The sequence below is a fragment of the Acanthochromis polyacanthus genome, chromosome 6 (genome assembly GCF_021347895.1).
Source record: "Acanthochromis polyacanthus isolate Apoly-LR-REF ecotype Palm Island chromosome 6, KAUST_Apoly_ChrSc, whole genome shotgun sequence".
NCBI classification, from domain to species: Eukaryota; Metazoa; Chordata; class Actinopteri; family Pomacentridae; genus Acanthochromis; species Acanthochromis polyacanthus.
The window spans coordinates 42,489,756-42,612,486 of NC_067118.1; the positions used below are offsets into that span (position 1 = coordinate 42,489,756).

The 122,731-nt window shown below is 39.7% G+C and overlaps 5 protein-coding genes, 1 long non-coding RNA gene and 4 other non-coding genes across 11 annotated transcripts; 5 read left to right on the top strand and 5 right to left on the bottom strand.

Moving 5' to 3' along the window:
* Nucleotides 1–13,503: 13,503 nt before the first annotated feature.
* kif5aa (kinesin family member 5A, a) lies at nucleotides 13,504–49,755 on the bottom strand. The gene is given in 34 exon segments (XM_051949011.1): nucleotides 13,504–17,236; nucleotides 18,533–18,618; nucleotides 19,913–19,952; nucleotides 20,156–20,235; nucleotides 21,318–21,492; nucleotides 21,631–21,847; nucleotides 22,503–22,607; nucleotides 23,059–23,130; nucleotides 23,224–23,284; nucleotides 24,206–24,307; nucleotides 24,516–24,625; nucleotides 25,608–25,669; nucleotides 25,759–25,880; nucleotides 26,209–26,264; nucleotides 26,267–26,376; nucleotides 26,379–26,394; nucleotides 26,491–26,637; nucleotides 28,016–28,222; nucleotides 29,441–29,509; nucleotides 29,827–30,005; nucleotides 31,475–31,623; nucleotides 32,996–33,110; nucleotides 33,113–33,143; nucleotides 33,812–33,873; nucleotides 33,876–33,915; nucleotides 34,200–34,324; nucleotides 38,442–38,529; nucleotides 40,077–40,132; nucleotides 40,250–40,298; nucleotides 40,434–40,504; nucleotides 40,507–40,537; nucleotides 41,555–41,628; nucleotides 41,722–41,809; nucleotides 49,179–49,755. Coding segments are annotated over 33 exon segments (3,117 nt in total). The 5' UTR covers nucleotides 49,308–49,755; the 3' UTR covers nucleotides 13,504–17,236; nucleotides 18,533–18,539.
* Nucleotides 49,756–51,070: 1,315 nt separating this feature from the next.
* On the bottom strand, nucleotides 51,071–74,163 carry LOC110956789 (histone-lysine N-methyltransferase 2D-like). Of its 2 annotated transcripts, none has more exons than XM_022202499.2 (13): nucleotides 73,970–74,163; nucleotides 72,865–73,080; nucleotides 70,958–71,097; nucleotides 67,725–67,827; nucleotides 67,282–67,453; nucleotides 61,668–64,035; nucleotides 59,435–60,465; nucleotides 58,848–58,956; nucleotides 58,589–58,734; nucleotides 56,072–56,842; nucleotides 54,961–55,013; nucleotides 54,784–54,850; nucleotides 51,071–53,196 (listed from the first exon to the last, which is right to left on the bottom strand). In XM_022202499.2, the coding sequence occupies exons 6-13, from the start codon at nucleotides 61,693–61,695 to the stop codon at nucleotides 53,125–53,127; spliced, it is 2,277 nt and encodes a 758-aa protein (XP_022058191.2). In that variant the 5' UTR covers nucleotides 61,696–64,035; nucleotides 67,282–67,453; nucleotides 67,725–67,827; nucleotides 70,958–71,097; nucleotides 72,865–73,080; nucleotides 73,970–74,163; the 3' UTR covers nucleotides 51,071–53,124. The 2 variants fall into 2 exon arrangements, with proteins under 2 accessions (XP_022058191.2, XP_051804955.1); XM_051948995.1 differs by lacking the exon at nucleotides 73,970–74,163 and adding an exon at nucleotides 73,591–73,890.
* Nucleotides 74,164–80,363: 6,200 nt separating this feature from the next.
* Nucleotides 80,364–86,757, top strand: stac3 (SH3 and cysteine rich domain 3). The gene is given in 13 exon segments (XM_051949765.1): nucleotides 80,364–80,377; nucleotides 80,413–80,491; nucleotides 81,291–81,447; nucleotides 82,835–82,932; nucleotides 83,056–83,116; nucleotides 83,626–83,646; nucleotides 83,649–83,722; nucleotides 83,840–83,909; nucleotides 84,476–84,525; nucleotides 84,867–84,949; nucleotides 85,066–85,117; nucleotides 85,205–85,342; nucleotides 86,599–86,757. Coding segments are annotated over 13 exon segments (1,005 nt in total). The 3' UTR covers nucleotides 86,707–86,757.
* A 3,525-nt stretch (nucleotides 86,758–90,282) lies between these two features.
* On the top strand, nucleotides 90,283–90,396 carry LOC127534610 (U5 spliceosomal RNA). Its single transcript, XR_007942853.1, has one exon. It is a non-coding gene; the product is annotated as a U5 spliceosomal RNA (small nuclear RNA).
* A 1,169-nt stretch (nucleotides 90,397–91,565) lies between these two features.
* On the top strand, nucleotides 91,566–91,678 carry LOC127534611 (U5 spliceosomal RNA). Its single transcript, XR_007942854.1, has one exon. It is a non-coding gene; the product is annotated as a U5 spliceosomal RNA (small nuclear RNA).
* Nucleotides 91,679–92,114: 436 nt separating this feature from the next.
* On the bottom strand, nucleotides 92,115–97,502 carry LOC110956794 (uncharacterized). Its single transcript, XR_007942317.1, has 4 exons — nucleotides 97,148–97,502; nucleotides 94,928–96,005; nucleotides 94,320–94,780; nucleotides 92,115–94,232 (listed from the first exon to the last, which is right to left on the bottom strand). It is a non-coding gene; the product is annotated as an uncharacterized LOC110956794 (long non-coding RNA).
* Nucleotides 96,284–96,395, bottom strand: LOC127534612 (U5 spliceosomal RNA). The gene has a single exon (XR_007942855.1). It is a non-coding gene; the product is annotated as a U5 spliceosomal RNA (small nuclear RNA).
* Nucleotides 97,182–97,295, bottom strand: LOC127534609 (U5 spliceosomal RNA). Its single transcript, XR_007942852.1, has one exon. It is a non-coding gene; the product is annotated as a U5 spliceosomal RNA (small nuclear RNA).
* A 3,529-nt stretch (nucleotides 97,503–101,031) lies between the features above and the next one.
* Nucleotides 101,032–106,560, top strand: LOC110956788 (neurexophilin-4-like). The gene is made up of 2 exons (XM_022202498.2): nucleotides 101,032–101,429; nucleotides 105,299–106,560. Exons 1-2 carry the CDS (start codon nucleotides 101,373–101,375, stop codon nucleotides 106,121–106,123), a joined length of 882 nt encoding a protein of 293 aa, XP_022058190.1. The 5' UTR covers nucleotides 101,032–101,372; the 3' UTR covers nucleotides 106,124–106,560.
* Nucleotides 106,561–106,639: 79 nt separating this feature from the next.
* LOC110956787 (serine hydroxymethyltransferase, mitochondrial-like) lies at nucleotides 106,640–118,853 on the top strand. The gene is made up of 12 exons (XM_022202497.2): nucleotides 106,640–106,793; nucleotides 108,526–108,714; nucleotides 110,736–110,815; nucleotides 112,444–112,644; nucleotides 113,909–113,990; nucleotides 114,104–114,226; nucleotides 114,398–114,537; nucleotides 115,854–116,016; nucleotides 116,172–116,271; nucleotides 116,630–116,785; nucleotides 117,030–117,137; nucleotides 117,650–118,853. The coding sequence occupies exons 1-12, from the start codon at nucleotides 106,761–106,763 to the stop codon at nucleotides 117,775–117,777; spliced, it is 1,503 nt and encodes a 500-aa protein (XP_022058189.1). The 5' UTR covers nucleotides 106,640–106,760; the 3' UTR covers nucleotides 117,778–118,853.
* Nucleotides 118,854–122,731: the final 3,878 nt, after the last annotated feature.

A 122,731-nucleotide genomic window follows, 5' to 3' on the forward strand; every position in this document is an offset into this window, starting at 1 on the left:
CACGTGACCATCTCATGTTTGATTCTTTTTCTGTGCATGGTTGTCCATCTCATAGCACAAAATGACCACAAAATGACCTAAAATGCCCACAAAACCATCTGAAAATTACTAAAAAAGAAACAAAAAGAGCCCAAAGACACACAAAACAACCACAAAAAGACACAATATGACCACAAAAACGCACAAAATGACCACAGTAAAACACAAAATGGATCATCCATCCATTCTCTATACACCACTTTATCCTCACTAGGGTCATGGGGGGTGCTGGAGTCTATCCCAGCTGACTCGGGTGAAGGCAGGGGACACCCTGGACAGGTCACCAGTCTGTCACAGGGCTACATATACAGACACACAATCACACTCACATTCACACCTACGGACAATTTAGAGTAACCAATTAACCTCAGCATGTTTTTGGACTGTGGGAGGAAGCCGGAGTACCCGGAGAAAACCCACGCATGCACAGGGAGAACATGCAAACTCCATGCAGAAAGATCCCAGGCCCAGGCCGGGATTTGAACCGGGGATCTTCCTGCTGCAAGGCGAAAGTGCTAACCACTACTCCACTGTGCAGCCCAGATATGAATCAGTGAGACAGATAATTATCATATAAAGACACAAAATATCAAGAGACACACAAAATAACTACAAAAACTTGCAAATTGACCACAAAACACCTAAAATGATCACAAACAGACTGAAAGTAGTCTCAAAAAGTTGCAAAATGACCACAAAAAGACCTAAAAATCCCACAAAATGGGCTGAAAATGACCACAGATAAACAAAATGGCATACTTTATGGACATTATCTATTATGCATTTATGTCCAACATTAAGGCAACTGTTGAGCAAGTATGACGGTGAAAAAACTGTAACTGTGAACAATTCCTACTTTATACAGAACATTTTAATAGTTTGAAGACATTTTAAACTCATGTTGGACCCATATTTATTTATTTTTTTTTTAACCCTTCTCAGCCATCCTAGACCATTAACTCATTTTGGACAGATTTTGAACAGTAAAGGAGAATTTTTTGAGCAACTTCTGGACAAATTTGAATTTCTGTATCATTGTCAGATAGCGGTACGGCGTCACTGTAACCATGACAACCAGAGAACACTACATCAGCTGATTGTGATCCTGCTACAAATCCACCACTGAGGACCACGAATGTTTAGAAAACTGTAACTGGGAATAATTCCTACTCTTTAAAGAAAATGTTAGTAGTTTGAATACATTTTAAAGTCATTTTGGACCCATTTTTAGTATTTTTTTAAGCCAACCTAGACCATTAACTCATTTCCAACAGGGTTTGAACAGTTAAGGTTGGTTTTTTTAAGCAAGTTCTGAAAAAATTTGAGTAATTGCTCGCATTTTGTGTTGTTTTTGACAGATTTTAACAACATGTTGAGAACACACTTATTTTATGGGTCATTTTGGACATGTTTTTATTGGTTTTAGTAATTTTTTTCAACCCTTCTAAGCCATCCTAGATGTTTACCTCATTTAGGACAGATTGTGAACAGGAAAAGAGGATTTTCTGAGCAAGTTCTGGACAAATTTGAGTCATTTCTAGTTATGCTGCACATATTTCATGTCATTTTTGACTAATTTTAAGAACACGCTTATTGTATGAGCCATTTTGGATGTGTTTTATTGTTGATGTTGACCACCTCCTCCACAGCTCCAAACCGCTCTGGATTCTTTGGTTCAAACCAGAAAGGTGACTGTAATTCCACCTCCATTTGGTACAGCAGCACAGGCAGCAGTGTGGGGAGGAAAAGCCTTTACATGCGCTGCCCCACTTAGGGAAGGTGCAGACGGGCTTACAGGAACATCATCATTTCCAGTGTGACCTACAGTACTTCATGCTAATATTATGACTCGCTGAGCTTCAGAAAAACCCCAACAGTCCTTTAACCGGCTCACTCAAGGGTCTAAGCTGCCCGATTCAACACTCAGCTCTGAGACAAATCGACCGGACGGTGGGGGAGGAGGGCGGTGGGGGAGAAGGGTCTATTTTGGCTGTCTGACTGCCGGTGCGACCCCTGATGGCCACTCTGGAGCCGACCTGCTGCTCATAAATCACTGTTACGGGTCACTCATGATGAGGCCGACTGGATTTCTTTTTAAACATATTGTTCTCACAGAGACATGCGAGACAGAAATATGAGGCCTGCAGCAGCTGGACGGACAGAAACAGAAACAACCACCGAGGCAAAGAAAGGTGGACTTCAAAGCACTGCTATATTAGATACTTTTAGTTTTGTTACAACTTTGTTACACACCAACATTTGTAGCTTACTTTTATCTGGGTCAGTGTTTAATTGAGGGACTTTTAAAGTCCATGGCATAAATCTTGCATATATTTTTATTGAAAATAAAAAACTAATGTTTTTTTATTTTCATTATAATCATGTCTTTACAAATTCCAGAATCATTAATGATGGAAACAATCACTTATTAATAAAAAAATGACTGATATCACTAAAATGCCAACTGTTATAAATTGATAGCCTATCCGCGCTAGACAACCCACGGCAATGAATTTAATTCTCTGCCAGGGTGGGTCTAGTTACCCTCCATAAGGCTCGAGGCTGGATTCTCCTAAAACTGGCCGGACCAATCACCATGAAGTGTAGAGTCAGAAGGCGGGCGTAACGAAGTGACGACAGAGGCGCGACGATTCTGACAGAAACAACCGGAAACAATAAACAGTTATCTTTGGACCCGGCTTTGGCCACAGCCCTTAAAGATTTGAAGCTAAAATTCAACTTGAAAGATAAACAAAGGACGGCACTGAAGTGTTTCATTGAGAAGAAAGACGTATTTGGACTTATGCCGACGGGATATGGCAAATCCTTAATATACCAGTTGGCTCCGCTGGTTGGGAAGCTAATGGGACTTAGCCACAATCCGCTGGCGCTCTAGGAACTACGTCAGCCTATTTGTTGCGTTGATTGGTTGTATACCTACCCAATTGCTGCAGAGTGATTTGATAGACAACCTTTTAGCCCGCCTCCCTCCCTGTCGAGCTTCCCTAGACCCTTGTGCCATCAGAAACATGGGTGTAGCATGGCGAGGCTAATAAATTGACCCGTCCACAATGACTTCAAAATGATCCATAATTACAGAAAATGAGTCCAGAATGACATGAAATTTGTCCTAAATAACCTGTAAATTATCCCAAAGACACAAAAATGATCCAAAATGACGAGAAATTATCCAAGCCGACATAAAACTTGTTAAACAACAAGAAAATTGTCCAAAATTTCTCAAAATTGTCCAAGTGAATCTATAATTGAGGGACTTTTGAAGTCCATGCGATCTATCTTGCATACATTTTTATTAAAAGCTAAAAACTGATGTTTTTTATGTTCACTATGATCATTTCTTTACAAATTCCATAATTATTTATTATGGAAACAATCACTTATTAATAAAAAATGATAGGATATCACTAAAATGCCATCTATGATACAAAAAGTCCCGCAATCATACACTGACCCGTCCACCAAAGAATGTGAAGATGTTAAAGTGACACAGAGACCATTTTCTTTAGTTTGTGCTGTAAAAACTTCAGGCCGTTCAGTCACCGTTGAGCAGAAAGTGTTCAAAAAATGTGATGATTTGAGATGGAATCTAAAGAGAATGATGAAAAAATCACAAGAAAAGAGGAACAAATCATAAAAACAGTGAAATCTAAGCGTCAGACGTGAAGGATTCATGTTCCTCATGACGTTCCTGTAACCTCCATTACTGCCCAAACACTCCAGTCTCTCAGTCCAGTTCTGGACCATGTCTGGTCCGCTGGCGAGGTCTTACTTTTGACTCACTCAGTACAGGATCCTGAGGCTGGATCTGATGATTCGCGGTACCCTGACTGTCAGATCACAGCAGGCTTGAAGGAAAGCTGTCCATCAAATCTCCAACAAACTGAGGTACAGATCTACAACTTCCTGCTGTGCACAGTTCTGGTGTCTTGTGTCAACAAATAAGGCACTTGATGCCTTAATTCTTATTGTTCGACATTCTAGGACAACATAAAAAGGATTAATAAGTTTTATTTTCACTTTTAGACGTGTTATTTTCAGCGTGAAAGCTGAACAGCTGCCACACAGAACAACAAACGGAATTATTAATTCATTAAAACGGAGCCCTCATTTAGAATATCTACGTGTGATTTAAGCTTTTATGACAAAACATGGAGGTATAAAACCCAAATCATTAGTTCTACATTGGAAACCATCTGCTAATCTTCCAATAGGGGGCGAAATTGAGTTGTTTTTTTCTTTACCTCTGTGGTATTGGAAGCATGAGAATCTGAGGTAAAGGCTGAACTTTAAAACCTTTTTTGCCTCTCTGTTGAGATATGTATCATTCTGTCATTTAACTCGTCCAAAATTACTTGAAATTGTTAAACAACTCTAAAACTGTCCAGAATTACTTAAAATCTTCTTCAAAATGACCCAATAATTACCCCAAATGTGTCCAAGTTCACCCAGAATGCACTTTTTAAAGTTTTCTTTGGTGAATTATCAGAAAACAGAAGAAGATTCTTCTGTCTGATGAAACACGTTAATTCCTCCACAAACTAAAGTCTGAACGCAGAGCTGCAGCTACAATGAAAATATTAAAAATTAAGACAAAAGAGTCCAAAATAACAAATTCAGGGGTTCTCTGCTGACAGGTGAGTTAAAATATGAGAAGAATCATCATATACCATGCATATACCGGGCTTTACAAAAGTTCTGTTACACGGTTTCATGATCTTTAGAGACGTTTACATGTCGGAGTGAAAAATTTCAACGTCTCTAAAGATCATAAACTGAGTGTAACAGAACTTTTGCAAAGCCCGGTATAATTGACTTTTAACGGCCTCTCATATGCTGTTCTTGCTGCATTTCTTCTTTCAATTAAAGAGCTTATTATGAGGACTATTTTTAATTGTGCGATCATGTTTAACCCTCTGAACTCCCATCACATTTTCACTCACTGGGACTCTTTTTTACTGCAACATAAAGTCCTGCACAACGATGGAAACAGAACAACCAGAAGCAGACAGAACTCAAGAGTAGAACACAGTGATAATGGCATGTCGGGCTGGACCCAGCTGGTGGTCTGCCCTGTGGAGACTTTCCCATGATCCTCTCAGTGAAACCATGACACACACACATTTCACACACACGAGGGTATAATTTATCTCCAAAATAGCAAGAAAACCTCAAAATATGAGCTCCTAAACTTTCTCTCTGCTCTAAATATTCTCAGACTTTCCTCCCAAACCCAGATTTCTAGATTTCTGAGCTTGGAAAAAAAGTGACAAATGACACGAGATTCCCTGTTTTTACAAACTAAAGAACACACATCTTGTCTCCTTCACGTGTATCTGAAGCTAACTCCGGCTAAACCTGGAAATAGTTTGAGGAATAAAAGCCACAGAAAGCCTCAAACACACAGCCCTAAATAACAGCAGACAGGTGACCAAAACGCAAACAGAAAAGCTTAAAAACAGACCCGAGAACAGCATCTAGAGGCCGGCCGCTACACCTGCACCCGGAGGAGACAAACAAACGTCCCCGGCAGCTGGTTAAACAACACACACATGCAAAAAACCTCCAGCCTCTTATTTATAACCTCGCCCACACAGCAAAGAAGCAGAGAGGCGGGAAGAGCAGCGAAGACGGACAGGAACAGCTGATTACACGAAGCCACGGCTCACAGGACCAACGTTAGGCAGCAGGAACGTCTCTACTCCTAAAACCTCTGCAGGGCTTCTCTGAGTCAAGATTTAGTCCATAATATTAAGATTTGTCCACCGCAAGCCTCCAAAGTTCACATTAATGCACAGCCAAAAACCTCAACGGATATCATTTCCAAGATTATTTCATTTAAAGAAGAAGCTGAAACAATTACAGGTGAATTAAAAATGATTGGACCACAAAAAACAAGTAAGGAAAGTCCAAGTCACACATTTATCTACTCCTAAAACCACTTTATTACTCCTCTGAATCAATATTTATCCACAATTATATCAAAAATCATCAGATTTGTCCTCTACAGTCCTTCAAAATCCAAAGTTATGCCGACCAAAAACCTCAGTGTACAAAATGCTCAATTTCAAAGTTATTTCTTGAGAAGAAGAACACGACTTGTGCATAAATAGAGCTGAAAAAGATGGGATTAAAATAAACGCAGGCTTATTGAAAATACTCATACTACAAATAAAAATAAGAAAAGTCCAAGTCACACGTTTTTCTACTCCTAAAGCCTCTTTATTACTTCTCCAAATAAATATTTAGCCCATAAAAATAATCACAAATCACAACATTTGTCCACCACAAACCTCCAAAGTCCATGTTAATGTACAGCCAAAAACCTCAACATACAATTTAGAATTCTCAGGATTATTTCTTTAAAAGAAGAAGCTGAAACAAACTAATCTTCAGTTTATTTAACCTGATATGAGACTGAAACAAACGCAGGCTGATCAAAAACATTTACATCACAAATAAAAAAAGTCTAAGTCACACGTTTTTCTACTACTAAAGCCTCTTTCTGAATCAATATTTAGTCCATAATATGAAGATTTGTCCACCACAAGCCTCCAAAGTCCACATTTAAGTTCTAAGATCAACAGCCAAAGAGCTCAATTTACAATTTCAAGATTATTTCTTTGAAAGAAGCTGCAACAAACAACTTTTCACTTCATTTAACCTGATATGAGACTGAAACAAATGCACTCATACGACAAATAAAAACATAAAAAAGGAAGGAAAGTCCAAGTCACACATTTATTTAAATCTTAAAATCTATTTAGGACTTTTCTGAAACAATATTCATCCCCGTTAATATCAAAAATCATCAGCTATGTCCTCTACAGTTCCTCAAAATCCAAAGTAATGTTGGCCAAAAACCTCAATGTACAAAATGTCGAGTTTCAAGTCTATTTCTTGAGAAGAACACAAATTCTGCACATTTAGAGCCCAAAAAGGCACTCTTCAGTTCAATTACACTGAGATGGGATTAAAATCAACGCAAAATCGCTGATAAACGTCTTTAATAGAGTCAAAACTGTGTTATTTTATCATCTGTGAGTTATTTTTGACTAAATGTTCCACACAAAGTTGTATTCTTCATAACTAACATGAAAAACGCAGTGAAAAAACACCTCAAACCACAACTACTGTCTATTTATCACATCTCTCAGTGTTTTTATGCAGCTCAAGTTCAAGCGCCACGAGAAAGACAAAAGCAGCAGAACAACACATTAAATGACACAACTGTGTCTAAACTGTTTTAAATTCCTGCAGAGATGTTCGGAGCAGCAGGACAGACCGGCAGCTTTTTCTCAAATCTTTCATTTTTGCAACAAATCCAAAGCATGCTCCCCTTTAGAAGACGAGTTAAAGCTTCAATCAGGCTCGTTTTGATTCACGGCTGACGTGTGAGAGCGTCTGCATGTCGTCACATCATCAGTGTGGAGTTTGTGAAGCTGAGCAGCAGCAGAATGAAGATCTGGGAGGATTAAGCAGCGGCCGCTTGGCTTCTGATTAAAGGTAAAGCTGCAGGGCTTAATCAGTCGATGCTGACTTTACAGGAGGGAAATACAATCCTCAGAGAGCCGATGTGAGTTTAAAAATCAGACATAAACCACAGTTTAGAAAGATCTGTTTGGACACGCAGACTTGGTGAAGATAGTGGAGATAATGTGCGATTTAGCACAACATTTTTGTGTGTTTTATTCTAAAATGTGAAAGTTTCTGTCTGCAGGAGCTTCAATTCTAATGAGGCTGCAACAAACTGCAGCAAATGCAAAAAGCAAATTACAAATGCAGACATCCATGCAGATCAGGAGAGTCAGAATCATCTTAGTCCAGGTTCCACATTCAGTCCAGTCTGATCTCCAGTAAAACCACAGCATGATAACCTATAAATAACCACAACTCCTAATGGTTCCTTCATTTCAGTGCAAAAATGCTCACATTTAATGAACACTTTCCACAAAAGGCCAGGAACAACCTGAAGCTTATGAAGAAGAATAAGTTCACTTTCAACAACATTCAGCCTCAACTTTTTAAAACCACAAAATGCAGACAAAAAAAGACAAGAAAACAACAAAAACAAGACAAAATATTACAAAATGAGGAAAAAAAATGACAAAAAATGAGACAAACAGCACAAAACAAAAACATTAGACAAAAAAGTTACAAAGCGACAAAAAAATGGACAAACGACAAAAACGAGACAAAAAATGACGAAAGCGAGAAACAAAATGACAAAAAAAGACAACGCGAGACAAAAAACCCCACAAAACAACAAAAACGATACACAAAACAACAAATAAAGCCAAACACAGAATGACAAAAATAAGACAAAAAATACAAGCAAGATAAAGAGGAAACACAAAACGACAAAAACATGAGACAAACGACAAAAGTCTGACAAAAAAGACAAGAAACAACAAAAACAAGACAAAATATTACAAAACTGAGACACATAACAAAAAATGAGACAAATGATACAAAACGAAGAAAAATTTGACAAAAAGTTACAAAGCGACAACAAATAAACAAATGACAAAAAATGACGGAAGCAAGAAACAAATGACAAAAAATTAGACAACACAACACGACAAAAACTGTCCAGAAAACAATGAATAAAGCAAAACACAAAATGACAAAAATATGACAGAATAAACCAGCGAGACAAGAAAGGAAATACAAAATGACAAAAATGAGACACAAAACGACAAAAGTAAAATTTAAAAAAATAGACCAAAAAAACTACAAAACAAATAATGACAAGAATGATACACAAAACATCAAAAGAACAAACAACAGCTAGTATTTTACTTTATGATCCAAACAACTTGTCATGGTCTAGAAATGATTTTAAATTTATTGTTTTACTAATTTACAATCTGCAGTTAATGTCTTCTCTGTAATTTTTACACTTTGAGGGCCGGATTGGACCCTCTGGAGGACCACTTTTGGCCCACGGGCCTCATGTTGGACACCTCTGATAGATGAACTGAACCTGCTTCCTGTTTGCAGTGTCAAAATAAACTCCGTTTTACACAATTCTTGTGAAATGTGCAGATTTACTCACAGAACTGGCCTTTTCCCAGCTAAACACGCACAGCATTGAACACTAAGAATCCAAAAAAAGCTCCAAATTAAACTCATTCATTCCGTTCTGCAGTGAATTAAACGCAGGAGTTTCCCAAAGAGCAAACAGCGTTGGGTCAGCTTCAGTCCGTCAGTTACCACCATGCCAACTCCAAACACCTCACTGCAACCTCTCAGCATCAGGTTGAGGGTTTTACCATTAAATCAAACACAGAAAAGGATAACTCCTCACTAACTCACTGATCTCGCCTCTTTCTTCCGTCCGGCTCCGTCTGTTTGTCCACCTGCAGCTTCCTCCTGTCAGCTCCTGCTGTAGGGTCGCTCGGTAGATCTCCGTCCTCCCGGTGCCGCAGAGTCTCCGGCGTCTGAGCCACGGGGAGCTACGGGGGCGCGCACCGAGGACGCGCAGGAAGTGAGAGAGAGGGTGAGACCAATCAGACAGGAATCATCTGATGTATGCAGGGAGCTTTAAAAACCTTCTGAGGAACATAAGACATTAAATTTATCATTGATCATTAGCTGGGTCAGGATATTACTGTGGGACTTTTTGTATCATTGTTGACATTTTTGCTGTTTTCAGGCCTAAAACCAACATGGCCGCCTATAACCAAACACCACATGGTATTTTAGAGAAATATTGTTCTCAATATTATATACGCAATTGAGTAAAATTGAAATTAAAAGTTATTTCTAAAGATATTGTAGTAAACCTGTTGACTACATTAAATAAGTCAGAAAGCCTTGGAGTCTGGCCAGTCTTTTCTTCAGGAGGAAATGACATCATGTGGAGCAGGTCATGTGATCTGGAAATAACACACTGGGAACTTATTTGAAAGTGATTGCTCAGACACACCTTCGCGGAGTCAGCTGAGATAGACTCCAGCACCCCCCGCGACCCTAGTGAGGATAAAGCAGTGTGTAGAGAATGGATGGATGGATGATCAGACACGGATACAATTTGTTGTTTTGCACTATAAAATAACACAAATCACCACAGAAACACAAAATGACCCAATGAGATGCATAATTATAATATAAAGATACAAAATGATGAGAGACACTCAAAATAACTACAAAAAGTTGCAAAATGACCACAAAACACATGAAAATTACCACAAACAGAATGAAAGCAGCCACAGAAATGTACAAAATAACCACAAAACAGTGTGAAAATACAATACAATTACTTTATTTATCTATCCCCAAAGGGAAATTCAATACAAATGACCAAAAAAGAAACAAGATGAGCACAAAGACACACAAAACAACCACAAAAAGACACAAAGTGACCATAAAAAATGACAAGATGACCACAGAAACACACAAAATGAGCACAAAACACCTAAAATCACCACAAGCAGATTAAAAACAGACACAAAGGAATGCAAAATGACCTAAAAATGCACACACAAAAAAAAGCCCACAAAACAGTCTGAAAATTACCAAAAAAGAAAGAAAATGAGCATAAAGTCACACAAAACGACCACAAAAAGACACAACATGACCACAAAAACGCACAAAATGATGGATATTGTGATCCAGTCTGATCAGCAGCTCTGTGAGTTGAAGGTGTCCTATTCTAAGATGCTTCCAGACTTCTGTTTACTTCACCGCTTCCTTTCTCGTGGGAACGATGAGCAGCAGCTTATTATAAGAAAGGAAGTTCCTCCGCAGCGTGGGCTTCCATCGCTTCTACAGAATCTGAAAAATGTGGGACATCAGCGTTCACACAGAGGAAGAGTCATAAATGTACGTCTAAACACCAGCACAGAGATGATTGTGGTTCATGGGATGGTTTCAGACATGAACAGTTCCAGTAAACATTACAGCATTAAATCATCACTTTGAATCTTATTGTCCTCCACGGCTTTTCTATTTTCCAGCTTCATTTTCATAGTTTTTTGGCTCTTTTTGCAGCAGCAGAGTTTGAGGATTCATTTCCTCCTCAGGTCAGAGGTTGTGATAACAGCAGAGATCTCAGCATACAGTCATGGAAAAAATGCTCAGACCTCCCTTGTTTTCTTCAATGTCTGGTTCATTTTAATGCCTGGTACCACTAAAGGTCCATTTGTTTGGATAGATATAATGATAACAATGCCAATTGCAATGTTGCAATTTCTCTCTCCTGCATGTAAACACATTCCAGTTAATTCTAATTCTGTGTTTTGGGTAAGTAGCGTGTTGACTGTGGAAAAGCAGCTACGCCTGATTTGGGTCCACCCCTGTGACAAGCCCTGAAACCCACTTGATCAGATGTGCAGATCTGAGCTTCCTTCTCAAACTATTTCCTTTTGTCATTATTAAAACAACCACTTCCAACCCATTTTGTGTGTGCAAATCCCTGAAAACCTACAGATTTCTCCAGGGAAAGACTGTCACAAAGTGCATGCCATTAAATCCCCATTTGAATGATAACTGTGAAGGTTCTGCACACCGCCTTTATAGCTGCTCTGAATGGAAACGCTTCTGGCTTCGAATGAGGCTGGTTGACATGTTTTCTAAACCAGTTTAAGCAAAACCTTGAGAATAAATGAGCTGAAAGCAACACAGGCTGCACCACCATTAACCAGCAATAATATTATTATGGACTGTCTCAAAAACATTCATTATGTCTTCTTGTTAGTACACAAGTTTTGAGTTCTTTTGTTCAGACAAACAAAGATTAGATAGATGTTTTTTAAAGTTACTTTTTTGGCTTTATTTAGATAGGCAAAGTGAGAGGCAGACAGGAAACGAGTGAGGAGAGACACGCTGCAGAGGGCCGCGAGCAGGAATGGAACCCGGGCCACTGTAACAGGGACCAGCCGCTGTACGTAGTTCACCTTTGCTTAAGCCATTGATCTGTGTGGGCGCCCCGAATGGAGAGATGTTGATTACCTTCCTTGACAGTTTCGGCGAGCACCACCGCCTCCCTCAGAAGCGCCTCTTCTGAAACCCACTGTTCCTGCCTCTTCTGGAAGAAAGTATTCACTACAGCCATTTCCATCCTTTTTGTAAAGTCAACCACCATCTGTCCTTCTGCGTTCCTCTCCTGGATACCAAACCTGCCCATGACCTCCTCATCATCTCTGTTTCCTGCACCAACATGTCCACTGAAGTCTGCACCAATGACAACTCTCTCGCTTCTAGGGATGCTCTGCATCACTTCATCAAGGTCCAACCAGAATTTCTGCTTCTCCTCCAGCTCACATCCTACCTGTGGAGCATACCCACTAACAACATTGAACATCACACCTTCGATTTCTAGCTTCAGGCTCATCACTCGATCTGACACTCTTTTTACCTCCAGGACATTCCTAACAAACTCCTCCTTCAAGATAACTCCTACTCCATTTCTCTTCCTATCTACACCATGATAGAACAACTTGAACCCTGCTCCTAAACTTCTAGCTTTACTACCTTTCCACCTGGTCTCCTGGACACACAGTATGTCCACCTTCCTCCTCTGCATCATGTCAACCAGCTCTCTACCTTTTCCTGTCAAAGTTCCAACATTCAAAGTCCCTACTCTCAGTCCTAGACTCTTGGTGTTCCTCTTCTCTCTCTTCCTACGAACACACCTTCCTCCCCTCCTTCTTCGACCAACAGTCGTCCATTTTCCACCGGCACCCTGTAGGTCGACATGGCGGTCGTTGTTAACCCGGGCCTCGACTGATCCGGTATGGAAGTCATACATTTGATTCGCATGTTTGATTTGGCCAAAGTTTTACGTGGGACCTTCCTGCCACAACCCTCTGTATTTATCCGGGCTTGGGACCGGCACAATAAGACACTGGCTTGTGTCCCCTTGCGGCTACATTCCTCGTCCTCATTTGTCTTTTCAAACCGCGAGCTTTAATGAAAAAGTTTCCAATTTCTGCACATTCGGCTGCGTCTGTTTCCAGAACTTTCCTCTTTTATTTCTTGCCTTCTCCACACCACCCTTGCTCGTTCTGTTTTCATCTTTCAAACACCTCTGACCGTGTGCCCGGACGTGTTACATCACGGTGCGTCTGCAAAAAAGAAAAAAAAAGAAAAAGAGCTGCCAGTGGAGGTGGCCCAGGAACAGCAGCAGCAGAATGATCAACCCAGAGCCAGGACTGAACACCGGCCCAAACATCAGACCGGCCCACCGGGAATTGTCCCGGTCCTCTCGGTTAGCCACCCCGGGCCTGACTCCTACAAAAGAATCTTATTTTTGTCAGAATTATTTACCCGGTTTGGATAAATGAGATTTAAAAGTCGGCTTCTCATTGATCCAAATCCATATATTTATTTTTCCCTGCATTATAAGATAATTTATCCTTTCTGAATTCCGTCTCAAAAGGCACATTTTCCTCCTTTATCTCACTTCCACTTTCCCGCCCCGAGTGATTCCCTCCGACCAAGTCCTTTCTACAAGTTTATTGAAGGTTTTACTACAGCACAGTGGTTCACATCCAGTACAGCATAGTGATGAGTCTACAGGATATATACAGAAGTAATCATGTCTGACGCTACAGTATAGGCATACAGAAAGAAATCAAACAAACATTTCTCTGAACAAAGCCAGCGTGCACCTTTCCCTCTGCGTCTCACGCTGTTATTATCGTACTTACAAGATTAACAATATATAGCACAGGTATTTTTTAAGATATGTTGAAATCAGACAGATATAGTACACACTCCCCCCATAATTCAGGTTTATTACACTTAAAACATGACAGAGGGTCTGCAGGGACGCGTACAGCAGGGTCAGGATGGAAAGGCTTTATATGTACAGTATTTTCTGTGTTTTCTCTTCCTCTGCTGAGCCTTGAACAGGACAAACCGACCTGATGGAAAAAATCACCACGTTTGAGGAGGAAAACGATGGAGGCGTGAATGTGAAGCCCTGAGATGTCGTTAATGCCAGCGAGAGCAACAGGAAAGAAAGAGACGGTTCTGTACAGCAGGGGTGTCCAACATGAGGCACGTGGGCCAAAAGCGGTCCTCCAGAGGGTCCAATCCGGCCCTCAAAGGGTAAAAATTACAGAGAAGACATTAACTGCAGATTGTAAATTAATAAAACTATAAATTTAAAATCATTTCTAGACCATGACAAGTTGTTTGGATCGTAAAGTAAAATACTAGATTGTTCTTTTGTTGTTTTGTGTCTCATTTTTGTAATATTTTGTCTCATGTTTTTGTCATTTTGTGTTTTTTTTTTGCCTAGCTTGTGTTGTTTGTCTATTTTTTGTCATTTTGTCTCTCGCTTTTGTCATTTTTGGTCCTGTATGTGTCCATTTTTTGGTCGTTTTGTCTCTTTTTGTCGTTTTGTTTTGTGTTGCTTCTCTCATTTTGGTCGTTTTGGGTTTAACTTTCGCAACATTTTGTCTCGTTTTTGTTGTTCTTTAGTCTTTTCTTGTCTGACTTCTGTTGTTTGTCTAGCTTTTAGTCATTTTGTTTCACGTTTTTGTCGTTTTGTGTTTCCTTTTTGTCTCGCTTGTGTCTTTTGTCTCATTTTTGTCATTTTGTGTCTTGATTCTTCATTGTTTCACGTAGCGTTTTTGTCATTTTTTCCTCTCGCTTTTGTCGTTTGTTCATTTTTTGTGGCTCTGTAACGTGTTGTCTAATTTTCTGTTTTGTTTTGTGTCATTTTGTGTCTCATTTTTTGTAATAGTTCGTCTTGTTTTTATAGGTTATTATGCTGTGATTTTACTGGTCACTGGAGATGAGACTGACTGAATGTGGAACCCGGACTAAGATGAGTTTGACTCTCCTACTGTTGAAGAATAAAACCTACAACACTTTACAAACATGTTTGAAAACAAAATGTAACATTTACGATGCTCGATTACACTCTGAGGAGTCAAATCACATCCACTTAAATCAAATCTGATGAAAATGTGATGAAATTAAATCTAAAAAGAACTCTTTCTTGCATGTACATGTTGGTTGTTTTGCTACACGCTTGTACGCTAATTCCTCCTTCAATTCAGTTCATTGATCCTTCATCTCCAATCTAAGACGTGCTGCTTTCTTCTATCCTGATTGGCTGGTCAGGATTCGTAGCAGAAGAACAGCAGTACGACCCGATGAATAGTTTCCCAGACTGGTGGCTGCTCAGCTGGAAACTCACCTCTAAAAACTCCCTAAAACCACCGGATATTATCCTCACAGTCCTAAAAAGTGACTTTAATTATGTTTACAACTAAAAACTGAGAGACAGACAAATTCAGCCTTAAAGTTTAAAACCTTCCGTTACTCTTCTTCTTAAAGAAATTCTCCCGAGCACCGTTAACTCTGATCTTAAAACACGACGGAGAGAGAAGGTATGTGTGGGAGGATCACTACAGCTGTGATAGGAGCGTCTAAATCTACTGACAGGCATCGCTTCTCTAAGCTTTCAGTATAAACTCCAGGATTAGAACACTGCAGTAGTGGCGTTTAATGAGCAGCTCTAGAGGTAGTAATTACAGATGCTAGACGCTAGTTTGACTGGGAGACTTCAGCTCTGGTTAAGGCTCAGTAAGAAGACGTTAATAAATGTGGGCATCTTTGATTTACAGTGGCGACTTCACAATGATTCCTCCATACAGACCGGGCTCTCTCACACGACTCTTTGTCTATTAAAACAGGGGTGTCCAACATGAGGCCCGTGGTCCAAAAGTGGTCCTCCAGAGGGTCCAATCCGGCCCTCAGAGTGTAAAAATTACAGAGAAGACATTAACTGCAGATTGGAAATTAGTAAAACTATAATTTTAAAATCATTTCCAGACCGTGACAAGTTGTTTGGATCAGAAAGTGAAATACTAGATTGTTTTTGTTGTCTTTTCTTGTCTGACTTTTATCGTTTGTCTCATGTTTTTGTCATTTTGTTCCACATTTTTGTGTTTCCTTCTTGTCTCGCTTGTGTCTTTTGTCTCATTTTTGTCATTTTGCTTTTTGCTTTATTCGTTGTTTTGTGTCGCGTTTTTGTTGCTTTGTTTCACGCTTTTGTCATTTGTTTTTCTGATTTTTGACATTTGTAAGTAAATTACTAGATTGTTCTTTGTTCCTTTTGTCCTTTTGTGTGTCATTTTTGTAATATTTGTCTTGTTTTAGTTGTTTTTTTGTCTTTTTTTTTGGTCTGACTTTTCTGGTTTTGATCAACTGAGGCTGAATGTTGCTGAAAATGAATTTATTCTTCTTCATAAATTTGAGGTTGTTCGTGATGTTTTGTGGAAAGATAGTGAATTAAATATGAAGTTTTATGCACTGAAACATCGGAACCATTGGGAGTTGTGGTTATTTATAGGTTATAATCCACTTCAGGTCAAACTGGACTAAATGTGGAACCTGGACTAAGATGAGTTTGACACCCCTGATTTAAACTAAAAGTTGAGCTAGTTTTTCCTGTCTTTAAATCACCACAACCCAGTCCTGGATTCAAATCTACTTTAAAATAGAAGATCCGAAGAGCTGAGAGCGGGATCGGGATGGAGGGGAAACAGGTTTCTCTCTCTGGCATCTGTCGAAGTCCATCAGACTTCAGTGGCAGCATACCTTCTCCCCGCTGGAATCACGACACATGCAAAGGTTTGAAAGCTAACCCGCTAAGCGACATGCACGCAGATCTTCTGTTACAAGCTGGTGTTAGGCGCTGCACTCTTATTTACGGCGGAGAAAAAGGTCACGTCTGCCTCCAGCACGTCATCCACACGATGCCCTTAAGGAGGTGTGCAGGCGATGGGGGCGGCTGTGCGTTCACACAAACAGTTGCTGGTCAAAAAACCTCTACCGGAGCGTACGGCGCTATTATTTACAACATGTGTACTGAGTGATCAGGGATGGGGCCCGTCCACTTTCAGTTCAAACACCACAGGGGGTAATCAACAGCAGGGGTATCTGGTGACGGCGAGGGACCAGAGGGTTGATTTAGTGGATGCTCAGTCATTTAAAAAAAACGGTTTAATCGACTTCCTGCACTGATGGAACTGGAAGGGACTGGACTCCAAACCTGAGGGCAAGAGTGGTCACCATAGGAGCAGGAGGGGCGTCATCTAATCAGAGACTACAGGGCTACAGATCTTCATCTTCATGGTGGTGGAGGGACGGGGGGACGGGCTGCATGCAGACGGGAGGGGAGGGTCCTCAGACAGGTACAGTGTTTGGTCGTCTTCTGCAGAGAGACGGAAAAAAAAACAGAGGAGAGGAACGCTGTTAGAACTTATAAATTAACACTTTTTAAAACACATTACAGGACAGCAGATTTGCCTTTGCTGCCAAAAAAAACTTGAACTTGCAGAGTTACCTTCTAGTAAATCTGAGTAATTCGAACTGAAAATGATCCATAATTACAGAAAATGTGTCCAGAATGACATGAAATTTGTCCTAAATGACTTGAAAATGATCCCAAAGACACAAAAATGATAGAAAATGACGAGAAAAGATCCAAGCTGACATAAAACTTGTTGAAAATGACAAGAAACCGTCCCAATTTAACACCAACCACCTTATAATGAGCTAAACAACAACAAAATGAGCTGATTCAGAAATAGTTCGGATTGTGTTCTTTGTTGCAATATATCAAATTTTATATGGAAAATAAAAAATTAAATCTCTTTCCACTAAGTTCCTCCTTATAAAAACACCTATTCAGAAAGTGTGTTAATTCCAGATCGCATGACCTGCTCATTTTGGTTCTTTTTTGGTCATTTTCAGTCTGTTTTTTAGGCATTTTAGGTATTTTTGTGGTCATTTTGTGATCATTTTGTGCCTTTTTGTGGTTGTTTGCAGTCTGTTTGTGATAATTTCAGGTGTCTTTATGGTCATTTTGCAATCTTTTCTAGTTATTTTGTGCATCTCTCGTCATTTTGTATTTTTATATTATAATTATCTGTCTCACTGAGTCAGTTTGTGTTTTTCTGTGGCCATTTTGTGTAATTTTGTGCATTTTTGTGGTCATTTTGCACCCCTTTGTGGCCATTTTCAGTCTGTTTGTAGTAATTTTATTTCCATTCATGCTGTAATGTCTTCAGTCTTGGTGTCAGGTAATTAACTTTCATCCTAAAGCCATTCCAGCAGTTTCTATGTCGTAAATTATAGACTTTGGTACTATTCAGCTCTGCTTATTTCTTGCAGCTGTGAGAATTTTTTACTGTACTTCTGAGGTTAATTATAGAGGCAGTAAAGTGATGATATCTTTGCTTGCCCCCCATTCAGAACCACATAGAATATTAGAATAAGAGGAGCTCCTGTGTGTCTGTTTTCATGTTTTATTCAGAATAAAATCCTCATCGTATGATCCTGCCTCCCCTGTTCTGACTAAACGTCTCTTATCGCTGCAGTATAACCTGGTTTCAGGGTTCAGATCAGGGTTGGTTGTGACGAGGAACGCGTCATCAGTTATTGTCCTGACAAAGATCCAAGTACCAGCATGCAGTATGAAGTATTACTGTGAGCACTGAATACTTACCATGGCACTAACTTGCAGCAGTCTCCTGCTGAATGATGTAGTGCCTGTTTGAATCATCCACCTCACTGCCGCAGTGAACGTCACTCCTGTTGATGCAGACACACAAACACAACACTCTTTATACAACCAGCTTATGAGTTTAATTTACCACTTATCACTCCTACTGGATACTTCATGTAATAACAGTCCTAAGTACAGCGGTTGAAATCACAGTTAGGGATGTCTGATACTGGCTTTTTTGCCGATAACCCCATGACACTAGCCTAGCCGCGCTAGACAACCCACGGCAACGAATTTAATTCTCTGTCAGGGTCGACAACAAAAACGACAACAGTCGTTGAGCTCCATTAGCACCGACTCTGAATAATCTTTCTGTTAACATGTCTGTAATATACTTGAGCTTCACCCATTGACTGTATAAATAAGGCTTCACCGAACTCCCGCATCCTCTGATTTCCGGCGCTCTAGGAGCCTATTCGTTGTGCTGATTGGTTGTATACCTACCCAATTGCTGCAGAGTGATTTGAAAGACAGCCTTTTAGCCCGCCTCCCTCCCTGTCGAGTGTGCCTAGACCCTTGTGTCTTAAGAGCATGGGTCTAGCGCGGCCAGGCTACCATGACACCTGAATATCCATCCATCCTCTATCCACCGCTTTATCCTCACTAGGGTCATGGGGGGTGCTGGAGTCTATCCCAGCTGACTCGGGTGAAGGCAGGGGACACCCTGGACAGGTCACCAGTCTGTCACAGGGCTACATATACAGACACACAATCACACTCACATTCACACCTACGGACAATTTAGAGTAACCAATTAACCTCAGCATATGTTTGGACTGTGGGAGGAAGCCGGAGTACCCGGAGAAAACCCACGCATGCACAGGGAGAACATGCAGACTCCATGCAGAAAGATCCCAGGCCCACCCCGGGATTCGAACCGGGATCTTCTTGCTGCAAGGCCAAAGTGCTAACCACTACTCCACTGAGCAGCCCTAGACACCTGAATATATTTACAATTAAATAAAAAACATTTTTTCTGTGTTTTTGCTTTACAGTTGATTCTAAAATAAGAGGAGATTGTTAATTTATCTATTACACATAGAACAGATGTATAATAATAACAGATATATAATAATAAGGTCCCACTCTGAGCGGTCCTACCAGAAACCTGAGCTTTCAAAGGTTCCTAGGTACGAATTAAACATGCACAAACCGGCTTCGGGGAACGGACACGCTATCCCTGCTGCAGTCTGAATGAAAGTGGTGTGATGCGAATTCACGACAATAGGCGTCAAGGGGTTAAAACAGATTCAATCTAATCTAGTTGAAAGTTAAACAGAAACTAGCTCCAGCTGTTTTAACTGTAACCGACGTGCTCACCTGTTATCATTGATGTCTCTGCTTTCACTGATGCTGTTACCTGTTAGACACAAAACAAGTTTCCTTTTACTGACAAACGCGAATACATTTGATAAATTAATAATATTTTAAACATTTTGCATCAATATAGAAGCACACGCTACATATCTCACATGCTAAACACAACTAGGATGAATCTGGTCCTAAAAACAGACGTGACACTGACGTATCTCCGCCTACAGGTGGACGGAGAGCTTAACTGACCGTTGTCGATGTTGAGAGGATACGACTCCAGGATGTCGCCGTTATACCTTCCTGCTCTGTAGCCCAGCGCTGTGGAAACTCTGGAAAACACCACAGAAGAAACCAAAACAGTCAAACATCACTGCTGTATGATCTTGTAATTTGAAAAATCAGAAGTTAGTCTGAGTAGAAAGGATGTCCAGTGTCAAATCAGTACTTCCTGCCAGCTGTGGGTTAAATCACATCACCATGTATCGATGGATGACTCCTCCACACTCGTCCACAAATTTAGTCTTACTCATATTTGTTTTAATACATTTTACCAGATCTGAATGGATTCTGTTTTGGAGACGAGTCCAGACTCTTTATGACAGCAGAAGTCTGAACCTCGTGCATTTTTGGGGTGTTTTTACCCACTGTGGGTTCATGTTTTACTGCAGTATAAAGTCCTGCACCTCTATGGAAACAGCACAGCCGTGGTTAGGAGGAGACACAGCTCAAATTACAAAGTCATATCTCCATAAATCACATAAAGGTGAAACAAAAGTTGAATTTCTTTGGTCAATAATGTTAACAAAATAAAAGAAGTTAGGTGTGAGTGGACAACAGGATTCACACGAATGTTTTTCTTCCTTTTCTTTCCTTACTAAATCATTTCCATGAAGAATTTTGACCAAACATTAACAGTGCTTAATGTGTGAGTTTGGACAAAAGACAAAGATCTTAAAAGAAGCCCCCACATTAACCCAAACAACCAGTTTAAAAAGCCAGTTCACTTAAATTACAAAAATGCAAAATGATTAACAACATTTTTCCAAATGCCCAATGTGACCAAAACTGAAAAACTGGTGCGTCTACAAAGAGCTACTAGATATTTTGCTACTTATATTTGTTTTTATCCTTGTGTCCTATCTGCTGGCTGCATTTCATAGAGAGTTTCTGAATTTTTGCCACATCACCGTTGACAGCAGCTGAGTCATTGATGGTTTCACAGTTGCAATGAGATGGGCAGAATTTTTCCTTTTTTACACAATCTGGTTCCTGTAAACGGCTAATTTTTGGTGAATTTTTAAATGACACACATAGAATTAATATCATAGAATTAATACCCAATACATGGGATAATTTTGGTGATTTGCTCTGTTTCTAAACTCTGACGTTTGAAGGTGAGGACTGAACTGACGTGTTGCTCTGGACAGAGTTGGGGTTGCTGTTGGCGCCAGACGAGCTCTGCTGCGTCACGTTGCTCTGGAACAGGGCGTTGCTGTAGGTGTTGGCGTGTTCGGTGGCTCGGATGTAGGTGTAGAACGGGTTGGTGGGAGAGCAAACCGGCAGCTGCTTTGGTCTCACTGGTTTGGCTAGAAGAAAGGAGGAAGTGATGTCAGGGGTGATACAGCTGCAATAAAAGTCTACAGAATATCCAAAATTAAAGAAAACTGTCCTTGTTGTTGCTTTTCAGACATTTCACACATTCAGACATTTATTGAGTGCAGTACCGATCTGTGCTGCATGGGGGCGCCTCAGGGCGTTCTTGGCCCTCATGGCGTCTTTGATGCGGTCGACCTCCTGCTGGTAGCGGCGGCGGTCCATCATGGCTCCTTCCTTGGCGTCCCTCAGTGCAGTCTCCAGGGCCTTAACTCTCTCAGCAGTAGACCGAAGACGTTTCTCCAGCTTTGGAAGCTCACAGCGCAGATCTGCATTGTCACGAACCAGCTGGAGAAAAGAGCAGAAACGAAGGCGAAGGGTTAGAAATATAAAGACAAGAGCATGAACCGGCCAGAGAAAAGACAAAAACAAAGATGGAGGGTTAGAAATATAAAGACAAGAGCATGAACCGGCCGGAGAAAAGACAAAAACAAAGATGGAGGGTTAGAAATGTCAAGACAAGAACATGAACCGGCCGGAGAAAAGACAAAAACAAAGACGGAGGGTTAGAAATGTCAAGACAAGAACATGAACCGGCTGGAGAAAAGACAAAAACAAAGACGGAGGGTTAGAAATATCAAGACAAGAACATGAACCGGCCGGAGAAAAGACAAAAACAAAGACGGAGGGTTAGAAATATAAAGACAAGAACATGAACCGGCCGGAGAAAAGACAAAAACAAAGACGGAGGGTTAGAAATATAAAGACAAGAACATGAACCGGCCGGAGAAAAGACAAAAACAAAGACGGAGGGTTAGAAATATCAAGACAAGAACATGAACCGGCCGGAGAAAAGACAAAAACAAAGACAGAGGGTTAGAAATATCAAGACAAGAATGCGAACCAGCCGGAGAAAAAAACAGCAGAATCCCACCGTCTTTATGGAGTTCACTCTGCAGACCGTGTAAAAGTTCTAAGTGCTCTTCATTCCTGTGGTCCTCACCTGTTTGTGAACCTTTGTAAGTTGGTCCAGGTTATTCTCAAGAAAGGAAATCTTCTGCTTCTGGGTGCAAGACCCCCCGCTATCATCAGGTTCCATTTCGGAACTCTGCAGAGAAAACAACGAAACGTGACGATGAAAAGTACAACAGATAGTAGGATTATGAGAACCATTGTGAGAAGACCTTAGATATGGAACACGTTTGATTTCTTAGAGATTAATGACACTAAAAATGATCTGATTTCAACTTTCTAACAGCTTAGTGAAGGAGAACTGTGAGATATTTCAATCAGTGGACTTTTTTTTAGCAACAAGAGTAAAAAGCTCATTATAGACAATAAAATAAGGGTGCTTTCATCAGTATCTTGCATGGTGAGGTGTTACCTGCTTCCCTTAACCATCTTGTGAAGTGAATTTCTTAATGCATGAAATCAAAAAGTCCAGGAGTTTAGAAGGACTGAGGATGCTGCTGCTGCTCCTTCTGAGGTTTATTCAGGTTACAGATTCTATAAAACACACTGAAACTGATTAAAGAAGAACATGTGAGTTGGCGTCTTACTTTTTTAACCCGCGACGTGAGGTCTTGAACGAACAGCTTGCGCAGGTTGTGGAGGGTCTGGAGTTCGCGGGCCTGGAGGACAGACAGACGGACAGACGGACAGGAAGTTAAAGGAGACTCTGGATGGTGGAAGTTACGATGGAAAGAGGCGTCTGCTTTACTTACGACGGTCTCCTCCAGACCCTTCAAGTCCTGTTTGGTCTGCTCGTGGCGCTCATGCAGGAATCTGAAAGAAACAGACAAAGTGTTTATAAAAAAACTTTGTCGGTTTGGTGTCTAACATGAGTCCCGTGGGCCAAAAGTGGTCCTCCAGAGGGTCCAATCCGGCCAGAGAAGACATTAACTGCAGATTGTAAATTAGTAAAACTATAAATTTAAAATCATTTCTAGACCATGACAAGTTGTTTGGATCATGAAGTAAAATACTAGATTGTTTATTGTTCTTTTGTCGTTTTGTGTCTCATTTTTGTAACATTCTGTCTCTTTTTTTTGTTATTTTTGTCTTTTCTTGTCTGACTTTTGTCATTTTGTTTCATGTTTTTGTCGTTTCGTGTTTCCTTTTTGTCTCGCTTATGTGTCTTGTCTTATTTTATTTCACGCTTTTGTCATTTTTTTGTCTTGTTTGTGTTGTTTGTCTCATTTTTTTGACATTTTGTTTCTCATTTTTGTAATATTTTGTCTGGTTTTTGTTGTTGTTTTGTCTTTCTTGTCTGACTTTTGTCATTTGTCTCATGCTTTGCCATTTTGTTTCTCGTTCTTGTCGTTTTGTGTTTCCTTTTTGTCTCGCTTGTGTTTTTTGCTTAATTTTTGTTTGCTTTATTTGTTGTTTGCGTGTTGTTTTTGTCATTTGTTAATTTTTTTATTTGTAAGTTATGCTGTGGTTTTACTGATCCAGATCACTGGAGATCAAACTGAACTGAATGTGGAACTTGAACTGAGATGAGTCTGACTCTCCTGTAGGAGGTTTGCTTTGTTTTGAGCGCCCTCTGCTGGATTTTAGGAGAAGTGCGACTTGAGAGTGTATTTTAACTTTTGTTCATAGCCGTAATGCACTCCATCTTTAAAACGTTGCTTCCACACCTCTGAGTAATACAGAATATTAAGCAAACATCAACATAAATCTTAAATAAGCATCTCCAGCACTTACGAGAGCTCCTCCAGGCGCTCGCTCTTGGTGCTGTCCTGACTCTTCAGACGCTCAAAGTCGGCGCGAACCTGAGCGAGTTCCAGCTCCAGCTTGGAGTTACGACTGGAGGTAAAGAAGACATTAAATTTAAACGTTCATATGAGCCAACTGAAGCATTTTAAACAGGTGATGTCACTTTACATTATACTGCAGAATCATCACACTGCATGAGCATGTGACAAATACAACCATTTGAATCGTAATGACTAATAGAGTAAATTCTGGCCTCTGTTTGAGTAAAAGGACTGAAGGAATGAGGACGATGACGTACTCTGTGAGCTCATCGATGATCCTCTGCTTCTCGTTGATCTCGTCCCGGAGGCGGGCCAGCTGCTTGTGATGGAGGCCGCGGTGAGTGTCGCTCTGCTGACGCATCGTTTTCTGGAAATAAAAAACACCAAATGTCTCGTTACAGACGCTGACTGACGGGAGACTGACGGGATCTGTGTTTTAAAAACTTTCTGTTCAGCAGGGCCGGGAGAATGAAGGAGGCTTATAAAGTAAGGCAGGGGTGTCCAACATGAGGCCCGTGGTCCAAAAGTGGTCCTCCAGAGGGTCCAATCCGGCCCTCAGAGTGTAAAAATTACAGAGAAGACATTAACTGCAGATTGTAAATTAGTAAAACTATAAATTTAAAATCATTTCTGGACCATGACAAGTTGTTTGGATCATAAAGTAAAATACTAGATCGTTCTTGTGTCTTTCTTGTCTGACTTTTATTGTTTGTCTCGTGTTTTTGTCATTTTGTTCCACATTTTTGTCGTTTTGTGTTTCCTTTTGTCTCGTTGTCTTTTGTCTCATTTTCGTCATTTTGCTTTATTCGTTGTTTGTGTAGCGTTTTTGTCGCTTTGTTTCTCGCGTTTGTCATTTGGTTTTCTCATTTTTGACGTTTGTCTATTTTTTGTCGCTTCGTAACTTTTTTGTCAAATTTTTGTCGTTCTGTTTCTCGCGTTTGTCATTTTTGTGCCAAATCTTTGTAATATTTTGTCTTGTTTGTGTTGTTTTTTGTCTTTTTTAAAGTAAAATCCTATATGGTTCAGTTCCAGATAGCTGTGACTAAAATCAAATGTACTTTCTTAACAAATTTCAGGTTGTTCGTGATGTTTTGTAAAAGATGATTCTTTAAATGCAAACATTTTTAGAGTGCGCTTTTTTGCACTAAAACAAAGGAACCATTAGGAGCTGTGGTTATTTATAGGTTATCATGCTGTGGTTTTACTGGTTCGGTCCACTGGAGATCAAACTGGACTGAATGTAGAACCTGGACTAAGATGAGTTTGACTCTGCTGCTGTAAGATTATAAAGGGACGACTGAACAGACACAGGATGAGGACTTTCATCTGTCCCAGTTTGAGCTTCTTACCTTCACATTTCCGTCCTCGGTCTCTCCTTTCTCTCCATCCTTCTCCTCCATGATGGAGTTATCTGACAGATGAAAAACATTCAGTCAGAACCTGCAGAACATTTTGCAGTGATGCTTTGGACAGTTTTTCTCTGTCACTGAGCATGCTTACCCTGGTCCTGCAGCTTGGCCAGCTCCTCGCTCAGGGAGTCGTGGCTTTCCTCCAGCAGCCTCTTCTTCTGCTCCACGCTCTGCATGTACTCCGTCAGAGAACGGATCTTCGCCTCGTGCTGAAGAAAACAAAACAAAAACACAACCATTCGGTTCATTTGCCTCTTTCTTTTCTAAACTCCTGCCGACATGCATCTGGCTTCCCTCCACCTGCTCCCTGTTGGTTTTAGAACTGATTTAAGGATTTTTTTTTACAGCTCGCCCCGAGCTACATTTACGATCTCAGCCTCAGATCTTCAGGTGGATCGTTCCAAGGTTGAGGCTTAAATCTAAAGGAGCAGAGGATAAGGCCTGCAGAGTCACTAACTTCTTCTAAATCACTTCTGAATTCTTATTCTTAGGTCTTGTTGTTATTGTGTGTAAAAAGCACTCCCATCTCCATCCCTACCTGGAGATGAGCAGCTGGCAGGAGGACAGCTCCCTGCCCGTCTCCTCCATCTTGCCGGTGGGCATTCCAGCTGCATGTTCTCCAGCTGCCGGCAGCGCTTCACCATGCTCTTCACCTCCGACTTGATCTTACTGATGTAGAGACGAGCCACGGTGAACTCCTCCTCGATGCACCGCTGATCTCCACCGGCTGGAGACCGGAGGAAAGATCAAACATCATCATGTCCTGTAGAGTTAGAGGAGCAGGACGTTCAGCGTGCACCCGTTTGTTTCTGATCTCACTCACCAGCTTGATCTCCCCGTTGCCCACGATGGTGCTGAACTCGCTGAGGTCCCTCATCAGCCCGTTGAGGACGTCAGCGATACGCTTCTCTGCTGACCGCTCACTTTCCTGCATACGAGACAGCTCTGCTTCCAGCTCCATCAGACTGGCCTGCAGAAAAGGAAGGAATAAACAGTTAGCTGTCAAAAAGCACTTCAGCAGAACATTTACACGTTTAATTTATTATCTACATTGCATATAAAGCATGGAAATGACAAATTTGTAAAATTTTAATAAAACATTCTAGACTAGGGTTGCATGTGTGGATGAAATATGCAAAACAGTATGATAACTGCAGTCACCTCCACATACGTTACTTTAAACCTGACTGAATGTGGGTCAGTATAAACTTCAGATGCAATTAGTTATTTTCCATATAGATTATTGCCAAAAAATAAATACCTGTCATGATGATCTCAGCTAATAAAAGAACACAAACCAACTATTTGTGAATCAGCTCATTTTATTATTGTTTAGCTCATTAGAAGGTGGTTGGTGTTAAATTCAGACGTTATTTTAGTGACATCCAGTCATTTTATTAATAAGTGATTGTTTCCATAATAAATTTGTAAAGACATGATAATAATGAACATAAAAACTTTTTTTTTACTTAATAAAAACGTAGATTGATCCGGACAATTTTTGAGTCATTTTGGACAACTTTCAAGACATTTTCAACAAGTTTATGTCAGCTTGGGTCATTTCTTGTCATTTTGGATCATTTTTGTGTCTTTGGGATCATTTTGGAGTCATTTAAGACAAATTTCATGTCATTCTGGACTTATTTTCTGTAATTGTGGATCATTTTCAAGTCATTTTGGACAATTTTTGAGTCATTTTTGGTGATTTTTGTGTCTTTTTTTTTTACTTTTAATAAAAATATATGCAAGATATATCCCATAGACTTCAAAAGTCCCTCAGTTATAGACTGACCTGGACAATTTTTTGAGTCATTTTGAACAATTTTCTTGTCATTTTCAACAAGTTTTATGTCAGCTTGGATCTTTTCTCGTCATTTTCTATCATTTTTGTGTCTTTGGGATCATTTCAAGTCATTTAGGACAAATTTTGTCATTCTGGGACTCATTTTCTGTAATTATGGATCATTTCAAATCATTTTCTACTATTTTTGAGTCATTTTGGATCATTTTTGTGTCTTTTTAACTTTTAATAAAATGTATTTATGGACTTCAAAAGTCCCTCAATTATAGATTGAACCATGTCAAGAATTTGTAAAAATTTGGTAATTACATGAAAACTATGAACATGTAAATCTGTTTTTTGACTGCACTTTTCATGCTCATATTTGTTTTTTCATATATTCATCTATTTCCTGCAGTATTTTCCACTCATGGAAACGGTGCTGCAACAACAGCTGTTTGTTTCTGTGGAAGCAGGAGGATCCTTCTGTTCCTCCTTTCTGTTCCTCCTCCTGTCTCTGATTCCAGCTCCCGTTCTGTCATCTCCTCGGCAGCCCTCTAAAGACGTACATTTTCTGGGCCAGCTGGTCGGCCAGCAGCTGGTTCTGCAGCCCCTTCTCCTCCACCTCCTGGCTCTTCTGGTCGTAGTTGATGGCCAGCTCCTCCAGCGCCTGCAGCACCTCCTTCACCTCGGCCTTGGCGCAGTCGCTCTCCACCTGCAGCCGGCCCAGCTCAGCCTGGACCTTATCGCCGTCACCGCGGGACGAGGCCAGGAGCTGCAGGGAGGAAGGAAAGGAAGGAGAGGGAGATGCAGACTGGGTTTTAGAAGAAAAAAAGGGACAGAATTTTGCTCTGCTAAAAGCTCAGACGTGGTTTTAACCCCAAAACCTGCAGGTGGCTTTAACCCTTCAGAACCCAGCGACTGGCGGTAGATTGGCAACCAGAAAAGATAGATCCTCATTGTTTTTGCAGATAAAAGGTGGGGAGTTCCACTAACATTTCACACATTCACCAAGTCTCAGAGCACATTTTCGTTGCAGTGATGGGTTTGTAAAAATACATCATTCTGATGACCAGACGGCCGTTTCAGCTCCGTAAAAACAATTTTCTTTTATTTTCAAATGCACTTTTTATGGTCTGACTTGGTTTCATACATAAAATACGTGTCATTAGTATCTGGCACACTTAGAATGTCATTGCATGTTTGCAGACACTTGTTTTCATGTTAATGTTGTCTCTTTGTTATTTTTTTTTTTTTGAACAGGTTGCAAAATTGACTCAAAAAACAAGCAATGTACAGACTCCAAATAAATTTCCTGTGGTTCCAAAGGATATTGTGCAACATTTTTACATTTATAAATTTACAGGGATACAGCTATGCAATTTCTGTATTTTGAAAAATATGTGAAAAACACAAAAATGATTTGCATTTCAAGGTTTATTGCACTTTTAGGCAATTTATTGGAGTAGTAAAGACATAAGTCCATACTTATTATTAAAATTTGGGATATAAGGGTTATTTTGATGCAAAGCAAATAAAAATATTCCAAAAAAAGGCACCACAGCATGTAAAAACGCAACATCAGAAAGATTTGTGAGGTTTGAGCTGAAAATCATTGCATTTTATCAAATGAATTTATTCACCATGGGTCATTTAAAAAAACGCAGCATAAATTAACAATTTGCTCGAACCAGATTCTGTAAAAAATAAAAAAAAAATCTGCGATTCTCTGCACAACTGAGAAGCCGTAAGTGACAATTTGGAATTCTCTCTACTTCTAGCCGTGGTTGTTCTGCTTCCATAGCGGTGCAGGATTTTATACTGCAGTGAAAAATGAGATCACAGTGAGCAAAAAATGTCCAGAAACGTCGTGAGGTTCAGAGGTTTAAAGCAAGTTTTAGGACATAAAATAGTATAAAATAATACTAGTATTCTCTCAGTGAATACAGTGTGAGTTTATCTGTTTGTGTGATTCGGTTCTTTGTGTTCTCACCTCATCCTGGTCCAACATCTGCTGCTTCAGTTTCTCCACCAGCTGGCACTGAAGGTTGATCTCATCGTCCTGCAGAAACATGATGTCGTTATGAACACCAACCTGCTGTCGTTCCCTTTAGCCGGTTAGTGCTGCCTCAGGACCGATGGTGAAGCGCAATCATTTATAAATTCCAGTAAAACACAGACTTTTTTATCCCATAGGGCAATTCACAAACTACCAGAGATCCCAGGTGAATCGTACATTCGTCCTGTGTGATAATTAATGAATTCATAATCATATGCCAAACACAAAAGCCTCCCTACACGTGTGACTAAAACACGTCTGTCTCCTGCATGGACACTGAACACTAACTCTAAGGTGATAAAGAGTAACTCTGTCTGAACCTTGTCGTCCAGCTGCTTGTACAGCTTGCGGATCTCCTCCTCGTACTTCTGCCGCTCCTCCTCCGAGATGCGAACCACGATGGAGGACGTGTCGTTGTCCAGGATGGGACGGTCCTCCACCGACTCGATGCGGGTCACCATGTCTGCAGTGGTCTGCTCCGTCTCAGGGACGTCCTCTCCTGAAGGACGAAGGCGTCGACAGAGAGGTTAGAAAAGGAAGCTTACAATAAACCAGCCGTGTCAAATTCATCTTAGATCAGGCTCCACATTCTGCCCAGTCTGACCAGTAAAACCACAGCTTATTAGCCTATAAATAACCACAGCTCCTAAAGGTTCCTTTGGTTTAGTGCAAAAAAGTATATTCTGAAAATGTTCACACTTAGGGAACTATCTTTTTGTAAAACATCATGAACAACCTGAAATTTCTGAAGAAAAAAAAGTTAAATTTCATCAGCATTCATCCTCAGTTTATCATTTCCACATTACAACTTCTAGATCAGAGTGTCTACAAAGGAACACAAATTTAGTCACCTGGAGCTGAACCACAGAGGATTTTACTGCATGATCAAAACGACAAAAAAAGACAAAAAAAACAGAACAACAAAATGACAAAAAATGAGACACGAAACAAAACAAAAAGAGACCAAAAGTCAGAAAGCGAGAAACAAAATGACAAAAAACAGGACCAACAACAAAGAAAAGAAAAAAACAACAAAAATGACACATAAACAATGAATAAAGAAAAACACAAATGAGAAAAAACAGAAGTGAGACAAAAGGGAAATGCAAAACAACAAAAACAATGAGACAAACGACAAATGTCAGACAAAGAACAACAAAAATAAGGCAAAATATTGTGAAAAAGAGAAAAAAATGATAAAAACGAGACATAAATGATAAAAATGAGACAAATGACACGAAAAAACAAAAAACAACAAAAATTGGGCAAAATATTGTGAAAAAGAGACAATAAACCAGACACAAAATGATAAAAATGAGACAAACGACATGAAACAAAACAACAAAACACAACAAAGTCAGAAAGCAGCAAAAAATGGACAAACGACAAAAACGAGACAAAAAATGACGCAAGCGAGACAAAAAGGAAACAGAAAACGAAAAAAGCGAGAATTAAGCGATAAAAAAACGAGATAAAACGAAAAAAGTCAGACAAAAACTACAAAAAAAAACCAGACAAAAATATTACAAAAATGAGACTTAAAGCAACAAAAAACACAAAGAACAATCTAGTATTTTACTTTATGATCCAAACAACTTGTCATGGTCTAGAAATTATTTTAAATTTATAGTTTTACTAATTTACAATCTGCAGTTAATGTCTTCTCTGTAGTTTTTACACTTTGAGGACCGGATTGGACCCTCTAGAGGACCGCTTTTGGCCCACGGGCCTCATGTTGGAGACCGCTGCATTAAATACTGTGTAAGCTGTCACATTCTCAGGTGATTAATTTGCACATTTATGCACACGTGAAGCATTTCTATCACTATTTATGACTTTTATTCTCTTGTATTGAACACATCTGCTTCTTATTTCTCTTGTAAAGTCAGATTCCTCTCGTGTGGAACCTTGTGAGCGACGAACCTGAGGACAGACGGGTGAGAACATGGCAGTTTTGTTGAACCTCACCGTTCCTCCAGCGGTTCAGCTCAGTCTCCAGCTTCTGAATGGTGTCCTTCAGGCTCTTGTTCTTCTCCTTCTCCTTCTCGTACTTCCTCTTCCACTGCTCAGCCGTCAGCTCCAGGTTGATGGAGGCGGTGTTCCTGATGGTCTTGGCACTGGGGAAGAGAAACGGGAAAAACGGGAATCAGACTCGGGCTGGGCTCGGCTTTATGTTTATTTTATTTCATTTTTGGCAGATTTTTATCTATATTTGGGCTTATATACGTATATATATTTATACAGTTATTATTTTTTGTTTTATTTATTAGTTTATTTATTATACTCATTATTTGTATTTGTTTATATATATATAGACATTTTTTTAATTAGATATTTTAAATCTTTGATTTCTTTTTTCTTTTCTTATTCATTTTGTATGGAATTATTTTTAATTTTAGGATTTTTTGCTCATGTTTTTCTATGTCTGGGTTTATATGCATGTACATATAACTACTTATTTTACTTTTTCTTTTAATTTTTTTCTTACTTTTTTCTATATTTGGGTTATTATTTTTGTTTTATTATTATTATTATTATTTTATTTATTATATTGTATTTGTTTGATTTATGTATTTTTATTTATTTATTGTCTATTATTTATTTTTTTTATATTATAGAGAGAGATTTTTTTTTTATTTGATTTCTTTTCTTACTCATTTGGTATGGAATTATTTTTTATTTTTTAGGGTTTTTTTGCTCATTTTTTTCTATATTTGGGTTCATATGCATGTACATATAACTACTTATTTTTCTTTTATTTAATTTTTTCTTGCTTTTTTCATATTTGAGCTTATATACGTATACATATGTATATATATTTATATATTTATACAGTTATTATATGTTGTTTTATTTATTAATTATATATTTATATATATATATATATATATATATATTATATATTATATTATATATATATATATATAAATACTGATTTTTTTGTTTTATTTGATTTCTTTTCTTACTCTTTTATATGGAACGATTTTATTTTTAGGGATTTTTTTGCTCATTTTTTCTATATTTGGGTTCATATGCATGTACATACAACTACTTATTTTTTCTTTCTGTTAATTTTTCTTACTTTTTCTATATTTGGGTCTTAAAATAGGGTTAAAATAAAATAAACAGATTTAAGTCAAAAATTAAAAATGGAATAAGCTGAGATAAGAATGAATTACAATCATGTTTTCACAACAAACAACAAAAGGTGCTAAAATGGTTCAGAAAGCGACTGTACATGAATTTAGCAGCATGGTTAATTAAAGAGCATTAGGAAATTATGTTTTACAGGATGCATTGACTTCACTCCTTCTTTATCTATTTCTGTAATCCTTTAAGTTGCCTCTGAGTTGTTTTATTTACTATAATTTCTTGCATATTTTGGTCTAATACTGTTTAATCCCACTTCTAAATCTATCCCAGCATGCTTTCCTGCTCCGTGTAGAAACCCTTCATGTGTGACTTCTTTCCAAAGACGGATGCTTCTACCGTTGTCCGAACATCAGCGTGGACTTGGTCTCGGCGTCGTTGTAGCTGGAGGGGGAGCAGCAGATGAACATGGTGGTGCGACAGTTTCCTCCCAGGGAGTCCTGCAGGATGCGGTCATTTTGCTGTCACGGTACGGAACGTGGCTTTTCTGCAGGACACGGAAGATGATGATGAAAGAGGAAGAAGCAGCAGTAGGAGGAAGAGGCAGGAGATAAGAGAGGATTAGAGAGGAGAAAGTCGGGAGTAGTTTAGCAACCAAAAGCCAGAGTAATCCCAGAGGAGTCGCTCATTCGCTGCCTGATTTTGTGCTTCTGCAGAGATTCATGAGGAGATTTTATTCAGCAAAAAGCAGCACTTTCATTGTTCCTCTCAGTGTTTGTCTGAATCTCCCGTCTGCTGGTGGACTGATGGTGCTGCATCCAACTAATCTGATAATTGCCAGGGACAGTTTTGGGCATTTTAGGACCAAATCTGTTGAGCTGGCAGGAAGGAGTGAAGGGTGTTGGTGAGCTGGCAAGTCACCAATTAGGACAGTCAGTAATAAACTGAGAGATGGGACAGTTTTGGCTGCAGAAAAGACGTTTTGATGACAAAAAATAAGCTTAAGTTGTAGAAAAAAAAGATTCTAGTTAGTTCTATTAGGATGCAAAGCCAACAAACTGAAACTTTTACACAGTATTTATTTATTTATGTATTTATTTTAAGACCAGAGTAAAAATACAGCCACTTTTTTATCACTGTACTGATACTGTAAAACACCCCAAAAACATTACTTTGTCGGCACACAGTGTCAAAGAAACAGAGTAAAGTGCTCACCGTTCCCTCGGCCAAAGCAGAGATGACGTTTCCCAGAGCAGAAAGAGACTTGTTGATGTTTTAGCCTCATCCAGGACGGCTCCTGCAGCTCCGGTCTTACTGACCTGGAAGAAAGAAAGAGGCATGAAGCAAAGGAAGAGCCAGAAAGACTGTTGACAGAGCGTCTGCAAAGGAGCAGAACATTTAGTCACAGATATCTGCAGCTGAGCCATGGAAGATTTTACTTTACGATCAAAGTCAGACAAAAACAAAGGCAAAAAACAACAAAAACAAGATATTACAAAAATGAGACACAAAGCGACAACAGCGACAAAAAAAGGACAAAACAAGAGAAAGAAACTTTCAAGGAAGTTCTGATGTAAATCGTTTCTAGAGGAGCGTGTCCCACCTTCTCGCTGCCAGCCAGGTCCACCAGGTAGAGCTTTCCACACAGCTTCTGCTCCGTCTCCACGTGCTCCTGCTTGATGTTGATCAGGAAGATGCTGTGGCTGCGAGAGCTGTGCTCGTTCATGTCTGCACAAACACAACGAAGAGACGAAGACTAAAGGTTTATCCACCTCACTGCAGCCAAAGACTAGAAACAGAATGAGCAGAGGTTAGCTACAGGACTTTAGATATCATGTTTAAAGAACAACAACAAGAAGAAAAATGTGATTTTTCAATCAGCATTTCTTCCAACAGCTACTTGAGAAAAAGTACAGTCATATAAAAATGATCACACCACCTTTGTCTTCTTCAATTCTTGTCATGTTAATGCCTGGTACCACTAAAGGTTTATTACCTGAAGAATGCAATGAACAGGACTTTAAATGCAGCTGATTCCATCATAGTTTATGTCATAGACTGTATATAAAGATGGACGTAGCATCTGGCTCCAAAAATGAAGCCCACCTGGAAGTGTCAAAAACTCACGCCGTCCATTAGGGTTGGCTCCAAAAAGCTTTTTCTCCATAGACCCCAATTCATCACCAGAAAAATAAAGTTTGATAGACTGATGTTCTACAGCTCAGGATTTTTTCCCATTAGTTTTCATGGTCAAAATGAGAGATCAGGTGGACGATCTTAAAATAATCAAGACTGAATTTTAAATAAATCGTTAAAGTTGGCGGAGCCAGGGGGCGTGGCTATACTTGATAGACAGTCTTGTCTGGAATGATTGACAGATCCTTTAGGGCGAGGCTTTCAGCAGTCTGGCTTCAGTCTGGCCCTCTCATAGACTGGTCCTGCCCCTAGTTGCTCTCCGGTCCAGTCTGTTTGATGACGCTTTTTATGTCACTGGCTCCAAAAAATCCAAAACGGCGACCAGGAAGTAGCAAAATCCGGACTTCATTTTCTCGGCGTTGAAACCAACGGGTGACGTCACGGTAGTTCACGCCTGGTTTATGCCCTATCTGACCTGCTTCAGCTTCATTGTATTCCAGGGTCTATAAGAGATCATTTCATGTCATCAGCAGCACATGTAAAGGTCTACAGTGTTTTCCTGCTGCAAATGTAGAAAAATAAATACAATAAACAAAAAATTATAAAAGAAAACAAAAAACTATAAATAATAATAACAATAATATATAAACCCAAATAGCTGCTCAGCGGCGTAGTGGTTAGCACTTTCGCCTTGCAGCAAGAAGATCCCTGGTTCAAATCCCGGGGTGGGCCTGGGATCTTTCTGCATGGAAACTCCATGCAGAAAGTTGCATGTTCTCCCTGAGCATCTTCTCCGGGCACTCCGGCTTCCTCTCACAGTCCAAAAACATGCTGAGGTTAACTGGTTACTCTAACTTGCCCGTAGGTGTGAATGTGAGTGTGATTGTGTGTCTGTATATGTAGCCCTGTGACAGACTGGTGACCTGTCCAGGGTGTCCCCTGCCTTCACCCGAGTCAGCTGGGAGAGACTCAGCACTCCCCGCGACCCTAATGAGGATAAAGCGGTGTATAGAGAATGGATATAAACCCAAATATAGAAGAAAATGAGAAAAACTAAAAGAATATATATATATATAATGTTTCCAATAATATAACATAACTAAAAAGTATTAATAATAATCATAATATATGAACCCATCTATCTATCTATCTATAAACAGAGAATAATATTTTACAAAATGTTGTATTTCTGCAGCAGTGGGTTTTCCAGGGTTAAAATAAAAATCTTTTTGTTCGTGAGTCGTTGCTGCAGCAGGATGATGTCAGCGTTTGACAGAGGACAACGTTAGAACAACGCCGTGGGGAACGCTTCCCTCCATCAGACGGAGAGTTCAGGTTTCTCTGCAGACGATATCTGAGGGCATCAGCTCGCTGTCGGCTCCATTAGCTGCTATCAGCACCGTGAGTCAGCACACCGACAGGAAACAGGACAGAGCTCTCAGCAAGTCTCATCACTGCTGCTTCCAGGCAGATCTGCAGTAGAATTATTAATCACACCTTTACATCTTATTTCAGAGCTACTGAGCAGACTTCCTTTTATTAGGACTGTAAAATCCAGACAATAATAAGCCCACAAAGCCTTCTATCTCATACCATATATAGCTGATATATAGGGGGAAAAATGAATATTTTAAAAGACTATAATCTTGGAAGCATTTTGGTCGTGGTTGTTCAACAAATATGCGCCTACATGGAGGACAGAAATGCTTAGAAACTCCCATTCTACTGACTCTTGCTGCTGCTGCCATTGTTTTTGGGTATTGTTATCTTAAAAAGCTTCACACAGTTTGAATCATGAGGCTTTGTGCTTTCAAACAATGATGCAGAATGAGGCCATACAGTTCTACATTATTATTCAGATAGCGAGCGTTTATCACTTCAAAAGCATCCAAACATCAGACATCCTACAGCCTGCTACGCTCTTCTCTCTTCATGTTTTATGTCTACTGAGCAAAAACATCTTTTATTATTATCATTATTACTATTACTTCACCTCATATATGCTGCTGGAAAGATTTCACCCGATATATTTTAGATTTCAGGATTGTTAGTGTTATAAATAAAGAATTTTCCTTTCTATTTTTACTTCATGTTGAATGTGAGCATCTATATCTGAGCTGATGTTCATCTTTCTGGCTCAGATCCTGCAGACTGAGGTCATCAATTACTATTAGACAGGAAGGATGACTGCAGGGATTCAACTAATTAATGACTGAGAGGCAGGAAAGTTAACCCTGTAAAACCCACTGCTGCAAAAATACAACATCAGTTTTACATATATATTTTTTTTCTGTATTTGGGTCTACAGGGTAAACATACGAGCCATCGGATGTCTCAGGGCTGCAGTTTGAGATGTCATTAACTACATTTCCATTCAGATATTTCACAAAACAGAGCAGATAAACATTATATTTTACTGCTGCCCGAATAACTGATTTCTGTCGGGTTTGTTGTTAAAAATATGAATTAGTTTTATTTGTATCAACAGTTTAATTGCAATGTTACTAATTAATCGAAGCTTCCAGCGCTGGTAGATATTGTGGGTCATTCGGTTTATCTCCAGCAGGTTCAGTCACATTAATTCTGCAGCAGAGATGATTTTAAGTAAAAGCCTCCAAAGTGTTTGGTAAGAGCAGCGAGCACGAAAAGCACTGAGGCACAAAATGCATTAACCGGTGGGAGAAACGAGGTCTGTGCAGGTTAAGACTTATTACAGCGAAGCAGCGCTGATGTTTCTGTTCCCAGAGCTCATCTGATCTTTCTGCTTCAGTCTGCAGTGCCGTGAGTCAGCACAAGAACAAAAACACAAAGAAGTAAATGAATGTACTGAGCTGGCTGGTGCTCAGAGGAGTTTCTTTATTAGGCTTTAGAAATACCTCCGCTCTAATAAAAAATAAATAAAAAACCTGTCTGAACAGCAGCACACTAAAGTCATTCAGTAGAATGAGTCATTTGGATTAAATGTGCAGACGTGGGCTTTGTGCAATTCAGTCATGTGTGTAGCAGTCAGGGATGTCCAATAAAAATGCAACCTCAGTCAATATCATTATCATTTTTTTCTTATCATGAAAACCATTAAAATAATGCCTGGATTTCACTGGAATTTACCGGTATGCACATGATGACATCATCAACCTGCGCCGTGAAGCGTGTAAACAAAGGTGGCTGTGCCTGACTAACAACGTCTGCAAAAGAAGTTCTTTATCTCAATGGTTAAATAAAGGACAAACAAAAAAAATAAAATAAAAAAATAGTGCAGAAACTACAGATCAGTCAGGTTTTATTTCTGTTGTTTTGCATCCAGGAGCTGCTTTACTGAAAACTGCTCCATCTGACTTACATTTGTTTCCAGAAATGGCTTTGATTGAAATAACGGCTCCAGGCAGAGATGTCATTCTGCTTTCTTATTTTCTTCCCGTCCACTCCGTCCCTACCCAATAAATCTAAATCTTATTTCTTCTTTTATGAGAGTGAAAGAAGCTTTAAAGCACACATTACGTAACGAGACGTGAACTCAGCTGTCAGTTCACGCTTCAGCGACGATTCATGAGAGCTAATGTTAGCAACAGCGAGAAACCAGAACTGGAATGTGGAGGAGGATTCACTCCAGAAGAAAGAAAGAACGTGCCGTGGGTTGTGTTGTGTTTTGTTCTGTGATTATATAGAAATGAGCATCATGGACGGGGAGAGTCGTGGATAAAAGACTCACTGGTCACAGCGACGTGGCGGTTGGATTTTCCCTCGTCGATCACGTCCATGACTTCATCTGGGCTGGAGACGAAGCGCTCGGTGCATCCCTGAGGAGAGGAGAGGATAAAACATGAGGCAGACATAGTTTTATAGAGCTAATAAAGCTCAGATCTCCACTTTGAAGCTGGAGTGTTGACCCTCACATTTAAGGAATTATCTTTGTACAAAACATCATGAAAAACCTGAAATTTATGAAGAGAAATATTCAATTTCATCAGCATTCAGCCTCAGTTTATCATTTCCACATTACAGCTTCCAGATCACAGAGTGTCTACAAAGGAACACAACACTTAGTCACCTGGAACTGAACCATATTTTACTTTATGATCAAAACGACAGAAAATCAGACAAAAAGAAGCCAAAAAGCAAAAAAACAAGAGAAAATGTTAGAAAAATGTGATGCAAAAACAAAAAAAAAATGAGACAAATGATATGAAACAAAATAAAAAAGAGACAAAAAACTGACAAAAAGTCACAAAGCGACCAAAAAATGAACACACAACAAAAATGAGACAAAATGACACAAACGAGACAAAATATCAAAAGTGAGAAACAAAATGACAAAACATAAGACAAACAACAGAAGCCAGACAAAAACAATGCGCAAAACAATGAATAAAACAAAGCATAAAATGATAAAAATAAGACAAACAACACAAATGAGACAAAAAGGAAATAGAAAACGACAAAAATTAGAAACAAAATGATACAAGTTAGACAAAAAAACAAGACAAAATATTATTAAAATGAGACACAAAATGACAAAAGCAAAAAAAAGACAAATAATGAGACAAATGACACGAAACAAAACAAAGAAAGAGACATTAAATTAGACAAAAGCGCTAGAAGATGACAAAAAAGGAACAACATGAAAAAAAAGACAAAAAAACACAAGCGAGACAAAAAGGAAACACAAACTGACAAAAGTCAGACAAAAAAAGACAAAAACAACAAAAACAAGACAAAATATTATTAAAATGAGACACAAAACAACAGAAGTAAGAAAAAAGACAAATAATGAGACAAACGACACGAAACAAACAAAGAAAGAGACAAAACTTAGACAAAAAGTTACAAAGCAACAAAAAATGGACAAATGACACAAATGAGGCAAATAATTACAAAAGCAAGAAGCAAAACGACAAAAATGAGATAAACGACACAAAACAAAACAAAAAGAGACATTAAAGTAGACAAAAAAGCTAGAAGATGCCAAAAAAGAAACAACACAACAAAAAATAGAGAAAAAAACACAAGCGAGACAAAAAAGAAACACAAAATGACAAAAGGCGGACAAAAAAGACAACAAAACAACAAAAACGAGACAAAATATTACAAAAATGAGACACAAAACAACAAAAGAACAAAGAACAATCTAGTATTTTACTTTCTGATCCAAACAACTTGTCATGGTCCAGAAATGATTTTAAATTTATAGTTTTACTAATTTACAATCTGCAGTTAATGTCTTCTCTGTAATTTTTACACTTTGAGGGCCGGATTGGACCCTCTGGAGGACCACTTTTGGACCACGGGCCTCATGTTGGACACCTCTGCTTTAAAGAAAATAAAATAAAGCACGGCTTCAACAAACCTTCACGTACGGCACCCGGTTCTTATCCTCGTGAACGGACAGGTTGGTCTTCGTCACTGAAAAGAAACAGAAGAAACAAAATGCTGTTGAGTATTTTACCAAAACAACTGATGTTGTATGAACACATTCATTTACATTTTAGTTTGTAATGTGTGTTTTTTTTTATCACTAACCATCCAGAAGATCACGGATTTTGTCCATGTAGATTTCAAAGTAGGAAACCTGTTGGAGAGGAGAAATAAAGTGAACAAAATGGAGCAAATTGATTAAAAAGAAAAGATAAAGATGTCATGTCCAAACTAATTCCAACACATGATAAAAATAAAACAACACAAGAGAAGTCCTCATATGTTGCACCTTGATGTGGAACTCCAGGTTTTCATCCATAGCAAAGATGTGGTTGAAGATGTCCTCAGCGATGCGAGGATGATGCCCATCTGGTGAGGGTCGTGTAGCTTGCCCTGCAGATAAAAGATTAATCACAATCCTTCATGCAGTAATGCCTTTAAATTCCATTAAAACGCAAATCAAATCAAAGGACAAGAAGAGCCATAATAGAAAACCAGAAAACGCTTTTTAAAAATATAGAGCAGTTATTAAAAGACAGAAAAGGGGATTAGTTCCCTTTTCTGAGACCTACTGACCACATTTAAGCAGTTAGAGTGACAATAAAACAGATTTTAGTGGCATGAACTACAAAACAAAAATGTAATGTCAATTATTTGCTCTATAAAACCAAATAACGTCTGAATTTAACACCAACCACCTTCTAATGAGCTAAACAATAATAAAATGAGCTGATTCACAAATAGTTTGGATTGTGCTCTTTTTATTAAGGTGAGATAATCATGACAGGTATTTATTTTTGGCAATATATCACATTTTATGTGGAAAATAACAAAATAAATCCCTTTCCACTAAGTTCCTCATTACAGAAACACCTCTACAGGAAGTGTGTTAATTCCAGATCACATGACCTGCTCGTTTTGGTTCTTTGTGGTCATTTTGTGTCTTTATATGATAATTATCTGTGCCACTGAGTCATTTTGTGTTTTTCTGTGGTCATATTGTGTCATTTGTCCGTTTTTGTGGTCATCTTGGTCATTTTGTGTCTTTTTGTGGTTGTGTTGTGTGTCTTTGTGCTCATCTTGGTCATTTTGTGTCTTTTTGTGGTTGTGTTGTGTGTCTTTGTGCTCATTTTGGTCATTTTGTGTCTCCAAAAGACTCCAAGGCTTTCTGGCTTATTTAACATAAAGTCGTCAACAGGTTTATTAGAATATCTTTAGAAATAACTTTTCATTTTCCTCAGTTGTATTTAGAATATTTAGAAGAATCTTTCCCTTAAATGCCATGTGGTGTTTGGTTATAGGCGGCCATGTTGGTTTTAGGCCTGAAAACAGCAGAAATGTCACCTATGATACAAAAAGTCCTGTAATTATATATTGACCCAGAAACACTTTTTGCTGTAAAAACTGTACCTCCATGGTGTGAGTTTTCCCGGAGGAAGTTTGTCCATATGCGAAGATAGTGCCATTGTATCCACACAGCACATCTACGGATAAAAGCAGAGAAAAACAGATGAGACAGCAGCACGTAGCTTACAGTAACTTGAAATATTTTAATTTATCTGTTAATTGGCCCATACCTTTGACAATCTGCTTGGCACAGGTGTTGTAGACCTGCTCCTGGGTGGTGTTGGTCGGAAACACACGGTCAAACATGTAGGACTTCCCCTGTAAGGACAAGATAAAAAAAAGTTTACTATCCAGACACTGGGATCAAATCTTTAAGGCGAAAATCAGAATAAGTGCCGTATTTATGTGAGATGTTTTATTTCTTCTACAGAAAACTGGCGTTGCTTGACCTAAAAACAATGAAACTGGCAATCAGTCACATTAGAAGTATGAGCGGACACACAGTCTGTACATTTAACTGATTAATAAAACAGCTCAGTCATTTCAGATGCATCACCCAAGGGCGTCAGTTTGTTTTTAAAAGTGGGGGGGACAGAGACCACAGCACTTTGAGAAAATGTCAAAGAACGGCGGCAAAATGCCATAAGCTGGACTCAAACTCACAACCACCACACCACAGGCAGAAGCTTAAGCTGTTGAGCAACCTGTACATACAGGTAGAGGGGTATGTGGGCTGCTATAGTACTAATTCTCACGGGCCGAAATTTTGCCCCTGCATGCCTCTGGTCGGAGCTTCCACTTGGCACAGGCGTAAATTTAGCATTGCGCGTTTTTTTGTTTTTTTTTTAACCTCACGAAGGTGTGCTGCTTGTCTGTGCAACTCTCGGCCGAGTGCGGATGGTGCGTTCAGGAGCGTCGGAATTTTCTATACTACTGAAAATAACTGGGTTTACAACAGCTTACATGTGAAGAATTTGAATGTGTTGGAGACAAAATGATATGGAGTTAGAACAGTCTCATAATTCACAAATGCACACAGAAGAATTTCCAAATGTAAACTGCAATCCACAAATGCACACAGAAGAATTCACACATGTGAACTGGGATTCACAAATGTAAACTGCAATCCACAAATAAATTAAGAAAGTTCACAAATGTATTTCTGCATTCACAAACTGCTTTTGTGTGTGAATCTTTTTTGAGACTGCTCTGCCATCAGCTCGATCCACAAATGCGTTTTTTTTCAACACGGAAGTTTCTGTAGCCAATCAGATGTCTCCCTCCTTTCAGCCAATCACAAAAACTCACCCCACATGGGGGTGGGTGTACTGTTCAGCCAATCATATGAACGCGTAAGCACAGCGTTATACTTGACCGTGTCATTGGGCTGAAGAGTGAAGCTGCCCGTCGGAGAGACCATGGCGTCTGATGGGGACAATAGACCCTTTATTTGTTTACAAACATTGTAACGTTTTTTTGTGGGCGGGGCTTATGCTGGAGGCAAAAGCTGAGCGAGAAGTCAAGCGGGACTGGGAGCATATAGTTTGCGCTGGGAGTTTGCAGCGCAAACTCGAGCGTTTTTAACCCGTTAAACTTCAGTGTACCACCGGCGGTACACTTACTAATTTGCATAGGAATTTAAATAATGTCCGAAGGCTGCAAACGCGATTATATAAACATTATACGCCGATGGAAAGCTTAGATTCTCATGAATCCGCCGGTATAAACCACTTTCAGATGTGATTACCACAGCGGATAATATAAACACATTTGTCCGACAAACAGCGAATATCCATCCATCCTTTCTCTGTACACGGCTTTAAGGAACACAGCACGACTGACATTTCCGGGTTCATTATTACACACAGATGAAAATATTCCACAAAAAACGGCCATAATCCAACCTTGGACATCCAGACGAAACAAGCCAGTAAACTATTTTATCCAAAACATGTCTTGAAGTCGGTATATAATCCACGAATCGGTCGTTTCAAAGGAAATGCACCTCGCGATGCGCGTACAATATTCCCTGTATTTCTCGTCATATTTAACGGGTTATTGTTTTTAATTGTATTTTTTTCTGTGTCTTGTTGTGTCCTTGTTCTTATGGTGTGTGTATTTGGACCCAGTGTCTGGAATAAAGCTGAACTGAATTGAATTGAATATTTTTTTATTTACAAATAGAATATTAGCGATTTTTTTGTACTGAAAATGGCTGGAATTGATATGATATTTTTTGATATGATATTGATATTATTGATATAATTGATACTCCATAAAATGACCCCTGACAAAAAGTGGGGGGACACGTCCCCACCGTCCCCCCCTAAACTGACGCCTATGGCGTCACCAGTGTGATTTCTAAGAGCTGATCTCAGTCCACGTCCAGTGACGTGTGACGGACTACAGGCTTTAATGTTTTCACACTGACTGACTCATCCTCACATCTCTGACCAAGGAGAAGAAAAACACACATTTATGTCCCTGTAATGCAGAACAAAACACCAGCTGTAATGATGTAATCACACATCAGGACAGACTGCATAAATAAAACTGACCGACACAATTCAAAAAAATTCTTTATTTTGTTTTAAATCTTTTATTTAAGGTTCAGCAAAACTTCCTTTATAGCACCAAGTTACTTTGGAGATTTTTTTTCTATTTCCATAAATGATAAAACAAACTGACACTAACTATTTATTTTTTAATTTAACCTTTATTTAACCCGTTCTCATTCACATTGACGACCTGGCCAAGAGGCAGCATAGAAGTTATATATAGGACAAAAAGAGAAAGAAAACCCAGATAATACAGTCATAAATGGTGGCACATAATAGAGGTAAATGGCTAAAAGCAAGTGAATAGATTTCTTTAAATTATTCTTTTATTATTATTGTATTTATTCATATATTGCTTTTGGTTAAAAGTTTATCATACGAGCTTTAAGAATCTAAAGGAAAAGTCACATTCTGAGAGGCACATTAAACTCATCAGGTAAAACATGAAACTATCTGGACATGACAGGAGGACCCAATAATCCTGGGACTCCAGCTCCTCTCATAAATGCTTAGAAATATTTCTCATTTTATGCTGAATTTAGACTTTTTAATTCTCTTTTTAATTGCAAATATCTCCAAGCAAATTAGCTTCAATCAGCACAATTTTCACATTACTTTGCATCTATCCATCCATCATCCATCCATCCATCTATCATCCATCCATCCATCTATCATCCATCCATCCATCTATCATCCATCCATCATCCATCCATCCATCCATCTATCATCCATCCATCCATCTATCATCCATCCATCATCCATCCATCATCCATCTATCATTCATCCATCCATCTATCATCCATCCATCATCCATCCATCATCCATCTATCATCCATCCATCCATCCATCATCCATCCATCCATCCATCCATCATCCATCCATCCATCCATCCATCCATCCATCCATCATCCATCCATCCATCCATCTATCATCCATCCATCATCCATCCATCATCCATCCATCCATCATCCATCCATCCATCCATCCATCATCCATCCATCCATCCATCCATCCATCCATCCATCCATCCATCCATCCATCCATCCATCATCCATCCATCTATCTATCTATCTATCTATCTATCTATCTATCTATCTATCTATCTATCTATCTATCTATCTATCTATCTATCCATCCATCCATCCATCCATCCATCCATCCATCCATCCATCCATCCATCCATCCATCCATCTATCTATCTATCTATCATCCATCCATCCATCCATCCATCCATCCATCCATCTATCTATCTATCATCCATCCATCCATCCATCCATCCATCCATCTATCATCCATTATGGGAACAGAGTGGTATAAAGTTGTATCTTCCTCTAACAGACTTCTATCCAGTAAATTGTCATTCAGCAGCTCATCTGGAGCCTCCAGGCGTCTCTCTTTTCTCCTAATGAGCTTCTGTTCCAGCAGCATCAGGACCTGAGTGGGTTTTCATTTTAAGGACTTCTTTCATCGAGCCCTCTGGAACAATGGAAACAGCTTTCCTGTGCAAATTTGTAGATCGTTCGCTTGAAAGTTGACCTATATTAACCCTCTAAACCCAAAAACCCACCACTGCCAGTCTGGAAGGCTCACCATTTTTAAAGAAATCACCAAAACTAAACAAATTATGAGGATCAAAAAGTGTAAAAATGAAAACAATCAATAGATTTTCAATCTTCCAATAGAAGGTGAACTACTCATCTGTGATGTGAGCTTCTGTCGGGAAACGGGATCAAATCTTCAAAGCATAAAATGATTAATCTTTTCTGCTCGTCTCATTTAAAACAAAACATTTGTATATTGACCAGATTCTGTAAAAAACTAAAAATGATGCTCTCCTCAGTGAAGCTACCAGTGATTCAGCTTTGACAAAGAGTCACAGGACTCTTTGTTGCAGACAGTGTTTCCACAGAGAAGACACAACAGCCACCATTTAAAAAACAAGCTGCACATGTTGATTCCATGCTTTCCCTCTACTTCTTGCTGTTGTGTGCTTTACATTGAGACGTAGAACTTTAGATTGCAGCGGAAAATGAAGGAACAGGAGAGAAAAACTGTTTAAAGTAAGATATGAAGCTCCAACCAGAGTGTTACCTCGTCTTAGCCAAACACCAGAAACATGAAGAAACTGTGAGTCAATCTTTGCACAACAAGCACAACCAAAAACCTGCCAACCAGCACCGCCATATCTCACCAGACTCCATGTTTTATTCTGGTGTGCTCAACACATGCAGAAGCTGGAGTGCAGACTTAAAGGTTGGGTTTTAGGGCTTAATGCTGAACTATTTCTTGGCCAGAAGCAGTGACCTGTAAAGACTCAGTGGAGCTGACTTCACCCTGCTGCCTGTCTCAGGATTAGAGATTTATTTGTTTGCTTCTTAACTAACTCCCACAAAAATGCAAATGTATGCATTTTCCACCATCTGGAACTGTTCTTAAAAGGATGAATGCTCAACTTTTACTGTCCACTGACGCATTTGCTTAGAAGTTTTATCTCTGTCATACATAGATAAACATATGATATATGTTCTATCTATCATGTCAGTGTGGATCATTTTTGTGTCTTTGGGAAAAATTTTCTAGTCATTTTGGGCAATTTTCAAATCATTCTGGACAATGTTTGAGTCATTTTTCAACGAGTTTTATGTCAGTTTGGATCTTTTCTCATACTTTTGGATCATTTTTGTGTCTTTGGGATCATTTTCAAGTCATTTCGGACAAATTTCATGTCATTCTGGACTCATTTTCTGTAATTATGGATCATTTTCAAGTCGTTCTGGACAGGTCAATATATAATTGTGGGACTTTTTGTATCACAGTCGACATTTTAGTGATATCCAGTCATGTTTTATTAATAAGTGATTGTTTCCATAATAAATAATTATGGAATTTGCAAAGACATGATCATAAAGAACATAAAAACATTAGTTTTTTACTTTAAATAAAAATGTATGCAGATATGTCCCATGGACTTCAAAAGTCCCTCAGTTATAGACTGACCTGAATATACAGTACATGTATTTTCCACCATCTGGAACTGTTCTTAAAAGGATAAATGCTCAACTTTTACTGTCCACTGACTCATTTGCTTAGAAATGTCTTTTCAGATAAACTGATTAGATAAGTGTCTGACTTCCTGAACTATGTGTCTCTAATTTCTAACACAGAATTTGAGCCCTTAGGTTGGACTACTGTATGAAAATCCCCTTCTATGAGGAATAAAGCCAGAAAACACCCAGATGAAGCTCTTAGACAACGTTTACTGGATGTGAAATCACAGCAGAGCTAAGCAGAATGTGCATAAGGACTATACATACTTGACTTTTAAATTAGTTTCTCAGAATAAAACATCCTCTGAAGCTACAAACCTCCACCCAGTGAGCAGTGACTCAGCCCAGACGAGCATCGCCACAGAAACCAGGCCACGAAGCCTGAATGTCACCGTCCCATCCGATAAAGAGGCCACCGTGCAGCACAATAACGTGAGCCGTATTAAATGTCATTAACAAATTGACTCATCTGCCGGCCGCCTCCACGACGGAGTGATTTAGAGAGAGACAGAGGAGAGGGAGGGACGGATGGAGGAGGCTCACAAAGAGGCATAAAAATGGAGATTGATGAGTGAAGAGGAGGTGGAGATGGAGGGAGGGAAACCACAACAAGACGAGAAACCAGGCAGGATAATGAAAGACAGACGGACGGACAGGTGGAGCCAGAGAGGACAGAAAGCAGGTCAGCCAGTGATGCTGGAGCTCTCTGAATGATTATTGATCCTCTCTTCAGGCAATTAGAGAGATCAGTTTCTGACTCCACCGTCCAGCATCGAGCCGAGAGGAGAGAGGAAGGTCAGGAGATGTATCCATTACAGCTGGAGACACTTTCAGCATCACTGTACCTACTGTACGTCATATTTAGAGCCAGAAGATGACTATTAAATATCTATCTATCTATCTCTATTCCTCTTGTTTTTCATCTTTCCTTTAATCCTCCTTAAACTTGAGACAATCTGCCTAAAAAACACTCAAAACAAGACGAGAGGCGACAGATAGGAGCAGAAATATTGATGAAATTCACAAACTGATGCTACATTTCCTTCTTTCGTTTCTACATTCTGACGTTTGGACTACAAACGTGGGATTTAGGAGAGTTTTGGCTCAAAGACAAGAGGTCAGTTCCAGCTCCCTGTTATTTGGGACATCTGAGCAGCAAAAGCCTCAATTTTACCAAAAAAAAAAAAAACCTGACAGTGAGGATGGATCATTCAGTCTGTTTCCAAGACAACCTTTTTCAGGATCTTTCAATATCAGAAATCAGCTTGTAAGTGTTTTTCAGACTGAAATCTGCCCTAAAAAAATGCTCATAATCCCAAAAGATCACTTAAAGAAGTAGATTTGGATGAGAAACTAGCAAAAAGAGCATCTTATTACACATTTTGTGGCGTCGGATATGGCAGTTTTGTAAAGAAAGCATGTTTTCTTGATAGAAATTAAAGTGAAAACGTGTTATAAAGCTGCCAAACTTACTGAATTATGTCCATCGTAAGAAACATAAAGCAGCATTGAGAGTAAACAAGATGCTGCATAATGAGGTTCCACACTCTGTAGCTCCAAACTTCACCGTCTACTACAGAAATCACCATGTCTGCTTGAGTATGAGCTGAATAATAAACTCATAGTTAAGCAGAATTTAATTAAATCCTCCATTTTCTCTAAAAAAAAAGACATTTTCTCCTCTGTGGCAGCTTTAAATGTAGTATAATTAACGGAAACATGCAGAATGAGCTGAGCTTTATATTCATTTATGTTAATTTATACACAGTTCTATATTATATTGTGCAGATTTCTCATAATAAAGGCCCACAGAAACATCTAGTCACTGATTGTTATCTTAAAATCTGACAGAAAAGTGTGTTTAATGCTGATAAAGGGTGGCTCAGCTGGTGCAGGAGGCCGTTTAACTGCCTCCACGGGGCATTTATGCTTTGTCATGTCGGGGTAAAAGCTGATTTCTGCCTCCTCTGCATCGGCTATCATGTGTTCTGATCTGGGAACAGCCTCCACAGACGGGTCGGGCTGATGATTTATTGATGGAGAGGCCTTCAGAGACAAACAAAAGCGGCTCGGTCCACTCACCCCCACCAGCACCGTGTCGTCTCCCTGGAACTTGGGCACGAACTGGTCCCCGCGGAGGATCTCCGCCTGGTTCAGGGGACGAAAGCGACACAGCACCTTGATGTTGCACTCCGCTGGGACGTCGGCCATGGCGCAGATTGGAGGAGGAGGAGGAGGAGGAAGATGCTGCTGGAGGCTGAGAGGCTGAGAGGCCTGATCTGGAGACGAGATGCGCGCAGATTCTGTCCGTCCTTTGACGCGTAAAAAGCCTCAGAGGGGACGTGGATGTTTTTATCCTTGCAATCTGAGGGAGGCTGGGATGAATTTATACGCAGCTGGATGTTGTTTCCGTGTCGCAGTGAGGCGGGCAGGCTCAGATTAGATGTTAAAAAGACGCAGGACGACCCCCTACATTATGGGATGAGTCTTCTTCTGGTGCTGGTCGCGTCCTGATGCTTTGTTCTGGAGCTCCGGTTCGGGTTCGTCTCGTCTGCGCGTCCGGCCGGTTGAAGGTGAGATGCTGCTGGAAGGGCAGTGAGGTTCAGCTGCTGAAGCTCGGCCTGCTTTCTCCCGCCACAGCGCCCCCTACCGGTGCAGCTCTGTAGGGCGTGGCCTGCATCCTTCTGTTTAAAGTGGTACCCACCGCCTCAGCATCCCATCATCCCCGACCAGAGGAAGAAGGAAGGACTTCATTAGTTTCTCTGAATCACCACGTTTGGCCCCTCTCCGATGCCTGACTGGACTTCTTGGAAAAACCATTATGAGAATCAATAATCTGGTGTTATTGATTAAAGTATGAGGCTTCACCTTGAGGGAGTCACAGGAGGGACAGGATGATGCAGCATAAAGGAAAACTGACAAAACAGTGTGAAAACAATAAAAGATAGCTATAAATAACACAGTAAATACATAAAACAGGCACTTCTAGAACTGCCAGAGCACTAAAACCACAAGTTCAATTGAAAACCTAAACTGTAATTCACTTGGAAATCTTCTCTCCGTCGTGTTCACAGCTGCCTGTTACGTACAGAATTAAATTTAAGGTTATTTTATTCATAGTTTAAAAATCTTTGGCTCTTGGGAACATTTCCTGACAAGAAAAATTCCAGAAAGTTCATGTTTTTCATGTTTTCAACGGCTTTTGGTAAAGTTCTTAACCCTTGTGTTATCCCACGAGTCAAATTGAACGTTTTAAAGATTGAAAATCCATCCATCCATTCTCTATACACCGCTTTATCCTCACTATGGGTCGCAGGGGGTGCTGGAGCCTAAATACAGGGAAAAAGTTACAAAGCAACTATATATATATATAGACACACACACACACACACACAAATAACTATTTATACAAAATCTTTTTTTTTTGCTTTTTTCCTATATTTAAGTGTATGTATGTCTCTCTCTCTCTCTCTCTCTATTATATATATATAAAATTCTTTTATTTTGTTTCTTTTGCCAACTTCCTATATTTGGGTTTATATATATATATATATATATATATATATATATATATATATATATATATATGTATACAGAATTTTGTTTTTTAGTCTTATTAATTTTTGTTTCTATTAATATATTTTTAATTTTATTTCATTTTTGCTATTACATATATATATATATATATATATATATATATATATATATATATCAAAAATTAAATACAATTAAAATTTATATATATAAATTTTAGTTTTATTTCATTTCATTTTTCACTCGTTTTTTCTTACTATTTATTTCTTATGTTATTTCTTTTGCTTATTTTGTCTATATTAGGGTTATACAGACTATATAAACATGGTGTAGCTTGCAAGCGATCAGTTAAATAAAATGCTCACACTATTCCTTCCTGTGTGACTTGAAGCTAAACTCTCCGTCTGGACGTGAACATCAGAGCAGAAATCAACACAAGGTACATTTTCTGTAAATAGTTTAATATTAAATAAAAAATGACTCCCATATAAAAAAGAAAGCTACAGTCCACAATTTAATCGTCTTTTTAAACATAAGTATTGAAAGCAAAGGGGTAGAATGAGAAAAATACTTAATTACAATTCCCAGAAAAATTCACAATTCATCGTTTTCTCTCGTCTTTCTCTAACAATATAAAATCAAAATAAAACACATTAACTGTACATATGTACAAATGTCCAAGTGTAGAAATTGCATAATCTGCTTTCTTTTTCACTTTTTTTTTTAACTTTAAATACAGCTAAGAGATGCCAGTACTCTTGGTGTGGGGACGGGGCAGTGTGGAGGAGCTCTAACAGTGATGGGAGGAAACCACTCCAGATCCACAGAAACACACAGACTGATCCACGCAAGACTTCGCTCTCTGCGTTTAAGTCTCTCCATCCATCCATCCGACCACATAAACGACAAACAGCACTTTCCTAACAAACCCAGGGCTCCGCTACACCTTTTAATCCCGTTTCTACGCCGCTATCTTACAGCTGGAGGGTTAAAAGTTGGGCATACTTTAAATAAATCGCACCGGAGTTACGTGTAATTCTTCAGAGACAAATAATGAAATGTGAAAACGAGTTACACCGATGCTCAAAAGGTGTTCCAGGTTCACTGTGGAACAAACGAGAACCATCTCAATGGGATCAGATTCACCTCTATGGAAGCCTGTTTCTGCCACATGAAGGAAAAAAAGTCACATGCTTGAATGATAGATATCATGATTGTAAGTCACAATTATTATTTGACATAATTGACTTTCTAATTCATAATTATGACAATCTATCTTATAACTATGAGGTAGAAAGTCATAATTATGAAATAGAAAGTCAAAGTTCTGAGTTTTGATCTCATAATTAGGACTTGCTAGCTCATAATTATGAGACAGAACGTCCTAATTATGAGATTGGAAGTCAAAATTTTGAGTTTATATCTCATAATTATGAGATACAAACTTTCTATCTCATTATTCTGGAATAGAAAGTCAAAATTTTGAGTTTATATCTCATAATTATTATTATTTCTAACTCATAATTCTGACTTTCTATCAGATAATTATGAGACAGGATGTGACTTTTTTTGTTTTTCCAAGTGGCACAAACAAGCTTCCATTCCCTTCTAAGATCTGTTGGGAACCTCTGGTGTGTTCAAACGTGATTCAGAGTCGCACAAACGTTCTAACGTACTAAAACACAACATCTCACAGGACATGAGGGATCATAACTTATTCTCCTTCCTGTGATCGATGAAGAAACCTGATAGGGTGAACCATTCAACGTTCCTCGGCTTATCCCATGTAAAAGTTATTTCATACACTAAAAAAAAGAAAAAAAGAAAATCAAGTCTTTTCCTTCTCGTTCAGCACCTTCCCAAAATCTCAGGAATGTTTCTTTGAAGTACAACAGAGCCCTCAGGGTCTGGGAAACAGAAATAAAGTGGACAAACGGTCAGACGGTAGGGGCTCAGCGACAGCACTGTTGTCCAACGCACACGCAAAAAACACACAAAAACGGACACACTCACCCGACGTGTACACACACACTTCCAACAGAGAGCGTGGTTCAAGTAGATGGGCTTTATCCTGACTCACAGTAACACACTGATGAGAAGAAAACAGTATTCTTTTTTTATTTTTCTCACTGATATAGTTCTAACACCAACCTAAGCGACAGATCTCTGATCACGATGTCGAGCAACCATTATTTTGTGACCTAGACCTACAAGAAAACCTAAGTGAAAAAGTATCCACAAAATCTCTCTTTTTTTTTTTTTACACTTTTTAAAAATAAATTCATCCGACTAGATCTTTCTCCTATGTGTTTTTTCATAGTGGTTGCCACAACGGTTGACATGACAACAGCATCGTATTAGTGCAGTTGATTTTTTTTTGTAATTAAAGAAAAAAAAAAAGGTCTAAACAGTAGTGATGAGGGTGGAGAGATGGAAGGGTTTAGAAAAGCGTCTGGCCGCCTCTCATTGGTGGACAGCTCTGACCCTCCACCAATCACTGCCTCTGAGACCTGGCGCCTCGTCTCCGTCTGCCGCGCACCGACCTCTCCGGCTTCAGCAAGGCTGTCTGGAACAAAACACAGAAAACTCAGTCACATCCCACTCTTCATACAGCACTACAGGGACTTCACTTCATTCCCAGATTGTCAGTGTGGAACAGAAACGTTTCCCCTCAAGTAAACCCTTTAGATCATAACAAACCTTTCACAGTAAAATAGTGTACAGAAGAGTCAGAGTTCCGTTCCTACAAATTGATGTAAGCTGATTGTCGCCGTAAGTCGGAACTCCGGAGAAAACGTAATCAAAGCCGTTACGAGCACCATAATTAGCGATGGGGCCGATCCGATCCAGTATTGGTATCGGGTTCCGATATCAACGTAATTCATGGATCGTAGATTTCCGATCCATGAGCTTTAATGCTGTCTGCTGAAATGACTCCACAGTGATCCCCCTCCAGGCTGCTCTGCTAGCTGGATGCAAAATGTGGAATGATTTCCTGAAAGGAGGCGTGTCTTAATGAGGTGCAGAGTAATGAGACCCGCCTCCGTTCCAGAAGTCCAGTCCACAGTTTGCAGCCAGCTAGCTCCTGTCCTGCAGGTCAAACTGTCCCATTTTAAAGTTTGAAAATGTGGGGGAAAAAAACACATTTTCACAGTGAAAATTTCCACATTCTCGGAAAATTTTTAACACCTTTTTGTGGAAAAAAGAAATGCAAAAAAATGTTTTTCTTTACAAACACTCAGAAAAAAATCAACCAAAATCCAGCGAAATTCGCTGGATTTTGGTTGATTTTTTTTCTGAATGTTCGCAAAGAAAATATTAGAAGTGTTATGATATATATGTAATCACTTTAGATATTTTTAAAATTTATTTGGAAGATTTTTACTCATTTTTTGAAAATATTTACAAGAATTTTCTTGCCAAATTAGGGGGATTTTTTTTAAAATAAAACTTTCATGGGAAACTTTCAAGGAATTATTGGAATTTTCTTCCTGAAGGTTTTGCAAATTTTTTGAAATTTGGGGAATTTTTTCTCTGAATTTTTGGATTTTTTTCAGACAAGGAAACAATATTTTATGGTACCCGTAAATGAAGACAGCAGGAGGGTTAAAGGCGATATTAATGCTGACAGAAGAAAAAGTCAGTAAATATTGAGCAATAACAAATCATTCTATTTGTTTAGGACTCTGTTTTTTGTTTTGTTTTTAAGAAGGATCATTATTACTCTGCCAAAGAATGCGGCAGCGTAGTAATGATCTTCTACTGGTCTGTGGTGCAGAACAGGTTGGAGATCTGTGCCCTGCATCGTGCTAGCAGCTCTGTGAAGCTGTGCTGAGCTAAATGCTATCCTCAACACACTGATGCTCGGTTTGTCATGTTCTCATTCTATCTTTCACTAAAAGACATAAAACAACAGCAGATCCAATAACCGCTGAGACATTTCATTCAAAGCCACAAATGTGAACCTCATGTTGGGATCAGCGAAAAACATGTCAAGCTGTTGGAAAGTAAAGACGGCAAATTCCAACAACTGGGGGAAAACAGACTCTTGGTCTGGAGAGAGTGTGTCTGAAAACACTTCAATGACACTACCAGTGCTGCTGATGATTAAAACAACAGAGCTGGAAGTCACGGAATGAGGAGCTGGTCTTACTGTAGCCTTGGTTTCCTCTAGTGCTGTAGCATCCATGTCTCTGAAGTCTTCCAACACATTCTGTAGCCTGATAAGTAAAGAAACACGCCATTATCCAACACCGTAGAGCCAAATGAACCTCATCAGCAGAACAACAAGCCACAGATTTTTACTAAAAACTGGTTCCAGGCAGCTTACGTTTGTTTCCTTTTCCGTCCTCTTCTGGCTCCACCTGCAGCTTCTGCTTGATCCTTGGGAAGCAGAAGCAGGAATTAAAATGACAAAAACAAAATTTATCTGTGATGGCAAAGCTCCATCCTTCTCTTTTTACAGTCTGTGGTCGAATCAAAGCTCAGATTCTGGTCTCAGCAGGATGAGGAAGGGAAACATAACACGCTGCAAGAACTCAAAATCTTACCAAGTCTATTTGCCCTCTTTTTAGTCAAAATGTCTCATCACACTCGATTTAAGATAAACTCACTTCACGAGTGACATTTCAGCAAGATGGAGGGACTTGTTTTAAGACAACGCATCTTAAACATCTTGTTAAGTCAAACAATCCTGAAATTATCTTGTTTTAACCCTCGTGTCGTCCTGCGGGTCAAAATTCACTTGTTTTAAAGTTTGAAAATGTGGAAAAAATGTATGCATTTTCACAGTGAAACTTCTGATGTCCACATTTTCAACATTTTTTGGGAGATTTTAGAATATTTTTTATGGAAAAAAAGAAATGTTAAAAAATGTTTATTTAAGAACATTCAGAAAAAATCAACCAAAATCCAGCGGATTCCGCTGGATTTTGGTTGATTTTTTTCTGAATGTTCTTCGATAAAATATCAGGGATTTTTTTGTAAGATTTTTATTATTTTTTTCAAATTTAAAAAATAAATTCTTGCCAAATTTGGGGATATTTTTTTAAATGATTTTTTTAAGGGAAACTTTTAAGGAATTTTCTTCCTGAAGTTTTTGCAAATTTTTATAAATTTGGGGATTTTTTTTGCTGAATTTTTGGATATTGTTTTCAGACAAGGCATCAATATTTTTTGGTGCCGTAAATGAAGACAACAGGAGGGTTAAGACACCTAAGCTGGACAATCCTGGTAAAACAAAGCTTAAAATAAGTTTTCCAGCTAATTTTAAGAGCTCAATATTCTAAATATCACATCTTATCTCAAGATATCCTACAAAGCCATTTTTCACATGTTCTATTGGCAGATTTTTTCCCTTATCTCAAGGTAAAAGTTTCTTGAAATCAGTTTTTTTTACTTGTTTTGACAGGAGCATTTTTCCTGTACACCCAGGCACTCACCATTCCCTGTTCGTTGTGCAGCAGCGTCCCAGCCGTCTCCTCACTGGGCCTTCCACTGCATCCATCCCCAGGACTAAGGTACCCTGCATGGGGAAGATGCCCCTGCCTGTCCACCTCTGCCTCTGCGTAGGGGCACACAGCTGCAGCAGGCCCAGTACAGTCTGTCTTTGCCTCCTCCAGGTATATGGGTGGCAGAGGAGGCTCGGGGTGAGTGTGTCCCTCTACCATCACCGTTTTCCTTTGCAACGGCGACGTGGAGCCGTCCTCTGTGGGTTTGGGGGTCCCCTGTGCCGGGGAATGAGCCGCTGCTTCCAGGTTGAGTCGGGATAAATCCGGGTTACGTAGGGAACAAGCCCGCCGTGGGCTTAAGGAGACCGGGGCGCTGGCCTGTGGCAGAGTGGGGACAGTGGTGGACGGGGTGTGGTGCTCCACGGGGAAAGAAACCGGCGGTAAGGCACAGAAGGGTGAAGTGGGATCAGACGGCCCCAGGTGGGCCCCGTCTTCCTGCTCTTTAGCATTGACTTGAAGGAAGGAGGTATAAATCGTGTCCATGAAAGAGGTGTAAGGATCGATAACAGACCTGCCCTCAGATCCACGCTGAGCGGGAGGGCTGGATGCTTGGGCAGGAGCCGGAGCGAGCTGAGCTGGAACTGGACTGGAGACCACTTCAGGAGCGATCTGACTGGCTGGTATGTCTTCCTGTGGGGCAGGGCTTTGGGTTTCCTGCAGTGAGACTGGCTTCTCTCCTTCTGAGGCCGGTGCAAGGTTTAGCTGGTGGGAAAAACAGAGACCGCAGAAGGAATATTACAAAAAAATGTGCTTTGTCCTTCAAAAGAACCCAGAGACAACTATCCAACTACAGGAGGTCCTCGACTCATGTCAGAGTTCTGTTCCTACAGACTGATGTAAGTCCTTTTCTCTGTAAGTCGGAACTCCCACGAAAATGTAACCAAATCTGGTCCACGCATCATAACATCCATCAGTTCTTCATAAAGTCATGAAAACCAACCACTTTCATGCATGTTTGAATCATTTTACTAGAAGATAACAGAATATTGTAACAGACTGATGTTGAGGTTTCAGTGTTTATGGTTCAGTTCCAGATTTACCTGATGTCAGTGAACGTGTCATGTTTGGTTAGCTCACCTCTGATTGGCTGAGAGTCAGCAGTAGAGAGAGCTGGGAACGGCGGCTAATTCTGGAGCTAAGTTATGGTTTTTCTAGTTATTCTGGAGCTAAGTTATGGGTTTTTCTACTTATTCTGGAGCTAAGTTATGGGTTTTTCTACTTATTCTGGAGCTAAGTTATGGGTTTTTCTAGTTATTCTGGAGCTAAGTTATGGGGTTTTTCTAGTTCTTCTGGCGTTGGCTACGACCCACAGTAGAACCCTCTGTGCTCATTTTTTTTCTTTTTTTGGTAATTTTCAATCAGTTCTATGAGCATTTTAGGTGTTTTTGTGGTCATTTTGAGACTTTTTGTGGCAGTTTAGTTGGTTTGTGATCGTTTTATGTGTTTTTGTGGTTGTTTTGCAATTTTTTGAAGGTATGTTGTGTGTCTCATCATTTTGTGTCTTTATATGATAACTATCTGTTTCTTTGAGTCATTTTGTGTCTTTCTGTGGTCATTTTGTGTACTTTTGTGGTCATTTTGTGCGTCTTTGTGCTTATTTTGCTTCTTTTTTGGTAATTTTCAGACTGTATTGTTGTCATTTTGTGCATTTTTGTATTCAGTAAACCAGCAGAGAACCAGATAAAGTCTCACTCATTCATCACAGAGGGTCACTACAACATGTTGACCTGTTTTACATCTTGACCCATGTTGGTCGGTGTTTCTGTTCCCAGTGTTTTATTCTGTCTAATTTCACTTCCATGGAGACGGCTTTCCTTTTCTTCCAAGCATCAGAAGAGTCTGACTTACACTGGGAGCCATAATGAAGGTAAAAAGTTAGAGAATGCAGCACAATCCAAGGTGGAGTACAACCAGAGAATGGAAACAAAGCCGTCTGATTGTGCTGTGTGAAGACTTATTCATCCATCACCAGTTCTGATTTAACGACAAAACGCTGCAGGTCGATGATGTCGTAAAGCGAGGACCTCCTATATGTTAACATTTTGTAATAAACCAGACAGTTTATAGTACCCAGAAAAAAGCGCAAATGAAAAATGTGAATGTTTTGCCCCTGATCCTGACCTGAATCCTTTAGCGTCCACCAGGATTTAATCCAACCCAATCCAGCTAATATAATCTGCTCTACATCTATTTAAGCTGGAGAAAATGATGATCGGTCCAAGTGAATCTGTGTGAAGTTATTTTCTAGCCCTGGTGTCAGAGCTCTTGACTCACTCACTCACACCAGCGTGCACGGAATCCATTCATATTCACTCACTCAGCAAAGTGTTTGAAGTTACAGACAGGTTGTCCTGAAGGAAAACAGCGGCTGAGCAGAACACAGCACAGACACCAGTACAGCAAACATACTTTTTCACATGCTCTGTCCACTAAACTCCGGTTATCTACCTGTATGTTGTTGAGCAAATTGATGGCTCCATCGGGGCCCTGCAGCAGAGGCATTCCCAAAGCAGAGGCCTGGACTGGGGGCAGGAGAATAGAACCAGCTCCAATCCCCACCATGTTATGGAGGCCTGCGATGCCAGAAAGATCTCCTACAGAGACGCAATGCACAGATGCACTCAGACATGGGGAGTACACGGGATTCCACATTTCATTTCATCCTAAGATAACGGTGAAAATAGGAACAAGACGGCAAGGAACTCACCTAATAAAGCAGGGTTTAGCAAGGTGGGCAGTAACTGTTGGAGTATGGGGTTATCCTTGCCTTGGAGAGATACGGGGATGAGGGTGTCAACACCAGCATCAGTAGGTACCTGAAGAGGAAAGGAGGAGAGTTTTAGAGACAAACAAATGACAGAGCAGTCAAAGAAAGCATCGGGTGGAGACGCAGTAATACAATGATAGAAAAAGATGAATACGGAACATTTTTAAACTGCAAAAGAAACTGAAATATGGCCACGACAGAATGCTGCCACGAAGCAAGAAAACAGGTATGATTTGAACTAAATAAAAAAATCAACAACCTGAAGGATGCAGAAATGATGAGATTACAAACACTGAGCAGACCCCACATCCCCCATCACTGTGAAACAAAAGCTGTTGAAGGGTTTCATTTAAAAATAGTTTTAGAAAAACATATTTTAGTAGACAGGAAATTCACTGATTAGTTTTGGAGGAAACGGGGCAACTAACACAGCAGAAAACAATGGAGTGGCTGAGGAAATGAGCTTCTAGGTTTTTCTGGGGAAACTAGGAAGAGCTCAGAGGAAGCAGCTAGAGGAGGGAGCCTACCTGAGGTTGGGCGTGTTGGGTTTGCTGTGCAGGAGCTAACTGGGTGTTGGGAGGAGGGTGGAGCTCAGCAGAGCTCAGGGCAGCAGCGAGCAAGGCAGGGCTGAGGGGCAGGAAGGCGGCAGGGTGAGGAGGAAGAGTAGCAGGGAGGAGCAGAGACTGCAGGGCTTGGATGGAGGCCTCAGCTCCAGCAGGAATGGGAAGGAGGCCCTGGGTGACCTCCAGGAGCCCCGGCCCCGTTAGGGTGGATGGATCCAGGAGGCCAGAGGTCTTATCCAGAGTGAGGCCCTCCAGTGTGGCAGGGATCTGCTGAGACTGCTGGATAGGAACCTCCAAGCTGACCTGGCTCAGCTGTCCCAGCGCAGAGAGAGGTAACAACGAGGCCTGCTGCTGCCCGAGTAACAAGGAGGCCATCAGTAGAGCCTGAAGACTGGGTTTTTCTGTTAAATCAGCTTCTTGTCCTGCAGAAGGGGCTGAGGCCGGGGCTGGGAGCGGGTTCAACAAACCCAAAAGGCTCAGAGGCAGCTCCCCTTGTGCACCACTCAACAAGGGCAACAAGGGAAACAGAGGATTGCTGTTAATCTGCTGCTGCTTCTGTTGTTGATCCGGGTTTTGCTGTTGCGTGTCTTGTTGTTGTTGTTGTTGTTGTTGGATCAGAAGCTGCTGCTGCTGCTCTGATTGCTGCTGCTCTGCAAGATTCTGTGGTGGATGTGCTGAAACATTAGCAGGTGGTAGCTGGGCCTGTTGCCCTCCCAACCACAGCCCTCCCAGGGGCAACGAAGCCAGGACTGTGGGGTCCAGGAGAGACGGTAGACCTCCTGTGGATGACAGCAGCTGAAGCAGCTGCTCCTGGTTCATGAAGGGGAAGGCTTCTGCCAGAGGTAAGGGAGCCGCTGAGTCGGCCACAGCTGAGGGGGTGGGAGGACTGTGATCCTCTCCTGGGCGAGAGGAGATGGTGAGTCCAGGACTGGTGGCTGCTGGGGGTTTGTTCAATGTGGATGACTTGGGGTCCACATATCCAGGTTCCTCTGGTCCTGTGGGAAAGACATGAATGGTTCATCGTCAGCATCACTGGCTGATGTTAGCAGAAACTGGACTCATATCACCACAAACCATAGAATCTGCACAGACATTCTTGCACTGCTACATCTTTGCACTTTTTTAAACAGATTTTTTCAAGCCGTTTCATATTGCATTGTCTTACAGTGTGTCAGTACTGTTTCATCCTCATTTCTCATCCCTGTACATACTGTAAATATTATTATAACCTCCGCCAGGAAGTTATGTAATCACTGGAGTTTGTCTGTTTGTCTGTTAACAGCATAACTCAAAAAGTCATGGACGGATTTTCACCAAATTTTTACAGAATGTCCGGTCCTGGCGGCCATCTCTCTCAATGGTACAGAGTCCTTCAAAAAATCCTGGATCCAGACGGTGATCCGGATCACCTCCAAAATATCAATTGTTACTTTTGCTCTTTCGGACATTCTGTAAAAATTTGGTGAAAATCCGTCCATGACTTTTTGAGTTTGACTGACTGACTGACTGACTGACTGACTGACTGACTGACTGACTGACTGACTGACTGACTGACTGACTGACTGACTGACTGACTGACTGACTGACTGACTGACTGACTGACTGACTGACTGACTGACTGACTGACTGACTGACTGACTGACTGACTGACTGACTGACTGACTGACGGACGGACGGACGGACGGACGGACGGACGGACGGACGGGCAGAGGCCTGCGCTCTCCGAGTGCTTTTCTAGTTACTACTATTTTTATTATTATTATTTTATTTCTATTACTACATTTACTGCCACATAAGCTGCTGTAACAATGTGAATTTCCCCTGGCATGGGTAGAAATAAAGGACTTATCTTGTGCAGGTTGGGATCCATGAATAAACTAATTTTACAGAAGGATTTTGGGCTGCACAGCAAGCATTGCTTTACTAACTACATGAGCGCTGAATCGAGCACTGATATTTAACTGCAAAACACCAAATATGCAAGAAAAAGAACAAAATCTGCAACTTTTTTCCTGAACTCCTAAGATGTAGAATGACTTGTAAACCTTCAATTAAAGCTGGAGCTCATAGCTACAAATGTACTTTACATTAATCAGATTTTATCTCTGTTTCCAAACTCTGCAAACCACACTACTTCAATAAGCATTCAGAATCTTTAAGAGTAAAAAACACACGTCATACTGAAGAATATGTTCACCTGCTGTATGATTTCCTGGGGAAGACATGTCAGCATCAGTGGTGTGGTTGGAGGAGCTGGCCTCCCCCTGGGGCACAGTGGAGGATGCTGCTAGAAGCGCCAGGACATGGTTGCTAAGATCGAGAGGCTTTGGGGAAGTGGATATCCCTACAGAAACACTGCCTTGAGAATGACTCAGGTCCACTGATGTAGACACGCTGGTACCAACCTCTGCAGCCACAGTGCTCTGTGGAGAGGCTCGGGAAGCAGAGTCTGTGGTGGGAATGTGATTATCAGTCGGCTGATGTTTGTCAAAGGGGGATGGGGACGTCTGCTGAGATGGGCTGCTGCTACTGTGGAAAGCTAAATTAGAGCTGGGCAGCAATGTACAAGGAGAATCGCTCTTCAGAGGACTTGATTTACTGGTCTGAGGAAGAGACTGAGACTGTGCTGACGTGAACTGAGAGGAGGCGGTGAGAGGAGAAAGCGGCGCCAAGGGCAGGGGATTAGTGTTATCTGTTCGGCATGGGGACCGAGTCTGTGGGTGCCTGGCGTTAGAGTGAAGGGCTGGAGAGGAGGGGGACAGTCTGGGGCTCTGTCTGTTGGTGTGTCCACCTCCTTCAGCAGACACAGATCCTGACTGAGCCGAGGCAGAGCTGGACGCTGAGGCCGCTGCCTGGGCGTTCTGCACGCTGAGAAGGTGTAACAGAGCAGACAGGGGCTGGGTGGGAGGATCTAAGCCGAGAGGCGCAGAGGTCAGGCCCGTAGTGAAATCCAGAGCCTCGTTTGGCCGAGGAGGCCTGGAAAGGTGCGCCGTCGCTCTGGAGCAGGAAGTCTGGGCATCTGGAGTTGAGGATGGTTATCCAACAGGACAGCATTCTGGTTCTGCACAGCTGAGGTAGAGGAGGAGGAAAGGTTGATGACTGTAGCAGTAACGGCGTCCTCCGGTGGCGTCTTTCGCGGTCCGTTAGCCAGCTGCTGGGTGTCTCTCAGCATGCTGAGGACGGTCGAAGATCGCCGCTGCCTCTTCCTGTGCGACACGTTCCGCTCTGCTGAGGGAGGCAGGTGGGGCGAGGAGGAAGCCAGGGACTGGACCAGAGAGTGGGATGGAGGGAAGAGGACGGCAGAAGCTGCTGCGAGGGAGGGATGGGGAAGCCTAGTAGAAGCAATGGAGGAGGGGGAGTGGCTGTGGTGTAAAGTGCTGTTTGTTACCTTTGATGACTGCTGCTGCTGTGCCTCTTTCAAGACCTCCAGAGAAGAAGACAAGCCCCCTGCACTGCTGGCCGCCACTGAGCTCTGACTGTGGGTTATCTGGTTAGCCAGCTGAGCTTTGGCAGCGGCAGACAGCAGGCTGCTCGCGGGGAAAGAAGCTGGGTGTGGCAGCTTTCCCTGATGGCTGTGGTGGTGGTTGAGAAACGGCCCCAGGGGTAAACTAGAGTGTCCCCCAGAGTTCAACCCAAAACCTTGTGGTCCTGCACTGGAGGTCGGAGTCATGATACTCTTTGAGGCCTTCGAGGAGAGCGCATGAGGGTTACTACTGCTTTGGTTGGTCATCAGGGAGGGGTTAGTGGGGGTCAGGAGGTGGTGGTTATTAGTGCTGCTGTTGCCTGAGTTCTTAAACTGCTCCAAGATGTCTTCCAGCTTGTACTTGGGGAAGTGGGGGCTGGGGTTTGGGGAGCCCCCGGGGAGTGGGGAGTGTGGAGAGGAAGAGGCGGATTTCCTCCTCTGGGGCAAGTTACTTCCCATCAGTATGCCTCCTTCTGCTGCCGCTGAGCCTCCTCCCGGCTCGGACAGGGAGGAAGGAGAGGCCGACGGGTGGCGGGAGCGCTGGTGAGGAGACGCACACATGTTATGGACAGACGGCGAGAGGGAGGGAGACGGGGAGAGGGGGAGCCTCCCATGATGATGACATGAGGATGATGAGTCTGTGCTCCTCTTCCTCCTCCACCGAGGGTCATAGGGGAAGAGGGAGGAGGTGAAGAGAGGGGTCCTAGCCGAGGAGAGCCGGGAGTCTCAGGGGTTTTGGGTGTTCTTTGACCTTGACTGATGTTCTGAGGTGTTGGGGTGCGGGGGGACCTCTGGGCAGAGCTGTGAGCTGGGAATGAGGAGCTGGAGGAGGAGGATGCTGTGAGGGGTGGATGGTGAAGTCTTCTTAAAGCTTCTAGGGGATGGTGAGAGTTTGAGCCCGTGTGGAGGACAGAGGAGGAACCGTTGTACGGGTAAATGAACTGGTGGGAGGATTTGGGGCTGGCGCAGGGGTTCGGGTGGAGGTTGTTGTGGGATCGAGCTGGGACTGGATGGAGTTTTGGATAGTAGACGCCACGGTCCTCTTCTTCACGCTCTGCAGGTTCCCCCTTTGGATCACGGCCGTCCACTCGACTGCTCACCTCTGCAGGTAGAGACAAACAAAGGCCACAGCATGTTACTTCACCTGCTCTCAGAAAGGGCGACTAATGACCGAGACTGAACAATCTGCCTTTATTCAACAGCCAGGAGAAGCATCCTGATCTTTGATTCTAAAGGATAATGGGGTGGAGTCTTGCAGCCATGTAGGGCGCTATGAATTCTATTTAGACCAGGAGAATCAAACTCATCTTAGTTCAGGTTCCACATTCAGTCCAGTCTGATCTCCAGTAAAACCAGTAAAACCACAGCAGAATAACCTATAAATAACCACAACTCCTAATTTGTCCTTTGTTTTAGTGCAAAAAGGTACGTTTTGAAAATTCAGGATTTTTTTTTTTTACAAAACATAAAGAGCAACCTGAAACGTCTGAAGAAAAATAAGTTCAGTTTCATCAGCATTCAGTATCAGTTTATCATTTCCACATTACAACTTCCAGATCAGAGTGTCTACAAAGGAACACAACATTTAGTCACCTGGAGGATTTTACCTTATGATGAAAATGACAAAAAAACTAGACAAAATATTACAAAAATGAGACACAAAACACTAAAACGAGAAACAAAATGAAACCAATGACACGAAACAAAAAAAGAGACAAAATATTACAAAAAGGTTTCAGAACAACAAAAAAATGGACAAACAACATGAGACAAAAAAAACAATGCACAAACAATGACCAGACAAAAACACAAGTGAGACAAAAAGAAACACAAAACAACAAAAACAAACACGACAAAAAACATGAGACAAATGACAGAAGTTAGAAAAAAGTACAGAAAACAAAAACAAGACAAAATGTTACAGAAATGAGACACAAGAACAGTGAACAATCTGCCATTTTACTTTCTGATCCAGACAACTTGTCTTGGTCTACAAATAATTCTAAATTTATAGTTTTACTTATTTACAATCTGCAGTTAATGTCTTCTCTGTAACTTTAACACTTTGAGGGCCGGATTGGACCCTCTGGAGGACCACTTTTGGACCACGGGCCTCATGTTGGACACCTCTGATCTAGACAACCACCAGCAGAAGAAACTTGTTGTCCTTTTATTTCACAGTGCAATAACAAAATCTGTATCCTTGGAATCAGAGCAGGTGTCGAAAAGTGCAATGCAGAAGTACACAAAAATAAAAATAATTTCCAGAGGAAATGATGTAAATTTATAAAAGAGCAGAGAGAGGAGTCATCAAATGCAAAAAAAATTAGCTCTATATGAGCACAAATGCAGGAACATTATGGGTCAGCAGCTTCTCCCCAAAAGCACATGCACGTCTAGATCATATATTGCACATCTAAATTATTCATTCAGATCCTGTGCACGGTCACGAGGGTCGTTTCCATCTGTCTGTTACTCAGTGCACATACCAGTGTGAACATTAGAGCTGATATTTGTTGAATCATTGCAGCTTCACTCACTAGACCAGTTCAGACGCCTCCTAAACCCACATGTAAAAAGCGTTTTCCAGGACTGTATGGTAGAACTGAGGTAAATGCACCACGGCAAGAGAGTAGAAGTAGAAATCAATTAAGGAGAAATGTATTTTGACAGCTACTTAGTCTGAATAAAGACAGGCTGATGAGGAAAAATGACAGTTTAAGACACTGACAGACATAAACCGCAGCAAGACAAAGCATTCTCCAACTGCACACTTAAATTTTATCTGAGCGTAATTCATCAGCGCTATTAAAGTATGACCGGAGACAGAACGTTTTGGTGTGCAGTACGGTGGTTTCAATCCTGTGAGGCTGACAGCTGCTGCACATAAGACAGAAAGGTCTACGTGGAATTAATTCTTTCAGTTCCACACCTGCTCCCACAGGATTTCTGACAATCACTGTCTGCTCATGCAGATGCTACGACCCACTCCCACGGTGTCTCACCATCTCTCACATCCCAGCAATACTTCTTACAGAAAACCTGTCTGGTCATTTCCTCAGAGAAGAGAACACATTTTTAACCTTTGTTGTTTTCTAGTATTGGGTTTTGTTTGAATGAGAATAAAGTACATTTTTCATGCTGTGGGGTTCTGCTGACGTTTCACTAATGTTCATTCCTGTTTATGCATTTTATACAAAGAACCTGATAGAAGAACACAAGAACAACAAAGGAGAGGGCTGGTGCACTTAATAAAGAGGTGGCATTATGAGGAAGGACGTATAAAGACAGCATCTCAACGCATCGTAAATCCTGACTGTAAATGGGTTTTCTAAATGGACAATGACCCCAAGCACACTCCAAGAGTTGTGGCAAAACAGCTTAGGGACACCACAGTCAAGATACTGGAGTTAAAATGACAAAGCCTTGTCCTCAATCCAACAGAAAATTTGTGGGCAGCAGTGAAGAAGCATGTGTGAGCAGGAAGGCCTACGAATGTGACTCAGTTCCAGCAGCTGTGTCCAGAAGAACGTCCAAAAGTAAAGCAGCTCGTTGTGAGAAGCCTGTGGAAGGATATCTGGTGAAACAATGTAAAGGCAACGCTACAGCCAAGGGAATGAATTTTCTGATGCACTTACAATGTGAATAAAGAAATAAATGAACTTTCTCTTCACTATTATTCTGACATTTCACATTCCTAAAATAAAGCAGCGCTCCTAAATGATCCGAGACGGAATGTTTGCTAGGATTAGATGTCAGGAAATATGAAAACCAGGGTTTAAATGCATTTGGCTAAAGGTGTATACAAGCTTCCGACTTCAACTGTACAGACATGGTTAAGGCCGATAATAACAGCCTTTCATACTTTCACAAATAAACTTTAATCTCTGATTAACATGATGATACCAACTCTGTACTTTTACTCACTTTGGAATTTTGTGTTGGATCCTGCAGGACCTGCAAGATCTTTGTCTCATAGCAGTCTTATGCACAAAGCTACTACTGTGCACAGGACACATTCAGCACCAACATTTAATGATTTTACATAAGGCCTCTATACACTGTGTGACTTTAACAATCTTCTAAGCTCACAGCTTGCTCCGCTATACGACATACCGTTGGCATCTTCGGTATCTATCGTCTGGGATGGTCAAAAATCACAGTGTGTAGAGGTCTTTACAGACACTTTAATCACACCAGAATTGACACGAACCTCTAACTCATGATGCCATTCAACCTTTGAGAGGAAATCTGTAGAAATTAGCGTAGATAAATGTCAAAACTACTTGTCTATGACGTGTGACGGCAGGGAATGCAGGAGGAGCTCGTCTCAGTTGTTAAACATTACCTGGATGATGAAAGTTGGCAAAGGGGAGCTGTGAGGCCTGCATACTCCGACACAGAGCCGCCATCGCTACCACTTTCCTGCGGTGGTTACACAGTTTGGTCATGTCCTGCTCTGCTTTGCCTAATGGCTGGCTGTGCTGTTCCACCTTCACGCCCACAGTGAAGTTGAAAACCTGCAAGATAAAAGACAGAATTCAAAGAGAGCTCTGTGCATCACATTTAATCAGATTTAGGACAGCTGAGGGCACCGATGCAGGTATTTTACATTCCTGTTCGGACACTCACCAAGTAAAAACAGGCAAAGATAATCTACTGCACTGGTCAGGTGTGTTCGGGGAGAATATACAGCCCTCACTGTGTTTTCTTTTATTTGTAGATGGCGAATATGAAAGAAGAGCATGTTAAATTTGAAAACTCACAAACCAACTTGTAGATTGGCTTTACCTTATGGATGATGAGTGGGCACTCCAGACCACATTTGCAGGTGCCATCAGTCAACAGATAGGTCTTGACCTCATCCAGAGTGGACAGGGCAGTGCCATTGGGACTACAGGGAGGAATAAGGACCAAAGAGGGCAGAATTTAGCACTTCTAGACATCTGAAAGGCTGCACATACAAACTGAAAGACGCTTCTTTTGTGTATTAAAGAAACTCCTCAATCAAACTTGTGGCAATTTAGAACACAATTAAGACAACAGATATAAAGGAAAATAAATATATTACATCTCTGAAATCTTAGAACAGAATAGAACTTTATTTGTCATTGCAACAAGTACAACGAAATTGCAAAAGCCCTTCAGTCAGTGCAAGACAGTGTGAAGAAATACGCTAAAAGATTAATAAGAATTGTAATTAATATGATAAAATACTGTAATACAGGCTCAAAACTTTCAGCATACATAAAGTACATACAGAAGAAAAATCTCTGAAACTAAACAACTAAAGTAAAATAACTGACTCTTCAATGCCCACAAGACGTGCATTTCAATGTGATCTCTCCTCCATTTCCCATGTCTTGTCATCTCTTTTTAAACAAACTAATATTGTGTTTCGCTAGCTAACTGTATTAATTTATCACTATTCTATGTTGCAGACATCTTTAAAAAAGCTGTTCTCGCATTATATTGCAGCTTACACAATAGTCAAGCCTCTCTCCATCCAACTAGCTTGAAAATGACTCTAAAAAGCCGAAGGTCCGAATCCAGCATCACGTATAAAACATCAGATTCTGCTCAGCTTCAGTTTGCGCAACACTCAAAGACAAGCAGATTGTTCAACTAAATACTTCCAAATGAAAATCCCCTCTTCTGCCCTGAGTCGGTCAAAGCAATAAAGGCAAAGGGAACTCCTCATACAACAAAAGAGGAGCTCCAATGCTCCTTTTATTACACCAGCAGTGTTAAAGTGCTCCTGAAGATGACAACAGATTCCAGCAAAGAAAAGGATGGCGTTTATCTTCGACAGAGCAAGGCAGGAAGAGGCCTTGTTTAGATAGCTATATGAATTTTTCTTTCTATTGTTGACACCCTGACAAAGAGTCAGTGTCGTCAAAGAGGTCAACGATGTATCAAATAGACCCAGCTTCTTAGAAACCTCCTCTTTGCTCTACCTGTAAGAGCCGCTTGGAAAAATTATGCTGATTTCAAACACTAATCCAAGTTGGAAGAGTTCTCAGACAGCGTAGTCCTCCACCAAGGCCTCGCCATTCCAAACAAAACGATCTGGATCCACAGCAAAATGTTTTACAGGAGGTCCTCGACTTACATCAGAGTTCTGTTCTTATGGACCTCCGTAAGTCGGAACTCCGGCGAAAATGTAACCAAATCCATTCCGTGCATCATAACATCCATCAGTTCTTCATAAAGTCATGAATACCAACGACTTTCATGCATGTATGAATCATTTTACTAGAAGATAACAGAATATTGTAACAGCCTGATATTGTTGTTGATGTTTCAGTGTTTATTGTTCAGTTCCAGATTTACCTGATGTCAGTGAACGTGTCATGTTTAGTTAGCTCACCTCTGATTGGCTGAGAGTCAGCAGTAGAGAGAGCTGGGAACGGCGGCTAATTCTGGAGCTAAGTTATGGGGTTTTCCTAGTTCTTCTGGAGCTAAGTTATGGGGTTTTTCTACTTATTCTGGAGCTAAGTTATGGGGTTTTCCTAGTTCTTCTGGAGCTAAGTTATGGGGTTTTTCTACTTATTCTGGAGCTAAGTTATGGGGTTTTCTACTTATTCTGGAGCTAAGTTATGGGGTTTTTCTACTTATTCTGGAGCTAAGTTATGGGGTTTTCCTAGTTCTTCTGGAGCTAAGTTATGGGGTTTTTCTAGTTCTTCTGGAGCTAAGTTATGGGGTTTTTCTACTTATTCTGGAGCTAAGTTATGGGGTTTTTCTACTTATTCTGGAGCTAAGTTATGGGGTTTTCCTAGTTCTTCTGGAGCTAAGTTATGGGGTTTTTCCAGTTCTTCTGGAGCTAAGTTATGGGGTTTTTCTACTTATTCTGGAGCTAAGTTATGGGGTTTTCCTAGTTCTTCTGGAGCTAAGTTATGGGGTTTTTCTAGTTCTTCTGGAGCTAAGTTATGGGGTTTTTCTACTTATTCTGGAGCTAAGTTATGGGGTTTTCTACTTATTCTGGAGCTAAGTTATGGGGTTTTTCTAGTTATTCTGGAGCTAAGTTATGGGGTTTTTCTAGTTATTCTGGAGCTAAGTTATGGGGTTTTTCTAGTTCTTCTGGAGCTAAGTAATGGCTTTTTCTAGTTCTTCTGGCATTGGCTACGGCCCACAGTATCCTGTGTGAAGGTTCAATAAACCAGCAGAGAACCAGATAAAGTCTCACTCATTCATCACAGAGTGTCGCTACAACATGTTGACCTGTTTTACATCTTGACCCATGTTTGTCGGCGTTTCTGTTCCCAGTGTTTTATTCTGTCTAATTTCACTTCCATGGAGACGACCTTCCTTTTCTTCCAAGCATCAGAAGAGTCTGACTTACACTGGGAGCCATAATGAAGGACAGAAAGTGAGTGAATGCAGCACAATCCAAGGTGGAGACAAAAAAACGACAAAACGGACACACAAAATGACGAAACCGAGGCTAAATGACGAAAATGCGACACAAAATGACAAAATTTAGACACAAAATGAAAAAATCGAGACAGAAAACAACAAAACCAAGACACAACATGACACAACAGACAGAAAACAACAAAACCAAGACACAACATGACACAACAGACAGAAAACAACAAAAAATTCGAGACACAAATTGACAAAAACGTGACAGAAAACAACAAAACAGAGACACGAAATGACAAAACCGCTCTGCTCGCCAACTACTTCCACATAGCTCGTTCTGATGTAAGGATGACGTCATAAACCGAAGACCTTCTGTGTAGGGTCTTCCTTCCTTTGAATAAAATCTACCTTTCCACCAAGTCTCATACAATTCTGCTGTTTTTTTTCTGCATTCTTGCTGACAGACAACAAACGCCACAGCACACAAATCCTATTTCCGCTATGGCTTCCACGTTGGCGGCTGATGAAGCCACAAACACCTTTCAATTCTTTATTCATCTTGGCAAACAAATGATACAGCTCACATACATTCACATTTATCCTCGTGCTGCTCAGATATTAATAATCATCAGCGTTGAGTCTGAATGTGTTTAACGTACCTGACATAGATGACCTGCCCTCCGTCCACCCTCCTCTGCCAGCCGATGGGGACGTGTATTGCAGCTGTATGGACCCCATCCTTGTCCCCACTGACAGTCTCACTGCCTCCCATCATTTTGTAACTGTGGCCTGCCAGCACCTAAAAAGCAGCAGAGTTTTTATTTCAAAGATTCTTTTGTGGCATTTTTGTCTATATTTGACGGCGTGCAGTAAAGACAGACAAGCAGAGCAGTGATAGAGAGCAGACATGTAGTAAAAGTCAAACTGAGAACCTCGCTGATATGCGCATTCATGTGGCACGCACCCCTTCACATATTTCCTTTAACCCCATAAAATGAAGCTCAGCAAAAAGTAAAAATAGAATATTGCAAATTCCTTTTGAGTGAAAAATCCTTCTTCTGTCTTTGGAAAGTCAGTGTCACTGCCTGAATGCTTTATGAGTACATTTCTTAGGTTGTACATTAAAAATATCTTACACTTGTGGTCGTATTTCGGCTTAATTTTGTCACTTTGATGACAATCTACCAGGACATGTAACATTCAAGCATTAAAATACCCAAGTTAAGTTTAATATTAAGGCCCAAACATCAGTAAAAAGTCCCCACTTGCTTGAAGTTCTTTTAAAATGTAAGTATATATGTAAGTGCAGTTTGTCGAGCATCTATGTGAGCTACTAAACAAGCAAACACACAAAACGAACGAACAAATGTCTCTGCAGTGACGCCTTTGGGACATCCATGTTTCAGTTAAAGCAACCTGCTCACCAAATGTGTGGATCTCACTCCAACTTGTTACACAACACCAACTATCAATGACAGATTTCATGCATGGCGCTAATTCAATGTCAATTACTGAAATTGAACTCTGCAGTTTTTCTCTATAGACTGAAAAAAAATGAGGGGCGTGTCTTCTCATCTGTTTTTATGTCCTTTTATCAAACTAATATTGCAGCTGCTTGGCTCACTAGTTCACTGTATTCATTTATCACTATGCTATGTTGCAGACATCTAAAAAAGCTGTTTTTGCATTATATTGCAGCTTATAAAACTATCAAACTTCTCTTCATCCAGCTGGCATGCTGCACATACAAACTGAAAGACATTTTTTTACTGTGTTAAAGAAACTCCTCAGTCAAATTTTACTCATGGCAATTTAAAGCACAATTAAGATAATAGGAATGGAGAAAAACAGATGAATTACATCTCTGAAATCTTAATTAATAAAGAATCGTAATGAATATGATTGTAAATGTAATAAAATACTGTAATACAAGCCCAAAACTTTCAGCACACTTAAAATACATACAGAAGAAAAATCTCTGAAATTGAACAGCTTAAGTCAAATAACTGACTCACAGGATAATGTAGTCTTATAATGAGACTTAATACACACTTAAGAAGTGTTTTTGAATGTGATCTCGTCTTCATTTCCCATGCCTTGTCATCTCTTATGTTTTTTAAACAAACTAATATTGTGGTTACTTGGCTTGCTGAGTGCACTTATCACTATTCTACGTGGCAGACATCTAAAAAAAAAAAAGCAGTTTTTTTAGCTGTTCAGATGTCTCTCCATCCAACTGGCTTGAAAATGACTCTAAAAAGCCACGAGTCCTAACCCAAAATCATGTATAAAACATCAGATTCTGCTCAGTTTCAGCTTGAGCAACACTCAAAGACAAGCAGATTGTTCAACTAAATATTTCTGAACAAAAATCCCCGCTTCTTCCCTGAGCCGGTCGGTAAAGCACCCAGCCACTGCTTATCATACATCCGTGTCACATGCTGTTGTCTCTGTTGTTGTGTGATGTAAACATAACACGGCTGGGTGTGGCATAAACATCATTATTTGGTTTACTGTTACAATTATGCAACGAACAGACAAAGTGAAGAACAGCATGCTTGCCTACCTTGTCATCTTTGGGAAGCCAGGATGTGTTTTGGCTAGGGTATCCACTGTCCAAAGTACATGCTGGTGGGTTAGAAGCACACAGACTGCCAGCAGAACCTGACCCGTCCAAACACCTGAATGTTCCTCAGCTACGAGGCAGATCCTCGATTTTCACAGGACAGATTTATTTGCTCGATTTCACATCAGAGTCGGGGCTGGGATGACGATGGAGAGCCTGCAAAGAAAGGTGGAGGTGGATTATGTAATCTGGCAGAAGAGGGACGACCACGGTGTCTAACTCATGCAATAAGCCCTTCCTGCAACTCGCACTTCAAAAAATATCACATCAAATGCTCTGTTCTCTCTGAAGGAACACAACTTCAGAACAAGCTGTGGCCACTTTGAAGTAGGAGGGTGTGTTTGGCTAGGCCCGGGGAGCTGGATGTTAGCCTACGATGTGAACACTTGCTTTTCCCAACAGATTCATAGCAAAGTCCAATTTCTACACACATGTAGCATGCAGAAATGCAGCAATATATCCCACAAACTACACGGCTGATACACGCCAGCGAGCGTCTGGGCTAACAGTGGAGCTAGCAGGCTACCCTACTTTGTACTATGTTGTCGTGACAGCTGTCAGGCGCACAAAACACTCCGATGCAAAACTCTTGCGTGTTAGCTGCGGTAACCAGAACCGAGCCGTGCAAATAAAACTGCACGAATCCGACCCCGGGCTCATACTTACTGACTGACATCCGTTAGCTACCGTCCGTGCTAGCCGGACCGACAGTGCTGGCTGATGGCTCCGTGTTGGCGAAGTTTTGGAGTCGCTTCGCTTTTCTGGCTCGCGGGAGAATCAAGAGTTAGCTCTCTAGCTAACGGACTAGCCGGAGAATGTTTTGAAAACGGCTGATACTTTTGAGAAAGGGCCGTGGAATAAATCGTTACATAATCCCAATCACGCACCGGCGCGGGCGATCAGCTCTCAGCACTTATGCGACGTCTGCCAGCCTGAATTTTAAATAAAACAAAGGGCAATAACGCTTCATTTTACTGCGCCTGGGATCTCGGAGGCTAACGCTATCGGCTAGGCTAGCTAGCGGAGCTAAGTGGCTGAAATTTACTTGATTCTGGAGGATGTCCCGACAAGACCGGAGGATGTCCCGCTCCCGGTCCACCGCTATCCAGCCGTTGCTTTGGTCTCTGTTCTGCTAAACGGTGTAGCGTTCAAATGTATTCCGACAACCATAACGATCCATGTAATCCCCAATTCACAGTTGCCCACTGTTTTTTTTTCTTACAAATTCCGAGCAAAAAAATAATGGAGTTTTCTGTCGGACATGCGCACTGGGTGCTTAGGGAATATTGTACCCGACATGCACCGGGACCTTTGTAGTGTTCCAGACAGACGTGAGAGCAGCGGAGCTCCTTGATAGAGGACATGATAATGACAGAATAATAACAGGCCTGGGACGCATTATTGTTCCCCTCAGGATCACAGTCATCTGCCAAACCAGGATTTTAATTTAGATAATAAAATATATAATATAGAGATTAAATGCAAGACAAAACATTTTACATTATTAAAGTATAACATTTATTAATGCATATTTCATGCCAGTACAACCCTCGTGAGGTGTTATGAAAATCTTGACACAATGGTGGCTGAGCCTAGCTTAGCAGTCTTTATACATATAATATAATGTAATATAATGTAATATATAGATATACTTTTACTAAAATTTAAGTATCCTAACATTTCTGATCAAGGATATATTGTTTTTGTGAGTCTTGACACATTGTAGCTAACATAATGTGCACTTTTATTATTTGGTAAATGGTTGTATTTATATAGTGGTTTTATCCAAAGCACTTTACATGATACGTCACATTCACCCATTCACACACTGATGGCGGAAGCTGCCATGCACGGTGCTAACCACGACCCACCAGGAGCAATTAGGGGTTAGTTGTCTTGCTCAGGGACACCTCGAAATGAGCACAACGGGCCGAGAATCGAACTGGAAACCTTCCAGTTACAAGACGATCACTTTGTGGAAAAAATTCAAAGTAAAATGCATCTTTAAAAAACATTTCCTATTTCAGTGACAGAAGCGTTGCACAAATATCGACCGAACTGTCAAAACGAATACTGTTTACACCCAGGAATTAGTCTGATCCTCAGACCCTGTGAGCGTTTACAACCCCATCTTCACTCCAAACCTGGATCATATTCTTGTGTCTAAAAGGACAGTGAGTAGCGATGTCTGAGTGTGTCTCCGTTGTCTGTGGACGGGTGAGAAAAGAGGCCAGAGGTGTGTATATCTGCAATGAAGACAGAGGGAGGCAAAGTATCTAATTTCCCCCGTCATTGGCGCTCCCTCCAAGGCCCTCAGCTGTCGCAGACTGTCAGCTTGACCTGGGACTGCTGGGCCTGACACAAAACCACAGACACACAAATACAGACATACACCCACTCTCTGGGCCAACAATCAGTCTGGAAATCACCTGAGGAGGACATAGAGGGACCACAGGAAGGTACAGGAGGTTGATTCAGCATCCAGAGGGCCTGAAGAGAGGAAGCAGGTCGGTTTGGTTTGTTTGTTGGTCTCCACACTGAGCAGACGGCAGGTGAAGGATCCCACCAGCTCACCGTTTGTAGTTTCATCTGTGTGATCCGAGCAGATTCAGAATAAAGGTGGGTCTGAGAGTTTTTCATTTAAACGGTGACAAAAAGTGTTAAAGCTTACTTCAGTTAATTTCAGTTACACGAGCTTCAAAATATGACCTGAACAACCGCCATGTTTTTATATCAACACATTTTTTGGTGTCAGAATTTTACACCTTTTTTTTAAGGTGGCAGACCAAACCCAAATTTAGCTGCCATGAGATTGAATTTCATGAGCCTAGAATAGGTCGGGTGAAACAGACGAGTACAAACACTGAGTGGTTTTAAACGTACATTAGATCACGTAAGCATTACACGCACACAACATTTTATTCTCTATATCTAATTCTATATGCAGCTCAAACGTCTATAGCTGTGGTAACGTACTTTGTTCCATTTGTGTACACTGGGGTGACCTGTCCTGTCCTGGTTGTTTTTCATACCGTGATGAAAATGTCCTGGCTTTCATTGTTTTTCATTTGCCACTAAACTGACCGGCACTATGGCAGACTCTGTGTCGTTATTTCATTCGTTATTTTTTAAACTTGTCGTTATAAAACATGTTCAGTATCCTCTGAGAAGCCTGAATCTGTGTCTTTGGTTGTAGATAGTATTTGGTAATATAACAATTCTCTATCCATACAGAAGAGGCATGCTTTAAATGTATTGAGATTATAAAGCATCTCTGAGTGAACTTTGAGTGAAAATATGCCCCCCCCCCCCATGTATCACAACTTTAAATTTCAGTTGTCATTTTGTTTCATAATTGTACATTTTTGATCAATATCTCTGTCTAAACTTTATTAATGGAACTAAATGTTACATGTCAGTACATGTTTAGTGAGTGTTCAGATGTAGAACATGTCTGTTTCCTTCCACACGCATGTGGCTTATAAAGCATGTTGACTTTTCTAACAGTAATTCATGGTGGTTGAACAAGTATTAAAAAGTACCAACAGAGGAATGTAAAAATACCTTGGGTCAAAAACAACTCTTTTATGCCTCAAACTTAGTTAAAGTATTAAAGACAATATTTGATGGAGCTATAAAGAGCTTAGAAACGTCTGAAAAGTAACCCGGGCTACACTTCATTTTTTTACTAAGTAGAGTGTAGTTGTGATCATTTGAACATTTATAGGAATAAAACTACTTGAGAAGTTTAGAGAAATATAAATTCTGTATTTGGTGGAGCCGTTACCGACTCACAGAAGTCTGAAAAGTGAACTCAACAACTTTTTGTAAGTCGTCAAAAATTTTGGAAGCCGCTTTTGTAATCTCTGACGATATGTTTTAAAAGTTTAAAATGTTGTCTACTGTGTAAAATCTTCATCTTTAAATTAACTTCTGAAATTTAGTGGCAGAAAATGAAAATACTCTAGTAAAGTACAATATTTAGTAAATATACTGAGTTACTTTCCATCACTGATTATTCAAAATGGAAAGGATCAAAGTAAGAATCACAGCTCTTTAAAATGTCACCAGTTTGCCTTTGCATTTAACGCTTAAATTCTGTGCAACCTGCTCTAATTATTGCTTTTCTCAAACTGATTTTGTGTCTTGCAGTCTTTCAACTAAACCTGGTTGTGATTTCTCTCTAGGTGGGGCCGTGCTGATACTGTGGACATCACATCATGGATCAGTGAGTACAATCCTTTACATCTTTATTATCTCCATAAGCTTCTGTTTGAGTGATCGTGAGCTAAATGTTGCAGATTGAAAAGCAGCAAAATCTCCACAACCAGCATCATAAATGATCAGTGTCTCTCTGGGATAGAGCTGAATCCATTTTCATTCCACAAACGTAGCATCAACAGTCCACTGATTTAACAAGGAAGGGAAAGCAACGTAATACTGTGAAAACCTCCATTTTATTCATTTTTATTTTTACATGACCTGTAAATCTGTAAACTCTAAAACAGTTTGATGCAGTTTATAGAACACTGAATAATTGTAAATAGGTTGATCAGGAGAAAAGTGAGATTTTTAGATTGTTTTTCTCTTGAAAAAACACATTTCCCAACTCCTGCTCAGTTTTAATGGAAAAAATGCCGTAATATGTAGAACAATACTGTAATTTTTGCATTTAATTCTTGAAAAAAAATACAGTTTTCCCTGTTAAATGTACATATTTTATGCTGCAATCTTTAAAACAAGTAACATGGAAATTTCTGCATTTATTACATGTAGAAAATATAGTTTGTTTCCAGTCAAATTGATGGACTTTTGTGTTCATACATGACATATGCTTTAACATTTATTAACTGCAATTTTTTGCTAAAACAGTCATCATTTCTCATTTCCACATTACAGCTTCCAGATCACAGAGTGTCTACAAAGGAACATAACATTTAGTCACAGCTATCTGGAACTGAATGATGCAGAATTTTACTTTAAAAAAGACAAAAAAAAACCCAACAAAAACAAGACAAAATATTACAAAAATTAGACACAAAATGGCAAAGGCGACAAACAAAATGACAAAAAGTGAGACAAATGTAATGAAATGAAATAAAAATTAGACAAAAATGTTACTAACAGACAAAAAAATGATTAAATGTCAAAAACGAGACACAAAAATAACAAAAGCGTGAAACAAAACGACAAAAACAACGAATAAAGCAAAACACAAAATGAGACAAAAAGGAAACACAAAACAACAAAAACGTGAAAATACACACGTGGACAAAATTGTTGGTACCCCTCAGTTAAAGAAGGAAAAACCCACAATTCTCACTGAAATCACTTGAAACTCACAAAAGTAACAATAAATAAAAATTTATTGAAAATTAAATAATCAAAAACAGCCATTACTTTTGAATTGTTGATTAACATAATTATTTAAAAAAACAAACTAATGAAACAGGCCTGGACAAAAATGATGGTACCTCTATAAAAGATTGAAAACTATTTGACCAGAGTGACATGATTAACTCAGGTGTGTCATTTAATTGACATCACAGGTGTTTCCAAACTCATAATCAGTCAGTCTGCCTATTTAAAGGGAGACAAGTAGTCACCCTGCTGTTTGGTGAAAAGGTGTGTACCACACTGAACATGGACAACAGAAAGCGAAGGAGAGAATTGTCCCAGGACATCCGAAAAAAAATTATAGACAAACATCTTAAAGGTAAAGGCTATAAGACCATCTCTAAACAGCTTGAAGTTCCTGTGACAACAGTGACTCATATTATTCAGAAGTTCAAGACCCACGGGACAGTAGCCAACCTCCCTGGACGTGGCCGCAAGAGGAAAATTGATGACAAATTGAAGAGACGGATCGTTGGAATTGTATCCAAAGAGCCCAGAGCAACCTCCAAAGAAATTAAAGGTGAACTCCAAGGCCAAGGTACATCAGTGTCAGATCGCACCATTCGTGGTTGTTTGAGCCAAAGTGGACTTCATGGGAGACGACCAAGGAGGACACCACTGCTGAAAAAAACTCATAAAAAAGCCAGACTGGAATTTGCAAAAATGCATGTTGACAAGCCACAAAGCTTCTGGGAGAATGTCCTTTGGACAGATGAGACCAAACTGGAGCTTTTTGGTAAGGCACATCAACTCTATGTTCATAGACTCAAAAACCAAGCATACGAAGAAAAGAACACTGTCCCTACGGTGAAACATGGAGGAGGCTCAGTAATGTTTTGGGGCTGCTTTGCTGCATCTGGCACAGGGTGTCTTGAAAGTGTGCAAGGTACGATGAAATCTGAAGACTATCAAGGCATTCTGGAGAGAAATGTGCTGCCGAGTGTCAGAAAGCTTGGTCTCAGTCGCAGGTCATGGGTCTTCCAACAGGACAACGATCCAAAACACACAGCCAAAAACACCCAAGAATGGCTGAGAGAAAAGCGTTGGACTATTCTAAAGTGGCCTTCTATGAGCCCAGATCTGAATCCCATTGAACATATGTGAAAGGAGCTGAAACATGCCATTTGGAGAAGACACCCATCAAACCTGAGACAACTGGAGCTGTTTGCTCATGAGGAGTGGGCCAAAATACCTGTTGACAGCTGCAGAACGCTCATTGACAAATACAGAAATCGTTTAATTGCAGTGATTGCCTCAAAAGGTTGTGTAACAAAATATTAAGTTATGGGTACCATCATTTTTGTCCAGCCCTATTTCATTAGTTTGTTTTTTTAAATAATTATGTTAATCAACAATTCAAAAGTGATGGCTGATTTTGATTATTTAATTTTCAATAAATTTTTATTTATTGTTACTTTTGTGAGTTTCAAGTGATTTCAGTGAGAATTGTGGGTTTTTCCTTCTTTAACTGAGGGGTACCAACAATTTTGTCCACGTGTGTAAATGACAAAAACATGAGACAAAGACAAAAGCCAGACGAGAAAAGACGAAAACCAACAAAACAAGATAAAATATTACAAAAATTAGACACAAAACGACAAAGATGACAAACAAAATGACAAAAAATGAGACAAACAACACAAAACAAAAAATTTGACAAAAAAGCGACAAAAAATGAACAAACAACAAAAACGGGACAAAAAATTATAAAAATGTGAAACAAAACGACGACACAAAAAACATATTTAATGTTAAATGTACAAACTGTTGTGCCAATGATGGAAAAATGCTGTAATATTCATAATAAGTTACACAAACTTTATTTTATGTGGTATTTTCATGTAAATCTTCACATTTTTAAATGTAAAAACTTTTTTACAGTAAAACATGGAATGAAGCACATTTTTAACCCTAAAATCAACAACAGCAATGCATGTCTTTACCGTAAATGTAGAAACTTTAATTTTTTTTTACAGTGTGCAACATAATATTCCCTTTTTAATCAAAAGTTTGCTGTGAAAAAAACCCATCAAACTTGTGACATGTGGCTGAAGCAGTCAGTCTTTGTGTTTCATTTTTTGTTTCTTTCAGGGAGGATGACAAAAACTCTGTGGACATCCACGACAACCCTCCGGCTCCCGACAACGTGGTGAGGGAGGAAGGAGACACGGTGAGTGACGGCACCATGCCAACCCCCACCATTAGCCCCGCCATTCCCCAACTGTTTAAAATAGCCCCCAGCTGGGGCAGGATCACAGCGCAGCGTCAATAGTAAAAAATAAGAGCTCAGACTGAAGCGTGTCAGAGTTTTATAACATGGTGGGGTGATCTGTGAGGGGCAGTTTCATTAGAAATTTCCTCCATTAGTGCTAAAGTTCTCAAGTGACCAGTAAAACCACAGCATACGAACCTATAAATAACCACAACTCCACATGTTTCTCTTTGTTTTAGTGCAAAAAGTACATTCTGAAAATTGAAGGGATTATCTTTTTACAAAATATTATGAACAAACTGAAATTTGTCAAGAAAAATAAATTCAATTTCATCAACATTCAGCCTCAGTTTATCATTTCCACATTACAACTTCCAGATCACAGAGTGTCTACAAAGGAACACAACATTTAGTCACCTGGAACTGAACTAGAGAGGATTTTACTAAAAAAGACGAAAAACAACAAAAATCAGACAAAATATTACAAAAATGAGACACAAAATGACAAAAGAACAAAGAACAATCTAGTATTTTACTTTCTGATCCAAACAACTTGTCATGGTCTAGAAATGATTTTAAATTTATAGTTTTACTAATTTACAATCTGCAGTTAATGTCTTCTCTGTAATTTTTACACTTTGAGGGCCGGATTGGACCTTCTGGAGTTCTAATGACTCAGATATACAGGAAATATTGGCACTTAAATATTTAAATGCTTTCTGTTCCATAAGACTCAAATGAAGTTGTGTCTCTTCAGGTCTATTTCATCTATGAGGAGGAGGTGGAGGTGGAGGAGAAGGAACCAGAACCTCCTTCAGAGCCGATTGTCCGGATCAACGACAAACCCCACAAGTTCAAGGACCACTACTGCAAGAAACCCAAGTTCTGTGACGTCTGCGCTCGCATGATAGTCTGTAGGTATCACTAACCATGATCTATCTATCTATCTATCTATCTATCTATCTATCTATCTACGAGACCCACTTCCCATAGCAGTAGAGCAACAAAACTTGGCACAGTTATTAGTCTTTCTTTACATAGGAACCACCTAGAGTTATGCATTTCTCCCATCGTTTGATACAGCTCTGGAGACTGTTTTTGTAGAACACCCCAGGTTGGTCCTCCAACCACGATGTGACTTCAGAAATCAAGGCTGCATCATCTGGGAAACACTTTCCTTTCAAAAACAACTTCATGGCTGGGAAGAGGTGAAAGTCAGAGGGTGCAAGGTCAGGAGAGTAGGGAGGATGGGGGAGGATTTCATAGCCACATGCCCGTGCTTCTGATCTGGCGACATGCGAGTTGTGGACCGGAGCGTTGTCCTGCAGGAGGAGGATGCCTTTGCTGATCTTGCCCTGCCTCTTGATTTTGATAGCTTCTCTTAATTTCCTCAAAAGTGAAGCATATTAGGCTCCTGTAACTGGGGTACCCTTTGCCAGGAAATCTGTCATCACTACTCCGTCCTGGTCCCAGAAGACTGTGAGCATGAACTTGCCAGCGGAGGGCTGCACCCTTGCCTTCTTTGGAGGTGGTGAGTCCAAGTGCTTCCACTGCATTGACTGGGCTTTGGTCTCTGGATCATAGTGATAGACCCAGGTTTCATCCTGTGTAATCAGTCTTTTGAAAAACTTTGACTCATCTTCTTGGCACATCTCCAAATTCATCCTCGAACACTCGACACGTTCTCGCTTCTGGAAAGGTGTGAGCAACCTGGGAATCCATCTCGCAGACACTTTATGCAGATGCAAATGGTCATGAATGATAGTTTGCACAGATCCTGTACTAATCTTGACCTCTTGGGCTATTTGGCGAATAGTAATGCACCGATCTTCCAAAATGGCAGCCTCAACTTGATGTACAGATGCCTCATCAATGGCAGAAGGGGGGCGACCAGGTCTGGGAGCTGTTTCCACAGACTTCCGACCATGTTTGAATTCACGATGCCAGCGTTTTACAAGGTCATATGATGGGGCATCATCACCATAAGTTTCTTTCATTTCATCAAAAGTCTTCTGTGGTGTGCGTCCTTTCAAATACAAAAACCGGATCACTGCACGACACTCAACAGGCTCCATTTCACACATGACTCAGTTCAAACACCTGTAAATCAGAAACCACAAACAGTTCAGAGCTGTAATTTGCCACATAACCCATAGAGATGTAAGTTATTGCACATGCAAAATTTCAGCTAGATCAGACAACTGGAAGTGGGTCAGGGGCATTACTTATTGAACGTCCCTCGTATCCATCTATCCATCCATCCATCCATCCATCTAACTGGTTTTAACTTCTTGGTTTCAGTGAACAACAAATTTGCTCTGAGGTGTAAAAACTGTAAGACCAACATCCACCACTCCTGTCAGTCCTACGTCGAGTTCCAGAGGTGCTTCGGCAAAATAGTGAGTTTGTAATTCGGTGTTTAAACTGTATGTAGCGCTAAAATGTGTGCAGATTCCTTTACTTTGCCCTATGAGGCTGACGTTCATGACTACAACCTGGTGTTTTCTGTTTGGTCCTTGTAGCCGCCGGGCTTCAGACGGGCCTACAGCTCTCCACTGTACGGCAGCGACCAACCAGACCCAAGTAAGTCCAAGTCTGACGATATATCTCTTTTCATTTAGATGTGTTAACCTTGCATTCATTTGGGTAACTGAGGTCACGTCCTGTTTTTTTCCTAAGAACTGCTTGGTGGTTTTAGCAGCAACCTTGAGGTATTTTTAGGAGCTACATTTACTACTTTTACTGCCTTTATGACAGCAAAATACTGAAAAAGTAGTCCCAACAAAAACAGAGAAGTTAAATAAATAAATGAAATATAATGATTATGAGAAAACCCTTGATCCACATATTTATATATATATACACATAGCTTATTTTTGTCAAAATAAACAAGAGTCACAAGACAACAACATAATCCAGAAGATTAAACTTTAGATATCTGTCATGATTTGGGTGCATTTGTGAGATTAAATATTTCTTAAATATGTGCTGCAACCTTTCTAATATTGCATATTTCTCTATCAAATTACTATCCCTGGAGCTGTGCAGCATATTTGTGTAATTATTGGAGCAACAACTCCGTCTTTCACCAGACAATCCGAACAGGAACGACCCCGTTTTGACACCCTGAGGGTCGGTGTCATCATGGCAAATAAGGAACGCAAAAAGAACGAAGGCGACAAGAAGAACGTGAGTCCATAATACCACTTCAAACTCCAGAAATAAAACTTCAGAAGAAATGCCAAGATATTCATGTAAACACAGCAGCTCTGAAAGGCTTTTAACTATGAGATCTGTGTCCTTCAGATGTTGATGATGATGGAGGAGGAGGAAGAAGAGAACCAACAGCCCAAAGAGAACGAGGAGGGAGGAGAAGGTAGAAATAAACAACCTAAAATACGCTACAGATGGATGACAAATGGAAGGAAAGCCAACATTAAGGGGCTTGGTGTTACCAGAACAGCTTAAGGGTTGCCGTTGATTCTCAGAGTCTCTGAACTCTGGTGGTGGCATCAACATTGTTTCTCCAACAGATATTCACTCATTTGGTGATTTGATGATGGCCTTTCTTACATTTTAGTCTAAAATCTTAAGATGTGGTGACTGTGAAGGCCTCTCATGCTCCCTAGATGTAGGCATTTCCATTCCCAGGCAAAATAGAGCTGTTGTATCACTCAGAACAAGTCTGTGTTGGTTTCCAGTCACTCTAAAGGGGAACAAATGAGCCCAAACCATAGCTACACAACGCCTCCTACAGCATTAGAGGTCACGTTTTCAGGTTTTTCCCTTCAATTTGCCATCGATCTGTAGTTGTGGTCAAGAAAATTTTGCATTTACTAAAATTAGCAAAATGTGTTTTAATTAAAATTAGACAGGACGCTACATACCTGAAATAGAGAAACAGGAAGGTGTTGTTGACTTTGATGTGTGACGTTCGTTCAGGGAAGCCTGATGATAAAAAGGAGAAGGGAGGAGACAAAGCTGATGACAAGGTGAGAAAACAAGTACAGCAGTCAATGGAAATAGGTGATTACTAGGGCTGAGAATCTCACAATATGATACGCGATACATGGTTCACGACACCAGTTCTATCACGATACAGCCATACTGTCTGTCTGTCTATCTATAGTGCCTAATTATATTAATTAAAGTATCGATATTTGGCTGCAGCGCATCGATACTCAGGAGGAAGGACGATGATGAATCTCTGTATCGATATTTTGTCCCACTCCTAGTGATTCCCTGTTTCCTATTACCACTATATTTGCATGTTTTTGTCTTAAATTACTACCATCAGTCACATGCAGTAACATCTGCGCTGTTTTGCCGACAGAGTAAGGGAACATTCTCCCAGTCCCACTACTACCTCGCTCTCTACCGCTTCAAGGCCATCGAGAAAGACGACCTGGACTTCCAGTACGTTTGAAAGAGGCACACAGCAACTAAACACACTGTAGGGCATTTATGTCTGGATTCTCACTATACTTTCTGAACAAAAAGACCCATTTTCTGCTCGTATGTTTGTGTCCCAGCCCTGGTGATCGGATCACGGTGCTGGACGACTCCAATGAGGAGTGGTGGAGGGTGAGTTTAACGTCTTCATGGTTTAAGCTTTAAATATGCCGTTTCATTTTGGAGGATGAACCCAGATTCTGTTCACTGTGTTTTCAGGGAAAGATGGGCGAGAAGTCGGGCTACTTCCCCACCAACTACCTCATAAAAGTGCGAGCCTCAGAGAGAGTCTTCAAAGTGACCCGCTCTTTCGTTGGCAACAGAGAGATGGGACAGATTACACTCAAAAAAGATCAGGTAATGTCCCTAATGTGTGCCTGTGACAAGAAAAAAACTCATGGAAACCATCATTCTATCTGTGACTGTGAGCCTCCTCCACCTTACAGAGACTTGATTCAGTGGATCATGCTTCACTGCTTTTTATTTCCGATACTAAATCTCTCACTCACCGCTGTGTTCTTTATGATCTGCTTGGATGGACATCACTAAGCATTCGTAGACAACAAAACTAGTCAATGTTCATCTGCAAAGCTCTGCTGGGTAAACTCCCAGAATACCTCAGGACCTTCTCACTTCCAGCTCTAGTATTTACCATCTAACCTCCAAATGGTTGCTTTGAATGTTCCCTGAACTCTAACAGACTTTGGCTGAACAGCGTTCTCCCATCATGCAACATGGTGATGGAATAATCTTCAAAAACTCTTAAACCAGAAACATTCATATCCATTAAGTGGTGGTCATTTTGTAGAAACTGTATGTGTGTTTGTGTTCATTTTGTGCATGTTTATGCTCATTTTGTGTGTTTTTGGTAATTTTTTTGCCAATTGATGGTCATTTTGTATGAACTGTGCGTCTGTTTGTGGTCATTTTGCGTCAAATTTGGGTCATTTTTTGTGTTTTTGGTCATTTTGCATATATTTGTGGTCGTTCTATGTGTGCTTGTGGTCATTTTATGCCTGTTTATGGTCATTTTGTATATTTTTGTGATCATTTTATGTAAAGCTATGGTCATTTTGTGTATTTTTGTGGTCATTCTATGTGTGCTTGTGGTCATTTTGTGCCTATTTATGGTCATTTTGTGTATTTTTGTGGTCACTTTGTGTCAAACTATGGTCATTTTGTGTGTTTTTGGTCATTTTATGTATATTTGAGCATTGTATGTCTATTTATGGTCATTTTGTGTATTTTTGTGGTCATTTTGTGTCAAACTCCTACAACACTCCAGCACCCTTCTCACTTTCAGCTCTGTTCTAAAACTGAACTCTGATCTGTTTTCTGTAACTTTTACATTTTGTATGGCTGCTGCTTGGCCAGGTCTCTCTAGAAAAAAAAGATCTCTTATCTCAGTGGGACTTCCTGGTTAAATAAAGGCAAATAAACAAATGTGGAACAAGAAAACATGCACTAACGTACTTTAAATTTTGATCCTATTGTTGCTCTGAATGACCAATAAATAGATGTGGGCCAGGACACGACATGAAGCAGCAGTCAGAGGCCTTAGTGAACGTATGAACACTGATTCCTGGTTGCTCTGTCGTCATGTTGAACCTCAGATTGTGGTGAAGAAAGGAGATGAGAAAGGAGGCTACCTGAAGGTCAGCACTGGACGCAAGCTGGGCTACTTCCCCGCTGATCTGCTGCAGGAGATCACTGTGACATAAACACAACGCCATGCAAGGAAAGAAGAAACAACACAAACTGGACACGTCACTGCTCAGGGGGAATTCTCCAGATCAACTTTCTACATTTGTTGCCTTAAAAAAACAACTAAATCTGCTCATGCTGTGTCTGTAAGAGCAGAAATCTATTTGCTGTAATATATTTGTGCCTTTAATGCAAAGTGAAGAGAGTGAATAAGTTGGTAGAAGACAGTTGTATGATGCATGTCTTTGGCTGAGAGCTGCATAGTGATCCAACGTTCAGACGTTTAAAGCTGCTGCTGCTGATTCTAGTTTGCACACATCCTGAGAACGAGTAGAGACGAAGCAGTTAATATATTTATATGAGAGTGGACATTAATTAAAGCTTACTGTGAGATTAAACTGATATATTTTTGCACCTCAAAGCAAACTAGTTAAATGCAGCCATCACAAAACCTCAGAGTGATGGATAAATATCGTCAAGGTAATTTAAAATGCACCGAGAACCTCATAATTAACTAAAAAACACACATATTTAGCTGTTTCTTCCCATGTAATGCTGCTGTTCATTTACAGCTATGGTCTGTGAATTAAATATACCGCATGGCATTCATTCAGAAATCAAAAAATGTAATACTTTAGCTAACATTATCCTCTCCCTCAGTCCACTACAGCTGCAGAAACTGAAGCTTCAGAGCCGTTAACATGCACAGAGCTTTATATGAACTCATCGTTTCACACACTGGGATCCAAACCTACAGAAGCTGTGTTTTCTGCTCCAGTTTAACTCTTTTCAGAGTAATTTTTGGTCACACACCTGTTTGAACACGCCACAGCGACCACAGCCTGCAGCGTGGGGCGTTTAGGGAACATCGGTAAACTGTAGCATCTGTAAAGCAGTTCTGTTTAAAATTGTTTGCACCAATTACTGCACAATGCTTAAACGTTTTAAATAATAAACCCAAAGTGCACTTAAAAACTGCATTTGTCTTCAAATGTTTCTAAAAAAAACCAAAGCTGTGTGTTCGTATTTAAAAGAAAAGTTAAAACTTTCCAACAACAGCATCCACTGCAGATGGACAATTTACTTTTCTTCTTTTTGCTCGTCGTCTTCTCTTCAGAATTAGAAAAAGAAAAAACATTTTGGTGGAATAGTACTTTTAAAACCTTAACTTACTCATTAGAAAGTAGTATTTTGGTGGAGTAGTACTTTTAAAACCTTAATTTGCTAGTCAGAGAGCACTATTTTGGTGGAATAATACTTTCAAAACCTTAACTTGCTCTTCAGAAAGTAGTATTTTGGTGTAATAGTATTTTTAAACCTTTAACTTACTCATTAGAAGGTAGCATTTTGGTGTATTAGCACTAGTACTTTACAACAACAGCATCCACTGCAGATGGAGGATTTACCTTTCCTCTTCTTCTCCTCTTTAGAATCAGAATCAGCTTTAATGGCCAAGTATTGACAGGATGTACAAGGAATTTGGTTGGTGTCACCCTAGGAATAAGGAAAGAGAAGAATAGTTTAAAAACGGAACTATAGAAACAAAAACAGGGGGAAAATAGTAGTAATAAAAATAAATTTCATTTCATTTCATTTATTTATTTATCAGGACAGTGTACAATGACATTAAGCTCAAGAGCAAAGATGTTTGTACCAGACTGTAGCTTTTCAAGCTAATTTCCATCTGTAGTCCTTAGGGAAAGGGACGGGAGCCAAGGTGCAAATACACATAAAATACATTTGACTATTTTCGAATAGTCCCATTCATAGAGTTACAGAATTAAAACTCATTATTCTTCAAAACCATCCGTAACATCTCAGCCAGTCATCATCCCAAGCAAATGCCTTTATAATAATGTGTATTAGAATAGAACACAGTATATACAGATACTTACAAGCTAGAAAGGAAGAAATAAACACAGTACAGCAAAAAGCAGAGAATGCTACAACTGTCCACGTGCAGATTTTTAATTTTAAGATAAGACAAAACAGCGTGAATTAATTTTTTTTAAAGAAAGAAATCCCACTGGACCAAGTTGAATGCTGGACCCAAAACTGTCAGGACCAACTGATAGCAGCATGAAAAATAAATAACAAAGAAACACAATACAGACAATATGTGCAACATGGAACATGCAGAAAGTAGTAGTTTGGGTTGAAAAATAGCCGAATAGAAAGTAGAATTTGTGTGGAATAGTATTTTAAAACCTTAACTTACTCATCAGAAAGTAGTACTTAGGTGGAATAGTATTTTATATGACGACAGTAAATAAACCCTCCAGCCTGTTCGTGTGTAGCTGATAGCGGACATTTTGTTTTGTAGTTCCTTTCTTTCTTCTTCCTCCTCCTTCTCCTGTGCTGCTGGTTCTTTATGTATCCTTTGTGCTCTGGCGCCGCCTTCTGGACTGGAGTAAGAAACACAGAGTACACAGGCAGTACAGTTTGTAAGGCATCTATTTGACCTGAATTCAACTTAAAGCTTGTAATGTATGGAGAGAAAAACTACAAACCTGTAATTAGGTCTGTCTACAGTGTTTAACTGCTTATATTCAGCATCTACACAGGTGAGTTTCAGGTGAATAAACATCCTGTTAAAGGATCCTTATGCCCATTTTACCTCAGTCAACTTCAATGATTCACATTTCATATCAAAATAATTCAGAAAAAAACTCAAAATACGGCATCCTTTCATTTTTTATAGTAGATTTAAAGCTTATTAAGGCTTTAATTTCTTGATGCCTATTGTCACGCATTTGCAAGATACCACTTTCATTCAGACTGCATTATTATTATTAATATATATTTACATATCTCTGTTCTATGTTTAATAGATAAATTGACAATCTCTACTTATTTTAGCATCAGCTGGAAAACAAAAGCACACAAAAAATGTTTTTTATTTAACTGTAAATAAATTCAGGTGTCAAGGAGTTAACATGAATTACACTGTAATGGAATCAGAAGGGAAGAACTATCATACCCAAATACTACTTTCTGATGAGTATGTTGAGGTTTAAAAACTGCTATTCAACCCAATGTTGCACATATTGTCTGTATTGTGTTTCTTTATTTATTTTTCATGCTGCTATCAGTTGGTCCTGACAGTTTTGCGTCTAACATTCAACTTGGTCAAGTGGGATTTCTTTTATCTATTTGTTTTTAAAATATTTTTAGTCAATTAATGCTGTTTATCTGATTTTAAAGTTAAAAATATGTATGTAGAAAGCTGCATGTATATTATTCCGTTAAAAATATAAGATTGAAACTGTTTTTTAATGGAGCTAACCTTATTCTACACAAATAAAACCGATTCATTTCCATTTTAAAAGCTATTTCTGAAATCAAAGCGGAAAGGGGCGTGGTCAGCGACGCCACGTTCCCATAATTCCTAGCGCTCATCGGTCAGTTCCAGCTACAGAACAGTTATTTATCTCTGATCAACGATCTTTCATTTAGATTATTAGTGGTCTACGATGTAAACGGTTGGTATTCGTGTCCTGTAAATAAAATAAATCAGTTTATTTTTTTCTGAACCCTGAGTGAAGACAGCAGCTCTGAGAATCGGGTCGGAGTGGAAAGTTTAGGACGGCAATCCACTCTTGTTTCTCTTCAAATCGTATAAATCTTTCGCCTTTTACTAAAGATTTCCGTGGAGAGAAACAGCAAGAGTATAACTTAATTTTTTGTTGCTCTGCGAAAGCGGAGCTTTCTGGTGATGTTCAAAGAAAATACATTTCACAACTAACACGATATTACTGTATGACGTAGGAATTGCAAGCTGACAGTATAAGTTCTTTGTAATAATACTTAGGTTAATTAATTGTATATAGAAATGCTGTCTGACACTACAACATAACATACAGGTGGAAAAATGTACCAATTAAAGCAACTAAAATAAATGATTAAAATTTAAAAAAAAATTTTAAAATAATGTTTTCAGTGTTTTATGTTTAAATGCATCCTTGCTGATTTTCCTGATGAGATAAATGATGGAGAAAATACGAAAAATGTGAATTTAAAGGTGAATTCCTCTCAAAATACTACTTATAGTATCTTATAAGTAGTATTTTAGTAGTAGTAGGAGTATTGTAGTATAAGATCAGTGTCACCCATGAAGTACCTTCTGACTGAATAGAGTAGTTTTAAAGTTTTATTACACTTAAAAATACTGTTTTCTGTTCAAACACGAAAGGTTTGTTCCACTTGAATACTACTTTCTGACCAAGAAGTTAAGGTTTTAAAAGTACTATTCCACCTAAATACTACGTTTTGTTCGGCTGTTTTTCAACCTAAATACTACTTTCTGCATGTTCCATGTTGCACATATTGTCTGTATTGTGTTTCTTTGTTATTTATTTTTCATGCTGCTATCAGTTGGTCCTGACAGTTTTGCGTCTAACATTCAACTTGGTCAAGTGGGATTTCTTTTTTCTATTTGTTTTTAAAATATTTTTAGTCAATTAATGCTGTTTATCTGATTTTAAAGTTAAAAATATGTATGTAGAAAGCTGCATGTATATTATTCCGTTAAAATATAAGATTGAAACTGTTCTTTAATGGAGCTAACCTTATTCTACACAAATAAAACCGATTCATTTCCATTTTAAAAGCTATTTCTGAAATCAAAGCGGAAAGGGGCGTGGTCAGCGACGCCACGTTCCCATAATTCCTAGCGCTCATCGGTCAGTTCCAGCTACAGAATAATTTATATATATCTCTGATCAACGATCTTTCATTTAGATTATTAGTGGTCTACGATGTAAACAGTTTCTATTCTGTCCTGTAAATAAAATAAATCAGATTATTTTTGCTGAACCCTGAGTGAAGACAGCAGCTCTGAGAATAGGGTCGGAGTGGAAAGTCTAGTTAGTCAGTCTACTCTTGTTTCTCTTCAGATCGTATAAATCTTTCGCCTTTTACTAAAGATTTCCGTGGAGAGAAACAGCAAGAGCATAACTCAATTTTTTGCTGCTCTGCACAAGCGGGGCTTTCTGAGGATGTTAAAATAATACGTTCAGCAGCTAACACCATATTGCTATATGATGTAATAATTACAAGCAGACAGCGTGAGTTCTCTGTACCAGTACTTAAAGCTCGTGTCCAGAGTTTGAATCGCAGCATCTCCCAAAACACTGTTGGTCCCTCCCTCTGATTTCCTTTATTTGTGCACGCGCGCAGTACATGAGAGGAGTGCCCGGAGTGCTGCAGCATCTCGCCTGTTATGCTGTGTTCCACGCTTCTGCATTTAGTACATTTAGTAAATAATAAAGGAATTACGTTAGAATTCTGTATTGAGTCTAACTTGTCCTAATACCAAAATAACATGAATCTGCTCAGACGAACTAGTAAAGTTTCAATATGTGATTACACTCGTGTATCCCTCTGGATGACGTTGTTTATCAAACTTAGTGCATTTACGCGTGTACATGTGTTACATTGTTTATTTATTTCTATCTAGAGTTCAGAATTGCATGACTCCTCTGATGAAGAGTATGTCCCAGACGCCCCAACATCTTCCTCCAGAGGTCGGGCATCTAAACGAAGCCGTGAGGCGGGCTATGGAGGCCGTGGTCGGGGAGCGACGCGAGCACCCCGAGCCAAAAAACGTCCTGCAGTCTCTTGGCCTGACAAGCCGTGGGATTGGTAACTTTTCTGGAAGTTGCTGATCCCTGATGCTCTCTCCTCCACAAGCAAAACAAATGTGCGCGCGGTTGCGTAGTGCGTAGCTCGCCCACCTCTGCATGGGCTTGCTTGCTGTGCGCGTAACCGTTGATTGACAGCATGACAAAGCGGAAGCTTGAACTTGATTGGTCGGCAGCGACCGGCGCTTTTTGGAATAACATGGGGGTCTATGAGAGGAAGGCGGACCTCAAGAATACATTTTCATATCACGTCATACTAACATTATATTATAGTATCGAACTAGACTAACACATTTAAGCTTTGTTAAACAATGATACATAAATTGAAAACAAACGGAAACTCCGGACACGAGCTTTAAGTTAATTAATTGTACTTAAAAATGCTGTGTGACATTACAACATAACATATAGGTGGACAAAATGCAAGAATAAAAGCAACTAAATAAATAATTCAAGTTTTAAAAAATACTTTAAAAATAATGTTTTTAGTGTTTTATGTTTAAATGCATCCTGGCTGATTTTCTTGATGAGATAAATGATTGAGAAAATACAAGAAATATGAATTTAAAGGTGAATTCCTCTAAAAATACTACTTATAGTATCTTATAAGTAGTATTTTAGTAGTAGTAGGAGTATTGTAGTATAAGATCAGTGTCACCCATGAAGTACCTTCTGACTGAATAAAGTAGTTTTAAAGTTTTATTACACTTAAAAATACTGTTTTGTGTTGAAACACGAAAGGTTTGTTCCATTTGAATACTACTTTCTGACCAAGAAGTTAAGGTTTTAAAAGTACTAGTCCTCCTAAATACTACTTTCTATTCGGCCATTTTTCAACCTAAATACTACTTTCTGCATGTTCCATGTTGCACATATTGTCTGTATTGTGTTTCTTTGTTATTTATTTTTCATGCTGCTATCAGTTGGTCCTGACAGTTTTGCATCTAACATTCAACTTGGTCAAGTGGGATTTCTTTTTCTATTTGTTTTTAAAATATTTTTAGTCCGTGGAGAGGAACAGTAAGAGTATAACTCAATTTTTTGTTGCTCTGCGCAAGCGGGGCTTTCTGATCATGTACAAAGAAAATACAAAAGATGTTCTTCTTATCTGTTCAGATATCTCTTCAGAGGTCACCACAGCTTGCTGGATAGTAGTGCAAATTGCGGATGATGGGATTGGATGAGAGTCTATAGTGGGAAAGTATCAATGATGCAAAGGTGTGGTTCACTAAAATAAAAGGTTTGCAAGTTATAATAAATAAAACAGGATGTGTCACCAAAATAAGACATCTGCAATCAAGAATCAATGCATTACAGATCTTTCCATCTAGATGGAACATTTGCGACAATGCCTTGTCTGACCTTGAGTGTCATTTGATTTGCCAAAGGTTTTGAAGGCCCTTCTGAATTTTGAGAGGCTGATTATATCTAATTCAATACTTTCTCAATAAAGCTACTGTCTCTATTCCTGTATGTGCTAAATCATCTGATATTTTTGATTTAAAATTTGATGTATCGTATTTATATTAACAGTGTCTTTTTTTTTTTTTTTTTTTTTTTTTTTTTTTTTACAACACAGACAGACACATGCAGCTCCCAGCTCTTCAGCAGTGTGTTCATGATGGAATATTCCACTCTTCAGGTGCCAGGTATGGTGTGGCATCTTCAAAGAAAATGTTTCAGAGACATTTTTTGCAAGAAGCTCTTCATTTTTTTTTGTCATGCATTGAGGTTCCATACAGCGCACAATCCTCCTGCCTCTTCAGTAGGCCTTTGCTGTCCTTGTACATTTGTACAGCGGTGAACAGCCCTCTCTCCGTGTCCTCTTTGAGCCAGTGTATGTCTACTGATGGAATGCAGTTGGGATCTTCCCACCGACGCACCCAGCCCTCTAGCTCCACCTGGAACACATTTAACGCGTATAAACATTGTTGTTATTGTGTACAAAGTAATGTCAAATCATGATTGAATTCTTTCTCTTTGAATACCTTTTAAAACACCGTTAGATTGATTGCATATAATATGAATATCACTTAGTGGCAAATCAGGTGATTCCAGGGGATAATCATGACCCTGGCTTGTAGACGACACTGTGGGCTGGCCTGTGGACGAGAACACAGTGGGCTGACTTGTCGGTGGTAACACTGTGGCTGTCTGCTTGTGTTGTTTGTGCTGCTTGTGCTGCACAGTGGTCTCGAAAGCAGGCTGGACGGCAGGCTGGACGGCAGGCTGGACGGCAGAATTGGGCTGCTTTGACCGGATTGAGTCTGAGAAGTTTCCAAATAAGGCAGTTTTATATTGTTAGTAGTTTCCTTTCTAAAAATGAATGTGTGATGATCATTTACTCTGTCTCCTGCTTACCTTCCACAGACTGGCATGCAGCTATTAATTGCGCATCATCATCTGACCATGGTGGAAGATGAGATTTGGAGGTCCTTGCCAGATGTTGCTGATCAACAAATGCATTGTAAATATTTAGATTTTATAACATCAGTTTTTACTTACCAACAGCAAACAAACACAACATGTTACAGTGATTAAAATAACATTGATTTGAAAAACTTTCATTTACTTTGCAGTTGTCATTAACACTTACTTGTTCCTTGTCATTAATATATTTCTGGAATCTTTTCATCTGCACGCTTGTGATATGGGTCACGGGCGTGTTCAACCACCTCCTCACAGAATTGGATGCCTTCACCATCCTCTCTCTCTCTGTTCACAGCTGAACTGCTCTGGCCTGTTCTTCTGGGTGGTGTACTGGCTGTAGAGTTCCCACATCTCCTGAAAGGTTCGAGTCTCAAACCCTTTCTGGCCACAGATGCACGGGTCAATGTTGGCCTCGAGGATCGTGGAGACCTGGGAGAAACTTTCGGCATACTCAGCCAAGTAGTCTTTGATCCACTTGTTTCCAATTTCTCCCTTTCTGTGTAGATCTCTGACCTCTGCTCTGTGCTTGTCAAGTATGCTGTAGTCACATTAAGACTAATAATTAATAGCTTATTCATGTTATTCATATCATGTGCAATAGACATGTGTAGAGCAGGTCTCTAACCACAAACTATTTCCATACTGTATATTTGCTCTTATGTTCTAAATATTTTTTAGGGTGTGTTATCTAGTTTATTTTTAATGCTGCTATTCGGAGAGTGCTAAAATGATGTTCATTGTTTTCTGTAACAGTGACAATAAAGATCTATTCTATTCTATTCTTAGCACAGTCATCATTATTGTCACTGCAACTGTGATAAATAAAGAAGTTGAGTCATGAACACTGAAAAAGGAAGAGTTTTACAGGTAATCTATTTGAAGCATAACAGTATTATATTGTAGCCTACAATGGTAATAAATAATACATGCTTACTATTTCATGTAGCCCACATCATTTGCCACAAGCCAGTGGAATGGAGCATTCATATACTGTCCAAACGGCACCACTAGCCCAGGCACAGCTGGCGTGAGGGCATAGAGGCGCTCTCTGCTCACAGGAGCCTCTCAGCATTAGTCAGGGCAGATGCCTGGTACAGCAGCTCCTGTGGAGGTATAGGGAAGACCCTCTGCCCGTCTCTGTAACACCTTGCCTCGTTGGTTGCCATCAGTACTGCCTGCTGTTGGTCTACAGGTGCCCCAGGGTTGACAACGTGAATGACTGGGGTCGTCATCTTCACCCCAAGCTGATGAAATTAATTTAAACACAAGAACACCTGAGCAACTACATAATCAGACTGATGGAGTGCTTCATTCATCCCCAAAGGGAATTTTCTGACTGAATAAAGTAGTTTTAAAATTTTATTCCACTCAAAATACTGCTCTGAGTCCAAACACTGGTTGGTTTACATTTCTACAGAACCCACTAAAATTCTGCATTTATTTAATGATGTTCAGCCCAAAAAATATCTGATTAATCCAATAAACTCTAGCATGCTCTTGTTTTCTTTGTACATCATCAGAAAGCCCTGCTTGTGCAGAACAACAAAAAATTGAGTTATACTCTTGCTGTCTCTCCCACAGAAATCTTTAGTAAAAGGCAAAAGATTTATACAATTTGAAGAGAAACAAAAGCTCATTGATGACCTAAACTTTCCATTCTGACCTGATTCTCAGAGCTGCTGTCTTCACTCAGAGTTCATCATTAAAGTAACTGATTTATTTACAGGACAGAATAGAAAATGTTTACATCATAGATCACTAATAATCTCAATGAAGCATCGTTGATCAGAGATAAATATAAACTATTCTGTAGCTGGATTATGGGAATGTGTCGTCACTGACCACGCCCCTTTCCGCTTTGATGTCCGAAACAGCTTTTAAAATGGAAATGAATCGGTTTTACCTGTGTAGACTAAGGTTAGCTCCATTTTTTTTAAAAAAAGTTTCAATCGTATATTTTTAACGGAATAATATACATACAGCTTTCCAAATACATACTTTAACTTTAAAATCAGATAAAACTACATGGGTGACACTACAATACTCCTACTACTACTACTAAAACACTACTTATATGATATTATAAGTAGTATTTTGAGAGGAATTCACCTTTAAATTCTCATTTCTTGTATTTTCTCCATCATTTATCTCATCAGGAAGATCAGCAAGGATGCATTTAAACATAAAATACTGAAAAAAAAAATTAAAGTATTTTTTAAAACTACAATCGTTTATTTAGTTGCTTTTATTGTTGCATTTTTTTCCACCTATATGTTACGCTATAATCTCAGAACGCATTTTTAAATACAGTTCATTTAATTACGTATTGACTCAGAGAATTATTACTAACAACCTTCATTTGTACAGTAAATCTGATGTCATTTACATATTACATGCATTTCTTTTGTACATCATCAGAACGCTCCGCTTGCGCAGAGCAACAAAAAATTGAGTTATACTCTTGTTGTTCCTCTCCACGGAAATCTTTAGTAAAAGGCGAAAGATTTATACGATCTGAAGAGAAACAAGAGTGGATTGATGACCTAAACGTTCCACTCCGACCCCATTCTCAGAGCCGCTGTCTTCACTCAGGGTTCAGCAAAAATTAAACTGATTTATTTTATTTACAGGACAGAATAGAAACTGTTCACATCATAGATCACTAAAAATCACATCTGAACATCGTAAATAACATAAATAAATAAATAAATACAAACGACTTCAGCCAACAACGGCCGGACTGTCGCAAGGCATTGTGGGATCATGGCGGCGATAACCCCGCCCCTTTTTACTTTACTTAACAATATCTTATAAAATACAATAATAAATATATAGATTTTCCTTCTGCCAAAATATTTGACACTCATACATGTTTTTTTTTTCAATATGGTGAAAAATATCGCCACTGTTTGTCTGTAATTCGCGTCTACTCGCACGCATGCGCAAACAATTAGAAACAAAGAGTATCTCTGTCAAGAGAATACTCCGTTTTGGGTTTCTATTTCGGTTCCTGTGTTTCCTGATTGGAATAATTTGGGCTTTTTACCTGTCAGGTAATGCGTTTTTTCTCACTTAAGTAAAATTAAAAGCTTTTTTTGCTTTCGTTGACTGATATATTCTTATCTAACTGATTAGATTATTATGATTAGTATGAATGTAGCTGCTGATGGTTTGAAAGACTTAAAGTTTGATATAAAAGAACACCGGATAAGTCTGAGGGGTTGTCAAATGATTAATGTAAGAAGATAACAGAAATATAAATTCTAATACATAAATCTGCTCTGACTTTGTAGACTGAGATACTGGATTTACTGAAAGATATCATGTAAAACGTTTAGACCTTAAAATCCCTGTTTGGTTGAAATGTGACTCAGACTACACACTGCTTTTTGTGAGACATCAAAAAAAGTTTAAAGCCACTGGTGAAATTTTTAACAACTGCTGTATTTTAAAAGCTTGATATATTATTTTTTGTGCAAAATCTTCATCTCAAAGTAACTAAAGCTGTCAGAAAAAAGAATAAAGTAGCATTATATGTAAATATTCGAGTTAAGTACACATACATTACAACTGTACTTATCTACAGTACTCAGGCACATTTACTTCGTTGAATGAATGTTAAACCGCTGCTCGTTAGAGTTTAAACTGGAGTCTAAACAAGTCATCCACAGTACGACAACATGGACACAAACCTGAAAATGATAGTGATAAATTAGCTGGCGCTGTGTGGAAACAGATAACGTAATGTGAGGGGAAAATTTCACACAGGTGACTCACAAATTAACCTGCATGAGTTCATTTCTACGGATGCTTACCAAATCCCTCTAACGAGACAGTGCAGCCTCTTCCACTCCTCGATATTTTTATGCTGCTGAATTCATTCCTACACATGTCTGATTGACTTGCAGATAATAATAAAAACGAATCTTAACCTCTTTCACAAGTTGCATCAGTTTCTCCACTTCATTAACCCAGACACAAGAAGCTCATCATCAGCAGAAATATCTTCAGGAAACAGTTTGCAAAAGGAAGCGATTCTATCTGCTTTGGTCACATGACTAAACAGAGAAATTAAATTTATATTTTCAAAAATCTGTAAGACAGCTGGGGCTGCACAGTGGGTCGGTGGTTAGCGCTGTCGCCTCACAGCGAGACTTTTATTTTTTTTTCACAGAGACATTTTCAACATTAGAGGGAAATTTTTGAATACTTTTGGTGCAAAAAAAATGAAATGTAAAAAAATAATCTTTCTTAAGAACATTCACAAAAAAATCACTGGATTTTGGTTGATTTTTATGGGAATGTTCTTAACTCTCCTGTTGTCTTCATTTATGGGCACCAAAAAATATTGTTTCCTTGTTGAAAAAAATCCAAAAATTTAGCAATTTTTTTTCCAAATTTCAGAAAATTTGCAAAACCTTCAATAAGAAAATTCCAATAATTTCTTAAATGTTTTATTTTAAAAAAAATCCCCCAAATTTGGCAAGAAAATTCTTGTAAATATTTTCAGAAAAAAGGGTTAAAATCTTCCAAAAAAATCTTAAAAAATTTCTAAAGTGATTACCTATATATCAGTAAAACTTGTAATGTTTTCTTTGAGATAAAAATCAACCAAAATCCAGTGATATTCGTATATATATGTAATCACTTTAGATATTTATTTTGTTCCACCAAAAAATGTTCAGAGATTTTCCAAAAATACTGAGAATGTGGACATCAGAAGTTTCACTGTGAAAATATTTTTTTTCAACATTTTCAAACTTTAAAACGGGTCAGTTTGACCTGCAGGACGACACGAGGGTTAAGGAAAACATCAGAAAATACTAAAATTTAAGTGAACTCTGAGATATGCTGTCACTATATGATGTCATTTCTATTGTAACACAAATATAAGAACACAATGATTATATTTGTAAACTAGAGATTCCAATATGATGTAGAATATATTGTGACTAACATGAGTGATGTGGCTCCAATAGCTATGTCAATTTTTAGTAAAAAAAAATTAGTGGAAATTAACGCATTTCTGGGTAAATTAAAATGTAAGGTTAAAAAAACAAGAAATGTCAAAAAAGAAACAAAATAACCACAGAGATACACAAAATGACCCACAAACAGACTGAAAACGGCCAAAAATAATACAAAATGAGCACAAAGACACACAAAACAGCCACAAAAAGATACATGACCACAGAAACGCACAAAATGACAAAAAAATGACACAAAATGAACACGGAAAAACACAAAATGACTCTGTGAGACAGATAATTATCATATAAAGACACAAAATGACAAGAGACACACAGAATAACTAGAAAAAATGCGCAAAATGACCACAAAACGGACTGAAAATGAGCAGGTCATGTGATCTGGAATTAACACACTTCTTTGACAGGTTTTGGGGAACTTAGTGGAAAGTGGTTTAATTTGAACAATATGATTATATTTGTAAAGTAGAGATTCCACGTTTTAAAATATGTTGTGATTGCCAGGAGTGAAATGGCTCCAATAGCTATATTGATTTTTGGTAAAAAAGAACCAAAAATTAGTAGAAAATATCACATTTCCATGTAGATTAAAATGCAAAATAAAAACCTACACTGGGAATGGCTTATTTCACTCTTATGACTCATTAAGAACATCATAAAGGTTAAAAAAATCTGATTTTTTTTGTAGTGTGGGGTTCATCGCAGGAGATCCGGGCTCCAGGACTATTTTATTATATTTCTGCTTTTAAGACAACTCATCTGCTCGGTTAGTTCTGACTTGTCGGCTCGAGTTTCCACTGATGGGCTGAAGCAGTGGATCTCACTGGTTGTCAGTATTTTTTATTTCCGTTTCCCAGAGAGAGCTCTTGTCATTTTGTCAGCCTCCCTGTGGCTAAAGTATGCAGGGACAGCAGGGAGGGCTGTCAGACTGTACCTGCCTGAGAGCACCTTTCCCCGGGTTGATGATGAGTCGTACTAAAGTGTGTTTCGTTGTGTTTGCATCCTAATGGGGACTTGACCCTGACTGCACACCGACCCGTTGGGGACCCGATGCTTTCTGAGGGTCCACATGTGGTTTAATGGTTGCATCATGCCAACGTCGTGTCCTCACAGGGATGTAGAAACAAAGTGTGTGTTTGTGTGAATATTTTTAGCCTGACATGATTTCTGATATCAATTAGCCTACAACAAAATTCAGCTGTCCTCCCTGGTGGTTTCCTTACTGAGCTTCATGTTGCAGAGGCGATGCTTTGTTTTAATTTTTGATCACGTGAAGTCGAGTTCGTGTGTGTGTGTGTGTGTGTGTGTGTGTGTGTGTGTGTGTGTGTGTGTGTGTGTGTGTGTGTGTGTGTGTGTGTGTGTGTGTGAGGTGTAGAGAGAGAAAGCAAAACACAGCAGGAGAGAGAGCGAGAGACAGAGGATAGACGGTGGGAGGCAGAGCCAAGCTGAGTCTTCTTCACTCCGGCAGATCTTGGGGATTTTTTTTTTTTTTTTGAGTCTCTCGCTGCGGAATCATGCCTCCTCTACTTTGGAAGTAAGAGACGGCTCTAACTCGGTAAATTGCTCGGGCAGATTCGCCTCAGAGACAACCCGACCCTCCGGACGGAGCAGCGCTGCCGCAGAATGAGGGCTCTGTGTTTGAACTTTGCCATCACCTGTCTGTGTCTCCTTCCCTCGTCGGTGAGTTCAGATTAGCTGCTTCTGCTCCTGAGGCTCCTTATTATTACACCGTACTGTTGTTGTGGCTTTGGAGAGCGTTAATTCCCTGTAGAATATGTTGCTTATTAGTGAAACAAGTAGGTATTAATAGTAGTTATGCTCCCTCCTGCTCTGGTTCTGCCACTGTCCATCATATTGCAGCGCTGTTGCACAACCGAGCTGGATTTTTTAAATATTTTTTAATGGAACAATGTGTTAGTTTTGAGTTTGAGAACTGAACAAATGTGAACTATAGAGCAGTTGTAAAATATAAGAGTTTTAAATGATAATTCTGTCTTTGCTGTTCTTTTTAAAATTAAACTATGTGTTGTTCTGAGTGTGAAAACTGAACAAAAATGATGAAAAATGTAGCAGATATTAAAGGATAATGGGGAACCTGACACGCTAATCAGAATTTAATTGACTTGTTTGAGGATTAAATTGACTAAAGCTGACTTGAGTTTGATTTTCACACTTTGAAAATGTTCTGTAAAAGTCTGGACATGCTTTTATTATTTGTCCAGAATAAAAGGAATCTAATTCTGTCTTAGTTGTGTTATGTTCATTTTGTTGTTTTTACTATACAATAGCGTTACTTTAAACCGGTTTTACCTCGCTGACATGTTTGGACTCCATCTGCCGTCTTCCTCAGAAGCAGGTGAAACCATACTTTCCTTTTTGAGTTGTCGGTTTAAAGTAACGCCATTCTATAATTTTGTCTTGTTCTGGTTTCCACCAAGACTTTGTGTTTCATTATATAAGATTGTCTTTGCTCTTGATCAAAGTTGACTATTCCATTAGACGGTGAAGTTCAGACGCCACCCTGACAATTTTAATTTGTTCCACTCCTGTGGTCTGCAATTCTCTTTCAGGCATAATTGTAATTTAATCTGCTCTCTTGTCTTTAATTTAACTTCCTTAACTTTGAGCTGCAGCATCTCTAACTTTAGCACCGAAGTTGTCGAGTACAAGCCTCAAAGCAGCTTCATTTTGTGCTTTATTACTTGAACTGAATGACTGCAGTCTTTGTCAGTTTGGATAAAAGTTTCACCACCCTGAGGGCTTAGGAAACTTTTTCTGTTAAATCAGAACAAAACAGACACATTAAGGATCTTTTTTACTGTCCTCAACAAAGGCAAACACTCCTCTGACGCGTCTCAGACTTTATTTTTGCTTCTGCAGGTGCTTTTGCACGTGTGTTCTGCCTGCATCCAACACTGCTGCTCAGTTGCAGTCGCTGCTCTGGCATCTTGACACTGAGCCGGTGACACGGCTGTCACACTGTGGGCTCCAATTAGAGGAGGTGAGAACAGCACATAGCTGCAGGTTTAGGCTTGTAACAATAGGCACAGCTGGAGCTCGCTCGCTTACAGGAGATGGCAGGGCTGGTGGTTAGGGGTGATGAGGATCCCACTTGTTGGTGAGAAATAATGATATCCTGGGAGCTGTTTATTCAGAGCTCTCAGCGAGAATAACCCTAAACCTCCATCTGCCTCCGACACATTATGATGAAAATAGAAATCAAGTCCCAAACAACGAGTGCGCAGAACTTTCTGCACAACTCTCTGGAGGCATAGCAAACAAATAAAAAAACACCTTGACCCATCTCCCACACGCATCCACTTTAACGCTAAAAAATGGATTTTAATGAGAGAAAATAAAGTTTGACACCCAGATTCACCTGCACTTGTTCGGTATCCAATTAGTTATTAGCGATTAATATTTAAAGATGGAGAACACATCACAGCTCTATGTGTCAACTCTGCAGACTCTCAGCCACACAGACATCCTCACTAATGACTTGATTTATTGGGATTTGAGTATTTTGGCTGGCTTTAATAAGCTGCTTCATCAGTCGTAAGCATGCGTTTAATTTTCACAGCCTTTTATATTTTTTTGTAGTCCAACTTTCTTATAACTGAGAAAGACTGTCAGGGATGTTTAAAATCACAAAACAGCTGTAAAATATTTAACATTTAAGCAATTAGCTGCAACAAATCTTTCTGCAAACGGATCCGAAGCGTGTTTCTCACACTGAGAATTCATCTAAAGAAGGTAAAGCAGCTTAGGACATCATGTTGATGTGCTGCACAAGTTTCACATATAATCTGTAAGCTCTACTTTGTCATCTTGTTTGATTTCAGGAAAAGGCGTGTTAAATATATATATGAGTGTGTGTCTGATGGAGAGAGACGCCTTTATACGGTGCATTTACATAAAAAGAACATTAACAGGAAAGGCGACGTGGACGGAGAAGCAGACGTGGAATATATGAAGCAAATAAAGCGTGAACTCGTGAGCTCTGTGTATGAAATTGTAATCCAGGTGAAAGCTTAATCCCTCACTCATTTTATTGACTTGAAGTTAGCATAAAGGTTAAATGATAAAGGTTAAAGAGGGAAGACAGCTGAGGCAGAGCTTAATATGAAACAGAGGCTGGAAGCAGTTTGTGTTTTTTACCGTTTTCTTACATAATGTGCTATAGATGTGTTCATCGGTGACCGACCACATCGCTCTCTATTCAAAGTGTATTGATTAATAAACAGACAGATTCAGTCCATTATCAAGGTGAAAGGAGGACTGAGAGGTTTAACAAGGAGTGACGACGGACAGTGAAATTAGAATGTGTTGATAGCAGCATGAGGCTGTGTGTGTCACTGTAGTCCTTGCCTGAAGCAGATAACCTATTGATCGCAGTCAATTTCAAGTCATCCTCATTGCGAAGACCCGACACCCTGAGGAGTAATTATTGGAATCGATTATCCGCTACCTTAGCCGTTCAAACTGTCCTTCATTTTAGTGATATCCAGTCATTTTTTATTAATAAATGATTGTTTCCATAATAAATAATGATGGAATTTATAAAGACGTGAGAAAAATGAACAATTTTTTTTAACTTTTCATAAAAACGTATGCAGACATATCCCATGGACTTCAAAAGTCCCTCAGTTATAGATTGACCCCCTTCCTTCATATGGAAGTAAATAGGGACTAAATCGTTATTCTGTGTAAGAATGTTTGGTAAGTTTATCCATCTGCTGCAGATAAAAACTGATGATGCATCCTGAACTGAAAAGTGACTTAAACCTGCATCTCTTCACATCTTTCTGGTTGTATAGAAGCACGTAAATGCTCCTACTTCTTTCTTGATTTGTTACTTAACTAAATATTTTCCAAATGAGTTTATGGTCTCAGCTGCTAGTTCAAAGTCTCCTTCAACACAGCATGACAGTCGCTTTGTGAATGATGGTTCCACTTAGAGTGAACTAGATGATAAAGTAGTGTTTGCATCCACAGACCACTGGGTGGCTTTCTGAAAAACAATAAGGAAAGTTTGTGCCCAAAAAGTGCAACTTTGGAAGACGTCAAACTGCAGCTTCAGACCCAATGCAAATTTATGGAAAGCTTTTAAACTGTAGATGAGTTTTTTCTTATATAATCAACCTTTGTTTCGCTGTTTTCAAATCACAATAAGACGAGATGTAGTGAGTGGGCTCCCCAAGGCATTAACAGCGAAAGTCATTCCATAGCAGAGTTGTGCTGCTCATTTGTGTGCTTTAAAGGAACGTCTCTCATAGCAAACAAACTATGAGTCTATCTCTCACTGATAGAAGTACCTGGTCAGGCTCAGAGATTGGGTTCTGAGATAATAATTTGAAATAGAAATGTGCACCACAGTACAAAAGAGTTGAATTTTAACACTTCTTTCCAATGTCCTCTACTTTGTCCACGTAGACTGATATCTGAAGACTCAATGACTGAAAGTGTGAAATAATTTGCAGTGTAGGTCACCAGGAATAGGCTCTTTCTTCTGGTTTTGAGTAAAGTGCTTCAAACTTTTCTCTCTGCAGGTCCAAGAAACATCCAAGCCGTTGGACTTTCAGAGCCACCAATGGAGGGAGGAGGATGGAGGAGGGGGAGCATCAATGAAGGTCAAACACATCTCTAAAGACTTACAGGTCATCTCCACCAAACACAAAACACCCGCTTACGGGTCCCTGGGCCCGTACGGTTGGCCTCAGAACGTCTCACAAGCTCTGGATCAGTATCTGTACCGTCCTCCGCCCAAATCCAAACCTCCCGCCAAAACGTCCCCGAAGGCCAAGAAGATCCTGGGCTGGGGCGATTTCTACTTCAACGTGAAGACGCTGAAGTTCAGCCTCCTGGTGACGGGGAAAATCGTGGACCACATCAACGGGACGTTCAGCGTCTACTTCCGCCACAACTCGTCCCGGCTGGGGAACATCTCCGTCAGCATCGTCCCGCCCTCCAAAGCCGTAGGATGGGAGGTTCTGGATCCCGCAGGTCCGAGCACTCACACCAAAAACTCGGTTCTGCTTCCGGATCTGACGCCCCAGTTCCCCCCTCAGTCCACCACCTCCACTCCTACCGAGCAGCAGAAACATCAGGTGGACGTGATGACGGTGACTGAACTCAACTGTCGGATCGAGTACCAGAGAACCAACCGGTCCAAGAAGACCAAGCCTTGCATGTACGACCCGGGACAGACCTGCTACTCAGAAAACACCCAATCCCAGGCCGCCTGGATCTGCGCCAAACCCTTTAAGGTCATATGCATCTTCATCGCCTTTACTGGGACGGACTACAGGCTGGTGCAGAAAGTCTGTCCGGACCACAACTTCCAGACGGAGCAGAACCAGCAGCACTTTGGATGATGAAGAAGCTGAGAAATCAAACACTGACTTTTCATGCATCCTTCAACATCATGTGTTCAGTCTTCAAGATTGACTGTTTTTACGTACTTTAAACATAAAAAAAGCATTTTCCCCTCATCAGTGAGCGCTGTTTAAGCCAAAGCCTGTGTTATTAGCATAACGCGATAAGGATGACTTTTAAAACGGGAGCTTTGTGCCGTCTGAAGCTTCATTCATCAACCAAAACGTGACGCATTGTCTTTAAAAATACCTTCCTTTGTTCTGTCAGCTTTTGTTCTCTCAGTGTACAGTAGGAATCATCCAAAATGTGATAATTTCTTAACTCAGTAATGAAAAAAAATACTGTACATGTATATAAATATAAATATGTTTAGAGACGGAACTATCTGTGGTATTTGACACACAGATTGACTTCAAGTGCTTTTTTTGTGCAAAGACATTCATTTCTTGCCTGTTTATTGTGTGGTATCTGTAAGTGATTAGATGTTTCTGATACAGACTGAGGAGAAGCAGGTAGTCACTTTTATCACTGACACAGAGTACGCATGTCCCTGGCTGCTGTCCAGGATTGACTTTACTTTCACCCTTTGTACCGTGGAAGTTATTCTGCTTTGCCCAGCACTCGGCCGTCACAGTCATGCTTTCTCTATCATTACGGCGAGCACTGCGGGTAAGTGCATTTGTTTAATTATTAATTGAACTTTTTAAATAACAGTATCTGCATTGGAAGATCTTTATTTCCTGCATGTAAATCACTCGTTACTGCTAACTAGGGTGGCTTGTCACCTCAGGTCACCAGAATGCTGGTGGAAACGTCTGGTTTGGAGATGTACAGTTCCTCAGTTTGTCAGTCCAAAGCAGAAAAGCGCACCACTGTGCTTTATGCAAGACTTATTATACCGAAGGTTTGGAAAACATAATGAACACAAAAGATGAAAGGAGGCTTACTTCAACATATATTTATGCTTGAACGGTAATCTCTCTATTAGGCCAAAGTAACACACAGTTGCATAACTATCCTGCTGCTACAAGCTGGCTTCAACAAACAATACCCTGATAACTAAGTTACTGCGAGTCTAGCGAACACTTTTCATGTCCAAGGTTTCCCGTAACTGCTCCGTTGAATAACACGTTTGGTTTTTCACTGCCTTTCATTTAATGGATTGTTTAGAACATCAAAAGACACATTATTCTAACTCCCCTGTTTCCAAAGCCCTGGTGCAAAGTATTGTAATTTGGAGTGATGAAAGTGTTTTTGCACAGGCTCACTCTTCATGAGGGTTTCAAAAGACACCAAAGGAGCAATCTTGGACAACAACAACAAAAAAGAAGCCCTCGGAAAGTTTTTTTTACTCTGCACAGACAATTTAGAGCACAATGGAGAGTTGCATCACACCCTGTGACTCGGTATTTGTCTCCTCAAGAGGTTTTTATTAACTACTCCGAGTTGTTAACAACGGCAAGTTGAAGAAATAAAGAAATAAAACACAGTGTCTCCAAGGTCTTCCCACACATAATAACCTACAAATAACCACAACTCCTAATGGTTCCTTTGTTTTAGTGCAAAAATATTCACATGTAAGGAATTATCTTTTTACTAAACATCATGAACAACCTGAAATTGTGAAGAAAAATAAATTCAATTTCAGCCTCAGTTTATCATTTCCACATTACAACTTTCAGATCACAGAGTTTCTACAAAGGAACACAACATTTAGTCACCTGGAGCTGAACGATAAAATATTTAACTTTATGATCAAAAGTCAGACAAAAAAAGACACAAAAACAACAAAAACAAGGCAAAATATTGCAAAAATGAGACAAAAACAACAAAAAATGAGACAAACAACACAGAACAAAACAAAAAGAGTCAAAAAATTTGACAAAAAAGTTATAAAGTGGCAAAAAATGGACTAATACCAAAAACGAGACAAAAAAATGACACACATGAGATGAAAAAAGACAGAAGCGAGAAACAAAACAAAAAGACAAACAACACAAATGAGACTGAAAAAAACACAAAAGGACAAAAACAACAGACAAAACAACAAACAAAGCAAAACAGAAAATGACAATGAGCCACAAAAACACAAGCGAGACGCAAACACAAAACGACAAAAACGAGAAAGAAAACGACAAAAACATGAGACAAACGACAAAAGTCAGACCAAAAAAAACAACAAAAACAAGTCAAAATATTACAAAAATGAGACACAAAATGAGAAAAGAACAAAGAACAATCTAGTATTTTACTTTCTGATCCAAACAGGTTGTCATGGTCTAGAAATTATTTTAAATTTATAGTTTTACTAATTTACAATCTGCAGTTAATGTCTTCTCTGTAATTTTTACACTTTTTTTGAAATTACTCTTGTGTGTTCATCCACTGCCCCATACTGCAGCCCTTCGCCCTCAGGGTTTCGGGGCATTTGGGCAGAGAGGGGCAGATCACCGGGGAGTCATGCAGACGAGGCCTGGCAGGCGGCTGGACGGGACAGGAGAGTCTGGCCCAGGACGACCCGGAGATGTGGAGTCTCCTGCAGCAGGAGAAGGACAGGCAGTGCCGGGGGCTGGAGCTCATCGCATCAGAGGTAAAAAAAAAACCAAATATGTACACAAATGCACGATCAGAGCATCATAATATGCTCAAATAGAGAGGAACAACTGGAAAGATCACCCTGCATTTTCTATACTCTCATCGATTTGTTATCTAAAATGCAAAAACAACATTCAGATGCAGGTCTTCTGTGAACTGGGATGACCACCAGTGACTGCTCAAACATTTGCTTGGCGTACTGCCTAATGCATGGAGTCTGTGTGTGAATTAACTGCTAAAAAAACAGATGTGTTTTGAGACATGAAGCGTATTTGTTCAGTGTCCCAGGTGAATATCCTCTCCTGATCCGAGCTGTTGGTTCAATATTGTGCGTATATGATCCTGTGCCAGCCAAAAAACAAACATAAATTTCACATTTTTGATATGACATGAGGCCCGTGGTCCAAAAGTGGTCCTCCAGAGGGTCCAATCCGGCCCTCAAAGTGTAAAAATTACAGAGAAGACATTAACTGCAGATTGTAAATTAGTAAAACTATAAATTCAAAATAATTTTTAGACCATGACAAGCTGTTTGGTTCAGAAAGTAAAATACTAGATTGTTCTTTTACCATTTTGTGTCTAATTTCTGTAACATTTTGTCTTGTTTTTGTTTTTTTTGTCGTTTTTTTGTCTGACTTTCGTCATTTTGATCATAAAATCCGATGTTGTTCAGTTCCAGATACCTGAGACTAAATGTTGTGAAAAGATAGTTCCTTAAATGTGAACATTTTTGCACTAAAACAAACAAGGGAGTTGTGGTTATTCATATGGTACTATGCTGTGATTTGTGATTTGCACTCCTGGTCCGTGGAATAGTAGCTGTTTGGTGAATATAAAGGATGAGCTGATGCTGCTCATATCCTTTCCTCTGCACACAGAGGTGTTGAGGATTTAAGAGTAGAAGATACAGAAAAAATACCAGCTTTAACTGCAGAAGGACCACAAGTCACCAGAGTTTCAGCTTCTAGAATTCTTCTCTGAGATTTCCTTTGCTTTGCTCTTCTTTCCCTCCTCATCCAAGTCACTGATTTCATCTAAGTGGAAGCTGTGGGAAAAGAAGGCTGCTTTCATTCTTTTATTCTGCAGCAATTATGAATCCACAGCACTATCAGTCACAATGACATCTGAAAGAGTTTCATCTTCTTGTCAGTCATTCGGCGCTGCAGGCCGACTCCCGGTGGAGAGCCCCTGTTTTTTATTTTCTCCTCAGGAACACAGTCAAATGATCCTATTACTCTGATTTCTTCCACTGATTTCCACATTTTAAGTCGAGACAGAGGGAGGAGGGATGATCATGCATGTGTGAGTTTGTGTTTGCCAGGATAGTCTTCTTCTAAAATGTCATAGAAAGTGATTTTTGTCACACGAGGGGCTGGTTTTAAATCCCAGCGGAGTGATTGAGGGATCCCTGAGCGGTGACAGGTTTAGGATAATAACAAGGCAGAGGGGGAGGACAGAAAGAGAGAGAGAGAGACGGAAAAGATGAGCTGAAGTGAGAGTGGGAGAGCAAAAAGACAGCGAGACGGGGAGAAAAATTCATTTACATTCATTTCCTTTTCTGCAGCTCCGTCTCTCCTCTGACATTTGACACAGCGCTGAGCTCCACGGGGATTCAGCACCACTTACATTTGGCTATATTTGTCCTTTAATTTGACTTAAAAACCTCTAATGCATTTAGATTTTTAGTTAAGCTCATTTAATTCACAGTTGTAGGTTACATGAGAGGCTGTGTTGAACCACTGGTAATACATATGCAGCTATTTTAGCAGATGTTGATTATTCTTCTGTAATCATTTATCACTGTAGCTGGTATTTGCAGGAGAAATGCTTATAGTGGAATTAAAGGCACACTGGATAAGTCAGGTTCAGACTTTCTTGCTGAAACAGAGCAGGGGTGTTCAGTCTCCCATCCTCCAGGTAAATAAAGGTTATATTTAGATGGTGACAGTGTTCTGAATGTATAAGCAGAAGTACAGTGTGTGTGGATGCTGACACTGTGCTTGTTTGCCCTGTCAGAACTTCTGCAGCCGTGCGGCGCTCGAAGCTCAGGGCTCTTGTCTGAACAACAAATACTCCGAGGGGTACCCAGGACAAAGGTAGCTGCACTGAAAACACACTTTCCAAACTTTGTCGCTGTAATTATTTCAAGGATTGTAGCAGGAAGTTGCGTGAAGATTCACTTTAATATGTGAGTAAAGTAGGCTTGAGAATGTTGCTCCCAGAACTGTGGGCATGAAACTCTATTGTTAGTTTAAACACAAGACACTCATGCTCCAAACAAAGAGGATGCCACTCCATGAAGGCCCTAGGACCCCTGATCCATCACTATAACACCAGAGAGCAGCGATTCTAACATCTCTGGGGGTCATCAGGTGGAAACCTCCCTTCAATGCTTTTTCTCCTATTTAGTCCCACAACACCTCCAGGAGGCTAAGATGAACTCTGGCATCCCAGATTCACCGCCTTAGTGCCAGTTCACACTTCTCCTACACAATCCAACCAGCACCGTTCAGCTGACCCAGGCCCATTTAGGAGATGTTCCAGGTGGACCAGATGCTACCAGTTCGCTAGTGGAAGATGCTGAATACTTAATGCCAACTGCTAAAAAAAAAGGCAAGGAAACTATATTTATAAACTCTCCAAGCCCCTCTAAATGCTAATGCTAGCCATGTCCAAAGCAAACTTACCACTGACAAACTATTCAAGGCAGCCAAACTTGCAAGTGTTACATGCTGATTGCTAATTGCTAAAATACTTCACTACTTCAGCGAAGCTCTGCACAGACAGACACTATACAAGCAGACTTCATCTGGGATGTAAGGACCAAATCACTAACTGCTAATGCTGCCTAACAAGAAAAAAGAAGCAAAAGGAAAAGACAAAGACACAGACTCACCTGAGATGGCTGCATGGTCCCAGAGGGACTCTAACAGGCCACGCCCCCACCTTATCTACACTTCCGCTTCCTGGATCTCTGCCCATTGGAGGAGGGAAAAGAAGGCGGGGCAAGCAGAGTGAAGGAGAGGGCTACTCCCTCACCGCCTCTATTCCACCCCCCAACTATTATTATTTCTTCTAAACCATCTCCATTGACTAGATCTAACAGTTTCGTCTGCCTTGTCCCTCACTGTCTGCCTCAGATTCTACAACAAAACCTCTACACAACACTTCAGCTGGACCAGCTCTGGTTCTCCATCCACTCTGCTCAGCTTCTGTCTTTCAATCTCCATATCTACCTTCTTCCTCTTAAAAGCTGCCTCCACTGATTAAGTGTTTTTTTTCTTGTTTTTAGTCATTTTTGGAACTCTTCTAAGCCATTCTAGATGTTTCACTCATTTTGGACGGATCGTGAAGACGAAAACAAGATTTTTTGAGCAAGTTTTGGACGAATTTCTAATAATTTTGGACAAACGTGGAGATTTATTAAAGATTTCTGTATCATTGCGAGATAGCAGCACAGCATCACTGTAACCATGACAACAACACAGTGCAATACAAAACAATAACACGCAGTACAGTTCAACACAATATAATACAATGCAATACAAGAAAACAAAAGATGACAAAACAGAAAGTGGCCCGATCCAATAAAGCATTAAATGGTTCAATAAAACATGATACAATGCAATATCTGTACAAACTTATATGACTGCATGTGATATAAAATGAGACAGTGTGATCATCTACGCTACCTTCAGATGATCAGTATTTTTGCCGTCCTCAGGTACTATGGAGGTGCAGAGGTGGTGGATCAGATCGAGCTGCTGTGCCAGAAGCGAGCGCTCACCGCCTTCGGCCTGGATCCCAACCTGTGGGGCGTCAACGTCCAACCGTACTCCGGATCACCCGCTAACTTTGCAGCCTACACCTCCGTCCTGCAGCCTCACGACCGCATCATGGGCCTGGATCTGCCCGACGGGGGACAGTGAGTGAACGTTTTGCCATCTGCTTATGGAGTTACAGGAGTGCCACATCAAATATAAATAAATAAATAAATAAATAAATAAATGTGAAAATATAAAGAGAAATAAATAAATAAATAAATGTGGAAATATAAAGAGAAATAAATAAATAAATGTGGAAATATAAAGAGAAATAAATAAATAAATAAATAAATAAATAAAAGGAAAAAACAGAAAAGGTAAAAGCAAAGACAAAATTTTCCTTTTTATTTATTTATTTCTCTTCATATTTCCACATTTATTTATTTATTTATTTATTTACATTTTGATGTGGCACTCCTGTGACTCCATATCTGCTGGCATCTCAGGCTCAAATTACAGAACTTCCATGGACTTTGTTTTGTTGTTTCAGTGACATGTGCAATGACTGCTTGTCAAAACAGAGCAGTAATGACACCAAGGTGATGAAAAAATAATAATATATGACTTTAGGTTACTAAGACAACAACAAATTTTGAAACCTAGGAGACTGATATCTTCTATAAATGTGACATTTCAGTTTAAATAGCTGCTGTTTTTGCAGACAGCAAACATGTTATTTTATGCTGGAACACAACAAACCACACTGACAACTGATCTAATAATAATGCTTTCTTAAATTATATGTTAGTCGTGTCAAATGGTGCATTATTAGTTTCTGCAATTTGCTAAATGTAGCATGAAACTGTTCAGTTTAGTCTGTATGTGGTTCTGACATTCTGGAACATGAATATGGATGCTGTTTTGAGGCGTTCAGGTCTAGAGTGTGACGCCATCTTCTCGGCAATAAACTAATTTTAATAACAGAACAATGGAAAATGCAAAAAATAAAGTTTAAAAATGAATGCAGACCTGCAAGTTCTATATGTCAAATATTCTGCATAAAATTTACATGCTGTCTGACTGGGAGCTGGCAGAAGGTTTTAATACAAATGTATGAGAATTATTTAATGTATTTAGCATATAAAGCGAAGCAGTACAGACAATGGGGTATTCGTCTTCTCTAAAGGTCAACATCATAGATAATATAAGGACAAGTTGGTCTTTATATGATGAGATGATTTCCTTTACATGCTTCTGAGAATAAATAAAATCATTCTTTAGCATATTTGAGTGTATAGAAACACTACTCATATGTAAGATGATGCTAAATGAAACTACAGGATAAGTAGGAAGTCATAGAAGAAGTCGTATAACCCTGAATCTGCTCAACTTTTGAGATAATCAGAGTTTCAAATCAAATTTCAGCCTCACCCACGGCTACATGACGGACACCAAGAGGATCTCGGCCACCTCCATTTACTTTGAATCGATGCCTTACAAGCTAGACGTGAGTAACTTCTGAGCAAAAATGAAGACTTACACGAGCTCCTGAAAGTCCGTCTGCTCTCCCCGAGAAATGAGATGAGATGTGAGACTGAGAACGCTTTCTCCGTGTCTCAGCCTCAAACAGGTCTGATAGATTACGGCCAGCTGGAGAGGACGGCTCGTCTGTTCAGACCCAGACTCATCATAGCAGGAACCAGCGCCTACGCTCGCCTCATCGACTATTCACGCATGAAGAAGGTGTCTCTTTCCAGGAACTATAACCACAAAGTTGTATGCTAATGTAGAAGTTTTACTGTTAACTCTACAGAAATGCAGTTTACTAACAGCCTAAAGCCCAGAATAGGAAAGCGCGGTTAAAAAAAGGAGGAATATGCTGAGTTAAAAAGTATTTCTGTCTGTGTGTTCCAGCTGTGTGTGGAGCTGAATGCGTACCTGCTGGCAGATATGGCTCATATCAGCGGTCTGGTGGCAGCAGGAACAGTTCCTTCTCCTTTTCAGTACGCTGACCTGGTCACCACCACGACCCATAAGTCTCTGAGAGGAGCACGGTGAGTACGAGAAAAGCACAAAAACTGACCAAGTAACACAGAATGACCAAAAAAAAGCCTAGATGACCACAAAAAGACCTAAAATGTCCAAAAAAGGAAACAAATGAGTCAAAGACACACAAAAGACCCACAAAAAGACACAAAGTGACCACAAAAATGCACAAAATGACAAAAAAAATGCACAAAATGACCACAGAAAAATACAAAATTACTCAGTGAGACAGAAAATGGTCACAAAAATGCACAAAATGACCACAAAAAGACCTAAAATGCCCACAAAACAGACTGAAAATGACCAAAAACAAACAAAATGAGCAGGTCATGTGATCTGGAATTAACACACTTCCTGGAGAGGTGTTTTTGTAATGAGGAACTTAGAGGAAAGGGATTTAATTTGTTGGTTTCCACATAAAATGTGATATATAGCCAAAAAAGAAATATCTGTCGTGATTATCTCAACTTAATAAAAGAACAAAATCCAAACTATTTCTGAATCAGCTCATTTTATTATAGTTTAGCTCATTAGAAGGTGGTTGGTGTTAAATTCAGACGTTATTTAGTTGACATTTTAGGGATATCCAGTCATTTTTTATTAATAAGTGATTGTTTCCATAATAAATAATTATGGGATTTATAAAACATGATCATAATGAAGATAAAAACATTATTTTTTACTTTTAATTAAAATGTATGCAGATACATCCCATGGACTTCAGAAGTCTGTCAATTATAGATTGGCCATAATATGAAGATAACAAAAGCTTATGTCTTTCTTTTCTCCCAGGAAACAGTCATGTGATAGTAGCAGTCACAAATGGAACATAAACGTTTGCATCGTCCAGACTAAAATGTGACAGCAGAGTTTTCAAATGAAAACTGGGTCATCATTGTTTCTAAGAATTGCTCTTTATTTTCAACTTTTTATTTATAATTTTCAGAATACAAACACAACAAAACATAGTGACACAGTTAGAACAGGGGGGGCACACATGCTCTTTATGCTTAAAAATCCAAATTATTACGTGTCATGTGGTGTGTAATCCGTCATCCTTTTTTGGAAGTCAGTCCATTTTTCCCATCGTTGATGATAAGACTTTGCTTTGTTTCTTAAGTAATGAGTCAGTTTTTCCATAGAAAGAATCTCCTCTACTAATTCCAGCCAGTTTGTTAGTGTAAAGAATTGCTCTTTTAAGGTCTTAAAACAAGGCATTAAATAACTGAAAGTATATTTGTTGTACTAAATTGATAGTTTGGTCCTTGCTAGTGAAAAGTGACCTTTCAAACTGAGTACATCTGTTCCTCTCTCCACTCTGCAGGGCTGGGCTGATCTTCTTCAGGAAAGGTGTGCGTTCTGTGGATAAGAAGGGCCGTGAGGTCCTCTACGACCTCCAGGACCGGGTCAACTTCGCCGTCTTCCCGTCTCTCCAGGGAGGACCTCACAACCACGCCATCGCCGGGGTGGCGGTCGCACTCAGACAGGTCCAGATGTTCATTTCACTCAAAAATAAGAGAGAAACTCCTCCAGGAAAACACTCTGCAGAGCCTTAATTTCAGCGGCTCATGTTTAAAACATATGAGTCCTGCAGCGTCTGGAGGATCCTGATATCGTCTTTCTCTAATTTGTGTCTCTGCAGGCTTCCACTCCGATGTTCAAACAGTACATCGCTCAAGTGCTGCTGAACGCCAAAGCCATGGCCAGCGCTCTGCTGAAGAAAGGCTACACCCTGGTGTCAGGTACTGAGGCCCTTTGTATGTTGCTTTTATGTCTTTACAAACACGTATGACTTCACACAAATGAAAATGTAAAAAATACTTTTTTACCTTGCATTCTTTCCCCGACTCTGAAATTAGATTCAGCATAAGAGCTAGTATTGCTTTTCCACCTCTTTAAAGACCTGATGCAACTGCTTTTGCCTCACTGTCACCTCATTTGCATTCTGTTTTTATGACTCTGGGAAAGTTCAACCTTCAGTTGACAGTTGAATGGAAAAAAAGAGGAATTTTAAGGAGGCAGCAGCGACTTTCCTCATTGTCTGGGGTTTGGGTGGAGGGAAATATGTCAAACATCCTCTAAACTTTCTCCTCTTCTCAGGAGGAACTGACAACCACCTGGTCCTGGTTGACCTCCGACCTCGTGGGATCGACGGCGCCCGAGCCGAGAGGGTCCTGGAGCTGGTGTCCATCACCGCCAACAAGAACACGTGTCCCGGAGACAAGAGCGCCCTGACTCCAGGAGGACTCCGACTCGGTAGTGGAGTTTAGAAAGTAGCTGCAGGAACGAAGCCTGTTTGGACTGAATCTGTCAGCCAGTCAGTCTTCTCACCTGAAGCCTCTCTTCTCGCTCGCAGTGTCTGCCTCTGTGATGTGTCTGTGTTTCCTTTGTGTCTGTTATTGTCTGTCAGTGTGTCTCTAAAAAAACACTCCAGTTAGAATCTCTTCATCGGACCGGGATTGTCATTTTGAAACGTCTTCTTCACGTCTTCTTCCCACAGGAGCTCCGGCTCTGACCTCTCGACAGTTTAAGGAGGCAGACTTTGAAAAGGTCGTGGATTTGATCGACGAAGGGATTCAGATTGCTCTGGATGTGAAGAAGAAGACCGGTGAGAGGGGTTTTATGTTTGCTTTGTGTGAACTTATGTTGCTCCTTTAGGGCGTTCTGATGTTTTATGGCCAAAGTGAATCCTTGATAACGTGTTTAACGCTCATCGACCAAAATCCAGCGAAATTTGTTGGATTTTGGTTGATTTTTATCTGAATGTTCTTAAAGCAAATATTAGAAGTTTTACTGGTATATATGTAACCGATTCAGATATATTATTGATTTTTGGAAGATTTTTACTCATTTTTTGAAAATATTTAAAGAATTTTCTTGCCAAATTTGGGGATTTTTTAAAAATAAAACTTTTAAGGAATTATTGGAATTTTCTTCCTGAAGGTTTTGCAAATTTTCAGAACTTTGGAGAATTTTGTTTCAGATTTTTCAGATTTTTTTCAAACAAGGAAACAATATTTTTTGGTGTCCATAAATGAAGACAACAGGAAGGTTAAAAATGTCACTATAGCTACCTAGCATACTTCAGAAAAGAATTACGATGGTGCATTTTTTCTTTAGGGAACCTTGCTAGCTTCAAGTCCTGCCTGCTGGAGGACCCGGACACGGTGTCTCGCATCGCAGAGCTCCGCCAGCGGGTGGAGCTGTTCGCCAGGCCCTTCCCTATGCCGGGATTCACTGACCACTAAAGCCCACCGTTCCCCCCCCTCACATCACAGAGAGATGTCCTCAGAAGACCTCCACTGCCATAGTCTCGCTTTATTCCGATGATGTTGTCGTGGCAACAGGCTTTGATTCATCACGCTAAATCTGCTAAAAGACTTTTAAAAAACTAATGAATCAATGGAAGAAATAGTAAAAGTCACACAACGCAAGCTGCCAGGTAAATAGACGCTAGAAGACGGTAAAATAATCCCACTATCACACACAACAACATGAATATGCAAACACTTATTCAGCATTTATAAGCAGTTGAATAAATAGTTTATAGCAAATGATAGTAATGTAATAATAAATTAATAATAAGTCTGATATTATAAATGAGTATTACAAGTAATTTAAAGTCTTTTTAAGGTCATTTTTTGCCTTGTTTTTGTTTTTGTTTCATTTGTTGTATTTTTGTTGCTAATTTTTAAAAAAAATATTTTTTCTTGTTTTCAATGTTTTTTGTCTGACTTTTGTCTTTTGTCTCATGCTTTTGTCGTTTTGTATTTCCTTTTTGTCTGGCTTGTGTAATGTTTGAAAAAAAAGACAATTACTTAAATGTTTTACTCTAAGAATTTAACACCAGAAAGACTTGGTGTTAAATTATCAATCGTATATTTTGTCATTTATTGGAGCATTTGACAAACTGATATTAATGGATATAGAGATGGAAATGAGGTTGAAAATCGTGGTTATTTTCCAACAAAAATGGTACTAAAGGGTCCAAATGTTGCTCAGTAACATCCACTAGCCGGCACTCAGCAGCAACTGGACTTTCTGCGTTTCTTTCTGCTGTTTGTCGCCCAAACCCAGAAGTGTTTGGAGGTATTTGGTCTCTAATCCTGTTCTAGAGCTCTTATCGGGTTTTGTCCTGCAGCCTGGGAAACTTTACAGCAGGAATCCAAACCCCACAGCATTCTGTTTTTAGGGTTTCTTCTGTGTGTGAGAGAGAAACATTATGAATCATTGCACCTTTAATTTGTATGTTAAAGTGAAGAATGTACACTGTATGTATATAAAAAGAACTTCTTAATTGCAATAAAAGCTGAGCCTGAATGTTTCCCCGTCTGTTGAGTTTTCTGACATTTTTGAGCTCCTTTATTTGTTCTCTGTGTTGTTACATAACTCCCAACACACAGGCGGATGATTTATGTTTACAGCTGAAGGAGGGAGGAGTTTTCTTCACATTTCATAAACACTTGATCCATGTTAAGCTGCTGGAATTTCCTTTTGGTCCCTTCCTCCCCCTGTCACATTATAGGGACGAGTCGAGAACAAGAACATAGAGTCTGATCGGAGTTTTGTGCACGAAGAAACTGCACTTTACAGGCGTCATTTGTCCAGTTTGACCTAACAGCTCATATTGTTCCCGTTTAAATCGTGACTTTGCTTACAACAGGAGAGTCAAACTCATCTTAGTCCAGGTTCCACATTCAGCCCAGTTTGATCTCCAGTGGACCAGACCAGTAAAACCACAGCATGATAACCTATAAATAACCACAACTCCTAATGGTTCCTTTGTTTTAGTGCAAAAAAATAACATTCTGACAATGTTGACGTTTAAGGAATTATCTTACTACAAAACGTCATGAACAACCTGAAATTTGTTAAGAAAAATTAGTTAATTTTTAAAAAATGCCTAAGTTTATCATTTCCACATTACAACTTCCAGATCACAGTTGATCTACTAAGGAACACAACATTTAGCCATCTGGAACTGAATAATATAGTATTTAACTTATGATCAAAATGACAAAAGTCAGAAAACACAAACACAAGACAAAATATTACAAAAACGAGACACAAATCAGCAAAAACAATGGACAAATCACACAAAACAAGACATAAAACAACAACGAAGCGAAACACAAAATGACAAAAATGAGACGAAAAACACAAGTGAAACAAAAAGGAAGCATAAAAAGAAAAAAACGAGAGACAAACGATATGTCAGAAAAAAACAAGACAAAAATAACAAAAGCAGGACAAAATATTACCAAAACAAGCCATAATGTGACAAAAAATATGGACGAATGACACAAGTGAGATAAAAAAAGACACCAAATGACAACAAGGATACAAAAAACAACGATGAAGCAAAACACGGAATGACAAAAACACAAGCGAGACAAAAAGGAAACACAAAACGACAAAATCGAGACAAACGATAAAAGTCAGACAAAAAAAGACAAAAAAAAACCCAACAAAAACTAGACAAAATATTATAAAAACGAGACACAAAACGACAAAAGAACAAAGAACAATCTATTATTTTACTTTCTGATCCAAACAACTTGTCATGGTCTAGAAATGATTTTAAATTTATAGTTTTACTAATTTACAATCTGCAGTTAATGTCTTCTCTGGAATTTTTACACTTTGATTGGACCCTCTGGAGGACCACTTTTGGACCACGGGCCTCATGTTGGACACCCCTGTTTGAAAGTAGACTAGCAAGCAAAATATTCCCGTTAAAATCAAATGGAAGTAAGCAAGAGGTCGACATAAATGAGAACTTTTTTTTTTTTTACATCATCCTGCAGCGCCTCATTACATAATCCCAGTAAACAGTTCATTTATACGTGAGAAGATGAGCGTCTTCATTACGTAACGGCAGAATCCTTCCCTGAACTCCATTCACTGAGACACTTCCTCTCCCGTTGTCTCTCAGATTGAAGCAGTCAGATCTTCATACCTCCAGACACATAAAAAGAGTCAGTTTTCCTTCACTCTGGGATGAAATCAAACGTTGTATTTTGAAACGTTTATCCATTATTCTGAAGGGAAAGCTTCCTCCGAGACACAAAGCACCCGCCTATGGAGCGTTTAATATTTATTCCAAGAACTGGATGGACTTTTGATTCTGAATGTTTCTGTCTTGTTCAGACTTCCCGTCTGCCTTCTGGTTTTTTGTTTGTTTTCGTGCTCGATGCTTCAGCTTCTGTGTCTCGTCCTCGGAGACCAGGCAGCTGAATCAGAGGTCAGAGGTCACGGACGTTCTCAGCTCTCATCGTCAGAAAACACACATAAACAAACCCAACAGACACACAAACACACGCAGAGCCACAACGCAGATAAAACCTCGTCTCCAGGCCTCTTTCTCATGACCTGACAGCTCCTGAGGATGTACAGCAGCGGTGTCCAACATGAGGCCCGTGGTCCAAAAGTGGTCCTCCAGAGGGTCCAATCCGGCCCTCAAAGTGTAAAAATTCGAGAGAAGACATTAACTGCAGATTGTAAATTAGTAAAACTATAAATTTAAAATCATTTCTAGACCATGACAAGTTGTTTGGATCAGAAAGTGAAATACTAGATTGTTCATTTGTCATTTTGTGTCTCATTTTTGTAATATATTGTCTTGTTTTGTTGTTTTTTGTGTCGTTTGTTGTTTTTGTGTTTCCTCTTTGTTTCACTTGTGGTTTTTGTCTTATTTTAATGTCGTTTTGTAATTTTTTGCCTCTTTTTTGGATTTGTTTCATGCCGTTTGTCTCATTTCCTTTCATTTTGCTTCTCCTTTATGTCGCTGTGTCTCATTTTGGTTTTTTTGTCTGACTTTTGTTGTTTGTTTCATGTTTTTGTCATTTTGTTTGCTTTATTCATTGTTTTGTGTGTCGTCTTTGTTGTTTTTTTTCACGGTTTTGTATTTTTTGTCTCATTTGCACATTTTTTTGTCGCTTTGTCACTTTTTTGTTTTATTTTGTGTCATTTGTCTCTTTTTTGTCATTTTATTTCTGGCTTTTTTTGCTTGTGTGTCATTTTTGTAACATTTTGTGTTGTTTTTGTTGTTTTTTTGGCTTTTTTTTCAAGTATTTTTCAGCTCCAGATAGCTGTGACTAAATGTTGTGTTCCTTTGTAGACACTCTGTGATCTGGAAGCTGTAATGTGGAAATGATAAACTGAGGATGAATGTGGATGAAGCTTAACCTATTTTTCTTCAGAAATTTCAGGTTGTTCGTTATGTTTTGCAAAAAGATAATTCCTTAAGTGTGAACATCTTCAGTGTGAACATTTTTACACTAAAACAAAGGAACCATGAGGAGCTGTGGTTATTTGTCGGTTATTATGCTGTGGTTTTACTGGTCTGGTCCACTGCAGATCCTGATGTAGAGAAGTCACTCATGCTCCATTGCTGTAGGTCACGAGTCCTCTTCGTGGTGCTACAGAAATCCCTGCGGCGTTCAAAAGCAGGAGGGTTTTCTTTAATTTCTTGATGTTCGTTCTTCTTTGTTCTGCTTTCATTGCCTCTTTCAGCTGAGGAATACACAGCAGACACTGAGATGGATGTGAGCTGAAAGAGGATGAAAACCGAGTCTCACCTTCACTTACAAAGCTGAAACATCTTACAATAGCTTTTTTTTCTTTCTTACATCCATCAGAAGTAGCAACTGAAGAAGTTAATAAAGAAGAAAAGTTGGAGGGCAGCAGGGGGCAGCGGCTGATGAATCCTGTGCTCTCTGGAGAGTTCCCTCCTATTTATTTTACATTTACATGACTGAACTTACATGGTATTTTAGTTCCTGCGCTTTGTTCACGACTCACTGCTGAGTACAACCTTTAGAAAGGCATAAAGCAGGAGGAGAAGTTCGATAAAGAGTCAACGCTTTTGAAGAAATCCCTGACTGTGGCTGTGATCTGGGGAGTGTTTCATAAATCCAAACTAGTCAGTCAGCCCGACTTATGGTCAGGATGCTCTCCATAAAGCTACATGTCTAGATATTTATATAATATAAACATATAGACTATACATTTGCTGCTTATTTTTGGGTAAAATAGTTCAATAACCTACAGGTTTAAGATACGGTAAGATAAGACAAGTTAAGATAATGACGTGCACGCAGAAGTCCAACAGAAATGTCATCAGACAGAGATATCACCCAGGAAGATGCAGACTCTTCATAACTTAAATTTTATAGTTGACAACTACAAAAGGCACAAAAG

What these genes read in the sequence shown, in the direction of transcription:
- LOC110956789 (XM_022202499.2), bottom strand. Translation starts at nt 61,695, where the DNA reads ATGTCTTCCCCAGGAAATCATACAGCAG. An exon ending in CCCAGGAAATCATACAGCAG is followed by an intron (nt 60,466 to 61,667) that starts GTGAACATATTC and finishes TCTTTCCCACAG; the next exon opens with GACCAGAGGAACCTGGATAT. An exon ending in ATTTGCTCAACAACATACAG is followed by an intron (nt 56,843 to 58,588) that starts GTAGATAACCGG and finishes TTTTCCCACCAG; the next exon opens with CTAAACCTTGCACCGGCCTC.
- LOC110956788 (XM_022202498.2), top strand. Translation starts at nt 101,373, where the DNA reads ATGAGGGCTCTGTGTTTGAACTTTGCCATCACCTGTCTGTGTCTCCTT. An exon ending in TGTGTCTCCTTCCCTCGTCG is followed by an intron (nt 101,430 to 105,298) that starts GTGAGTTCAGAT and finishes TTCTCTCTGCAG; the next exon opens with GTCCAAGAAACATCCAAGCC.
- LOC110956787 (XM_022202497.2), top strand. Translation starts at nt 106,761, where the DNA reads ATGCTTTCTCTATCATTACGGCGAGCACTGCGG. An exon ending in TGGAGCTCATCGCATCAGAG is followed by an intron (nt 108,715 to 110,735) that starts GTAAAAAAAAAA and finishes TTGCCCTGTCAG; the next exon opens with AACTTCTGCAGCCGTGCGGC. An exon ending in ACTATTCACGCATGAAGAAG is followed by an intron (nt 114,227 to 114,397) that starts GTGTCTCTTTCC and finishes TGTGTGTTCCAG; the next exon opens with CTGTGTGTGGAGCTGAATGC.